This window comes from Odocoileus virginianus, chromosome 33 (genome assembly GCF_023699985.2).
Source record: "Odocoileus virginianus isolate 20LAN1187 ecotype Illinois chromosome 33, Ovbor_1.2, whole genome shotgun sequence".
NCBI lineage: Eukaryota > Metazoa > Chordata > Mammalia > Artiodactyla > Cervidae > Odocoileus > Odocoileus virginianus.
Window position 1 is genome coordinate 16,926,457 of NC_069706.1, and position 144,179 is coordinate 17,070,635.

The 144,179-nt window shown below is 42.5% G+C and overlaps 1 protein-coding gene across 1 annotated transcript; it reads right to left on the bottom strand.

The window, feature by feature from the left end:
• Window positions 1-25,446: 25,446 nt before the first annotated feature.
• Window positions 25,447-68,460, bottom strand: GPR139 (G protein-coupled receptor 139). The gene is made up of 2 exons (XM_020915604.2): window positions 68,099-68,460; window positions 25,447-27,766 (listed from the first exon to the last, which is right to left on the bottom strand). Exons 1-2 carry the CDS (start codon window positions 68,220-68,222, stop codon window positions 26,832-26,834), a joined length of 1,059 nt encoding a protein of 352 aa, XP_020771263.1. The 5' UTR covers window positions 68,223-68,460; the 3' UTR covers window positions 25,447-26,831.
• Window positions 68,461-144,179: the final 75,719 nt, after the last annotated feature.

Sequence of the window (144,179 nt, forward strand, 5' to 3'; positions counted from 1 at the left end):
ATCAAGGTGCAGCTTCACTTTCCTGCATGAAAAGCCAGAGTGGATGGACAGGAATGTTTTTGTCCATGATGTTAACTGGTGACTGCATCCTAGTAAGGTGTGCCTCTGAGAAGAGAGAGTGAAAGTGTTACTGATGGGGTTTCAGCTTTGGGCTGTACAGTACAAGTAATGGAAGCTGTTCAGTGAGGCTGAGGCCTGGTTTAACAGAAAGACTAAGAAACTGGGCATGGAGAAGTCTGGTGTTTGATTTCAACTCAGCCTGTAGCATGCTGTGTGATCTAGGGGAAATTCCTTTCCTTCTCTGGCAAGGCATGGGTGGGGGATGGGAGGCCCTATCTGTGATGTCTGATTCTTTCAACAACTTCACTGTTTTTCCCTATCTGTGTACTACCTCAAGATTTAGTTATTTTATTTTTTTGATTAAAAGGACACACCATAAGTTTACTTTACAAGGAAAAATTACATAATATTTATATCATGGATGAAAAGCCAATCAGTAGCTATAAGTAGAAGATAACCATGAAAATAAATGGGAGGAAAACAAACCCACTATTAAATTCTATTCAGGTCCTGTTATCCAGGGCAAGCTCTGAATCAGGTGATTCAAATCATGATTTGTTAAATAGGAAAATAGCACGTGTTAAAAGAGGTGTTATAGACATGCCAGTACAGATGAGAACTTTTATGTGAGGCGATTAGGAAAGTAGGAAAAGAAGAGGGAAAGAAAGCAGTGTCCTACTATATGAATTGGTATTATTTATTGTCTTGGTTGGGCACTAGGAAAAACCAATCTCTCCCTCATCAGTGGGTAAAGTCATCGGGCAACTTCTCCTTTCTAACTGAGCTTTTTCTCCTTCTCCTTAGGGTCCAAGAGGTGTCTCACCTGTGCTCTGGAATCCCCCCTTTTGGGTTCTCAGGGTCTTTGCTCCATCAATTACCCTCAATCTTTCCAGGAGTTTCAACTTCTGTCCTGTATTGATTCCTTTCCACTAACATCTATTAGAGTATCTCAAAAGCTGTTTCCCATAAATGTACAATTTATTGGGCAATAAATAAGACTCCAAGGAAACAAGATTACTAGGCAAAATATTTCCTATGTTTTTTTTTTTACAGTATGTATTTAATAATGTCTTTTGAAAAACAAGTTTTAAATTTTGATACAATACTATTATCAGTTTTTCTTTTTTGACCTAAGAAATATTTGCCTATGCCAGAGAATAAAGACTTTTTCTTCTAGAATTTTAAAAATTGTGAAATGTAAAAATATTTACAGCTATCTTAGTTAATTTCCATGTGTGTTGCAAGGTAAGATTGAGGTTTGTATTTTTCTATATAGTTATCCAGTTTTCCAGTACTATTGGTTACAGAGTATCCATTCCCATGTTAAATTACCTTGACCCCTTTATTCAAAAATCACTTTGTGTTATATTAATGAGTCTATTTCTGTATTCTTTTTTTTTCCCCAGCAAGATGATTATTTTGCTTTAAAAATATTTTTTAAAACTTTTTATTTTGTTTTGGAGTATAGTCAATTAACAATGTTGTGATAGTTTCAGGTGAACAACAAAGGGACTCAGCCATGCATACACATGTATCCATTCTCCCCCAAACTCCCCTCCCATCCAGGCTGCCACATAACACAGAACGCTGAACAGAGTTCCATATGCTATACAGTAGGTCCTTGTTGATTATCCACTTTAAATATGTGCTGTGCTGTACTTAGACCTGTCCGACTCTTTATGAACCCATGGACTGTAGCCCGCCAGGCTCCTCTGTTCATGGGGGTTCTCCAGGCAAGAATAGTGGAGTGGGTTGCCATGCCCTCCTCCAGGGGATCTTCCCAACCCAGGGATTGACCCCAGGTCTCCCGCATTGCAGGCAGATTCTTTACCATCTGAGCCACCATATAGCAGTGTATAAATGTCCATCCCAAACTCCCTAATTTCTCTTCCCTCAGTAACCATAAATTCATTCTCTTAAGTCTGTACATCTATTTCTGTTCTGTAAGTTCGTTTGTATAATTTCTTTCTAAATTCCAGTATAAAGAATGTCATATGATATTTCTGCTTCTCTATCTGACTTACTTCATTCAGTATGACAGTCTCTAGGTCTGTCCATGTTGTTGCATATTTGTTTATTTATTTGGCTGAGCTGGGTCTTAGTTGTGGCACATGGGATCTTCAGTCTTCGTTGCAGCACGTGGGTTCTATATTTGCAGCATATCAACTTTTAGTTGTGGCATGTGGGATCATGTCCCCTGACCAGGGATGGAACCCAGGCCCCCTGCACTAGACCACCAGGCAAGTCCCCCCCACCACCACCATGTTTTTTTCATCACTGATTACCTATCTTTTGACAAATAGTTCAATCTGCTGAAACAGGGCTTTGGTAAACTACAGCCCATGACCCAAGTCTAGCTTCTGTCTGTATTTTGTAAATAAAGGTTTATTGGCACACAGCCACACTCATTGATTCATGTACTGTCTATGGCTGCTTTCATGGTACTATGGCAGAGCTGAGTAACTGTGATGAAAGTGGTATGATCCTCAAAGTCAAAAGTGTTTTCTGGCCCTTTACAGAAAAAGTTTGTTGACTCTCATGCTAGAGAGGAACCAATGTGTATTCAAGGTGAATAACTGATATGAGCTGCATAACTGACATGATAACATGTCAAATTTGTCACATGTTTGGAACTATCACGTGTATAGAAACGAGGCCACGGGCCAGAACAACTATAGCTTGATGGCTCAAGGTGTGGATCATGCACTGGATGTGGAGTTTGGCCCATCCAATTCTTAGACTTTTGCCTGTGTTAGTGAGCTGGGGCGGTGTGCAGTTTGGAATGAGAAAAGCTGGGTGAGGTTGATGATATTTCATAACAGCCCACAACCACTAAGTATGATAATCACAGCACAGCCATCTGAATGATGTTCAAGGTAAAACCCAATGCCTTAACACCTTGAGCATGCCTTTCCCTTTAATGTAACACATCTCTTTACCTGGAAGTAACACACACCCTCAAATCACAACTGGGTCATTACACATCCTGGTTGCTTCAGACAGCCAACAAAGATGAAATAATAGATGGTTCATATGGTTCAGTCATCTCATCTCAGATTTTTGGATGAGTGCCCAAAGCTGAAATAAATGGGAGTCAAGGATCCTTATATTTGGCAGATCCATGTCAATGTATGGCAAAACTAATACAATATTATAATTGGCCTCCAATTAAAATAAATAAATTTATATTTAAAAAAATAAAATAACAAGGGGAGAAGAAAAGTGAGGTGCTAGACTCTTTTGAGAAGACCTTGGTAGGCCCCCAGATAGAGTTTTCTAGCATATCTCATCCCCAGCCTCCAGGTGAAGAGGCTAAAGTTTCATTCAGAAGTTAAAGACAGTAGAGGGTGAAGAAACCAAAGAGTTAAGATGTTTTTGGAGAGAATTTTTAGACTGTTGATAAATTTACTCCTTGTCTTCCAGCCATGGGGCAGCAGGGGACGATAGTAGAATTAACAATATCTGCTTGGATAGGTTAAATTAAATCCCCTGAAACTTGAGGAATAGAGTAACTCTTACCTGTTGCATTCTTAACAATCCAGAGCCAAGATGCTGGTTCAAAGCAGAGTATGAGATGAGATTTCCTTTGTATTCCCCCAGTCTCACAGTCAAGGTCGCCTCACCTTATTCATGGAAGAGAGCCGGCTGTAAGTCATCCTCAAAGGCATGTCACATGTGAGAATCATCCAGAGAGAGGAAGTTGCCCCAGTAGAAGGATAGACTCCCAGGAGCCAGGACCTGGGGACAAATGAGATGAAAAAGTTTCTTTAATGGAACAGTGGTGAGAAAAAAGAAGTTTACGGCTGATATCCTCTTCCACTTTCAGTCTTAGGTAACCATTAGTCTACTTTCTGTCTCTATAAAACTGCCTTTTTTTTTCATTTATTTTTATTAGTTGGAGGCTAATTACTTTACAATATTGTAGTGGTTTTTGTCATACATTGACATGAATCAGCCATGGATTTACATGTATTCCCCATCCCGATCGCCCCTCCCACCTCCCTCTCTACCCGATCCCTCTGGGTCTTCCCAGTGCACCAGGCCCGAGCACTTGTCTCATGCACCCAACCTGGGCTGGTAATCTGTTTCACTATAGATAATATACATGTTTTGATGCTGTCCTCTTGAAACATCCCACCCTCGCCTTCTCCCACAGAGTCCCAAAGTCTGTTCTGTACATCTGTGTCTCTTTTTCTGTTTTGCATATAGGGTTATCATTACCATCTTTCTAAATTCCATATATATGTGTTAGTATACTGTAATGGTCTTTATCTTTCTGGCTTACTTCGCTCTGTATAATGGACTCCAGTTTCATCCATCTCATTAGAACTGATTCAAATGAATTCTTTTTAATGGCTGAGTAATATTCCATGGTGTATATGTACCACAGCTTCCTTATCCATTCGTCTGCTGATGGGCAACTAGGTTGCTTCCATGTCCTGGCTATTATAAACAGTGCTGTGATGAACACTGGGGTGCATGTGTCTCTTCCAGATCTGGTTTCCTCAGTGTGTATGCCCAGAAGTGGGATTGCTGGGTCATATGGCAGTTCTATTTCCAGTTTTTTAAGGAATCTCCACACTGTTCTCCATAGCGGCTGTACTAGTTTGCATTCCCACCAACAGTGTAAGAGGGTTCCCTTTTCTCCACACCCTCTCCAGCATTTATTGCTTGTAGACTTTTGGATAGCAGCCATCCTGACTGGCGTGTAATGGTACCTCATTGTGGTTTTGATTTGCCTTTCTCTGATAACGAGTGATGTTGAGCATCTTTTCATGTGTTTGTTAGCCTTCTGTATGTCTTCTTTGGAGAAATGTCTGTTTAGTTCTTTGGCCCATTCTTTGATTGGGTCATTTATTTTTCTGGAATTGAGCTGCAGGAGTTGCTTGTATATTTTTGAGATTAATCCTTTGTCTGTTGCTTCGTTTGCTATTATTTTCTCCCAATCTGAGGGCTGTCTTTTCACCTTGCTTATAGTTTCCTTTGTTGTGCAAAAGCTTTTAAGTTTCATTAGGTCCCATTTGTTTATTTTTGCTTTTATTTCCAGTATTCTGGGATGTGGGTCATAGAGGATCCTGCTCTGATTTATGTCGGAGAGTGTTTTGCCTATGTTCTCCTCTAGGAGTTTTATAGTTTCTGGTCTTACATTTAGATCTTTAATCCATTTTGAGTTTATTTTTGTGTATGGTGTTAGAAAGTGTTCTAGTTTCATTCTTTTACAAGTGGTTGACCAGTTTTCCCAGCACCACTTGTTAAAGAGGTTGTCTTTCTTCCATTGTATATCCTTGCCTCCTTTGTTGAAGATAAGGTGTCCATAGGTTCTCTGGGCTTTCTATTCTGTTCCATTGATCTATGTTTCTGTCTTTGTGCCAGTACCATACTGTCTTGATGACTGTGGCTTTGTAGTATAGTCTGAAGTCAGGCAGGTTGATTCCTCCAGTTCCATTCTTCTTTCTCAAGATTACTTTGGCTATTCAGGGTTTTTTGTATTTCCATACAAATTGTGAAATTATTTGTTCTAGTTCTGTGAAAAATACTGTTGGTAGCTTAATAGGGATAGCATTGAATCTATAGATTGCTTTGGGTAGTATAGCCATTTTGACAATATTGATTCTTCCAATCCATGAACACGGTATGTTTCTCCATCTGTTTGTGTCCTCTTTGATTTCTTTCATCAGTGTTTTATAGTTTTCTATGTATAGGTCTTTTGTTTCTTTAGGTAGATATACTCCTAAGTATTTTATCCTTTTTGTTGCAATGGTGAATGGTATTGTTTCCTTAATTTCTCTTTCTGTTTTCTCATTGTTAGTGTATAGGAATGCAAGGGATTTCTGTGTGTTAATTTTATATCCTGCAACTTTACTACATTTGCTGATTAGCTCTAGTAATTTTCTGGTAGAGTCTTTAGTGTTTTCTATGTAGAGGATCATGTCATCTGCAAACAGCGAGGGTTTCACTTCTTTTCCTATCTGGATTCCTTTTACTTCTTTTTCTGCTCTGATTGCTGTGGACAAAACTTCCAAAACTATGTTGAATAGTAGTGGTGAGAGTGGGCACCCTTGTCTTGTTCCTGATTTTAGGGGAAATGCTTTCAATTTTTCACCATTGAGGGTAATGCTTGCTGTGGGTTTGTCATATATAGCTTTTATTATGTTGAGGTATGTTCCTTCTATTCCTGCTTTCTGGAGACTCTTAATCATAAATGGGTGTTGAATTTTGTCAAAGGCTTTCTCTGCCTCTATTGAGATAATCGTATGGTCTTTATCTTTCAATTTGTTAATGTGGTGTATTACATTGATTGATTTGCAGATATTAAAGAATCCTTGCATTCCTGGGATAAAGCCCACTTGGTCATGGTGTATGATTTTTTTAAATATGTTGTTGGATTCTGTTTGCTAGAATTTTGTTAAGGATTTTTGCATCTATATTCATCAGTGATATTGGCCTGTAGTTTTCTTTTTTTGTGGCATCTTTGTCTGGTTGTGGAATTAGGGTGATGGTGGCCTCACAGAATGAGTTTGGAAGTTTACCTTCTTCTGCAATTTTCTGGAAGAGTTTGAGTAAGATAGGTGTTAGCTCTTCTCTAAATTTTTGGTAGAATTCAGCTGTGAAGCCATCTGGTACTGGGCTTTTGTTTGCTGGAAGATTTCTGATTACAGTTTCGATTTCCTTGCTTGTGATGGGTTTGTTAAGATCTTCTATTTCTTTCTGGTTCAGTTTTGGAAAGTTATACTTTTCTAAGAATTTGTCCATTTCTTTCAAGTTGTCCATTTTATTGGCATAGAGCTGCTGGTAGTAGTCTCTTATGATCCTTTGTATTTCAGTGTTGTCTGTTGTGATCTCTCCATTTTCATTTCTAATTTTGTTAATTTGGTTCTTCTCCCTTTGTTTCTTAATGAGTCTTGCTAATGGTTTGTCAATTTTGTTTATTTTTTCAAAAAACCAGCTTTTAGCTTTGTTGATTTTTGCTATGGTCTCTTTAGTTTCTTTTGCATTTATTTCTGCCCTAATTTTTAAGATTTCTTTCCTTCTACTAACCCTGGGGTTCTTGATTTCTTCCTTCTCTAGTTGCTTTAGGTGTAGAGTTAGGTTATTTATTTGACTTTTTTCTTGTTTCTTGAGGTAGGCCTGTAATGCTATGAACCTTCCCCTTAGCACTGCTTTTACAGTGTCCCATAGGTTTTGGGTTGTTGTGTTTTCATTTTCATTCATTTGTATGCATATTTTGATTTCTTTTTTGATTTCTTCTATGATTTGTTGGTTATTCAGAAGTGTATTATTTAGCCTCCATATGTTTGAATTTTTAATAATTTTTTTCCTGTAATTGAGATCTAATCTTACTGCACTGTGGTCAGAAAAGATGACTGGAATGATTTCAATTTTTTTGAATTTACCAAGACTAGATTTATGGTCCAGGATGTGATCTATTCTGGAGAAGGTTCCGTGTGCACTTGAGAAAAAGGTGAAATTGATTGTTTTGGGGTGAAATGTCCTATAGATATCAATTAGGTCTAGCTGGTCCATTGTGTCATTTAAAGTTTGTGTTTCCTTGTTCATTTTCTGTTTAGTTGATCTATCCATGGTTGTGAGTGGGGTATTAAAGTCTCCCACTATTATTGTGTTACTATTAATTTCCTCTTTCATACTCGTTAGCGTTTGCCTTACATATTGCGGTGCTCCTATGTTGGGTGCATATATATTTATAATTGTTCTATCTTCTTCTTTTATTGATCCTTTGATCATTATGTAGTGTCCTTCTTTGTCTCTTTTCACAGCCTTTATTCGAAAGTCTATTTTATCTGATATGAGTATTGCGACTCCTGCTTTCTTTTGGTCTCTGTTTGCGTGAAATATTTTTTTCCAGCCCTTCACTTTTAGCCTGTATGTGTCCCTTGTTTTGAGGTGGGTCTCTTGTAGATAGCATATATAGGGGTCTTGTTTTTGTATCCATTCAGCCAGTTTGGGGCATTCAGCCCATTTACATTTAAGGTAATTATTGATAGGTATGGTCCTGTTGCCATTTACTTTGTTGTTTTGGGTTCACGTTTATACAACCTTTCTGTGTTTCCTGTCTAGAGAAGATCCTTTAGCATTTGTTGAAGAACTGGTTTGGTGGTGCTGAATTCTCTCAGCTTTTGCTTGTCTGTAAAGCTTTTGAGTTCTCCTTCATATCTGAATGAGATCCTTGCTGGGTAGAGTAATCTAGGTTGTAGGTTATTCTCTTTCATTACTTTAAGCATGTCCTGCCATTCCCTTCTGGCCTGAAGGGTTTCTATTGATAGGTCAGCTGTTATCCTTATGGGAATCCCTTTGTGTGTTATTTGTTGTTTCTCCCTTGCTGCTTTTAATATTTGTTCTTTGTGTTTAATCTTTGTTAATTTGATTAGTATGTGTCTTGGGGTGTTTCGCCTTGGGTTTATCCTGTTTGGGACTCTCTGGGTTTCTTGGGCTTGGGTGGCTATTTCCTTCCCCATTTTAGGGAAGTTTTCAGCTATTATCTCCTCAAGTAACTTCTCATGGCCTTTCTTTTTGTCTTCTTCTTCTGAGACTCCTATGATTCGAATGTTGGCGCGTTTCACATTGTCCCAGAGGTCCCTGAGGTTGTCCTCATTTCTTTTGATTCTTTTTTCTTTTTTCCTCTCTGCTTCATTTATTTCCACCATTTTATCTTCTACCTCACTTATCCTATTTTCTGTCTCTGTTATTCTACTCTTGGTTCCCTCCAGAGTGTTTTTGATCTCATTTATTGCATTATTCATTTTTAATTGACTCTTTTTAATTTCTTCTAGGTCCTTATTAAACATTTCTTGCATCTTCTCAATCTTTGTCTCCAGGCTATTTATCTGTAACTCCATTTTATTTTCAAGATTTTGGATCATTTTTATTATCATTATTCTAAATTCTTTTTCAGGTAGATTCCCTATCTCCTCCTCTTTTGTTTGACTTGGTGGGCTTTTTTCATGTTCCTTTAATTGTTGGGTATTTCTTTGCCTTTTCATCTTGTTTAGATTGCTGTGTCTGGAGTGGGCTTTCTGTATTCTGGTGGTCTGTGGTTCCTTTTTATTGTGGAGATTTCACCCAGTGGGTGGGGTTGGACGATTGGCTTGTCAAGGTTTCCTGGTTAGGGAAGCTTGCATCAGTGTTCTGGTGTGTGGAACTGGATTTCTTCTCTCTGGAGTTCAATCGAGTGTCCAGTAATGAGTTTTGAGATGGGTCTATGTGTTAGGTGTAACTTTGGGCTGCCTGTATGTTGATGCTCAGGGCTATGTTCCTGCGTTGCTGGAGAGTTTGCATGATATATCTTGCTCTGAGACTTATTGGCTCTTGGGTGGTGGTTGGTTTCAGTGTAGATATGGGGGCTTCTGGATGGTCTCTTATTACTTAATGTTCCGTGTAGTCAGGAGTTTTCTGGTGTTCTCAGGTTTTGGGCTTAAGTCTCCTGCCTCTGGATTTCAGTTTTATTCTTCCAGTAGTCTCAAGACTTCTCCAACTATACAGCACTGTTAATAAAACTTCTAGGTTAATGGTGAAAAGATTCTCCACCGTGAGGGACAACCAGAGAGGTTCACAGAGTTACATGAAGAAGAGGAGAGGGAGGAGGGAGATAGAGATGAGCAGGAGGAGACAAAGGGGGACTCAAGAGGAGAGAGACAGATCTACGCAGTTGTCTGTTCCCAGAGTGTTCTCCATAGCCCAGACACCCACAAAGATTCACAGAATTGGGAAGAGAAGGGGAAAGGAGGAAATAGAGGTGTTCTGAGGTACAAAACGGAGAGTCAAAAGTGGGAGAGAGTAATCAACACACTCCTGAATAAAAATGGGAACTGAATATTGGCTTCTTAAATGTCCAAAACCTATATCACATACTGAAAAACAAAGATTAAAAATCTAGAGTAGAGGTTAGACTCTTAAAAATACAATATTAAAAACAAAAACAAAAACACAAAAAATTTTAGAAATATATATGAAGTTCGGTTTAAAAATAGGGCTTCTCTTTTTTTTTTGGCAAGGTTATAGTGAAATGAAAATGAAAATTAAGGAGTAGTAGAGGAGTAATAGAGGACTTTAAAAGAAAATAAGAGAAAAAAAAAAGAAAAGAAAAAAAAAGAAAAAAAATTTTTTTTCTAATTAAAAAATCATAAAAATATATGAAAATGAATGTTAAGGAGTAATGGGGGAGTAATAGGGAATTTTAAAAGAAAATAAAAGAGAAAAAATAAAAAAGAAAATAAAAGAGAAAAAAAAATTTTTAATTAAAAAAAGAAAGGTAAAAATATATCTAGGAATTTCTCTGGAGCTGTTGCGGTCAGTATGGGTTCGGTTCAGTTTCAGACAGCTCCTCGTTCCAGCTTACACTTCTCGATATCTATAGGCCCCTTCCGGTGTAGTTGGTGTTACCTACAGGGATTTTAATCTGTTGCACCGGTCCCTTCTGAAGCGGTTCCCTTTGTTTATTTGGCTTCTGTTTGCCGGTCTCTTCAGTGTCTAATTTCCACCCTGACACAGGCAGGCGGAGGTGGTCTCTTGTTCAGGTTCGCTAGTTCCGTCGCGCTGCGGGGAGGGGGGGCAGGTGCTGTTTTCCCCGTCTACGCTGCTCAAGCTCCTGGCTGCTCTATGTGGAGTGTGCCCTGTGTTGCATGCAGTTCCAGTTTTCGGGTGTTCCACAAAAGCGCAGACTCGGTTGTGCCTGCGTTTTGTGCCTTCCCTGGCTGGAGCAGCTCAGGCAGCCAGGAGCTTGATGGGCGCACTCTCCCTGGGTGTGGTGCACCTTCTCCCCTCCACGGCCCCAGCCTCAGTTTCCGCCCGCGCCGGTCGGGTTCGTGCGCCCTGTGTTTAGCGACCCTCCTGGTGGATGTTGACCATCCAGAATCTCAGGAAGTCTTTGGTTAGAAACTGGAGGCCTGTTTGCAGTGTGGTAGGGGATGCCATCTCTGGGGCCAAGTTTGCCCCTTTCCCCTCCCCTCTGCCTCCTGCCTCCGGAAGGGATGGGCAAGTCCGCAGCCGGCTAGCTCCTCTGGACTTGCGCAGTCCCTTTGTTCTGCGAACGGCCGGCAGTGTGTTCAGGCCGGTTAATTTTCTCTCTCTCTTTAGCTATCCCACAGTTTAAGTTGCTATCTCACAAAAGCTCCCTCCGATTGCCCTCAGGGCACTCCGGCCCAGTCCTTACCCTAAGCAATGCCGCCCACTCCTCTCCGTTCCGCCCCCACTTGCTGGTGGCGGATGCGGGCGTCTGGGGTACTTTTCTGCTGGGAGTTGCTATTAGGCACGTAATCTGTGGGTTTTATTTATTTTTCCTCCCAGTTAGGTTGCCCTCCGAGATTCGAAAACTTCCCCCAGAACCGCCAGTGCGAGGGTTTCCTGGTGTTTGGAAACTTCCTCTATTAAGACTCCCTTCCTGGGACGGCTCTCCGTCCCTAGCTCTTTTGTCTCTCTTTTTATCTTTTATATTTTGTCCTACCTCCTTTTGAAGACAATGGCCTGCTTTTCTGGGCACCTGATGTCCTCAGCTAGCGATCAAAAGTTGTTTTGTGAAGTTTTCTCAGCGTTCAGTTGTTCTTTCGATGAATTTGGAGGGAAGAAAGTGGTCTCCCCGTCCTAGTCCTCCGCCATCTTGGCTCCTTCCCCCCAAAACTGCCTTTTTGAGTATGACATTTTAAATAAATAAGATCAAACTGTATGTGGTCTTTTGGGTCTGATTCCCTTCATGTTGTAGCATATATTCATATTTTATTATTAATAGTATTTTATAGCATGGGTATACACTAGATATGGAAAGATTTTGGAGACACTGTAGCTTTGATTCCAGATCATTGTACTAAAGCCAATATCTCCATAAAATGATTTGCATGAATCTTTTGTTTTACAGTGCAGATATAAGTTACACTTATATTATATTAAAGTATGTAGTGGCAATTATGTCTAAAAATGTACATAGCTTGGATAAAAAGTACTTTATTGCTAAAAAAATGCTAACTGTCCTCTGAGCCTTCCATGAGTTGCAGTAGTAACATCAATGATCACTGATCATAGGTCACCATAACAAATAGAGTGATGAAAAAGTTTGAAGTATTTTGAGAATTACCAAAATGGGACTCAGAGATACAAAGTGAGCAGATGCACAAAGTGAGGAAAATAGTACGGATAGATTTACTCAGTGCAGGGTTGCCACAAACCTTCAGTTTACAAAAATGAAACTGCAATGTGTAATAAGGCAAAGTGAAATAAAATGAGATATACCTGTATACACCATCCCATTATAAATTAGAAACTTTTCCTGGTCTATAAAAAAAAGAAACTAAACCCAGCAAACTTCCTTCAACCTCACTCCTCCATGCAGCAAGGGGCTCCCTCCCTCTCAGCCTTCCTTCCTAACACACTTCTTCGTTAACTGTCTCTAACTCCTCACCTCCTACTCACTTCTCAACCCACTGGCACTCAGCCTCTGACCCACCCACGGCTTCGAAACTAAAGCCAAGGAAGTGTCTTGGTCGTCCCCTGCTTTAGCCTGACAGCATTTGTTTAGCTAATCACTTCCTTCTTCTTTAGACCTGAACGTTGTGATGTAACAGTTTTATGGTTTTCCGCTAAACTCCTTGCTGTTTCTTTTCATGAATATTTTATTTCTATTAGCTTTTTACCACTGTGTAACAAGTTGTTGCAAATCTAGTAGTTTAGTAATTAGGTTTAAAACAACATAGCCTTAAGGTCCCTGTTTCTGTGGGTCAGGCGGGCAGGTACAGCTCTCCTGGGCCCTCTGCTTGGATCCCAGAATGCTGGAATTAAAAGACTGGCTAGGTGTGTTCTCATCTGGAGTCCTGACTGGGAAGAATTCAGACCTGCAGTCAGTCAAGCCACTGCCGTTTCCTTGTGACTGTATCCCTGAAGGCCCATGCTTCTTTCAGGGTGCTCCCGCGGGCAGCTCTTAGGTCCTAGAGGGCCACTCATAGGTCCTTATCATGTGGCTTTCCCACAGCATGGCAGCTTATTTGTCAAAGCCAGCAAGAGTCTCTCATGCTCATCTTCTAAGGCAGAGTCTTATATAATGTAATGAAATCATAACAGTGACATCCTATCATCTTTGCCATAAGACATAACCCAACCATGAGAATGGCAATCCATCCTCTTTACTGTATTCTATAGGTTATAATTAAGTCACAGGTTCTGCTTGAACTCATAGGGAGGGTATCAAATAAGGACTTGACTCACTGAAGTTTACTTTAAGATGTATCTGCCACATTATTATAAAATATGATAAATACACAGAAAATCAAAGGAAGTAGCAGAAAGGATACTCACCTATATATTATCTTGATAGCTTGCCTTGTTTGTTTCAGAGTTTTTTTAAAGTAATGAAACAGAGTTTCAGCCCCTGGAAATGTTTGTCCCCTTCTTAGTTTCTTTCTCTTATCCAAGTAGTACTCAGTGTCAGAAATTGTTTTTTCTCCATCTCGGTTCGTGATTTTTTATACAGTTTCTACAATAGTATGTATGTATGCAGAGAAACTTTATATAAACGGAATCATATGGTACATAGGTGTCAACTTTCAACATTCCCTTTTTGAGGCCTATCCTTATTAACACGTGTAGCCTTAGTACATCCATTTGCTTTGCAGTATAGTATTCTGTTTATCTGTTCTCCTCTTCATGGGCATATAGATTGCTTCTAGTTTGTTGCTAATGCAATAAGGGGAAATAAACATTGCTGTATCCATCTCTTCAAGCTTATATGAGGTTTTTATCTTTCAGCATACATGTGGAAATAGAATCACTCGGTTGCAAGGTAATGCATCATTTATTTTTCTAAATGGTGCCCAGTTTCTCTTCAAAGTGGCTGTATCCATTTTCACTCTCACCAAAAGCCCTTGTCTTTTCTATATCCACCCAATACTTAAGGTTGTCTATTTGTTTTAATTATTATCAATCTGATAGGTGTGAACATTGTTGATGTCTTAATATTCATGTTTCTGATTATTAGTGAACTAGGGCTTGCTTTTATTATTAGCCATCTGAGTTTCTCTTTTATTAACTGCCTATTCGTAGTCAGAACTTTCATATATTTTTTTCCCCCAAATATGTGCCTATGTGACTTGACCAGTAAGAGGGACCATGTCCCACCTCTGCTTGGAAGGGGACCCTGTTCCAGCTCCTTGGCGGCCTTTTCACGTGGCCTCTGTCAGTAGTGGCCACAATGAGGTCCCTGAAGTTCTTTATTATTGGGAGACATCAGCAAGGAGGACCTGAGGCAAGAGAAGAGGAATGGGTGTGTCGGAGGCTGGGTGGCTGTGGGTTGAGAAGTGAGGAGGAGGTGAGGAGCTAGAGAGAATTAGCCAGGACCCCACATGGACCTGATAACTGACAGATTGAGAATATGTGAAGTGACTACAGAGGCTCCCAGAACACTGAAGGAGGCATCTGTGTGAACACAGGCAAGATATAAACATTTTGGAACATTATGATTAATACAGCATCTCAGTAGTTCTCTCTCTGTGTGGAAGATGATGAAGCAGGAAGATATTTGGATTATTAAACATGTTAGCCTTTTCTGGGCTGTGGATAATATGGCACCCATTAAATCCTTTTATACCCCTAAGAGCATGTGTGTAAACCAAAGGGAGAAGTTAATCTCTCAAAAATACTGCTGCTTCCCCAGGCAGGGCATCTTTTATCATAAAGATCTGATCCTGCTCACTTTCTCTTTGGGAGGCATGGGGGAAGTCTATGACTGTGTTGGCCTTGTTTGAGAGTATATTCTTGTTTGACATTTCAGTTCAACTGAGACAAGATGGAATATTTAAACAGGGCTTTGCTAAAATCCTGGGATTGTAGCAGGAAACTAACCAAGAGAACCACAAGGAGCTGGTCAAGCTTTAAGTAGAGTTGCTGCTCCAAGTATACCTTTTTCATCAACGGGGCCTCAGGATAAATGGCCCATCCCAGTCCTTTTCCTTCTGGCTTCACCCCTTATCTTTAACATCTCTGCCCCAGGAAAACTACTGCTGATATCTAAACCATCCAAGTGAAGACAAAGAGAATCTAAGCCCTTTCTCCTACCTTCCCAGGCACATTTCCTTTCTCCCTGTGTGATGACCTGCTTCTTCCTCAGATGACTGATGCTATGATGACCCTGTCCTTCCCCTTCATGGTTGTGGCCTTTCTCTTGCAGACCTCGCTGGCACAGGAATGTCAGAACACATCACCATGCCCCAGCAATCAGATACACTAAGAGGCACACACGTATGGCAGTAGGGAGTCATTTCCTTACAAATTTTTAGAAATCAGATATTTACAAGATTAATTTACAATAACAAGAAGCCCTTGTCTCCAGCTGAGGAATATTTGTATCCTCTCTCAGAGCCCTAGAGACGTACTTGACATAGTGGGGACATACAGGTCATCTGAACCAACCTCCACCCACCAAGAGGAAGGACTATTTCCACTTTTCTCATCATTAGAACCAAGTGATAGCAATTCTAATAAGATGGGCAAGTGGCCTTTATGCAACTGCCATCATATTGTCCCTAAATGCTGAAGTTCTGCTCTAGAGATTAGCAGTGGATGCAAACTGTCTGAGAGAAGGAATTAAGGTAAAACTAGAGGCCACATTTCATTGAAAATTGGAACGGAGTATGGAGTGAGTATGGGCTTCCCTGTTGGCTGATTTGGTAAAGAATCTGCCTGCAGTGCAGGAGAATGCCTGCAATGGACCCGGGTTCAATCCCTGGGTCAGGAAGTTCCCCTGGAGAAGGAAATGGTAATCCATTCCAGAATTCTTGCCTGGAAAATCCCATGGACAGAGGAACTTGGCAGGTGAAAGTCCATAGGGCTGCAAAGAATCGGACATGACTGAGTAACTAAACCACCATGGAATAACTGGGGCTCAGTGGTAAAGAATCCACCTGCGATGCAGAAGACGCAGGAGATGCAGGTTCAATCGCTGAGTCAGGAAGATCCCCTGGAGGAGGGCATGGCAACCCACTCCAGTATTCTTGCCTGGAGAATCCCATGGACAGAGGAGCCTGGCGGGCTGCAGTCCACAGGGTCATAAAGAGTCGGACATGACTGAGTGAGGATGAGCGTGCATGGAGTGACTGATGGCCTGCCTCTAGTCTTCCATATCTTTGATGATGTATCTTTTTCAGGAACTGTCACTGGATGACTGCAATGAATGATATGCTTTTTCTACATTGGAAAAGAGAGAGAGCTGGAAAATAACACAGCTAAACCCTTTTTTCCTGGGAGAATCCTCATCATTGTAAAGAATACCAAGCTTCCCAGAGAAGTCCTGGAATACACTATGTTCTTCTTGTCCTTTTCAAAGGGAACTAAATAATAATGATAATGATAGAGTTTATTAATAACACAAATATGTTCTAGACACTTAATAATATTATCAATATTTCAATATTTCTCACTATTGTTATTTCATTTGACACACTATCCAACAGTAGCTCAGAGACTGGGAGTAACTCGTCCGATGTCACTCATCTAGAAATTGATGGAATCAGGATTTGAATCCAGATCTGCACAATCCATATACTTGCAAACCAGAAATCTGGCTGTTTGGGGGTTGCAATGTTATGAAGATGTCTGGTATTGACACCATTTTTTCACTCCTAAAAGTGCTATTTGGCATCCTTATTTTAATTAAAGTCAATTAAAATTATTTTTGATTTCAGAGCTTTTAGGTACCTGTGTGCCAGCTCTGAAAGATGGATATACCAGGGTCTGGAATCTCAGATCCTGAAGATTGAATCATGACTTTGGAAGCACCCAATAGCCCTAATTTGAAGACAGTGAAGCCCTAGGTAGACCAGAAGAATCTTTTCTTGCTTTTTCTCAAAGTATTTTTAACAGTACAGCACACCTGATTGTCTGTCTCCTTGAGGGTTGTGAAATTCCCTGAGTCACAATTGTAAAATTCCCTAGGTCATGAGGAAGTGAGTATAGGGGGAACTGTTTTTTCTAATAGTTCTATTTTAGCCCATAATTTAGGAATTCTTAATCTTACAGTCAGAAGTATTTGGAATATAGCTTCTCTCAACCCTTCTCTTTCATTCCATCCTTGATGGGAAAGGAAAGCCTTGAGTGATTTGTAGGACTGGAAGAAAGAACACAACATACATGAGAAAACCTCCTTCCCTCTATTTCTCAGGCCTCTAGAATGGAGAAATTCTTTCTATGCCATCTCCCATATTGGAACCCTAACTGCATTGTGATCTAGGCTTGGCTTCTAGAGGAGGGTATAGATGTCCATCTTGAATTGTCCCCACTAGTAGGGTTCTACTTGGGGAACAGAAACTCTGCTTGCAATCATCTGGGTAATTGTCTGTTACACAATTCCAAATTCCCTCAGGGATGTTTGAACCAAGATCTAAACTGGTTGGGTAGGGAATTCATTGACCCTGAATTCAACTGAGGTTTTCCAACCTACGCTTCCAGTAATAGAGCTGATAATTGATCTTCACTAGTATATTTCTTAAATCAATTTCTCAGTTGGTTCCACAAAGAGAGTGAGGGGATAGATGGATATGACTTGTCAGCTGCCTGTTTCTTCAATAGTGAGAAGTGCAAATGCCATGAAACCTCAACAAACTGTGGAGAGTTTGAATGAGGGAACTGGCCTGATGACAGATTATTTGGGAATGCTATGTTGTAATTTCTCAGTTCTTATAGTTCTTCAAGTGTTACCAAGTAGACAAGCAGGTTCTCAATTCTGGATGTACATCAGAAGCACCTGGAAGTGTTTTAGAACATTTTGATGCCTTGGGCCCATTCCCAGAGGTTCTGATTTAATGCATCTGGGAATAGAGTCAGGACATAGGCATAAAAACTCTAGGTGAGTCTAAAGTTCACCTGATATTGGGAATCACTAAAATAAAGAAGCTGCTGCAAATTCCTGTGTTTCTCAAAGTTTAGTGTTCATAACACAAAGGGTGTGTGAGTGGACTGAGATGGCCATCACACTGAAGCACACTGTGAAAAAAATTCTACCTTTCTATTTCACTACTAATTCTTCTGCTTAGGTTAAAGAAAATTCTCAGTATGGTGGTAGTAGGCCCTTAACATCTACCTATTTTTTTTAAACAGAGAGTAGATATCAGTTTCTGATAATTATGTAAGGTAAGAATTACTGACAGTCTTTGATCTTTTCATTTAATGGTGGCTATCTATTTATGGCAGGTGATACCAGTTTTAATTTATGATAGTGACATAAAGTTTTCTTTGGAAAGAATCTTCCACTGAGAAAAGGAAACCCTCATACACTGTTGGTGGGAGTGTAAATTTGTGCAGCATCTGTTGAAAACAGTAAAGAAATTTCTCAAAAAAACCCAAAAAAACTAAAAATATAATGACCATATGATCCAGCAATTCTACTCCTGGGGATATATTAAAAAAACTAATTTAAAAAGATACACACACCTTAATTTTCATAGCAGCATTATTTACAACTGCCAAGATATGGAAGTGTTCATGATGAATGGATAAAGAAGATGTGCCATATATATATATGCACAAACATACACATACTGGAACATTACTCAGTCTTAAAAAGAATGAAAACATGCCATTTACAACAATATGGATGACCTTGGAGGATATTGCGCTAAGTGAAATGTGTCGGACAGAGAAAAACAAATAATTATGATATCTCTCATATGAAAAATCTAAAATATTAAACAAACTAATAAATGTAACAAAAAAGAAATAGACTCACAGGTATAGAGAGCGAACTAGTGGCTACCAGTGGAGAGAGGGAAGAGGGGAGGGGCAAGATAGGGGTAGGAGAATAAGAGGTATAAACTATTTTGTATAAAATAAACTGCGAGAATACAATACCACATGAGTACAACACAGGGAATATAGCCAATACTTTATAAGTGGAGTGTAAACTTAAAAAATTGTGAATCACTATATTGTATACCTGTAACTTATATAATAATTGTACACAAACAATACTTCAGTTAAAAAAAAAAAACAAAAAACTCCTTCTTGGCTGAATACTAGACTCATCTGAAGAACTTTAAAAAATACTGCTCTCTGGATTTCATCTTGGGATTGGGATTTTCAAAAGCTTCCCAATAGTGTGAAACCACTGATTAAAAGTGCAAGAGTACAGTGCTCCCCAAACTTTAATATGTGTGTGAATCACCTGGGGATTGCATGGAAATTCAGATTCTGGTTCAGCAGGCCCATTGAGGTCTGAGATTCTGGATTTTTTTTACATACTCTGCCCATGCAATGCTCCTGTGAAGTAGAAGAGCAAGACCACAGTGGATTTTGTTTCTGTAAGAAATCCGATTTAAAATAGTTTCATAAAGTAAATAATGCTGTCCCAATACCTTTTTTATGAAGGGGGGCACAAAATCTGAATCTTCATACATAAAATCTTCTTAACATATATTACCTTTAATGCTTAAAGCAAATTTGTGGCCCAGTAGTGTCAGCACCTTGGACAGAAGCATCGGCTCTTTTTTTTTTTTTTTTGGAAAGACCAGTACTTAAACTGGAGAAAGATTAAGAGTTGAAATCTTCACACAAAACCACTTACAAAACAATGACATCAAAAATATTACTGAGGGTGGTGCAATAAAGTTTTTAAAAGTATATACTTAATGCCTTGCCCACTGGTAGTCTGTATCATTTTATCCATAATCTTGTTTGGCTGATACTCTGTCAGATTTCATGAGGCAAATGATTTGGATCATGAAATAGAACCACATGATAATATGTGGTTTCTGAATCCTGGTGGTTTCTGAATCCTCATTACTGGAATTAGAGGATGACTTTAGCTGAAATAGCAACCTTGGATGCTGAAAAGGCTAATGGGAACAAACTGCTAATTCAGGAGAGTGTTGGGATGTCAAGAAAAATGTGTCACAGTGGCCTGACGAAGTGTTTCATGGAACCAGACAGGAGTGGGCTTAAATAACAATTCATAAGTTACTCACTGTGACCTTGTATTAAAACAAGCTTAATTTAATCCCCATGAGATTAAGCTTTCTCATCTGAAAAATGGAGGTAACAACATTTTCAGAGTTATGCTGATTAAATGAAATAAGATCACATCAACTTCTTGATTAAAATTCTCCCTTGTCTTCTCACAAATTCCTCACCAGGGTCCACAAAGCTCTACGTGATTTTGCTCCTGCCCACCCCTCCTTGTCTTGTTCAAAACCATTCTCTACTGGATCACGATGCTTCAGTAATACTAGTTTTCTGCTTGTTCCTTGGTTATTCAAAGTTATTCCCATTTTAAGGACTCTGTCCTTTCCCCCTTAGCCTGGAATGCTCTTTGTATGGCTCTTTCCTTTTAATTTGGATTCCAGTTCTGTTACCTTCTCAAAAAGATCTGCCCTGATTAACTTGTCTGCTGTTCTTTCTGTGTGACCCGTCACTTACTTTTATTTATTTCTTACACTATATCACTATCTGAAACTATTTTATTGGTTTCACTGTGTATTGTCTCCCCTGCTAGGGCAGAGACCCTATCTGTCTTTTTCACTGAATCTGTCTTGAATCACTATGCCTAGAATAGATCTTGGCACACAGTGTATTTCAATAAATTTTAGTCAAATAAATCAATGACCATGGGAGTGCCTGGGACACATGGATATTGAATAAATGCTCACTCTCTTGATACTCTTCATTTGCATTCCTAGACATATTCAAGTTGATAGTCTAGTCATTGGAGATGCTGAAGATTAATGAAAGAAATTTCTGATGATGAAGTTTAGAAAGCAAGCTTGTAAAGGTCTATAACATATGTTTCTGGGAATGTGCTAGGAAGTCATTGGATACTGGGCCTGCCAAACATCTAGGTCATGTAATCTTGGACAAAGGGATATCTTAGCTTTCTTTGTTTTTGATATTTGAGTGAAGTAATCTCTAAGATCTCGTCCAGCATCCAATGATAGTAAAATAAGAATTTAACCTTTCCTGGTTATTCTGTAATTGTTTCCTATCTCACTTTACCTTTGATTGTTCACTGCCTTGTGCCTTGGGATCTGGCCACTATGGACTATATCACCTGCACTTTTCCTGGCTGACTTATCTTTGAGATCAGCCAGTGGAGTCATCTGTATGATAACAGTGGGAAGGAAGAAAGAGGTGGGGGTGTTACTTACTTCCTCTCTGGCATTATATCTCTGGAAGGAGCATGGCACCTGTTTGCTGGAAGTGCCCCTTCTACAAAGCACAGCCTACTTTGAGCTGCAGTAACAACTATTTCCTCTCGTTACCCCATCAGGCCTAGGAAGGTAAGGCTTCCTATTATCTCTAGTTCCTGGGTTCCACAATAGCTCTTTTTAGAGTTCCCATGATCTTGCTCAGACCATTATTTAATAGTCTCTTTGTTAAAGTCTTTTTACTGAAATCATCTGAGTGAGATTTGCTTCTCTCCAAGACTCTAATTATTGTACAATTCTTTTGGAAATACATCCAGAGAAGCAGATTCTAAGACTCCCCATGGAAAACCATTTGTGGAGTTAGTAGACATCACTGCAAAAATTTCTTCTTTGGTTTGATCTGGATCCCTTGTATTGCAGTTTAGGTCTCATTCCCTCTTGTTCTATCTCCAGTGGAGAAAAATATTGTTTCTGCCATTCACTAGGTAAGAAAGCCCCATAGACATGGTAACGCCTCATGCAGAGTTGGTCAGGAGACATCTTTCTTCCCTGTAGACTTGTTGTGCTCCTTTTGAATCAGAAAAGTTTTCTTTCTCTTTTTCTGGCATGACGGTGACATATTCTCTCAATAAACCCAGGAAATTCACAGTGTCTATTTATCCCATAGACATGAAACTCTTATCCCCCTTGTTGTGTCTGGCAAGTACTCAGATTAATTGCACACCCTCACAGAGGTTGAGCCATCACAGTTAGCCAAGTGTATTACTAAAAGGATTATTATTTAGCAGTTCAACCTCCTTCAACTCACTTTTATCCTGCCTCCCTGAGTTGGTGAACAAAATTAATGAGAATAATGTGGCCATGCCTACCAGCTTCTGTTTGCAACCTTCTTGGCAAAATCTTTGCTCTTCTGTACTTCCCTCTCAATTTATAAGTTACTTTCATTCTCTAAGTTGATGCAAAGATAGGTTATGACAATAGTTTGTTGGTGGCTGTCAGAATTGATGGTGGTATGTGTGGGAAATGCATAGCTAGTTTGAGAGCTGTGGTTAGGATTCCTGAGAGAGTCAATGAAAAAAATCCTACCTCACAGGGAAAGGTCAAATCAAGTGTTTTAATTATGATGCTGTTATAATATATCTTATGCTTGGATGACCTGTATCTGAAGAGTTGGAAAACTAGGCAATATACTCAACTCTAAAAAGGGTACAAAAATAATGTGAAATTTGGAAGAGATGAGTCAGAATCTTGCAGAGATGCAGTGAGGTAGAGTGGAAAGGATGAAGTGTTGGGTGACTGGGGTTCTACTCTGCACAAATCATTAATGTCTTTGGGCCTAGCATCCTCACCTATAAGAGAATGTACAATGGAGGCTCTTTTAAACTGTACTATTAATAATCACCACCCCATGAAGTATGTACTAGAATTACTATTAGCCCTATTTTACGGAGAGGAAACTGAGACTCCAAAAGATTGAAAACATTGCCCAAGGCTACACAGCTAGAAAGTGGTAGAGCCTGTAAAGTTATAGCTGACCATAACTCACTCCAAACCTTGGTTTCCTAACCTTGAGAGTGTCTGCTTACCTTGCAGTTACCTGGGAAAAGTTAACTTTTACACCACTTTCTACATGAGGATGATAAATCAGAGGTCTTCAAGGACTTGTTCAAGGCCACGCAACTAGTATGCGGTGAAACTAGGACTTGAACTTGTGACCATCTGACTTCAAAGCCTAAATTCTTAGCTGTTATACTAGATTTCCACTATGGTTACAGCCCTCACTATCTCAAAGATGCCTAGAGAATGTAGTCAGAGAGAATTCAGATTTATTCCCAGGAAGCTACATAATTTAGAATTAAAAAAAAAGCTTATTTATTTATTTGGCTGCATCTGGGCTTAGTTGCGACATGGAGAATCTTTCGTTGGGTCACACGCTGGGTCAGTAGTTGCAGCTCAGTAGGGCAGGGTTCAGGTTCTGGAGTGTGCAGGCTCAGTATTTGCAGCTTGTGGGCTTATTTGCTTCATGGCATGTGGGGTCTTAGTTCTCTGAACCTGTGTTCCCTGCATTACAGGTGGATTCTCAACCACTGGACTACCGGGGAAATCCCTAATTTAGGATTCACGAAAGCAAAGTTCAATAGTCTTCAATTCTGGAATATACCTGGATAACCAGGGGCAGGTGGGATGCAGAGTTCATTCTAGCACCAGCACAAAGTAGAAGGAAGATACTTATTTAAAAATTTTAATTGGAGTTCTGCCATTTCTTGAGCATATATGCATATACGAAACCCCAATTGTGCACCATATTAGAATTTATTATAATACAAACAAGTCCAAACACAATATAATATCTAATTAAGAAAATATGAAAGAAAGCATTTACTATTTTTTTATGGTAACATTTTCCCCATTCTTTGAACTGGAATAACCAACATTAGAGTCTCTCATTCACTTCAGATAGACCCCTCAGGTGGGACCAGTAGGCACCAACTGTGCAAAGTAACATTTTCCACTGGCAGAGTGTTTGCAAAATGAAACTTCATGCCTTCTCATGGTCTGTCTTTTACAGTTTGTTTGTCATCCTCTTTATTTCCTTCCCCATTAGGCAGTTCAGTCCTTGAGTTGTTCAATAGAAAGACACAGTGTGTACGTGTGTATCATCACTGCACATCCAACAAGGACACAGACCATACAGGAGGGATGCTAGTTAACAGTCTTTGAAAGGGACATCACAAAAACCTGATATAAGGCAATTGCTAATGTGCCATCAACAGCAGCTTTTTATGTGACAGGCTTCAAAATTCAAAGCTATATTTCCAAAACTGGCCTGAAAGAAAAGGCTTAAAAGTTTGTTTTCTCTTTAAAAAGCTTTTAAATTTTGTCCACAATTATTACTATAAATAAGAATAAATTAAAAGTCCTTATATTACTTGAGATAAATTTTAGGAGATATGTATCAACCTAAGCCAACAGACATTTGTATGCATTATAACCAGAAGACAACACCTCATGGACTGCCTTCAAAAATGAGAACTCTTTTAAACTTTATTGTATCAAAATATAAAATACAGTCAGAAGGACAAGAGAACAAATACTAATTGGTATAGCCTCTATTATTAAGAGAAGTAATAAACAAGTGTATGAGGAAAACATTCCAAATACACACTCAGCTTTTACTTTTTAAACATCAATAATTAATTTTTACACACACCTAAAAATGTGGAGCAGAGAGCATTGAGATCCACATACATATTTTTAATCTTACATTCATTCTCAAAAAGGAATTGCTTAGCCATTATAGATATTGCACGGTGACTCATTCATGTATAGCTCAAACTAGCATTTTTCAGACCTATTGTTTAAAAATAAATAATCAAATAAATATCTATATATATTAGGTGTAGGTAGCCTTTGGTTCATTCACAAAGGGGTGTGATGGAGTCATATCATACACACAGTTAATGAACAGGTACCCAACTACACATGCTTGGCAAAACAGAAACAGAAATGCAACTTAAGGGAAAATCTGCCCATCCTCCCACACAATGCACATTGCCCTGGGAAGAGTGTGACCTGGGAGATATGAATCTGTTCTTCTCTCATTCAAACTCCCATGAACATCTTTTAGTGGGAGCACCTTCCTGAACCAGTGTGATCCTAATGTTCTAGAATACAATGGAGTCACACAATACAGTCTCTAAATGTGAATCAATTCTGTCTTGTCTTCAGTGGAAGAAACAGCAAACTGTTCCAATGCTGGGAAAAAAACTTATCTGAGTTAGGAATTTGAAGGGATAGAATATGGTCTCCAACATTGATCCTTCCTGAGAACTTTGCAGAGGTAACTTTGGCTCTGCATATTTTTTCCATTTGCACTGACTTCAGAACTAATCTTTGGATGAGAGAGACTCTTCTGCAATCATTTAAACAGAATAGGAATTAGGATCTTTAGGGTGAATGTAACCTAAAGTTGTACTGATTTAATGCTGAGGGCATTGACTGAAGTTTCGGGGTTATGTGGCATTGGAGCCTTTTCTACCCTGCTCGTTTATTGCAAGTTCCCTTTAAAAGGGTAGATGTGTCTTCCAGTTTAGGGACAAAAGTGCAGTAAAAATCCAGCCCGAGGAGCCAAATGTTTCAAGTGGACTCTGCTTTTTGTTGGGTCACCAAACATATACAATTCCAAAATCATGTTGTAATACTTCTTTCAGAACAGAGATAACTTCAAATACTGGGAATCTGGGAGAAGTTAAAAAAAAAAAAAAAAAAAAAGAAAACAACTGAGAAAAACTCCAGCATAGATTTTTCTTTAAAAACACATCCTGGGGTACACAGGAGTCTAATGTATTCAAGTCTGTGTGTATGCACACATGAGTGGTAATTCCCAGGGAAACCTCCATTAATTATACCCTAGAACTGTTCTTGCCTTGTCCAGGCAAGGGCAGAATAAATAAATTCATATTTTATTATTTTGCAAAGGATTTGGGTTAAATAGCATCATTGAAAACTGGCACCACCCTTTGAGCCATATGCATCAAAGGGCAGACATGCAGACAACATAGGCACCTTCCCATCACCATTTGTGGCCAAATGGCAAAGCCAGCTGGACTGTGGGGTGGAGCTGAGACTGCCTCCCTTCACACCTGGAGAGCTACAGTTCCTGACCCTCGAAAATTAAATTCAGTTCAAAAGTCACTTCAAAGAAAACAGTCTGGTGAGGGCTTCAGCAAGCAGGGTGGCAGGGCTGGCAACTCTACACATAAAGGCTTCTCCAGGAAGCTTGAGTGCCACGGCAACAAGAAGCCATTTCAGTAAAGAGATCATACACAGCTGACTCAAGGGTGGATTGAAACAATGGCAAGAGTGGGCTTATTTTTTGTTTTCTGGGCTCAAGAATTCCTCCTTTGCCCCTGCACACCAGGGTTGTTTTGGAGGTGTTAGATAAAACCTATACATCATGGCAAATAGAAAGACTGCATCTTAGACCCCTCGAGGGTCTGAGGGTCATGGTTATGTTGGTTTGGAGCATTTTCACAGAAATTCTGGCCAGAGTTTGTGCAGGATTCAATCCTCCCCTGCCCCCTCAGTGTCATTCTGCAGATAGGCATGTCAGGGCCACTTCAAGACCAAAACCCTCCCTAGGACAAAGGGAGCCTTGGAAAATTCCCGAATTGGACTGCATTGTTAGCTGCTGGTAACAACACAGGGAAATGATGGATGACCTCAGTTCTTGGAAGAAGAGTGTGGGCTCAACTATGTGCTACTGTGGCTTGATGTGTCACATAAATGAGCAGTTCCCAATGACTGTGGATGATGCCAAGCCTAAGTCCATAGACTATCTCTCTGGTGTGTCCTTACAGGCCACAGGAGAACGACACAACCTCCAATGACATCTTCAAACTGGTAGAGACTTTTGCCGTCTACATGACTTGGTGGAAACAAATGCATAAATGAAAACAAGATTCAAGCTTTTGTTGTTTTTCTCCTCCATCTTTTCTCATCTACCAGTCTGAAAGTTGCTCAGTCTGTGGAGACAGGAAATCAGGTTAGCACTCTTAAGGAGAGCTCTTCAGCCACAGGATGGGCCACATTCCCATCTGGAAATGGATTATGCAGAGGCAGGCACTAGGTGCCAAACCTATGGGGTCATGGGGATACTTTTATAGGTTTTCCATTTTTGTCATACTGGTACACCAGCATCTTGATACAGTGTGAGTTGGCTGGTGAGATCCAGGGGCTACTTGTTATGGAAAAGTTATGGTTGGTGTAGAACTGGACGGGTTGCTTCTGGCACTTGAAGAAGGCCTTGAGAGTAGCGGCCGCCATGGTGCGGAACCGCTTGCTGATGAAGCAGTAGAGGAAGAAGTTGATGGCCGTGTTCAGAAGGGCCAGCATGTTGGCCACATCGGACATGATGTGCACCAGCCAGCGATTCTGGATGGGCGCCCCGTAAAGGTGGTAGAGGATCATGATGATGCGTGGGGCCCAGAGCGTGGCAAAGATGGAGGTGATGGTAAACAAGATGGCAGTGGTTTTCCCCGTGGAGTAGCCGCGGAGGCGAAAATTGCTCTTCCTCCTGAGCTTGTACACAATGATTGAGTTCAAGATGAAGAAGATGGAACAGGGTACCAAGTACACGGTGAAGCAGTGAATCCAGATAAGGACATGGTGCACGGAGGTGCTGATGTAGTCTTCAGTCCAGAGGTTGGGCCACCAGTAGTAGGGGATACTGGTCAGGAAGCAGGTGACGTAAACACTTACGATGACTTTCCGGGTGCGGGCTGGGTAGGAGACCGTGTGGTACTTAAGCGGGTGGCACACTGCGATATACCGGTCAATAGTTAATGGAACAGTAATCCAAATGGAAGTGTGGATGGATGAGAATTCCAGCACTTCTATGATCTTGTCGGGTACCTGAGGCATCTGCATGTTCAAGATGAAATCTTCCAATAGGAAGTCCACGAACACAATGAAAAAGAGGACCAAGATGTCAGCAGCAGCAAGTGCCAAAAGGTAGTTGTATGAAGACTTCTGTCTCCTAGCCACCAGCTGAGAGAGGATGATCACGGTTAGGATATTTGCTGTGGAGAGAAGAGAATCTGGTTTACATCTGAAGCAAGATGACTTCATTGGTTACTAGGGGCCCCTTAGGAATAGTGTATTGGGCACTCCCATGGAAATCAAAGGGACTGAACCCACGTTCTTGAGGGAAACTTCTGTCCTGCAGTTGCATCTCACACAAACATCTTGATACTATTTTGACAATATTTCAGGTTCACATTGTGCTTTATCTGTCCCCACACAGTCACGGCAGTGGTGCTGCTGATGTCCTCACTTCAGAAATGAAACTGAGGCTCAGAGAACTTAAGGAACTTGCTTCGAGTCAAGAGTTAGTAATTCATGGTGACAGGAGCCAAACTCAGATCCCCTAATCCTTAATTCTGTGCTCTTTCTTTTGTCTGACTGCAAGGAGGATATGGGGCTGGAATGGCGTTTTCTGTGCTCAGGCAGGAGATTGGACTATATGTCCTCTTAAGAATCTTTAGAACTTAGATCTTTCAAGACCTTTCCTTTGTAAGTGGGTTTAGAATGGAGAAGGTTATGACCTTTAGATTATTTTTAAAATAAATTATATATTTTTTAGAAGAAGTAGTCTACACACAGGGTACATAATTAAAGTTAAAAGCAGAGAAATGTAAAATTTCCTTCCACTCTTATTCTCCAACCCAATTACCCTTCCCTCAGGGCAATCATAGTTCAATAATTAGTGCTTTACATGTCTGTGTAATACATATGTATATAGTTTTGCAAAAAGAGTAGCAATATATTTTTCTGGGGATCAGAATTGTTTTGAAACACATCCACATAATTTCTGATCAATTTTAAGAAGCAAATGTCTCTCTGAATAAGATACATCTGGAAAGTCGTTAGGGACTCATTCTAAAAGGATATCCCAATGGATAACATCTGAAAATCATTCTACACTTTACTCTCATTAACTCACAACCAACTCTGAAATTTGAACATGGTTAATCATATTTTGCAAACATGGGTCTCAGGGAATTTATGTCCCTTGTTTGAAGTGCAGTGGCAGGTCTGGTATCCAGGGCTGTCTTTCTTGCATGCATCTTTAAAGTTATTTCACAATAGTTCACAAGTGAAAATGTCTTTGATATACACACCCTGGCGTATTCATCACTCAGATTAAACAAATGTTAACATCCTGCCACATACGCTTTAATTTTTTTTTAAAAGAAGAAATGACGCTATAGATGTAGTTGAAATCTTTGAAATTGTTCTAGCTCATCCTTTCCTTCTCCTATTCCCTCCCTAGAGACAGCCACAGTGCTGTCGTCTCTAGGGCCACGTTTGCATAATCTTAACTTTCTTTTATGCAGAACCTGCCACTCTACATGGGGGTGTTTTTCACTCAACAAGATGCTTTTGAGATCTATTTTTATTGATACATGGAGATCTGTTTCACTCATCTTAATGACTATAGAGCAATTCCATTAATAAATTTGCCACAATTTATTTATTCACTTATACATAGACATATTTATGCATATACAAACTTATGTCTATATATGTCTCTATGTACATATACACATATTACATAGACATATACATCTAGCTGTCTATAGTGTATATGTATACTGACATATAGACATTTGTATGTGTATATATATATATATATATATATACACACACACATTTAAACTGGTTTCAGGATTTTGCTCTTTCAATCTGCTATAGTTGATACCTTGATATGACTCTGTGAGAGGTAGCTATGTGTGAGAGTTTCTCTCAGGTAGTATACACATATTAGAAGTGTGTTTACTACATTTCAGAGTATGTGCACCATCATCTTTACCAGATATTGCTACATTGCTCTGTAGAGTGGTTTTACTAATCTGCACTCCCAGCAGTAGCGTATGTGAGTTCTGGTGGCTCCATAACCTCTGTACTTGGAACTGTCAGGCTTTTGATTGTTTGTTTAAGTCTGTACTGTCCTTGTTCTTGTTCAAAACACCTTGAAATAACATTCGGAAGTGGTGGAGAGTTAAGGTACCAGTTATATTAATTATCCAATATTCAAACCCAGGACTAATACCCAATAACATTCGGAAGTGGTGGAGAGTTAAGGTACCAGTTATATTAATTATCCAATATTCAAACCCAGGACTAATACCCAAACCCAGGACTAATACATGATAATATCAATACTTTTAAGCAGGGGTGGGAGTACCATGCAGGTATGTTACACCCTGTATAATAAAGAAAAATTATAAGTAAACTTTAAGTCAACACCTAAGAAAAGAAGCCCATTAAAGCAAAATTCTTTGTATTGTTAATCCTGAAATTTCAAATATTTACTTATCCAGCTTTGTCTGACTTTATGGCATATCAAGTTCCACTTTGTTTCCAGCCAGAGAAAAGTGATTCCTGTTCTCTAGGTTGCCTCTGACTTAGAAAAGTGCCATTGTTTCTCAGAACCTCTTTTTTCCATTCATTCAATAATGCCCACACTGGCTCTCATATCCCTGCTCTGCTGCGGACTTATAAGGGGGGGACAGAATGAATAAATGTTGAAGTGTCCCCAGAAAAAAATGTTATACAGTCATCCTTTAGTATCCACAGGGTATTGGTTCCAGGACCCTCCTGTGACACCAAAATCTGCCAGTGCTAAAGTCCTGTATATAAAATTGTAGAGTACAGATGGCTCTCTGACTCTGTGGGTTCCCATTTACAAATACAGAGGGCTGACTGTATATATTCTGCAGAGAGTGACTCCTCACCACCATCTCTTACTTCCTCATCAAAACCTATTTGTTGTGTAGTGCTAAAAATTTTCCATAACCAAACTCTTTAAAATTATTCAAGCTCCATCTAATTAATGCTTTAAGCCAGGCAAGTCATCAGCTCCAAATGAAATTGCCAGCTATTCATATTTGACATTTCCTTAAGTTCCTAGTAATTGCGTCTCTCGAGAAACTAACCCACAGCCATTGAGTTTCCCATTTCTTTCATGCAGGTAGATTTGCCTCCAAGGCAACATCAAGAACACTTAAGACATCCTTGGGATGAGAGAGATGTGTGAGCCACAGAGACCCAGAGGGGAATGGAACAGTGCCTGTGTATTGATTTTCTGAAAAAGAAATGAGGAGGTAGAATTTTCAACTCTTAAGGTTTGACATTTGCTATAATTCCTCACATTGAAAAATCCTTTCATTTCCACTGTGACAGTTTTTTTCCCCAAAGAAAAGGAGTGGTGTTGACAGGGCCTGTGTGTATTTATAAAGGTTGAATAAGCGAAGGAACCCAAGTCATCACCACCTGAAATTCCATTTCTTAGTTTTTTTCTCAAACTAACTGGCCCAAGAATCTGTTGTGTGGAAACCCAACCAAATCCCACCCAAGCAAGTCCCCATGGACTTCATGATCAAAATGTCAAGGCTTCTAAAAAACAAATCCTTTCTGTCAATGTTGTCTTTGGACAGGTTTAAGCTCCTGGGTAATATAAAGCCCATGACTTGTGATTGCAAAGCTTCTTGGTTATATTATTGGGGGAATTCATTTCCTATACTTCGCAGCTCACCATACTCAAATTTGAGAGGATTTGGGGAACAGCTAAGAGAACAACACAGGTCGGACTTCCAGACCCCACCACTGGACGGTTGACTGGAGCAGAGGGGAAGGGTCAAGGTCTTCCTGAAGTATTTTCTATGTCTACGAGGACCAAGAGTACCTTCAGATTCCTCAGAAGAGCCCTGGCTGGGAGTTCTGAGTTTACATCTCTTAATTCTGCTACATGTCTCTTGTTTTTTGGTCTTTGAAAATTATTTTTTTCAGTTATAACAGCAAAATATGCTTGTAAAAATTAAACAAATCAGTGTATAATAATATTATTATCTCACTTTTATTGAGCATTTATTTCTGAGCATGTTACACACAATACTTCAATTTAATCTTTACAACCACCCTATGGGGTCATAACAGTTATCTGAAAGCTTTGAGGCTCAGAGAGGCTCTAAGTAACTTGTTTGAGGTCACACAGAAAGTGAGTGGTGAGCCAGGACAGCCAGGCTTTTTGTCTCCTGCGTTTGTACATTTAACAATTACATCAGACACTGGAAAGTGAAAGTCTGTCCAAATCCCATTTCCTAGAAACATTACAATATCTAATTGCTTAGATGACCCTCAGTGAACCACCTCCCGGTATTCATGCCTTTGTGTAGTCTCTTCCTTTTGATTCAGAGTCGGTCCTGTGACTCACTTTTAACCAGTTGACTATTGTGGGAGTGACACTGCACAACCAGACTGTAAGCTTTTCAAAAGAAAAATGGCTTTGGGACCCTCTAGCTTGGAGTCCAACTGTGAGAAGTCCATGTCACTTGCAGAGGCCATGTGTAGGGACTCTGATTGAAAACCCCAGGTGAGTTCATAGCTGACATCCAACATCAGTTGTCACGTGAGTGAGCACTCTGGGATGTCCAGCTCAATGGAACCTCTGAAAACTGCAGTCCCAGCTGCCCCTCTGCTGAAACTGCTAGAGACCCCGAGCAAGAGCCAGCCAGCTGAGCCCAGTCAGCTAAGAACCAGGACAAATAATCCTAAACTGTTGTGTTAAGGCTGTAAGTACTGGTTTACGATAGTTTACGATACTGCAACCAGAACAGAAGTTAACCATTTGGCATTTGTTTCTCCAGGATATTTATATGCCTATATTATAAATATAATTAGTAATATGATCATCACCACAAAATGAGATCATACACTAATACTGCTGTGCAAGCTGATTTTTTTTTTAAAATTAGAAATTAGAATTTTCCTATGTCAACAATATTCATGAAATACTCACCTATGGCTGGACAGTCCTTATTTTATTATTTTGGCCACTACAGAGCTTCATTAAACATCTTTGCATATTTCTGTAGAATATGTTCTCCAAAGTAGAAATGCTGGTTTAAAGGATAACACAATTTTTTTCTTCCCCTCTTTTTCCTTCCCTTCCATTCTCCCCTTTCCCTTCCTTCTACCCTCCTTCCCTCCCTGTCTGCCTCCTCTTTTCCTAAAGACAGGTAATAGAATTTGTAAGAAGGAAAGGAGCTCAAGCTGAAGCTACAAAAAGATTTAGGTTAGACATCAAAGAGCACTTTCTGACTGCAGTGGCAGTTATATGAACTAGAGCAGGCCACTGATACCACAGCTGTTTGGTCCATGCAGGTCTTCCAAAAAGAATAGAGAGTTGTGTATTTGGGTGGATTAAATTCCTCAGATTACCTTCTGCAAATCCTCTCTCTCTGCATCCTATATCATGTTCTTGCGAATTTCCAAAAAGAGAACCATTCAACCCTTTCAGCCACCATCCCCTGTGACTTAAATGAACTCCCCACCCCCCATGCCCATCTTTTGCACTAGAAGAGGCAGTCCTCATGTCCTACAGATACAGCAGGACCCCCTGACATTCTGAGCAATTCCAGTGGTGTTATTTATGTGGCTGCTGGAAGGTACCTCAAGGACAGATTTTTAGGAAAAGCAATTTCCAAGTCCCACAAGCAAGAAATCAGCACTGTCCTCGTTTAGATCAGCTGTGGGGGCTGAATTGTGTGAATGGACATAGCCTCTTTTGGGCTGTCACTTCCCTTGCTGTTATCTTTTCAATTACAGATCTTGGAGTGGAGAAAGGGGAAACAAAATGATGCTAGCTCTGGAAGCCTGAACCAGGTTGCTGCTACTGCCCTGGTTCCCTGGTGGTGGGGAGGGCACCAGGTTGCTGCGTCTAGAGGAGCCAGAAGTGGAAGGAGGCATTGTTTCCATTGCAGCTGCCCCACCCACGGTGCAGAGCATCCGGTGTGTAGTGGTGGGTGATGGGGCTCAGAGCTACACAGCTGATGCCTTCTCCAAGGAGCACAGCTCCACAGTGTTTGATGATTACAGTGCTCTCAGGGCATGGTGGGCACAAACCTGTGGGATGCAGGGCCAGGAGGAGTATGACACTCTTGCACACTCTCCCACCCTTAGACCAATGTCTTTGTCATCTGTGCCCCCACTGCAGAGAATGTGTGGCATCAGTGGCATCCAGAAGTGTGTTACCACTACCTGAGGTGCCCAGCCTCCTGGTGGATATCAAGGAAGACCCGAGAGCCCAGCCTGTTACCTGTGGCTCCTCAAGGAGCAGAGCAGACCCACCCTATGTGCTATGAGGAGGGCTCAACTTGATGGCAGGACAGCACTCAACTTGGGACCCCCCCCTCACCAATGAGTTGTGCCTTGAGTGCCCCAGCTGAGCCTAAAGGACAATTCTGAAATCCCTGGGAGTGTTTCCTGAATGCCTTTAAAAGAGGCCCACAGGGCTTTGGGCTCTGCCCCACTCTACATGGGAACACCAGGTATTCTTGAGAGCTCAAGCCCAAGAAGCAGCCCAATGCCCCTCCCCATTTTCCTACACAGACATTGCTTCCTAGGTGCTGTGTCCTCTCAGGTTAGGAACTCTCAGCTGTCTTGTCCTTAACTGCTCCCTCACTGCTTTTTCAAACTGTTCCCCGCTCAAGATGCTCTCTCCTTTCCCCAAAGAAGCGGCCACAAAACCCAAGGAAAACAAATGCACCCTAACCTACCCCCACATGCCCAGGCTGCTTCTGCATCTGCTGACTGACTCTGCGCCCACCCGCTCTGGACCTTTCCTACCCCATCAGCATCAAGAGAATCTCCGGTCTCCAGTGGAGGCGGGGTGGTGGGGAAGATGATGCTGACAAGACTGGGTATTCAGTTTTTTTGACCTCTGTGGATGGTGTCAGGAGGTCTTCAGGAGGTTGTGCCCTCCTGAGGGCTCCTAGGAGAGGAGCAGGGAAGGGTTTCCAACCCCAGGCACTGCCTGCTGGCCAGTGGCCATCCTCCTTTCCTGTTGTTCCACTTGCTCCAGGGCAGAAGCCAGGGAATGTGGAATGTCCTTCCTGAAGTTGGTTGTTAGAGGCATGAACCTGACTGTGGCTGGTGGAGTGGAGATTAGGCAGTGGGGCCCCACCTCACAGGAAGGTAATCCCTGAGAGATGCCTTCAAGGTTCCTGGAAGGGCCGTTTGTTCCTTTTGCTCTTTGCAGGCTAAACGTTGCAAATCATAGTGGAAGAAGTTATGAAGGAGAGTGATTAATCTCCCTGAGCCTCTGTTCCTACATCTGTGAATTTGGCATCAATATAAATGGTACCATCATAGATAGACTTGTTAGGTAGTTAGAATAGGAAACAGGAGTCCAGAATGGCAGTGGCTAAAAGACAAGGAAGGGAAAAGCCCGAAAAAGTAGAACAAGGTCTGAGGACTGGAGTGAGGACCTCAGGTAAAATAAACAACACTCCTGGCTAGCCCAATTTATGTAGAGCAGGCCCAGGGAGGGGCGGGGCGGGGCGGGGAGTGGGGGAGAAAACATATAAAAAAAGAAGCCAGAGGGCTGGGGGTCTCTCTCTCTCTCCCTCTTTCTCCCTCTCTCTCCTGCACACTGGGGCACTCTTCTCTTCGCGTCTTTGGGTCGACATGCCCTCACGCCCCGAGGACGGATTTTCCTGCTATTATCTAAATAAAATAGAGCTGTAACATGGAGCTATAACACTGACTTGTCTAAGAGCTATAACACGGTCCGTTCGAGACCTGAGAGCTGTACATGGTCTGTTCAAGGCCTGAGATCTGTGACACGCTGAGGGCTTTAAGGTCCATCACACCAAATCTTGGTTGTAATGAGACAGAACCGAGGAGCATACACTCGCCTGACAGACTGATAGAAAGATAGAGGAAATAAGGTGTGTAAAATGCTCCCAGAACATGGTGAGCACTCTGTAAATGTTAGTTGTTACTTTTCATACCTGGCCTGAACGCACAGTTCAGTTCAGCAGACAACATTGAACTAGAGGCCAGACCCCGTGCTGGAGTAGAGCTGAATAGGAGAGAGTCTGAGCTCTCAGCGAATCCATAGAAGAGTGCCGTTTACCTCTATGGATCATTCCAGGCATTACAGTCCTGTCACCTTATCTGAAAGTTCTTCATTCCCAATCCCTCTAGCTGCATCTGTATTTCACTTTCAGCCTCCTCTTTGTTTCTCTGTTTGGTGGAGAAAAAACATTGTGCTTTACTACTTGATGATTCTCTTACATTCTCTGAAATAGCCTTTGTTGTTTTTAAATTCTAGTTATTATTTTGATGGCCCTTTAATTTTCTTTGTAACTTTACTATCATGCCCTTCACTGTTATACTATTTGTCGCCACATTTAGCATTCAAATATTCTTTTTAAAGTTGAATCAGTGTTTCCCGCTTTCTTTGAATCGCTCCAGGATCTCATGCCTAGTGTGAGAGCACAGCTTGAGGCCGGGATGACAAAAACATTAAATCTTCAATTGATTGGTCGGGGCTGCTGGGCACCATATTGAAACTTTTCCCAAAACCACACCTGTGTTTGGTAGTGCTGTGATGGATTGGCAATGTCTGCCATCAAGGGCGGGGGAAACTGCTGTGGAGATTTGCCGTGAGGAAGTCTTAGGACCTGGATCCATAGTGCAGCTTTCATTTCCCTCAGAACTTAAGGAAATAGTCATTTCCCGTGTTGACCAGGACTAGTTGAGACCTAGCAAGACAACCCACTCCAATATTCGTGCCTGGAGAATCTCATGGACAGAGGAGCCTGGCGGGCTATAGTCCATGGGGTCACAAGAGTCGGACAAGTCTTAGCGACTAAGTCACCACCAACCAAGCCTGCCTTTGCAGTTGTCTAGTCAGCAAGAGCTAAGATGGCACCCCAGGCCAGTCTGACTCAGGGCAGTGGGGAGAAGGGAGTCAGCATCTAGGCCAAGGGCCAATCAGTTGGCCTTCTCTAGACAGTAAAATTGATTCTGGCTTTTTGACCAGGGGCAGCTTCTTTGGGTAACCATGACAACTACTAGATTCTCAACTGGGAAACCACTTTCAAGTTGGCAAATGACTCATGTTTTCAAACCACACTTCTCAGTGTCAAGCTTCATTTGCTTATGACTGCCATGTATTGAGCATCTACTATGTGCTGGGTGGCTTTGTATAGATGAGATGATTTTATGAGATTTGCTGATGAACATTTTTACTTTCAAAGTTATGCATTTAATTTAAATGGTATTAGAGGACTTCCCTTTCACTTTTCACTTTTATGCATTGGAGAAGGAAATGGCAACCCACTCCAGTGTTCTTGCCTGGAGAATCCCAGGGATGGGGTCGCACAGAGTCGGACACGACTGAAGTGACTTAGCAGTAGCAGCAGCAGAAGAATGTTATTTTTCCATTTAGGGCAGTGATAAAAGCCTGTGCATAAAATAACTTTATTTAAAAAGTGAGTTGATGTAGAGAAGTATGTAAAATGGCAGTGTGAGCATTCTCTGATCTCCATTTTACAAATGAGGAGAAACTAATATAAAGAAAGGGTGAGCTACCTGCCCAAGATGGCACAGCTGGGGAGTCTAAGAAGCATTTCGAGAGCACTTGATGGTGCCATTCTGGGTCAAGTTTTGTACCAAGGGAAGGATGCGGCTGTGTTTTCTCAGCTCTGGGGCTTTTGTCACAGAGACACATGTGGGCAGGGCTTGAGGTGACTGGCCAGAAAACACAAAGCAGAAGAGTTATCAGAAAGGATGGGCCTGGGTTAAAGTGAGAGGCATGAATTTTGGAGTCTGGAGGAGCTGGGTTAGTGCTCCAGATCCTCACATTTCTCACTGGCACTCTTGGGCAAGTAAATTCAGGGGGAAATTGATAAATGAGGGTAACAGTGGTGTCTGGTTCAGAGGGCTATTTTGAGGATTGGAGGGAATCACACACAGATGAAGCTCTTGGCATGGTGCCTGGAAGAGGGAGAGCGTGTGGTAAATGGTCTCCGTTAGTGTCTTTGAGTGTGATGACCAGTCCTGTGATGGCGACAAACTGAACCAGGCAAAAGCCTGACGCAGAGGCAACAGCACAAACCTAGGTGGGGCTTCTCCCGGCATAGTTCTTGAGGTTTGGAGAACTGGCTCTGGAAGAGACCTCTGACTCATTTTTCATACTCGGTCACTGAAAATATCCTTCAGGTTGCTGTATGTTACATATGAAAGTTGAGAGTAAATCCTAAGAGTTCTCATCACAAGGAAAACTATTTTTGTTTCTTTTTCTGCTTTCTTTTCTTCTTGTATTGCATCTGTATGAGATGACGGATGTCAACTAAACTTATTGGAACAATCATTTCATAATATATGTAAGTCAGTCATCATACTGTACACCTTACACTTATGCAGTGATGTATGCCAATGATATATTGATAAAACTGAAAAAGGAAAGCATCCTTAGCCTTTCCAATTTTGTTAGGAGACCCCTTGGGACTAGACTGAGTTCTCATATAGACACTTGTGTGTTCCTGGACAAGTCATTTTCCTTCTCAGAGCCTCAATTTCCAGATCTGCAAAGTGAGCCAATTAGTAAAGCAATAATTTAAAAAATAGTATCATAGCTCTCATTTGGTAAAGATGGGCAGAGGTTTCACAGGTACACAGGGAAAGGCTCCCAGAGAGTGTGACCAGTATGTGCCAAGGCAAAGAGAAGGAAAGAGGAAGATCCCTCACCACCCTCTCAGGGAAGCTAACAGTTATTGAGTGTTTACTGTGTGTCGGGCCCTGAACTCAGCTCTTCATATACATGAAGGATATTTCATGTCTATAACATCAAATATTATCTAATATTAAATATCTAAGAGGGCTTCCCGAGTGGGCTCAGATAGTAAAGAATCTGCCCACAATGTACGAAACTTGGGTTCAATTCCTGGGTCGGGAAGATCCCCTGGAGAACAGAATGGCAACCCACTCCAGAATTCTTGCCTGGAAAATTTTATGGACAGAGGATCCTGGCAGGCTACAGTCCATGGGATTGCAAAGAGTCAGACATTATTGAGTGACTAACACTTTCACTTTCAAATATCCAATATACAATATTTGCTAATAAAATAGGTACTATTTTCATCCCTTTATTATAGATGAGAGAGGCTGAGGCTCAGAGAGTGAAGAAGTTGACTGAAGTTGGATGCAAAAGTGTCAAATGCCTCTTCCAGTTCTTCCATTCACACAGATCTGTAATACAAGGGTTGAACATGTGCAGTAATAATTGGGACATTTATTAATAATGATTCCCTTTACTAGGCACTTGCTATTGTGGCTCACTTGTTAGAGGTTTTACTGGAATCAAATTTAATCCTCACACAGCATTAAGAGATAGATACTATTTATTGATAGGCCCATTATAGAGTTGAGAACACGGAGGCTCAGTGGGTTAAGAGACTGGCCCAGATTAGATATCAAATGTGTGCTGGACCTAAGACTCAAAAACAATTTATTAGACTTTAGAGTCCATTTGATGGACCTGCTCATTCAGTTTCTTCCATCATTAGCTCGAGGGAACTGACCATTAAGTAGAAATGGGTCAATTCTTTCTCTGTTTCTTTCTTTCTTTCTTTCTTTTTTTTTTAACAGTGGGTATCAGCTGGCATGTATATGGCATGAGGTAGCTGAGGGGAAAATTCCCTACAGAGGATTTGTAAGTCCTTCAAGAATACTCACCAATTGGTATAGCCACTATGGGGAATGGTATGGAGGTTCCTTAAGAAACTAAAAATTGAGCAGTGCCACTTCTGGGCATATATCCAGAGAAAAACATGATCCAAAAGGGTACATGCACCCCAATGTTCATTGGCTACTGTTTACAGTAGCCAAGACATGGAAGCAACCTAAATGTCCATCGACAGAGGGATGGATAAAGAAGACGTAGTACATAAATACAATGAGCTATTACTCTGCCATTAGAAAGCATGAACTAGAACCAACGTGGATGGCCCTAGAGATTAGAGATTATCATACTAAGTGCTGAGTCACTTCAAGCACGTCTGACTCTTTGTGACCCCATGGACTGTGGCCCATGAGGCTCCTCTGCCCATGGGATTTTCCAGGCAGCAATACTGGAGTGAGTTGTCATTTCCTCCTCCAGAAGATCTTCCCAACCCAGAGATCGAACCCGGGTCTCTTACATCTCCTGCATTGGCAGGTGGGTTCTTTACACTTAGCGCACCTGGGAAGCCCTGAGATTGTCATACTGAGTGAAGTAAATCAGACAGAGAAGGCAAAATATCATATGACATTCCTTATATGTGGAATCTAAAAAGGAATGATACAAATGAACTTACAAAATAGAAAGGGACTCATAGACTTAAGGAACAAACATGGTTGCCAGGGGGAAAGATGGGGAGGGAGGGATGGACAGGTACACACTGCTGTATTGAAAATGGATAACCAACAAGGACATACTGTATAGCACATGGAACTCTGCTCAATGATACATAGTAGCCTGGATGGGAAAGGAGTTTGGGGGAGAATGGAAACATATAGCTGAATCCTCTCACTGTTTACCTGAAACTATCACAACATTGTTAACTGGCTATACCCAAATACAAAGTAAGAAGTATTCTTTTTTTTTAAACAACACCTACCACTACCAACCCCTGGGAATAAGCAAGGATAAAGAGACAGGGGGTTCATCTCTGGCTCTGAGGGTCTAATTTCTTTCTTTAAGTACAAGGCATATGACTGGGGCCCTCTCCATGGCTCCTCCAGATATGGAATGGTGCTCACATCAGCTAATCCTCCCTGGGATTCACCCCAGGTGCTTGCCGCTGGTGGCTGCTGTGTGCACAGGATCCTCATTTGCTTGACAGTTTTGTGGACCCAGAGTGATGGTCACTGGGTGTCAGGGGACCAAGAGGAAATCAGAGGCTCCTGGGCTCTTCATCTGGAGTTCACTCGGGTGTCAGAGGCTAATTGTGGCTCCGCTCAGGTTGTCACTGTTTGATTAAACATCTTGCGCTAAGCACCATCCATCTGTCTCCCAGTGGCTGCTGGGGGTAGGTATTTGCAGCTATGGGCAAATTTCTTATCAATCATGCATATAAAACACAGCCAGTATGAAAGCTTCATTCCTGTTGCCTGTCTTTTTCCATGCAGTCAAGGACAATGGGACAATTAAAGCAGGCTGGCACTCATTTACTCATTTCACAAACATTTACCCTGCACCAGGCAGTGGGCTACGCACTGCACATGCAGTGCTGTTGCAAACACATAGGTGGAGTGAGTCCACAAGGGGCTTACGATCTATTTTAACCAAGTAGAGGTGTGTTCTGCTACCTACTAGCTCTGAGGCCTTGGGTGAATCACACGTTTCTCTGGACCTTTTCTCATTCAAAAAGCATGTGCTGGGCAGGTGCTATGTGACATTCTGAGGCTGCTGGAGCGGGGAGGCAAGTTTCTCTCCACTGGCAAGGGAGGCAGAAAGGGAAAGAGGTTGCATGACTGAGAAGCGTGTGTGACCCAGGGGGCCCAGGCATTTTCTTGGGCCCACAGGGAGAAAGTGGGAATGAATTCTGACTTTGGGGCCTGGGAAAGCTGCATGAAAGTGTGAAGAGCACTGCCTGAGCAAAGGAAATGGGGCCATAGGTGACCCAGTCAAGAACGAGGAACATAATAGATAAATTAAACAAATAATTCTTCAGCTAATAACCCAAGCTGTCTTTCTAGCCTGAAGGCTCTCTTCCCAGGGGCCATTTCCTAGGGACAGCTGGTTGCCTTGCAGCCAAAGCCAAGTATAACCTGCAGCAATCAGCTGTCTACTTCGCACCTCCAGCTGCTTTCTAGTATAAGGTCTGCATCAAATGTCTCCAAGATAAGAGAAGGAAAAGCAATACCATGCGATGCCAAGAAACAAATCCCACCCACTAGGATAACAAAAGTCCCAGGACATGGTGTAAAGGTTAATCTACTTACCCAGGGTTCCACTGCTATAGATACCACCAACACTGACCACAGCTCTTACAACCACTTCTTTGATGATTTGGGAGGCACTCCAGGGACTCTCAGTGTTATCCCAGAATGAAAAGAGGCAAAGAGTAAAGATTCTGGAGACTTGCTGCTAGGGTGCAAACCTGCTTCTGCCACTTTCTAGCTGTGTGACCTTGGACAATTTACTTAACCTCTCTGAGCTTTGGTTGGCACACCTATGTAAAAGATAATGATACAGTACAGGCTTTTGTGAGCATTAAATGAATTAATACATGGAGAGTGCATGGTACCATATAGGCCATATAATTTTAACACCATAACTGTTAGGTTAGAAGTCCAGAAGGTCAGGAAGTGTATTTGCTTATTACCATTAACATATTGCCAACCTCTTACACAGTCCCAGGCATATGGTTGTTGTTCAGTCACTAAGTTGTGTCTGACTCTTTTGACCCCATGTACTGTAACTCAGGCTTCACAGGTGGCTCAGTGGGTAAAGAACACGCCTGCCAATGCAGGAGACACAAGAAACATGGGTTCAGTCCCTTGATAGGGAAGATCCCCTTGAGGAGGGAATGGCAACCCACTCCAGTATTCTTGCCTCGAGAATCCCCATGGACAGAGGAGCCTGGTGGGCTACAGGCCATTGGGTCACATAGAGTTGGACTCAACGGCAGCGACTTAGCACGCATGTACTGTAACCCACTAGGCTCCTCTGTCCATGGGATTTCCCAGGCAAGAATACGAGTGGGTTGCCATTTCCTTTTCCAGGGGATCTTCCCAACCAGGAGATCTAACCTGCATCTCCTGCATTGGCAGGTGGATTCTTTACTACTGACCCATGAAAGAAGCCCTAGGCATGTGGTAGGTGCTCTAACTATCTGTTGAATGAATGCATGAATGAATGATTATGAATGTAGATTAATGTGGCATTGTAGACATGCAGGAAAGGGCTTTGTCATAGTTTTGAACAGATTGGAATGTTGCTAAGTGTTTATTGTGGAAAATAAGTCAGGTGATGTGATCAAGGGTAACTGGAAATTAACTTAGTGTTCAGTGGGAGAGAGAATTTTTTTTTTTGAGAGAGAGATCTTTTAAAGACTATCAGCTTCTCCACGTTTTGTGCCAGAATCTTCCATGTGAATCCAATTTCAGTTCAGTATAAATTTAGTGATGCCTAACTATGTGCCAAGCCTGGATCAGTCTCTCAAGGAGTACAAGACCCTGGGCTCAGGGTGCTGAGATATTACTGAATAAGTCATCCCAAGGCATCATGAGGAGCCATTCAAACTCCTTGCTCCCTTCAATGACTATGCCATGGCGTATAAACTCAGATGGCACAAGACACCAGGCAGGTGACATCAATGTGTGAGGTGAGCCTGCAGGGACCTTTAGTCAGCTCCCTAGCTTATATCCCCTTTCAAGAGAGCAGCCGCTGTTCAGTTCCACCTAGTGGTTTTCCTGATGCTGGGAAAGATTGCAGGCAGGAGAGTAGGGAGACAGAAGATGAGAGGGTTGGATGGCATCGTTGACTCAATGGACATTAGTTTGAATAAACTCCAGGAGATAGTAAAGGACAGGGAAGCCTTGCGTGCTGCAGTCCATGGGGTTGCAAAGAGTTGGACATGACTGAGTAACTGGCACAGCCACAGTTGGCTGGCATTCCCTTCAGGAAACCGCTTGTCGGTGTTCAGTTTCTCAGTCGTGTCTGACTCTTTGCAACCCCATGGACTGCAGCACGCCAGGCTCCTCTGTCCATGGGATTTTCCAGGCAAGAATACTGGAGTGGGCTGCCATTTCTGTTTCCAGGGGATCCTCCTGACCCAGGGATCGAACTGCAGGTGGATTCTTTACCATTCTTTACCACAGGGAAGCCAACTATGGCTGGGTCATCCAATATTTCAAGAGAGACTTGCAAGCAACACACACATAGTGCCCCATGGGTCTCAGATTTGAGGCCTCTGCTCTATAGCAAAATCCCGTGTCTTTGCACAAACAACCAGATGACTTCCATATCATTAGCTCCCTTCAGAATCCCATGCAAATGCTCTTCACTTTATGAGCTGTTGCCCCAGTGTGCAGTGCTTTTTCCTAGCTTTGTAGCACACTATGGGCTATTTCTTCTGCCTGGAATCCTTTCCCTGCCTATACCACATTTGCCTGGCAGACTTTTTATTTTTAAAGCCTTTCCTGTTCTCAATGCACTGAGGTAAGCACCTTATTGGATAGAGCATTTAGAACCTTTTTATCATGCTCTCCTTCAAAGTCTTTATCATCCATTAACTGGGAGTCCCTGGGAGGCAGAGACTGTATTTTTTTTCTGTGAACCTCGGGGGCCTATCACTGGGCAGACAAAAAGTATGCACTCTGTCAATGTTAGAGAAATAAAAGGGTGACAGATGGATGGATGGGTGGATGAATGGGTTCCCCAAGGCACTCTCTGTGGAGCATTCATCAGCTGTCTGTCACTCCTCAGGTACTCCATTCTGTCCAGGATGACATGATCTTATCCCAGTCCTCTGTCTTCTCTCTAAACCCATTCTCTCTAGGTAGCCTCTTGGGAAAGTTTTCCTGTTTCCTCCTAAGATGGTTGATGGATCTGGGTTCAAATTACCTATTTACTTGTCCAGGCATGATCTTAACTCAGTTTCTTCATCTGTGCAATGGACACAATACTGTTTCCCAAAGGGCTTATTAAGAAGACTGAGTGGGACTTCCCTGGTGATCCAGTAGATAGGAATCTGGCTGCCAATGCATGCAACGTGGATTTGATTTCTGTTCCAGGAAGATTTCACATGCCATGGGGCAACTGAGCCCATGAGCCACAATTACTAAGCCTGCACTCTAGAGCCTGTGCTCCTGACAAGAGAAGCTACCACAATGAGAAGCCTGTGCACTGCAACTAGAGAGTAGTCCCCACTTGCTGCAACTAGAGAAAGCCCATGCGCAGCAACGAAGGCCCAATGCAGCCAAAAATAAATAAATAAAATTTTAAAAAAGAAGACTGAGCAACCTCATACAGTAGAGCATTGCTACTATGCCTAGCATTTAGTAGGTGCTCAAAAGTATTCATCCCACGTGGCTCAGTGGTAAAGAATCTGCCTGTCAAGGCAGGAGATGCAACAGACATAGGTTTGATCCCTGGGTGGTAAAGATACCCGGGAGGAGGAATGGCAACCCACTGCAGTATTCTTGCCTAGAAAATTCTGTGGACATAGTGGGATATAATCTATGGGTCGCAAAGAATTGACATGACTGAGCAGGCACACACATTTGTACACTGGATGTGATAGCTTCTTTCTTAGAGCATCAATTCTTTCCCTTGTTGTAAAGCGGGGAGCACCAATTCGGAAATCAGACTTTGTGGACTTAAATCCCAAGTTTGTCAATTCCTAGCTTTGTGGTCTTGGCTAAGTTACTTAAATACTCTGTGCCTTAAAGTTCCTCATTTGTAAAACGGGGATAATAATTCCTGTCTCCTGGGGTTCTTATGGGAATTAAATCAAGGGCTGAGAAGTGTGTTTAGCACAGAGTGAGTGCTCAGTAAGGGGTCATTTTGTGGCTCGCCAGCTCAACCCAAGAGACTCAGGGGTGAAGAGGACTTTGTGTGTTCACCAGGACTCCTTACTCAGTCCAACTTCCTGCCCCTTCCTACCTCTGGGTTGGCCAAAAAGTTCCTTTAGTTTTTTATGTAAAAATAAAAGACACATTTTCCATTTTAACCAAGAACTTTACTGAACAATATATTTACCATTTTGTTCCACTACCTTCTGCCATTTTTCAGGCAACTTCATAATTCCATCTTCCCAATACTTTTATTTTTTTGAGCAAAGAACTGTTCTAAGTGCCTTTTACAGTCTTCTAGGGAATTGAAATTTTTTCCATTAAGAGAATTTTGTAAAGGCCAAAATAAATGAAAAGCTGAAGATGTAATGTCTGGTGAATACAGCAGATGAATCAGAACTTCCCAGCCAAGCTGTAACAGTTTTTGCCTGGTCATCAAAGAAACATGTGGTCTTGTGTTATCCTGTTGGAAGATTATGTATTTTCTGTTGATTAATTCTGAATGGTGTTCATCAAGTGCTGCCTACAGTTGGCCTAATTGGGAGCAGTACTGTTGGAAGTAATTGTTTGGTTTTCAAGAAGGAGCTCATAATAGAGGACTCACTTCCAATCCCACCATATACACAACATCACCTTCTTTGAATAAAGACCAGTCTTTGGTGTGGTTGGTGGTGGTTCATTTCACTTGCCCCGTGTTCCATTCCACATTTTGCACAGTACAGTATCCACTTCTCATTGCCCATTACAATTTGTTTTAAAAATAGAACATTTTTGTTATGTTTAAGTAGAGAATTACATGTGGAAATACAGTCAAGGAGGTTTTTTTTTTTTTTTTTCATTTAACTTATGTGGAACCCAAACATCAAAGTGATTAATATAACCAAACTGGTGCAAATGGTTTTCAACACTTGAATTTCATATTTTGAGTATATTAGCTATCTCCTGTGTAGTATAATGTTGATCGTTCTCAATTAATATCTCAATTTGATCACTATCAACTTCAACTTTTCTATCAAGGTCTTCAGCAAGAAAATTCATATACCATTTTTGACACATTTCAGTCAGTCATAACCCCTTCTCCATACACTGCACAATATTTTTTTTGTATTTCAGTTGTGTTTTTACCTTTCTTGAAATAATAAAGCATAATATGCCAAAAATGTTGCTTTTTCCCCTTCCATCTTCAGTATTAAAATGGCTACATAAAATGCACCAATTTTGATACTTAAAAAAAAATACATGCTGATATGACAGCCGTCATGATACTATCTAAGAAAATTGTTCTGAATGAAGTTGAAGACAACTAAGGAAATGGCAACCCACTCCAGTATTCTTGCCTGGAGAATTCCATGGATGGTGGAGCCTGCTGGGCTGCAGTCCACGGGGTTGCAAAGAGTCGGACGCAACTGAGCGACTTATTCTATTCTTCTATTCTAAGTTCTATTAGAGCTATCTTACAGAAGAAAGTGGGCTTTCCTGGTGGCTCAGTGGAAAGAATCCGTCTGGAATGCAGGAGCCACAGAAGATGTGGGTTTGATCCCTGGGTGGGGAAGATCCCCTGGAGAAGGAAACGGCAACCCACTCCAGTATTCTTGCCTGGAGAATCCCACGAACAGAGGAGCCTGGTGGGCTACAGTCCATAGGGTCACAAAGAGTCGGACATGACTGAAGTGACTGCATGCAGGCACGCATGGGAAAAAACTGAATGAACCTTTTGGCCAACCCTTAGAGATATTGACTTCCTGTTGGATACAGGCACCTTGCTACAGCCATGGACGTCCTAGTAAATCAGAGGAAATGGCTTCTTCCTTCCTGGAGCTCCTAGCCTGGCAGAAGCCAGATCGATCCCCAGGGACAAGCTCCACAACAGCAGGAGGAAGCATGCTTTGGCTGTGCTTAGGAAGGGGTGATGAGTTTGACCTAGAGAATCACAGACGGGGGCCCCGAGGGGCCGATTTCAGGCTGCAGGTATGTCTTTGATGTTTTTGAATCGGTTGCCATGTTTACAAATTGGAGTATTTCATGTCCAATCAAGGATTTGAGCTCTTTTTGGAAACTGGAAGGGGAGGCCACACTGGGCCCACAATTCCACTTGGAGCTAGCCTCCAGCTCAGCAAGTCCCCATGGGCCTCACTCATGTCTGCCATCTGCCTGCCCCAGCCCAGAGCTGGAGTGGGAGCTGGAGGGAGCCCTGGTGGGAGAAGAGGTGGAGAAGTAACAGCACTTGATTCTAATGATTTAAACTGGGTTTCAGTTGAATTTGTCCTGAGGCAATGGAGATGCACTGAAGGGCTTTAAGCACTAAAGGGTTTTACTAAGGAAGATGCCTGTTATTTCTGTACCTAACCATAGACATCCCTGAAGGCAGATGAGGGGGTGATGGAGAACAGAGTTTCCTTTACATACCTTGTTGAAACTTTCAAACACGGGTTGGCACTGTAGCTTCCTCCTATATACAAGTTCTTTTTCTTCCATGTCCCCCTCCCTCCTGAACCTCTCTTCCATCTCTCTCCCCACTCCACCCCTCTAGACTGTTACAGAGCCCCCATTTGAGTTCCCTGAGTCATATAGCAAATTTCCACTGGCTATCTATTTTACATATGGTATTGTAAGTTTCCATGTTACTCTCTTCATATATGCAATAACTCTCCTCCTGTATACAATTTGACAGCAGCAGCAGAAATGCTTAGAGGTACCACCTTCCTGCATAATGTGTCCCCTTCTCCTCTTAGGCTGGCAGGGGAAACTTCCCCAGGATCTGGATGTTCAAGAACATCGGAAATTCTCTGATGCACACCCCCCGCGCGCTGCACACTGTTCAAGGCCACTGTCCTGGTGGATGTTCTGTTCCATGATGGGACCTGCATCCCCCCAGCAGATGCGGGGCTGAAGCGGCAGCACCTGTGCCAGGGAACGTGGACGGACAGGGAACAGGCCATGCCCGGAAGACAATGTCTAATTACCCGGGGGCCTCAGGAAGCAATTTTCTCTGCTTGGAGAAATTGGTTTTTGTGCCTCCAGCCCATGCACACAGCTGAATGACATGTAGGTCAAGGAGCTATAATTATATGGAAATGGATTTATGTTTGGGAACTTCTAAAGACCCACCTCTGCACACTGGGAGGCGGCAGAAAGAGATTAGCTACCATTCTGACCAAGCTGGGTTCAGCAGGTGAAGGACAGTTTGCTTCTTTGTGATTTTGAGGAGGCTTGTATCTTTTTTGGTTTGGGGACACCTGCCTGAACATCACAGGAGAAAAGAAACCAGCAGTGCCCTTACTAGTGCTGTGATGATGAGCATGGGCACGGGATCCAGATCTGACTCCTACTTGCTGTGTGACCCTGGGCAAGTTACTTAACTTCTCTGTGCCTCCACGTGTGCATCTTGAAATGGAGATAATTGTGAGGACTAAATAAGTTAATGCTTCGAAAGTGCTTAAAAAAGTTAGGATTGCATAGTAGACATCGCTGGAATTATGACCTCAGCTCCCTTGTCCATCCCATTTCACTCACCACTCCTTCCTTCCCTGTTTCCCAGTTTAGAGGAAACTTGGCACCTGCAGCACCCCAAACAAGTCCACTGTCTCCAGCTTTGAGCCTTTGCCTGTGGAGTTCTCCCTTCCTGTAATACTCCTCATTCATTTCAATAGGATGACCCTTGTCCTTGACCCTTCAGAGCCAGCTGGTCTAGTCCACCCCTCCCCCCATTGATGCCCCTATGGTCTCCCTGTGACAAAATAATCTGCCTCTGCCTCTCTTTTTTTTTCTTAGCAGAAATACCATTTCCAAGAGAGGATAGGGAAAATGTCAGTTAAAAAAAGCAAGTGTTTTTTTTCCCTTTTAGAAATAAGAGAAAATGTAAGTAATAATAGCAGTAGTAGTAGTAATAGTGATGATGATGATGATGATGACAATGAGTGATTCTATACATTTTTCTGTCATGAAGGAAGAGGTCTTTTTAAAAAATAATATTACTTTATTTCTCCATGTTTCCACACTGTTCCCATTTTCTTTTCTTTGGTTGGCCACATCACATGGCTTGTGGGATCTTAGTTCTCCGACCAGGGATTGAACCCAGGTCCTTGGTGGTGAAAGTGCAGTCTTAACCACTGGACTGCCAGGGAATGTCTGGAAATGGTCTTAATAATAAAAAGGATAACTTCTACTTAGCAATCTTATGATAAGTGTTTTACATTCAATTTTCATTGCTGGTTCCCTCACTTTATAGGTGGGTGTTATCAGATCTATCCTACAGAGGAGGGTATTTGGACTGGATTTAGAGACTTGCCCAAGTTTACACAGCTAGTAAGTCACAAAGCCAGGATTTGAACTCAGGTCTGTCCAACTGCAAAGTGTTAACTGCTATACTCTTTAAGAAGTCAGAGGACCTTGGGACCATTGCTTCTACTGACACCAAATTAGCTGCAGGACAGACTCTGTGCTCACTAGTCTGCTGGTCTGCCACTGACATGGGCACCATCCTGGGGTGCTCCCAACACCAAGGTACTGGACCTTCCTTGCTGTCCCAGGGTAAAAGGTCTTTCCCTACCTGCCCAGGGTTTCCCAGAATGTAGAGAGCCCTCCTTGGTTGGATAGAGAAGGGATGGGCTCCTTTCTTGGCAGAGGGAACCACAAGTACAAAATCAAGCAAGTGTGAAACCATGCTGTGTTTGCAGAACTGTAAAATGACAGGCTTGGCTAGCATATGGACCATGGGGAAATGAGGTTTGAGAATTCAAGACTGCAGAGTGATAACCTCAGTGAAATTGCTTTGCAAACTCCCAAGGTTGTTGTGGGGATTGAAGGAGACAATGCATGGGAAGCGACTTTGCAAACTGGAAAAGCACTAGGCAAATGTTAATTATCACAAGATATTTCAGAGGAGCCTCATTGGTATCAGGAATGAGATAGCAGAAAATTAAAATGCCTGTTAATTTCTTTTGAACCCACATTTTCAAAAGCATTCATAAATGAAAAATTCCCATTTCTTTATTCTCATCCTTTTTTTTTTCAGGTGAATAGATTGTAATAGATTTTGGAAGCTAATAAAAATATCAGTTGATTTCCTAGTGATTATCAATTATACTACCAGGTTTTGAGACTTGAAATAATTTTTGTTGCTCACCCATAAGACCACATCCAGCTACTACTTTATCTGAATACTTCCTAGAAGCACCCTGTCTTTTCTCTTTCCTCAGGCAGCCTGACACTGGGAGCTCTGGGGTAGGGGACATGTGTGTGTCTGCCTCGTTTTGTGTCTCTAGCACAGTTTCTGGCAGATAGTAGACACTTGAAAAATATTCGTTTAGTGCAGCATCCACATCTAGATGGCATCATATTATACCTGAATTACTGCAGGACTTCTCAGCTCCACCCTGGCTCCTGCCCCTCTGTTCCTGAAGCCATTTGCCTACATTTGCTCAAAACCTTAATCCATTTCCCTCCATCTAATGAAATTGGTAAAACTAACTTAACTAATGTTACATACTAATACTACTACTAACAGAATCCAAATCTACAGTTTAGACAAAATGCTAAGGTAGGAAACTAAACAAAGAGGTGAAACTATTCAAGAAAGCATTAACTGTTCTTATTCTTATTTGCAGATGATATAATAGTATGCTTAGAGAACTCAAGAAAGTAGTCAGAACATTATTGGAACCAGCAGCTGAGACCTCAAGAGGACCAAAGTCAAATGTAATAACAATAGTTGATTAGAAAATGGAACAGAAAGAAGATTCTATTCACAGCATTCTAAGCTCCCAAAGGTGGGGAGAATGGTCTCCTTTCCACCTCTGGTTTGTACTTTGTCTCCTGGGTCCCCAAGCAGCCCTGCTTGTGTCTGAAATCTCCTTAAATCTCTCACAAAACTGATGGAAAATACCATGGAAATCTCCATTCTTGCTGCAACTGACAGATGGGCAAACAGGCTCTGGCTCGTGGTGTCTGGGTCAGAGGTCTGTCTTTGCAGTAGCAGTAACTGCGTGACCCCGAGCCACTTCATCACTTATCTTGGGCCTCAGTTTCCTTATCTGTACAATGAAGGGTAATAAAAGTGCCTACTTTATTAGGATCAAATTAATTAATTCATGGAAAGTGCTGGAAACAGTGTCCAACAGGTAGCCAACACTCAAAGTTCATTATGATTCTACTATCAAGGTTTTAGCGGTCCTGCTTTCCAAGCTGCAGCTGTGGATTCTGCCACAGGGGGATGGTGGAGGAAGAAGTGTGCCGAGGGTTTGGGACTTTCACATCACCCTGAGCTTTTCTTTAGTACAGCAAATTATTACATTATTGGGTAATCGATTGAACCATACAGAATGGACTTTTTAAAAGGTAAGAAGTGGCCAAATATTGACAATTTCACATGATACAACCTAATCATTTTCAATTTACTTGTTTTGTGTACTGGACAGTGTCGTGTACATCTTGAAAGCATGGGAAAAGTTCATTCTCCTTTCTTATCCCCAGTCCTTGGCAGTGGTTCTGATGCTGAAGGAGACACTCAGTGTGTTTGTGATGAAGAAACAGATTTGTGATCAGAACACACATAGCGTGTCAGGTCCCAGAGGGAAAGAGGGGGTTTCCAGATAGTAGTGGTAAATTTCTGCCTTGACAGCCCCACCCCATCCCCACCATGGCCATCCCCCATCCCAGGACTGCAGCTGATACCTTCCTCTGTGTCCCGTGGTATACCACACCCCACAGATGTATACCACAGAGATGTACCTACTTTTTCATCTCTTCAACTAGACTGTGCTCTCCTCAAGGACAGGAGCCCAGATCTATTTGTGGCACCAGTAGGGAGTGCTCTGTTTTCAAATGAATGAATACTGGACAGACCCAGCAAGATTCAGAGGGGTGGCTCCACCTTGGGTAGGGGTCATTCCTGTCTTTCATAGCTTTGTGCATTTAGTGGAACACAGAGCCCTGGGCTTGAGGTCCAGGATGTAGTTTTATTTTTTCAAACCTGCCTATTGGGAGTAACTTGGGAAAGCTGTTTGACTCCTCCTAACTCTAGTTTCATAATGGATGAGCAAGCCCTTTGTAAATTTTAACTCACTTTGTATATTGGCCAACACTATATTAACATTAATGGCTATTACTGATGACTTTTTTTTAAGGATTAGAAACAGAGCCTGGCACATAATAGGTGGTCAATAAACATTCACCACATGAACTGGGTTTGGAATTCTGAGCACTTGACTGAAGTGAGTTTGCTTCTGGCTGATAAAGGACACCTTGGAAGTCTCTGGAAGATGGCAGAGTTTTTCAGGAAGTCGTTTCATCACAATATGCTACTTAAAAAAAAGCAGCTCAATTTCCATTTTGTAGGTTAGGTGTGGGGTGGAGAGGGAATTCACCTTCCTGTCCTTGCTTAAAAATAATTCCAAGTAATTAAAGCATCTGCTTGGGGAAAGGGCAATAGGGACACCAGGAAGTGTCCTCAATCAGAAAGGAAGACTTAGTCCCTCAAAATGCCTGCAAAGACCAGGCTGGGAGGGTGAACCAAGGCCGAGGTCTGTAGATACAGCATTTTTCCTCTTATTCTCTGAGTACCAATGTCCACGGCAGGCCCAGTGGTGGCCTCAGGCACAAGCAGGGCTGCACAGGATTGTCACAGCTCAGATCTGCTGCTCAGCGGCTGAATTCTCTTGGGTGGCTCACTGTATTTCTCAGAGCCTCAGTTTCCCCACCTGCCACAGAAGTTCCAACCTCATAGCCATGGCTGTGAGGATTAAATGAGGCATTGTGGAGCAAAGTGTTTGATCTGGTGTTTGTCTCAGAGTAAGTGCTCAGTAATGGTAGTGGTGGTGATGATGATGTTACGGTCAAGATGTATTTTCAGTCTCTTCAAGATTATTAAGGAAGTTACACTTACGGAATTGAGAAGGCAGTCATCTGTTTATTCATCCATCCATCTGTCTATCCATCCACCCATCCAATACTTACCAAACCCATTGGCATGTGCCAATACCAGAGGGCACTGGAATCAAAGAGAGGACTCAGACTCTGTGCCTACTGTCAAGGGCACATTGCCTAACTCAGTATCTTTTTGCTGCTTCCAGGCAGAGGTAAGTTTGGGTTCCTACATGAATTTCAATGCCTCGCCCTCACTTCTGTTAAAGACTGAGTCACATTGTATCATGATTATTGATTTGCTTTTTTACCTAACTAGAGTGTGAGTGCTTTAAGGGACCATTTCACTGTATCTTTTTCTTTCCCTCCATCATTATCCCCTATAACCTTCAGCACAAATTAGGGCCTCATGAAATGGAGCCTGATACTTTATACAGCCTAAGAGCCCAAGTGGGGATCAGATAGGAAATCCTTGTCAGCCTTATTTATTAAGCACCCGCTACACCCTTGATGTACATGATGTCATATATTCTCAGCAAGGTGAGTACTCTTAACCTTATGTAGTAGGTCTGGAAATAGAGGCCCAGAGAAGTTAACTGCATACACCTAGAAAGTCCAGTGGGTCTCAAATCCAGGTCTTAGCAACTTCTTTTCTTGCAATAAAGCATTTAGAATGGTTGGAAAGTGGCTATGAGGTAAAAAGTGTGAGGGTGTAAATGGACATGGGGTGTGTGTGTGTAGCATATACATAGCTACATTTGAGGAAAGGCATTAACACAGAAAATTCAAAATCCTAGAGGGGCCAGGCAGAGGACATAAGTGAGGGACGCAGGCCAGGTAGAAGAAAAAAATCTTTGTATTGGGCGTGAGTAAGGAGAGGTGGGGCTGTGGTGAACTGACAGCACCAGCTCCCTGCAAAGGTGGTCGCGGCTTCCTGGTTCTGGCCGCTTGGCGACAGTCAGCGAGAGCTCAGTTTGGCCAGACTTTAAAATTTCTCAAGAGTCCTGAGAAATGTGAATTGTTATGAGCTTCTCTCTGAAAGTTACTAGGGAAGGTGCTGCTTTTTAAGAAAACCTTGACTAGGCTTCTCTCATATTCTGAAAGGTCTGAGTTTCCAGTCGGCCGCCGGAAGCTGTGACCCCCGGTCCAGACCTCTTCCGGAAGTGAAACGAGGGCTTTGAGAAGGGTGTTGTTAATCAGCAAGCATCTGACCAGCATTTAGTGCTGGCAGTGATTAAGAAAAAAAAAAGTCATTTCATTTCTCAGAGTCCGCCTCTTCTGGCCAGAGGCTCTCCCCTGAGAAGATCCTAGAGCCCTTTCTTCCCTCTTCCTCACACCTCTCCGTCCATGGTCAAGATGTCTTCAGCGTCTCCACCAGTCTTGGGGACACTATTCCCTTCCTCCTGCTGGACCCTAGTCCTCAGAGCTGAGTGCAGCCACGGTGACGACGTCCTGCTGCAGCGCCGGCCACAACTCGCTCCCGTTCCTTCGTCAAGTGACAGAGCTGAAGGTGACTTACTGCTCTCGCCCAGGCACTCGTCTCCTCTCTGATCAGAACTCTCCGCAACTGACAGCTGGGTCATCAGCGGGACTTGCCCGGGGCCACGACCCCGATCAGGGCTCTTCCAGCGCAGGGTCCCCCACCGCCCCGGAGCAGGCACATGTCCGAGGACATCCTCAGGTGGCTCACTTCTCTTGGCTGCCTGTTTTACTTGGAGACGGAGGACATGGTGGATGGGGCAGGAGTGGGAAGTGGGGTGGGCTGTACACGTGACCTTCGACCCACACTCCCACCGCGTGCCCTGCCCTGTGCCAGCCCCCGGAGGCCCTTCACACCGCTTTCCACGGCAGCCACCTCCTCAGCCTCTCCCCTCCCACCACCTTCCCTCGGTTCTTCTCACGGCAGCCAGACAGGTCTTTGAAATGTGTCTCGCAACACTTAAGAGTAAAACCCAAGCTCCTCATTGGCCCCAAAGGCCCACACCTTCCAGCCTGCGACTCCCTGGTCCCCACCTCTCCTGTCACATCCCAGGCCCCAGCCCGGCCTTCCGGCTCCAGCAGCGCACCCCCTCCCCCGCTTTCACACTCTCTGCCCGCCCCTTCCTTCCCCGCCGCCATGCCCCTCCTTCTTGTCATTCCAGCCTCCGCCCAGACACCTCATCGGTTCTCCAGGGAACCCTGTCCTGCACCCCTCCGTCCCCCACGTCTTCTTACCCTCTCAGACTCTATCAGCATCGAACGTGACTCTGCGGCTGCACTGTTTTCTCGCTCACTGCTGTCTGCCTCCTGGAGGGCCTGCTGCCTCCCTCAGTGCCCACAGGGGTGCCTGGCACCTGATAGGGTGTTCACAGACACATGCGCAGTGGGAGGCTGAGGCTTGAAGATGGGGAGAGACCTCATGGCTGGCAAAATGGCACTTAATTCCTAAACCAGTGTTAACTTCCGTGATCCCTCCGCCCATGCGCAGTGCAGTTCTGGAAGGATCCTGGGTGTGGAGGGCGTTCATGTGTGGGAACTGTGCTCTGTGAAGGTCAAGAGCTCGTGGGGCCTGTGATTCCTTTAAGGCACATCCATCCCCTCCTTGGAGAAGGCAATGGCACCCCACTCCAGTACTCTTGCCTGGGAAATCCCATGAATGGAGGAGCCTGGTAGGCTGCAGTCCATGGGATCGCGAAGAGTCGGACACAACTGAGCGACTTCACTTTCACTTTTCACTTTCATGCCTTGGAGAAGGAAATGGTAACCCACTCCAGTGTTCTTGCCTGGGGAATCCCGGTGACAGAGGAGCCTGGTGGGCTGCCATCTATGGGGTTGCACAGAGTCGGACACGACTGAAGCGACTTAGCAGCAGCAGCAGCAGCACCCCCTCCTCAGCACTGGCCCCTGCAATCACTGCTCTGTTCTATCACCTTCCAGGGACGCCGCTGCTTTTCTTTCAAGAGGCAGACGATGGCCCTTGTCAGCAGCTTCTGTGGAGCTGAACTGTGGGGTGAGGCCAGGAATGCTAACAGCAAGGGTTGCAGTCAGAAGAGAATCACCGGCCATTCTCTTCCTTTGACTATGGAGTATGTGTCTGTGTGGGGGTGTGTGTATGTGTGCATGTCTGTATGTGTGTGTCTATGTGTCTGTTTGTGAGTGTCTGTGTGTGTGTGTGGAGAGGCCCTCAGTTGAAGAGATATGGCTGATAGCTTGCTCTGCATGTAGCTGAAAATTGTAAGAAATGTCTGTGGCAGAAAAGCAACCCCCTGGGCTCTAGCCAGAGCAAATGATGGGCAAGGATAGAAGTTGCTGGTGGACGCATTAGTCCTCACACTGCAGAGTGTGTTGTCCCAGCTCAGGATCAGTGTGCATGGTTTTAATGAAACTCTGGCTTTCTGTTCCCTTCTGCTTGCATCTCATACTGTGCTCTCCCCCTGCCCCAGCCACCTTACTCCCAGACTTGGGTGTGTTTTCTGTTCAGCTGTGCGGGTACCAGGTACCCTCCTGAAAGATGGCTTCACAGCCCGCTCCCGTTGCCCTCATCCTTCCATCCTTTCTTTCCTCAGCGTCAGGTTTCGGCTGTTCCCCTTGAGGCTCCCTATATGTGCAGGTCTCCATGTGCCCTTCTCTGCTTCATGATCTTTTCACAGGTGACTGCTTACATTTATTAGGGTTTCTGATCATGCTGGTTTCCCCAATCTCTCTCTCTCTCTCTGTCTGCGTGTGTGTGTGTGTGGTTGTGTGCACATGTGCACAAAGGCAAGGCGGGGATCTCTTTTGGTTTACTGCATGCCAGTACAGTGTCTGGCACTTGGCACTGCCAGTTACATGGACAGGTGGATGGATGGAGGGATGCGTGGATTAGTGAATCAATGAGTGCAGATGCTCTCTGAATGGAACTGTGCTCTCTGGTTTCTCATCTCATCCTTCTTTGTCATGGGGCAAAAAGAATACATATCTATGGGATAAAAGCCTACCTTCCCCTAAATGTAGTTCAGCTGGTCATGCCTTTCCTCAAGAGAAGTCCCAGTTATTCTGCTTTCGCTTGGTAGGAAGGCCAAGCTCCTAAGTCATCCATACAGAGAGGTTCCTTCCCTTTGAATTCCACTGGGACCCAGGGTAGCCACCTCCTCCCCACACGGTGACCCTACTTTCCTTATGTTTCCTTTGGTGAAGGTGGACATGGTAGGGCTATTCCCCTTGCTGTGGCCAGAGCTTACTTAATTTGGGATCTGAAAGGTTTGGGGTCAAGGTCACCCTTAATTAGCTATGAAACTTTGGGGGAACCTGCCCTCTCTGGGTCTCAGTTTCTTCATCAAGAGCATTCTATTAGATCAGTGTTCCCCAGATTTTAGTAACTGACCCATTAATGTTGTGACTTTTGCCATATTCTGTGTCCTGTGTATTATTATTTATTTAACATCTTGTTTTAAAGTGATATGTCTTTTTTCTTGAATTTATACTTTATACAATATTAGTCTCCAGTATAAATGTAATGTGAACCACATATGCACTCTCATTTCTAGAAGCCACATTAGAAAAAAATAAGAAACAGGTGACATTAATTTTAACAAAATATTTTATTTAACCTTGTTCATCCAAAATGTAATCAATAGAAATTATCCAGATATTTAACTCTTTTTTCATACTAAATGTCCAAAGTCTGCTATATTTTTTTATACTTCCTGCACATCTGTCTATGGATGCTAAATTTTCACTGAAAAACCTTGATCTCTGTTTAGATGTCATGAGATGTACAGTTGAAAGAATAGACTCACATACTCACGTTGTTCCAAACAAACAGTTATTTTCTAATAACTGAGTCGAGTATCAGATTTTAATTGTAAATTAATTGAAATGAAATGAAATAAAAAACTCAGTTCTGCAAGTTGTACTAGCTAAATGTCAAGTGCTCAATAGCCACATGTGGCTGGCGGTGACTATACTGGAGAGCATGGACATGTGACAACCGTACATGTCACAAACAAACCCACCTCCCTGTTGTAGACAGAAGGTAGCCTTAAAAATAAATACAATGACAATACAAGAGTGACATTAAATTCACGCTAGATACTGCTTCCTGCCGAGGTGCTGAGCTCTAGATCTGCTCTGTGTCTGCTAGAAAGGGAGATTTTTAGCACATGTGAAAAGGTGTTAAAGACACACTGGCACCTAGCTGACACTCTCCCTTTGATGGAATTAGAAGGATTAAGAAAACTGAAAAGGGATTTTGATGCTGCAGCCTTGTACCACCTAAAATAATCCTACATAAAACAACAAGACCTCCCCCCCCCCCCCCACCACATTTAGATGATCACTCTCAGCTCTAAAAGTAGCCTTTTGCTCCTTTACTCTTACCGCTTTGTTTCCTCTTCAGAGACCCTAGCATGCGATCTTGTAAAAAGTGAACTAAGCAAGACTTGGAAAAACTAAGTTCTGGTTCAGACTCAGCCATTTCCAGCTCTGTGATTTTGGGTGAGGTCTCAGCTTCCTCATTTTGGGAAATGGGAGTGTTTAGATTCACCAAAACCCAGCAACCATGGAGTGGCAGGCTCTGGGCCCTGGCTAATCTCCAGTTATCTCATTTTGTCCATACCATCAACCCTATGAGAAAGGAACTGTTCCCCTCTCTCTGCAGAGAGGAATGTGGAGGTTCAGAGGGCTTTGAGCAACCTGTTAGAGCCCCACCAATAGAAGCCACAAATTTAGAACCTGAATCCATGTCTGGGGACCACGGAATGATCATTGTCAGATTCGCAGGGCAATTCCCTTCCCCCTAAATGGTAGGCTTTCAAGACACTGTCAGCATAAAGTTTGTGGATTTCTTGGAACATTTCCTTCCAGTTTATGCCAAGTCCCTGGTTTTCTGAGTTGGTCTGCTTTTCTGTGGGTATGATTTACCCACACTTTCTTTTGGTCTCCTTCTCTATTATTTTCTGCTCCTCCCCTCAGCTTGTTTTTATTCTTGACTCACTGCAACCTGCTTGATGTTTCTTGGGCCTTCTTGAAGTTCTGCCCACTTTGGAGTTTGTGAATTGGCAGCCTGGTGGGCTGCATCAAACTTGCAGACATGTTTGATTTGGCTCAGGTGGGGCTGGCTCACATAGTGACTTAAAAATTTTTGAATTTCAGTGCCAACATGGAAACACTGGGCATTTCATGTAAATACCTGGATTTCTAGAGTTTTTAGAACAATTTACAAACACTGGGCAATCAGCTGGAAAGCTGAGTGGTGGTACCACTTTCTAATCCCCCAAATCCTCCTCCTCCCTATCGTCTATCACCCCCACCTCTCAGTCCAGACTGAGTGTCAGTTGTCAGCTGTCATTGCACATGTGCTTCCATTTTCTTATAATAAAGCTGGACAGAAGTTCCAAATACTGCTCTGTCATTTTCTACTTGTGTGACCTTGGGTAAGTTACTCACTGTTCTCATCTGAAAATGGGCATAATAATTGTCCATGCCTCAAAGGGTTGTCATGAGAATTAAATAAGCTAGACTGGCTCCAAATTGGGAAAGGAGTATGTCAAGGCTGTATATAATCACCCTGCTTATTTAACTTCTATGCAGAGTACATCATGAGAGATGCTGGACTGGATGAAGCACAGGCTGGAATCAAGATTGCCAGGAGAAATTTCAATAACCTCAGATATGCAGATGACACCACCCTTATGGTAGAAAGCGATGAAGAACTAAAGAGCCTCTTGATGAAAGTGAAAAAGGAGAGTGAAAAAGTTGGCTTAAAACTCAACATTCAGAAAACTAAGATCATGGCATCTGGGCCCATCACTTCATGGCAAATAGATAGGGAAACAATGGAAACAGTGACAGAGTTTATTTCTGGGGGGCTCCAAAATCACTGCAGATGGTGACTGCACCCATGAAATTAAAAGACACTTGCTCCTTGGAAAAAAACTAAGACCAACCTAGACAGCATATTAATAAGCAGAGACATTACTTTGCCAACAAAGGTCCATCTAGTCAAAGCTTTAGTTTTTCCAGTAGTCATGTATGAATGTGAGAGTTGGACTATAAAGAAAGCTGAGTACCAAAGAACTGATGGTCTTGAACTGTGTGTTGGAGAAGACTCTTGAGAGTCCCTTGGATAGCAAGGAGATCCAACTAGTCCATCCTAAAAGAAGTCAGTCCTGAATATTCATTGGAAGGACTGATGCTGAAGCTGAAACTCCAGTACTTTGGCCACCTGATGTGAAGAACTGACTCATTTGAAAAGACTCTGATGCTGGGAAATATTTAAGGCAGGAAGAGAAGGGGATGACAGAGGATGAGATGGTTGGATGGCATCACTGACTCAATGGGCATGAGTTTGAGTAAGCTCTGGGAGCTGGTGATGGACAGGGAAGCCGGGCGTGCTGCAGTCCACGGGGTCGCAAAGAGTCGGACACGACTGAGCAACTGAACTGCACTGAATGTATGTAAAGTGCTTTGAAGAATCTCCAGCAGATAGTAAGTGCTACATAAGTGTTAGCAATCATTAAGAGGAAAGAGCAGTGTTTTTGGTACATGTGTCTCTATCATTGAGGAAAAATGAAATATACTGAAAGAGTCACATGTTTTCAGCAAAACAGCAGGGAAGCACAATTCTTTGGATAAGCGAGACAGTTCTTAAAACTGGCCCATTTTGTTTATTTACACTGTCGGGGCTGCCCCATGCAGGTATCTGAATTCAAGACTGCCCCACCCCTAGCGCTGCAGAGCTGCATCTCCTATAAACATCATCCACATACTTCAGATCCACATAGAGGCTCAGTGGCAGGATCTGTGTTCACCTCCTTTCCCTCTTCTGTTCACCGTTCTAGCTGCAGCACGCGGTGTGAACTTGCTGGTGGCGCTTGTCATTCTCTTCACTAGTTTTAGCTGAAGAGCATTTCATGACCTGGACTGATATTATTTCTGGAGGCTTCACTGAGCCACAGGCAACTCTCTTAGGTGTAAGAATTCCCTAGGCTTATGATGGCACTGATTGTTTAATCCATTGGATCATTCTCTCCTAGTTTGCCAGGACACGGAGCTTCATGTCTGGTGGGTACACTTGGAGTGGAATTGTGCATTTATGGAAAAGACCTATGTACAAAGCAGTCTGTGGCTTAGGGGATTTACAACGCTTGAACACACTGACATGTTTGGCAATAAAAACAATGGGAGCTACTATTTATTGAGCTTCTACAATGTGTGAGGGACCATGCGAAGCCTTTGCATGTTTTACTTCAAATTGCTACAAAACATGCAGGGAATAGAAGGTTAATGACATTTATTGAACTCTAGTCAGAGGCAAGGGTTACAAAGCTACTGTTCTGGACTCCAGCCCAAGGCCAGCCCAAGGCCAGCCCAGACAGCCTCCGGCACAGCTACCTCATTGGCCTGTACTAAAATCCCATCAATGGGCCGTGTCTCCAACACAACACACACAACACAGCACACACAAGCAGAGTTCAGCTCTCCTGGGCCTTTAACAACCTCATGAAGAATGACTTGTCCAAGGTCACACGGTGGGTTACTACCAGAACCAAGCCTGGAATTCAGGACTCCTCATGCAATGCTCTTTCTCCCACTGTTATAACAAGGATCCTAAGGCCAAATGAGAATTAAGAGGGGCCAGACAGGTTACAGAGAATTAGGTGCACCACATAGGGGCTCTCTTGAACTGGGGTGCATGTGTTCTTTTGAAGGGGTAACCATTAAACAGATTGGACAAATATACAATGGAATCCTACATCGCTTCATTAAAGAAGGAAAAAGCATTATATATACTGTTTTGGGTTATTGATATATGAAGTGAGAAAACAGCAAGATATAGGATGGTGTGTGTTATGTGCTCAAGAGAATAAAAAAAAAGGAAGACTTGAAATCCCCATTCATATTTGCTTGTATATATACACTAAAAAACCCTGAAATAAATTGGAAACTAGACACTTTTTTTTTAAATTAAAAAAGCAGACACATCACTTTGCTGACGAAGATCCGTATAGTCAAAGCTATGGTTTTTCCAGCAGTCATGTACAGATATAAGAGTTGGACCATAAAGTAGGCTGAGCATTGCAGAATTGATGCTTTTGAATCATGGTGCTAGAGAAGACTCTTGAGAGCTCCTTGGACAGCAAGATCAAACCAGTCACTCCTAAAGGAAATCAATCCTGAATATTCATTGGAAGGACTGAGGCTGAAGCTGAAGCTTTGGCCACCTGATGTGAAGAGCCGACTCATTGAAAAAGACCCTGAGGCTGGAAAAGATTGAGGGCAGGAGGAGAAGGGAGTGACAGAGGATGAGATGGTTGGATGGCATCGAGGACTCAGTGGGCGTGAGTTTGAGAAAGCCCTGGGAGATAGCAGAACACAGGGAGGCCTGGCGTGCTGCAGTTCATGGGGTCGCAGAGAGTCAGGACTTAGTGACTGAACGACAACAACAAAGAGACTAATACAGAGATTACTTTGTGTGGCGGTGATGATGGGATGGTTTTGGGTATTGATGAGCAGGGGAAAGAAAATGGGAGGGAGACTTTGCAATGTGTGCCTTTTCTATACTATTAGGTTTTCAAGTACTATGAATGTTATTACCTGTTAATGTGCATGCACACACACACACACACACACAGTTGCATAGGAAAGGCAAAGCAGCCTATTCCTCAGCTCTAGCTGACTGCTACTTTCTGGGAACGTGAGTCTAATGTTTTCAGTTTTGTTTTTTTAAGGGAAACTGGAAATATATATTTTTTAATCTACCCTCCCCACTGCTTTTTTTTTTCCCCAGTTTTATTTACCTATTTATTTTTGGCTGTACTAGGTCTCCGCTGCTGTGAGAGAGCTTTCCCCAGTTGCGGTGAGCCGGGGCTCCTGCCTAGTTGCGGTGCTTGGGCTTCTCATTGCAGTGGCTTCCCTCGTTGCGGAGCACAGGCTCTAGGCGTGTGGGCTTCAGCAGTTGCAGCGTGGGCTCAGCAGCTGCGGCTCCTGCACTCCGGAGCACAGGCTCCATAGTTGTGGTGCGCAGGCTGAGTTGCTCGCTGGATGTGGGATTTTCCTGGACCAGGGATTGAACCCGTGTCTCCTGCACTGGCCTGTGGATTCTTTACCACTGAGCCACCAAGGAAGCCATGAATTCCGATTTATAATTTAAAATTGTCCATTGCTAATATGTAGAAATACAGTTGGGTTTTTGCATATTAACAGTGTGCAAACATTTTGAACTCGTTAATTTTTGTCCCTAGGAGCTTCTATTGTGGAGTCTTTGTAATTTGCTATGAAGGCAATTATATCATCTGTGAATAGAAACAATTTAATTTCTTCCTCCATGTACACCTTTTTCTTGCCTTATTGCACTGGCTAGAACATCCAGTATTATGCTGAATAGGAGTGATGAGAACATCCTTTCCTTGTTCTAGATCTTAAGGGGAAGGCATTCCATCTTTCATCATTAAATGTGATGCTAGCTGTAGGTAATAGATGCTCTTTATCAGATTAAAGAAGTTTTCTCTCTGTTCCTAGTTCGATAAGTTTTTATCAAATGGATGGATACTGAATTTTGTCAAATATTTCCTGCATCTATTAAAATGATAATATAGAATTTCTTTTTTAGTTTGTCAGTATGGTGAATCACATTGTTAACATGGTGAATGGTTTTCAACTATTGAACCATATTATAACTATATTATATTCCTGGGATAAGTCCAATTTAGTCTTGTGTATTATGTTGGCTAATATGTTCATTTGGGTTTTCTACAAAGTGTTATGGAAAAACCTGGACAAACTTTTTGACCAACTCAATGTTATATTATATATATATAATAGTATATATTATATTATTATATATTTCTGGATTAGAGTTGCTAATATTTTGTTAAGGATTTTTATGTCTATGTTCATGAGGACTATTGCTTGCTAGTTTTCTTATAATGTTTTTGTCTTGTTTTGATATTAGGGTAAAGTTGATGTCATAAAACAAGTTAGGAATTTTCCCTTGATTTCCCTAATTTTTAAATGATGAAAAAATGACTTATAGAGTGCTTGCTGTGTGCCAGGCATTGTGTTAAGTGCTTAACTTATTTAATCCTTACAGGAACCCTATGACTCCATTATTGTCATCATCCTCACATTACAAATGGGGAAACTGAGGCACAGAGGAGTTAAAGTCACTTGCCTAAAGTCACACAGCTTCTAAGTACCAAAGCCAAGACTCAAACTCCAGAAGTCCAGCTTCAGACTGGGTACTCTTTAATCTGTTTACTACACTTTCTCCAAAGATGTTTACAGGCAAAAGAACACATCTAGAGGGCTCAGACCAGTTTAGCAGCCACTATTCTTCCACCTATGGTTTAACAACAGTAACTAGCACATGTCAAAGCACTTACTACCTGATAAGCTACAGCCTCATCTCCTCCATTTCATCCTGCACCAACCCTCAGAGGCAGACAGACAACTGGGCAAACACTCCCTTCTGCTGGGTGGCACGTGGTTTCAGGCTTCATCTCCCTCACTTTGTCTCCCTTAACATTCATTGTGCCTTTTAGAAGGAAAAGTTTTAATAATATCTCTTTCAAATCTCAGTATAATTTTGCGCTGCTCCTTCCTTATCAGGCAGGCTCACCGGTCCTCTCTCCTGCTCTCTTTCCTCAAGCATTCAGGCTCATCTTTTCCTCCTGCACTGCCTTCTGCTTTGCACTGTCTTGTCCCAGCTGGCCCAATCAGGGTCCCCAACTCGATTTTGTTGGCTTATTGTATGTATTTTGAAAAGTTGGAAACATCTTGCTTATTTTAAAAGGAGGAGGAAAGAGACGGAGTTTTAGGAACAGCTGGGACACCAATTTTCTCCACTGAGCACACAGCAAGAAGGACTGAAGTTAGTTAAATCACTTCTCAACAGTAATGAAGATACTGGATGCAATGGAAAAGACAGGTGTTTGCATGCCGGTCAGACTGCTCAACTATAGACAAGATGCTCCACTTCTCAGAATCTCAGTTTGCTCCTCTGTAAAATGTGTTCAGGATATGTACACATCATGGGGGCATTCAGTGCCACAATATAAGCATTTAATACAGGAAAAAATCCAGTGTGGAGAAGGCATTGAGTGACAGTGCTTTCCACAGTCTGGGCGCTGGGCCATTTTAACATAGGTTATCTTACTTAACCTAAACTGCCTGTGTCCTCCACCCATTTTATGGGTGAGGAAAACTGGTGCAGAGAGTAAGAATTCTCAAGTGACAGAGCTTTGCCTATACACCATGTTAGAAACCCCTGTATTTCCCACCAGACCAGTTAAATTAGACTGTCTGGGGCAATTCCTAGAGGCAGGGGATTGGACCAAACGGCCTTTCCCAAGCTCTTCCTCTCAATCTAGAGGCTGAAGGGGCTAAGAAACAGCCTTGCTTTCCCCTAGTTGCTGGCTCCCCTGTTGCCAACACTCAGCCACTCCCTAACCCTCTACCACCACAGTGAGAATTTGAAATTGGGGTGAGTCCACTGCCAGGAAAAGTGATTCAATTAAAATCTCAGTTTTCAACAATATTACCAAGCTCTTCGGTCTGTTACTTCACACCCAGCATAGCTGAGCCTTGGAAGCAGGGTAGTGAGGGTTTGCTAATTGTTGGGGGCTGGGGGCAGGGCGGGGAATACTGAACTGAGCTCTGCCCGAGAAGCCGGCACTGAGCCCAGTGCTCTTCTCAGCATGCCTCCAAGTCCTTCCCTTGGCTCAGGCAGGGCTAAGCAGCCCCCGTCCTTCCTACAACTGAATCAGCTTCATGATAACCACAACTGCAGCAGCACACACAGCAATCAGTGTGTGGTGTGTTGGGCGCTGAGCTGAGCGCTCGACTTGCACCCTCATCTCCATCAACATCTTTACTTCTCACTACAATTTCAAGGGTAGCTACTCTCATTATGCCCATTTCACAGAAGGGGAAACTGAGGCACAGAGACATTAAAATGTTCATAGATTAACAGCCAACTCTGCTTCATTCTACAGTCTGCCCCCTTAGTCACTAGGACGTATTTTTTGTCCTTATGGTTTTAAGAGAATGACTTAAGGATGTCACCCTTGAACTACCTTGCAAGCCATTAACCAAGCTGTTACCAGCCCATGACCTTCCCGCAAGCCTGGCCTCTCCAGTGGTTCTTCTCCAGGATGTTTGGTCCCTCGGCATCCATCTCTGAGCTCCCTGATCTCAGAGACTGTGTCTTAGGGGTCTCTGAGTCACCTCTTCATGCCTCCTCAGCTCAATGTCCTCCAAGTTCTAATCAAAATTCCTCACTCTTAAATCTCCAAGCCCTGGGCTCAGCCTTGAAGAGTCTGTGGCTGGCATAAGACAGGTGCCAATGCCAATGGGCCAGGAAGGTCCTAGCAGGCATGGGAGTTAATCTGTAAATGTGTGCAGTACCTTGAGTCCCACCCTGAGGGGTGTGAAGATATGAGCTGTCCCTCCTTCTCCCCATCCTCATTTCCTTGCTCTTGACCCTTAGAGCCTTTCCTTGTCTCTATGGTTCTGCGCCTCAAGGGGTTTTCAGAAGAAAAGCCTGAGAGAGTGGTAATGTCAGTCTAAACAGGAGATGGAAGGGTGACTGGTGGGAGTCAGATACACTCTGGTATGAGGGCTAAAAGGAAAGGGGGCTCTGCCATTTCTGTGGTTCAGCAAATAAGCAACCATCTCAAAAATACTCCCCAAAGGAGAGTTCTGGAGAGGTTCAGGAGGGCCATGGGGTGGGGGCGGGGAGGTGGGAGCCGGGCCCAAATCGATCCCAGCTTGGGGTAATTATAGGACGCGTGCCTGCCACCCCAGCAGGCGAATAAGGCTAGCTCTCTGCCAGGGCGGCCAGAACAATTAGTTAGTAATAAAAGCCTCATCACTCATCGGCAGAGAGGCTCAGTCTTAGCAAACTTAACGCTTTCTCCTACCTGCCAGATTTGGAAGAGGAGGGATTTATTTAAATAAGGCAGAAGCCGTGGCTACCAAGGTGAATGTTTTGGAAAGGAAATCTCAGCCAGGCTCTCAGAAATCCAGCTGCCAAGTTCTCAGGATCCTGAAGGCAGCAGGGTAGATGATGCTATGATTCTAGGTTTTAGGTAAGACTGGATTTTTTTTCTTTTTCCTATTTCTTTCTGTCCCTCTCTCCCATCTGCCCGCAAGTGATCTTCAGGAATATATCTGCCACAGAGATTCAGGGGACTGTCGCAGGGACTATCTGGAAGAAATGTCCATCTCCAGCTAGAGCCCCACCAAACCGTTCCTTGCCTCAGGGGCCCTGGCAAACACCAACTCCCCACTTTCTCGCGTCGGCAACGCCCCCTGCCCCCCCCCCTCCACCCCCCCCACCAAGCTCTCTTCAGGAATTCAGTATAAGTCTCAGCTACACTTCGGACAGCAGGCTAAGATGTGGGACCAGACAGACATCTGCAGCGGCAGTGAGCTGCCCAGGGTGGGTGAACTGGGAGGCAAAGAGAGGGGGTGAGGCAGGTCCTCAAGGAGACCGTGACCCCCTGCGGTGGCGGCTAGCCCGCATGTCCCTCCGCACCCTTGCCCTGTCCAGGGCATGGTCCTGGAGCCACCCTGACTCTTCCTAGCCGGCCTCGCCTTCCTCAGGGTGGCAGCGGGGGGCTCATCCCTTGCTCCATCCCAGCAACCCCCGGAACAAGAGAGTGCCCAGGATCAGGGTTTCCAGCGTCCTCTGGGGTCAGGCGGCGCGGGGCAGAGGTGCCCCTAGTCTGGGTGGACGTGGGGGGCGACGGGAGAGAGGAGGCCCCCATGACACCATCTGTCCGGACTTGCAGTCGAGTCACACATACACACAGCCCTCCCTGGAGTCCCTCGCGGACGCCCGGCCGAGCCCTTCAGTCGCGCACGCAAACACACACCGAGGAGCTCGAACCCCGCTCGCTCGCACCGACCCCACACACACCCTGGCCCATCGCCCGCCGCGCACACTCTTGAGACGCACATACACACACACGCACCGTCCCCGCGAGGCCACCGCAACTTCCTCTCAGCCCCCAGAGTCTGGAAACGTCCGCAGTTGCCCGGAAAGGCGTAAACTTTTTGCAGAGGGGGCGCCAGGGATCTCACTCAGAAGGTGGCCAGGCCCGGCGGCCCTGGGCAGGGCTCGCCCCGCACTCTCCGGGCTCCCGGCTTCCCTCCCTCTCCCCCACGCCCCTCACCTGGTAAACCGAGGCACAGCAAGAGGCTGTAGTAGACCACGGGCACGAAGCCCAAGCCGCAGGCCGAGCCGGGGGACCAGGACTGCGAGCTGTTGGCTGCGAGGTGGGCGTGCGTGTGCTCCATGAGCGCGCCCCTCGCTCCCCGCAGCTCGGCGCCCGGCCTGCCAGCCCCGCTCCGGACGCCGGCTCGGTGGTGGCGACCGCCTAGGCAGCAGCCGGAGCAGCAGCGCCTCTCTCCCCGCAGGACTTGCTTCTACCCTTGGCCGCGGTCCCCTCCGCTCCCTCCGCACCTGCCCGCCTGGAATCCCGGCTCAGCCCTCCCGCAGGGCGCAGGGCGCTGGGCGCTGGGACTCGGGAGGGGCTCCCGGAGCCCATTAGTGCGCCTCCCACCTCGGGCTCGCTCGGCTCCCGCCTCGGAGCCGGGGGGCTGGGACGCCGGTCCCCGCAGCCAATCAGCAACTGCCTGGACCCGGTGGAAGGAAGGGGTGGAGGGGTGGGGTGAGATGCTCTGGAGGATGGGGGTCCCAGCTGCCCCTCTCTGCTCCAGATTCTGGAGGAGACGTGAACTTAGACCTGAGAACCCCAAAGAAAGACTGGGTGGAAACAGGCTACCTTCATCTCCAACCCTCCGTCCCCAGCCCTGAGTGGGAGGGGCGTGGTGTGGGTGGGACCTGCTTCTCTAGCAAAGGTTCTGTACTCGGCGGCTTGTCCTCGGTTAGCCTTTCTCGACCTTCCCCGCATCCAGCTCTCTTCTCCCCCTTTAACTTCCCTCCCCTCCCCCTTCCGTCAGTGCTTCAAGTCCATCTCCTACAGAAGACTCTCCACTCAGGGCATGGGGTGAGAAGAGGAGGCTGTAACAGCAAGGATGCTCTCAGTTCAGTTCAGTTCAGTCTCCCAGTCGTGTCCGACTCTTTGCGACCCCATGAACTGCAGCACGGCCGACTTCCCTGTCCATCACCAACTCCTGGAGTTTGCTCCAACTCATATCCATTGACTCGGTGATGCCATCCAACCATATCCTCTGTCATCCACTTCTCCTCCTGCCTTCAGTCTTTCCCAGCATCAGGGTCTTTTCCAATGAGTCAGTTCTTCCCATCAGGTGGCCAAAGCATTGGAGCTTCAGCTCCAGCATCAGTCCTTCCAATGAATATTCAGGACTGATTTCCTTTAGGATGGATTGGTTTGATCTCCTTGCAGTCCAAAGGATTCTCAAGAGTCTTCTCCAACACCGCAGTTCAAAAGCATCAATTGTTTGGTGCTCAACTTTCTTTATAGTCCAACTCTCACAACCATACATAAGGATGCTCTAGGGTTCTCTGTTTTCCTGGTCCAGAGGCCCCGAGTTTAAAAGGAAGCGTGTGTGCAGTTGAGTGTGTGTGCTGACTCTGGGGGAGGCCAGAGGTGGGCTGTACCTTAGCTGAGTGCCTTTGAATGGGATGCGGGCAGGGTAGCAGAAGCCCTCCACACAGGAGCCCTCCTGCCAGTGATAGGATGGCAGCCACACAGGCAGAATCATCTACACTCATAAATGTAGTACCCCATCATGGGGGCACACTCATACACTCAGGCCAGCACGTGGAAGCCCTTTCATCCCACATCTAGACACGTGAAAACGGAGGGGCACCCTCATCAACATGCACACTCACAGGGCACACACACAGATGCACGTGGGAACTATCTGGGGGATGGACTAATGTTTGAAGGTTGAGCGAAGGATAAAAGAAATGAAGCTGATGGGGATATCAGCAATCCCAAGATTGGGGTGAATGGGCACTCCCTTTTCACAGTAGGCAGAGGGAGAATTCTCCATGTGACTCTTCCGTGGGCCACAACAGAGTTGATAAAGGAGATATCAACTGCCTGTCCCTGGCTCAAGACAGTGTGTGTGAGAGGGTTAGAGATTCTGTAGAAATCCCGAGAAGATGGGGAGGGAGGTGGGGGGGGGGGTTCAGGATGGGGAACACACGTACACCCATGGCTGATTCATGTCAATGTATGGCAAAAACCACTACAATATTGTAAGGTAATTAGCCTCCAATTAAAATTAAAAAAAAAGAAAGAAAGAAATCCCAAGGAGAGGTGGGGATGAGCAGCTGCCATGGCGGGAGCATATGATGAGCTGAGAGAAGTCTTAGTCTCCCCTCTGTGTCCTACCCTCCTTCAACATTCATTGCAAGGGGGAAGGGAATTGGGTGGGCTCCAGGTCGCCCAAGATAGAGAGGCCCCTGGCCCCTCTATCTTGCCCCTCCCCTGCCCAACAAGGGACCTATGTTCAGTTCCCATTATTAGAATTGTTAGATCATTACATGTCATTGTTAGATTATTACAGAGTCATGTGGGCCAGATGAGGCCAGATCTGATAACTCAAGCCACCTTGGATAGTGAAACTTTTTTGTGAACTCTCTCATTTAAATATGATTATCCCAAATAAAAACAAAACTACTCCCCCAAGTTGTTAATAAATAAAACAGTGCCATCATAGAGGTTTGGCAAATAATTGTTCAAGAATCTATAGATTAGATTTGTCTGCAGGTGACCAGACTGCAGATGAGATGAGAAGCTGGGGTTGGGGAAGGGCAGGTGTGTGTGGTTTGACAAAGCTTCCAGGCTACTTAGAGATTTCCTTACCTTGTGACCCATAGATAATGCCTCAGGGCTTTTGCACTGGCTCTTTCCTCAGCTTGTAGTGCTCTTTTTCCAGAAATCAGTGTTAACCTGCTTCTTTACCTTCTTTAGGTCTGCTTATATGTCTTTATCATTGAAGCCTTCCCTAAAAATCCTATTTAAAATTGAGATCTTCACCCAACTCCTGGCCAAAATGCTTACTTCCTCTGTCCCTCCCCTGCATGATTTTCTCTATAAGCTTGGAACCATGGACATACTGGATACAATTTGTTTTTTAGTTTGCTTCTTATCTGTTCTTCTACACCCTGCTTGCTTGCGTTTTGCAAGTTCTCAACAAACACTGAAAGAATGGAGGGCGGGGACAGCACTGACCTGGGACTTGCAGGATATAGGGAAAATGGGTTTGTCTTTGTGGAATAGAGGGTCAGAAAACTGGCTTGGGGGAGGGCACAAGCTCAGGTTTAGCATGTGATTATCATATATGATTGCTACTTTAAAAATAACTTATGTGGTTTGATTCTGGGGCTCTAGTTCAGTTCAGTTCAGTCGCTTAGTTGTGTCCAACTCTTTGCAACCCCATGAACCTCAGCACGCCAGGCCTCCCTGTCCATCACCAACTCCCGGAGTCCACCCAACCCCATGTCCATCGAGTTGGTGATGCCATCCAGCCATCTCATCCTCTGTCATCCCTTTCTCCTACTACCCTCAATCTTTTCCAGCATCAGGGTCTTTTCAAATGAGTCAGCTCTTCGCATCAGGTGGCCCAAGTATTGGAGTTTCAGCTTCAACATCAGTCCTTCCAATGAACACCCAGGACTGATCTCCTTTAGGATGGACTGGCTGGATCTCCTTGCAGTCCAAAGGGACTCTCAAGAGTCTTCTCCAACACCACAGTTGGAAAGCATCAGTTCTTTGGTGCTCAGCTTTCTTTATAGTTCAACTCTCACATCCATACATGACCACTGGGAAAACTGTAGTCTTGACTAGAAGGACTAGGACTCTAGTTCGAGACTCTTTATAAAACTAGGAACTTGACTGGGCAGAGGAACTGGGCTACATGAGGAATTTTAATGGGCCTTGTTTCTGAAACTGCATCTCTCATCTATAAAGTGGGGATGAAGGAACCCAGGTATGCCTCACTCTAAGGATGCTGAGGAGGGAGAGAGGGTGTGGAACAGCAGAGACAGTGCAGGCCACAATTTAGGAGAACAGAGAATTGGACTGGGTTCTCTGCGCCTCTATCAAGAGCCTTGGCAGCTTGTCAAGGTCCAAATTTCAGGGGAAATGGGTGGGTTGGATGAAAAAACCTTTAAGTCCTAGGTCAAGCCTTGGGTATTCTTGATTCTGGGAGAGGGACGTGATGAGTCAATAACAAAGTCTGACCCACTTTGTTCAAGTGCTGACCCACTTGACTGGTTCTCTAAGACAGTGGTGTATGTGAGCTGACAACTGTGGTTGGTGAAAATCATATACTTACTCACTTTTCAACAGACTTTTGCTGGACATTTGATGTATGTCGACCAGGACTGGCCACATAATTGCACAGCCTGATGCAAAAATGAATATGTAGGGCCCTTGTTCAAAATTTAAGAATTTTCGTGTTATTAAAAGGCTTTAATTTTAATTAAAGACTTCAGAACATTAAACCAAATAAGGAGCTCTTCAAAGCAAGGGGCCTATGGGACAGCATGCCTGTGAGGTTGATGCGGCTTAGGATACAGAGGTGAGTAATGAAAATTAACATTGACTGGGGGTTTATGAAACAGCTATGTCAATTCATTTTATCCTCATAACACTGGAAGGAAGGTACAATTATTAGCCCCATTTCACAGGTGAGAAAACCAAGGCACACAGAAGTTAGTAATTTGCCAAGGCCACCTGGCTGGGATTAGGTTTAAGGTCTGGCTTTAGAGCCTGTGCTATAACCACTGGGAGGAGCTTAGTTTAGTGGAAGGACAAGTATTCAACAGAAAACTGTCACACGATGTAATGTGGGCTCCACGTGACGCCGGGGCAGTGATTTAATCTGTCTTGTCCTCTGCTACATCACAGCGCACAGTGCCAGGGAGGTGTCCAGCAACAAATCTTAAATGATAGAACAGAAATATACGGAGACTGTTAGGGGAGAGAGTTGTAAACTCAAATGCCTATAAGCCTGGGCAGGTAATAAACATGAGTGGTGCAGAACTATGGTTTATTCTTCACTTCCATAAGGAAATGTGCTATTTCCCATTTTCCTGGTGACACCTAGCCCTCTTGGTCTAGCTTTCATTTCTCCTCCCTTTTACAGGGACAGGAGTATGAAATAATGATTCTTTACTCTGAGAAAAACAGTTGCAAAAATATAATACGAATTGTAGCTAACACTTTTTCAGTGTTGGGAATGCAATAGGAAGAGGTGGGCACTGTAAAAAACTAAGGGTATGATGCTGGGAGGGATTGGGGACGGGAGAAGGGGATGACAGAGGATGAGATGGATGGATGGCATCACCGACTCAATGGACATGAGTTTGAGTAAACTCCGGGAGTTGGTGATGGACAGGGAGACCTGGTGTGCTGTGATTCATGGGGTCGCAAAGAGTTGGACATGACTGAGTGACTGAACTGAACTGAACAGATGGGCCAGCCACTGTACTGAGTTCAGGGTATACAGTTGTTTTAAAAAGTTGGTCTCTGCTTTCCTGGATCTTAAGTGCAAAAGATAGGCATGAATTAATCTATCTGGTACCATAAAGAAACAGACACATGCACACTGACACATATAATAATAAACTTGGATAAATGCTTTAAAGAAAAAGTCAGAGGAATGAGAGAACATATAACAGTGGTGTCTGATGTGGCTTGGCAATCAGGGAAGGCTTCTCTGAGGAAGTGATATTTGGACCTGAAAGAAGATGTGAAGGATGAATAATAGCTAATTAGGAAAGAGATGGTGGGTTGGGAGTTAGGAGAGCATTTCAAGGGAGAAAGAAGAACAAGAGCAAACATCCTGGGGTGGGAGTGAGACGGACCTTTTGAGAAGAGGTGGGAGACTGGGGTGCAGTGAGCCAGGGTGCATGGACCTGGCTGTGCTTGGAGAGTGGGAAGGGCCTTGTAGCCTGTGCTGAGAAGTTCCGGTCTTTATCCCTGGTTGTAAGCAGGGGAGTGCCAGAGTTAGCTTTGCACTTTAAAACATCTGCTTTGTCAGGGAGGTGGAGGATTGATGGAAGGGAGGCAAGAATGAGGGCGGGAAGACAAGTTATGAGGCTGGCGAGTTGGACACGTGAGAAATGATGCTCGGTTGGACTCCAGTGGTGTTAGTGATGGAGCAGACTGCCTCCCAGAAGTGAGGGGAGAGTGGGTGAAGGAGAGGGAGGAGGAGGAAGGGAGGGAGAGGGGGCCACACCAGACAGCGAGGGAGAGGGAGGGAGAGGCTGCAAGGAAAAGAAGGAAGAGACAGTGAGGGAGAGATGAAGATGCAGAGAGAGACATGGAGAGACAAGGAATGGATGTATAGAAAGACAGGCGGATAGAGAGACCCACAGTGATTATGACAGAGATTGCTCAGGCTGGGAGGGTTGGTGAAAGGGGGCTTGGAGTGCCTGAGACCCCACCTGCTCTCCCCCACTGCCCATAAGAGTGTAACTTGTCCGCTGGTCCCTCCTGACTTTTCTAGACTCTTCATCCCCGAAGCCTTTCCTGCTCAGCACACCCCCTGCAGCTCCCGGACCAACACGCCTCTGCAATCCCTGCCATGCTGTGCTGCCGCTCAGGCATTACCTGTCACCTGCAGTTCTGGACTTGGATTACCTCATGGGCAGGGTCAGTTTTCTTCCTCACAGAGGAAGAGGAAGGAAATCTTAATCTTTCATTAAGACCTCACTGCAGGGTGTGTAGTGGGTCCTTGAACCTAGACCTGGATGCATATCGCAGATAAGCTCACTACTGTGTATTCATCAGGAATTTTTTTATTGACATCAATATAAAAAAGCTCAAACTAGCTTAATTTTTAAAATTGTATTTATTTTTAATTGAATGATAATTGCTTTTTAATATTATGTTGGTTTCGGCCGTACGTCAACATGAATCAATCATAGGCACACAGATGTCCCCTCAGTCTTGAGCCTCCCTCCCACCTTCCACCCCTTCCTACCTCTCTCTAAGTTGTTACAGAGCCCTGTCAAACCAGCTTAATTTTTTTGAAGGAATGTATTGAGTCATAAGTGGAAAATATGGAAGTTTGCTGAACTTTAGGCCTGGCTGGATCCAGGAGCAAAAAGTACCCGTCCCTTTCTACCAATGGACTCTGCTTTGCTTTGGATTAGCTGCATTCTCTTACAGGCTTTTATGGCATCATAAAAAGATGGGCATCCTTGGATGTATCCTAATAGGTTAGTAACTTGAGCTAAAAAAGAAGTTTGGCTCTTGTTGGACCAGCCCTTCTTGTGTACCCATCTCAACCAAACTCACCAGTTTGCACTGGATTTTTGAAGTCAGCCAAAAATGTACCCATTGGTCAAGTGGGGCTCAGGGTCCAGCGATGGAGCCAAGAGGAGGAGTCAATTCCTCCCTAACCACTTGGACTATGAAATAAGGTAGACCATTTACCCAAAGGAAAGTTGAGATTCTGTAGCAGGAGGAACGGGAATAGATGCTGGGCAGGTAAAGCTAGCACATCTGGAAGCTGAATTCAGCCCATGGGATGCCAGTCTGTTAGTCCTCTCTTACAACCAAGTCTTATGTTTTGTTTCATTTAAAAATTATTTATGTAATTTAAAAACCAGACTTAATTTTTTTTTAGAGCAGTTTTTGGTTCACAGAAAAATTGTGCATAAAGTAGGGAGATGTCCCATATCTCTTCTGCCCTTACATGAGTGAATCCTCCCCCATTCCTCACCAGAGTGGGACATTCGTTACAACTGATGAACATGCACACACATTATCATCATCCAAAGTTCATATTTTTCATTAGCCTTCGCTCTTGGTGGTGCACATTCTATGGGTTTATTCAAATATTTAAGGACATTATCCACATTATAACATCATAAAGAGTATTTTCCTTGCCCTAAAAATTCTCTATGCTTCACCTATTCATCCTTTCCTTTTCCTAGCCCCCCTTTTTAAAGATTATATTTATTTTTAATTGGAGGATAATTGCTTTACACTATTTTGTTGGTTTCTGCCATATAGCAGCATGAATCAGCCATAGGTACATGCATGTCCCTTCCCTCTTAAACCTCCCTCCCACCTGCCACCCTGTCCCATCCCTGTAGGTCATCACAGAGCACTGGATTTGAGGTCCTTGTGTCATACAACAAATTTCCACCAGCTATCAAGTTTTAAATATGGTTATGTATATATTTTTTTCCATTTATTTTTATTAGTTGGAGGCTAATTACTTTACATCATTACAGTAGTTTTTGTCATACATTGAAATGAATTAGCCATGGATTTACATGTATTCCCCATCCCAGTCCCCCCTCCCACCTCCCTCCCCACCCGATCCCTCTGGGTCTTCCCAGTGCACCAGGCCCGAGCACTTGTCTCATGCATCCAACCTGGGCTGGTGATCTCTTTCACCCTAGATAATATACATGTTTCAATGCTGTTCTCTTGAAACGTCCCACCCTCGCCTTCTCCCAGAGTCCACAAGTCTGTTCTATACATCTGAGTCTCTTTTTCTGTTTTGCATATAGGGTTATCGTTACCATCTTTCTAAAGTCCATATATATGTGTTAGTATACTGTAATGGTCTTTATCTTTCTGGCTTACTTCGCTAAAAGCTTTTGCACAACAAAGGAAACTATAAGCAAGGTGAAAAGACAGCCCTCAGATTGGGAGAAAATAATAGCAAACGAAGCAACAGACAAAGGATTAATCTCAAAAATAAACAAGCAACTCCTCCAGCTCAACTCCAGAAAAATAAATGACCCAATCAAAAAATGGGCCAAAGAACTCAACAGACATTTCTCCAAGGAAGACATACAGATGGCTAACAAACACATGAAAAGATGCTCAACATCACTCATTATCAGAGAAATGCAAATCAAAACCACAATGAGGTACCATTATACGCCAGTCAGGATGGCTGCTATCCAAAAGTCTACAAGCAATAAATGCTGGAGAGGGTGTGGAGAAAAGGGAACCCTCTTACACTGTTGGTGGGAATGCAAATTAGTATGTATATGTTTTAATGCGACTCTTGCAATTCGTCCCTCCTCGCCTTCCCCTCATGCCCGCAAGTCCGTTCTCTGTTGCTGCTTTGTAGACAGGTTTGTCAGTATTCTCTCCCTAGAGTCCATGTATGTAAACGTGTTAATACAAAATATTTGTCTTTCTCTGACTTAGCTCACTCTGTAGAATAGGCTTTCGGCTCAGCCACCTCATTAGAACTGAGTCAAACAAGTTCCTTTTTATGGCTGAATAATATTCTTTTGTATTATAATGTAGCACAACTTCTTTATCCATTTATCTGTCAATGGACATCTAGGTTGCTTCCATGTCCCAGATATTGTAAACAGTGATGCAATGAACATGGGACTATACGTGTCTTTTTCAATTTTGCTTAACCACCCCCCTTTGAATGTCAAAAGTACCTTGTGTATGAACTATGAACAAACACTGAACTCTAGTTAGTGACATCCCTGCTGAAGTTCTGGAGTGAGTGACACTCAAGAGTGTCACTGTGACATGCATCAAAAATTGAAATGAGTTGATGACTAGAGAGGAGGATGGATAGATATGTGTTTAAGCGAGGAGATATAAATAGTGGAGTCTAGGTCATGGGTATATGAGTTTTCACTGTGAAACTCTTTAAATTTTATGTATCCTTGAAAATTCTTGTGGTGATACATAGGAAAAAATACCTTGTGTAAAGTCTCTTGGCCAAGCAGTTTATTGCAAGCTATTGTTGAAATCAGCACCTCCTGGTGGTATTGCAGCACTTTAGACATCCAGCCTGCAGACATGGTACAGAAGACCATTCCTTCCCTGCTATTAGGCTGTCAGAATGGTACCTGAGTTTCCCCCTGATTATCCTGGCTCTCTGCTGCCCTTGGCCAGCTCTGATAGGTCCCTTACCAGTCTGTCTTTGTCTGAAGCCTCTTGTTTGCTTTCCTTGAGGTTCTAAGCAGTGGTGGTTTTACTCCACAGGCATGGCTTACGGTTGAGGACATCTCGGTGAGCTGCTGAGGATTCATTACAGCACTGCTTATAATAGCCATGCGCTCAGTTCCTTGAGGGGCATGTCAATTCTCATGGAATTTGGATAAAGTCTTTTATTTCTTGTCAAGTGGTCCGGGGCTGCCAAAGAGCAGGGAGAGAATATTTCCACAATTGCGTGTCTCTCTCCCCTATGGCTCTGTGGGGGAAAAAGGTAAATTTCATCAACAGGAGATGAGTGGCTGTGGATGAGGGAAAGGAAATGGGCCTTTGTCTGAGAGGAAGGGACATGAGAGTTACGGGTATGTGTGCGTGTGTGGGTGTTTGTCCTTGTGTGCATGAACATGTGTATATAAGCACAAGCATTTGTATGTGTGTGCATGTGTGTGCATGCCTATGTGATGTAACTGCACATGTGTATCTCTTCATATATGTGTGTGTTCACGAGTGTATGTGTGCACATATAGGTATACATTAGATTGTGCTTGTTAGATTGAGGGAGGGCATGTGCATGCGTGTTTGTGGTGGAATGAGGGAGGTTGAAATTGATCAGGATGTTGAAACAGGAGAACAATCTTTTCTCTTGTTCAGAGAGACCTACAGGACTGCTAAATAGCCTTTACGGCTCATTTTGCTTCTGTCACCTTACCTGACAGAAGTGAGGTGAGGGAGAGAGAGAAAAGAGGAGGGGAAGGACAGGAAGCGAGGGGAGGACTGAGGAGAGGAGAAAAGAGAGAGGAGATGGAGGTAAGAAACAACCGATCTGTCTCGTCAAAATGACCTCTTTCTTATCAGGTGGGGAAACACGTGACAGCAAAAGGTAAAATAAGAAGTCGTATCGGAGGGTGACATGTTGTGATTGTCAATACTTAAGCATTTAAGTGATCTCTGGGAAGTGGCTGTTTCATACTCAGAGGCTGCGCAGGATCTTATTCCCCTTCCTAACAGATCCTGATTTCCTTTCAAAGAGCGATCCTCTGATGTATTCTCAGAAGGAGCGTGAATTCAGGAACTTGTCACCCCTTTACAGAAGCAGAAGGGGCCAAATTATTTGAATTGGGACAGTGGGGGCCGGTCAGCTCCCCTAAAGTTGGTTAGTTAGATTCTGTCTGCTGCGGCTTAGAATCTTGAATGAGTGGAACATGGGCAGGAGAGATGGATTTTACTCATCTCTGTGGGGCCAGCCCAACAGGACTCATCTGCTCTGGGGACATTTCTGTGATTCATGTTTCCTGCTCATTCCAGATCTATGACGTCTTGCTTCTCCGTGAATACTCTAGTATCTCCTCACTCCCATCTTGTGGCAGCATTATTTACAATCTCCAAGATGTGGCCACAACCTAATGTTCATTGATAGATAAATGGACAAGGAAAATGTTATATATATATATATATATATATATATATATATACATACATACATACATATATAATAATGGAATGTTATTCAGCTTTTAAAAAAGAAGAAATTCCTGTCATTGTGATAACATGGATGAATCTGGAGGACATTAGGCTGAATGAAATAAGCCAGTTATGGAGAGACAAACACTTCACAATTCTTCTTACATAAACAGAGCAAACTCATTAAAGCAGAAGTAGAATTGTGGTTGCCAGGAGCTGGGGAGTGGATGGGAAGGGAGAGTTGCTACTCAAAGGGCATAAACTTTTAGTAATGCCAGACAAATAAATCCTAGAGGTCTTATCTTTAACATCGTGCCTATGGTTAACAATATTGTATTATACACAAAATTTGTTAAAGGGCAGATCTTATGTTAAATGTTCTCATGCGCTAAGTCACTTCTGTTTCCGACTCTTTGAGACCCTATGGACTGTCGCTTGCCAGGCTGCTCTGTCCATGGGATTCTCCAGGCAAAAATATTGGAGTGGGTTGCCATGCCCCCCTCCAAGGGATCATCCCAACCCAGGGATCAAACCTGTGTCTCTTATGTCTCCTGCATTGGTAGGTGGGTTCTTTACCACTAGTGCCACCTGGGAAGCCCAAATGTTCTTCCTACAATTTAAAAATAATCTCCTAGAGACAAAGATGGTCTAGATGAAGCTCTGTAATGATGTGAGGAGTACTTCTCAAAAACACCCCTAAGACTCTCCCTTTCATTTAAAAGATACACATTGATCAGCCAAAGATCTCTGTTCTCATTACAGTAGCACTTCACAATTGATAGGACTTTTAACAAAGTACAAGCATATCTTGTTTTATCTGCTTTGCAGATACTGCATTTTTAACAAATTGAAAATTCATGGCAACTCTGCATTAAGCAAGTCCATCAGGGCACTATCTTTCCAACTGCATTTTGTCACTTTATGTCTCTGTGTCGCATTGTGGTAATTCTCAAAATATTTCAAATTCTCCACCAAGCAAAAAGATTATGACTAGTTGAAGGCTCAGGCAATGGTTGGCATCTTTTAGCTAAAGTATCTTTTACTTAATATGTTTTTTTAGACATAATGCTATTGCACACCTGATAGATTGCAGTATATTGTAAACATAACTTTCATGTACACTGGGAAATAAAAACATTTGAGTGACTCACTTTATTGTGATATTTACTTTATTGCTATAGTCTGGAACCAAATCCACAATATCTTCAAGGTATGCCTGTATAGCCACATAAATCATTCTATTTTAATCATCATTATTCTGTGAAGTGACCAGGGCTTAATTAGCTCATTTTGCATATGGGAAATCTGTGGCTCAGAGAGAGGAAGCAATGTGCCCACAATGACCTAGTGTTTGAGAGCTGTGGGACCCACAGAGAGAATTCTATCCAATCGCCCCACTTTACCGATGAGAGAATTGAGATCCAGAGAAGTTAAATGATATGTCCATGACCACACTCTGCATTAGAGTCAGAGATGGAACATAAACACAGCTGTACACCTCAAAGCTGAAGCCATCCTCAGCACAACTGAGAATTGGGTCCAAAAGAGACAGTAACAGTAGAGTTACCATGTCTGTGTGCTGTATGAATAAAGTTCCCAGATGTCATTTTCCTTTGATCTGTGAAGTTTCAGAGACAAAGAATTCTCACACACTGTGTAACACCTAGAACATTCTATGTACTTAAGCTGTGAAACTAAAAGAGGAGAGATGGTTTGAATAGTCTTTCCAGCCAGCTAATCATGAGACCACCGCCCCCCGCCCCACCAATCCTTGAGCTTTTTCCATTCCCAATCATTGCCAAAAAGTTCAATTTTCTTTAAGAGCCTTAGAAATAGTCCTAAGAGGGAGACATGGGGTATTAAGAGCAGTGAGAGTGAAGATACTTACCAGAATCTTCCCCGCAGGGATAAAACATTGAAATGTACAGAAGCATGACTCATCAATGTCTAGATAAGGCCAGTACTGCTAGGCAGCAATGGGGTCAGAAGAACAGCTAGAAAGGACAGCATGCAGGCCATCTAATGGCTGGACCAGGCTAGGTGGGGCAGAAGAATGATCTGTCCTGTTCAGGGAAATTTCATAGTGTCCTGAATACCTGAGCACCGAAGGCTGCTTTCTCCGGAACAAGGTTGCCATCCCAGGGACTCTGCATTACTGATCTAAGAGATCAATTCGTAATGTAACATCTGGTTCTAGTGTTGTTCTGCCTTTCTCTTTAGTGGTGCTATGGGAGGAGAAGCTGCTGGAGACTTGAAGAGAGAATCAAGTGCTTTTGCCCAGGCTTCCCAGGTGAGAGTTACCCAGACACCTGGCTGCTAATTTCTAAAGACAGCAGGTCCCTTAGCTTCCTTAAGAGATACATATGAGGCTTTCCCAAATTGATAACTTCTGATTCTGGAAACAAACACCATAATCTATCAGTGTGGTGAGATTTCAAACTCTGGAGCCAGATGGAACTGGGTTGCAGAGGCTTATGTGACCTTGGCTGAATCATTTCCCCTTTTTGTGTCCCAGTTTCCTATAGGTAAAGCAGAGATCAATACAGCGTCTGCCTCATGAGGATGCCATTGAGATAAAGAAAAGAATCTAGTATTTCCTGTGCGTGTATACCATGTGCATGATTCTTGCTGCTTGTACTATTATTAACATAGTATTTCTTTTTAAGCCGATTCAATTAGAAATACTTCTATTTAAAAATTAGATATTTAAAATTAATTTTTAAATTAATTTTTATCACATGTAGTCATACTAGTCTCTCTTGCTTTGTAAAGAAGGAAATCATTTAAGAAATCAAGGGGAAACACCAATAGAATTCTAGCTAGTATTGTAGCCTGCCGAGGCTCTGAGTCCTTTTTGTTGAAAGGGGAGGTTAGCGTTAGAGAGACATTGAAGGAATGCTAGTGCCCACTTGGGACTTTTTCTTGCTGCAGTTGGAATGATGGGAAAGGGATTGATCCTCCCTTCAGTGATTCAATGTCGTTTAATATTGGGTCTAGGGATCTCTAAAATTATCTTTTCCATAGTGCCTTGGTTTGTCAGGCTGCTACAATAGAACACAACAGAGTGGGTGGCTTATAAATCACAGAAATTTATTTCTCATAGTTCTGGAGGCTGAGAAGCCTAAGATCATGGTGCCAGCAGATTGGATATGGTGGCTGGTGAGACCTCACTTCTGGTTCATGACAGAGCCCTCTCATTGTGTCTTTATCCGATGGAAAGGGGCTAGGAAGCTCTGTGGGGCCTTTTTTATAAGGGCACTAATTTCATTCATGAGGTTTCCACCCTTGACCTAATCAATGTCAAAGCTCCTACCTTCTAACTCCTTCATCTTTTAAGGTTAGTATTTCAGCACAAGGTTTGAAGTATGGGTACAATGGTCAGACCATAGCATCTTTTGTGACTGTATTTGGGGAAACATTGTGATGATGGACATCTTACACAGTGCTTGACCTCACCTATAACATACACTCAACAAATGTTTACTCTCTTTTCCTTGCCCTTTTGTTCTCACTACTTAAAAAAAATTATTTATTTTAATTGGAGGCTAATTACTTTACAATATTGTGGTGGTTTTTGCCATACACTGACATGAATCAGTCACGGGGGCACATGTGTCCCCCACCCTGAAATCCCCCTCCCACCTCCCTCCCCAACCCATCCTTCTGGGTTGTCCCAATGCATTGGCTTTGAGTGCCCTGTTTCATGCATCGAACTTGGACTGGTCATCTATTTCACATGTGGTAATATACATGTCTCAATGCTATCCTCTTAAATCATCCCACCCTCTTTTTAAGTGACTGTCAGAGGTTCGAATATGGTGGCAATATCTAATAATGAATACATTAAAAAAAATCATATGTCAGGGCTGATTTGGTATGTGGAAGGTGAAACTTTGTTATCAGTTTAAAATGCAGGTCAGAACCCATCTGCTATAGGGTATTTTCTGGTCTAAATACATCACTAGAGGTCAAAATGTGTTGTAGCAGGAAAGGGAAAGAAACAAAAATTTTGAGTGCTTCCTATGTTTTAGATTCTTTGCATACATTGTATAATAATTGCTCACAATTTTTCAAAATGGGAGGCTTTGCCCTCATCTTTATTAGATAATACCAATAGATATCAATTATGAAAAACTTGTTATATGATAGTGTATTGGCTATATCTTCCTTATTTTCTGTATTCTTGATGTTCTGACATCTAGGGCCTTGATGCTAGAGAGATGGCCCTTCTCAGGGCTAGCTCATTCCTAGAAATGGCCAACAGCTCTCTTTGAGTGTGCTTTTGATGTACACACCAACTAGTAAAGATCCCACACTCTCCAATCATTTCCTTTATCAAACTCTCACACACAGAACCAATGTTTCCTCTGCCTTAAATCACCCCAGAGCCAGGAACTAGATAGCTAGGGACTGCTACTAGAGTCCAGAGCCCATCAAAACTATTCAAACCATCCAGCTTTAAAGTTACTCAACAAGCATACCCTGCCTCATCCTTTCTTTCCTGCTAGCACCCCAACAGAGGCTCTGGGCTACACTCTGCCTTAACTCACCTCTGCCTCCTGGCTGAACCTGGTGCTTCACTGTGTTGGCCTGGCTCCTGTGAAGGACTCATCCTTCTAGGGATCTGTGAGTATGAACCTCTTCCCTCCTGATAGTCGCTTCCATATCTGCGTGTCTAACCATACCTCATTCAAACAAATCCTGGGAATGAACTTTAGAATAGATGGCACTCTGCTAAGGATTGTTTTGTTTTAAAACCTCCACCAATGTCTTCCTTTTTCAAGTAAACCCCAAAATAAGAGCAACGAGGCTTCCCAGGGCCCAACCCTTGGCCACCTCTTGCCGCCCCCCCCTTCCCTTTGCTCCGTCCAGACACTCTGGTCCTTACTTTCCTCCATGATTGTGCCAAACTCTGCTTTGTCTCTGGGCCTTTGTACCTGCTGTTGCCCCTGATCAACCAATATTCGACTTCGGTTCAGGCCTCCCTTTCTGCGTCCAGAGCAGCTCTACTTTGATCGTTGCTTAATGTTATTTTCTTATTTCAATTATCTCTGTATCATCTCTTCATCCTCACTCCAGTGTGAGCTCCACAAGAATAGGGATCTTGCCTATCTTGTCACCACCAGACCCTGACAGGTGTTTAGAAGGTTCTCAGCAACGACTCATTGAATATATGACTTACATAATTTCATCTAAACCTCTCTAACAGGTAGGTAAAATTATCTTCCCCATTTTACAGATGAGGAAACAGCTTGAGAGAGCTTATCAATAATTTATTTGAGGTTACACAGCCAGTAGGTGGCAACCCAAGATTTGAATGCAGATAGTCTGACTCTTGAACCATTATACTGAGGGCCCAAGATGTGAGCATTGTGCTTAAGATCCTTCTTAAAGGATTCCAGACCAGCTCTGCCTGGCCCCAAACTTCCTACTGTAGCCACTTGATTATGTTTTTTTGTTTTATCTTTTTAGAATAAGATAGTTTGAGACATAAAACACCCTCTTCCATCAACACAAGAGATAACTCTACACTTGGACATTACTAGATGGTCAATATCAAAATCAGATTGATTATATTCTTTGCACCTGAAGATGGAGAAACTCTATACAGTCAGCAAAAAGACCAGGAGCTGACTGTGGCTCAGATCATGGTCTTCTTTTATTGCCAAATTCAGACTTATATTGAATAAAGTGGGGAAAACCACTAGACCATTCAGGTATGAAATAAATCAAATTCCTTATGATTATACAGTAGAAGTGACAAATAGATTCAAGGGATTAGATTTGATAGAATACCTGGAGAACCATGGATGGAGTTCCATAACATCGTATAGGAGGCAGAGATCAAAACCATCTCTAAGAAAAAGAAATGCAAAAAGGCAAAATGTTTGTCTGAGGAGGACTTGCAAGCAGCTGAGAAAACAAGAGAAGTGAAAGGCAAAGGAAAAATATACCCACCCGAATGCAGAGCTCCAGAGACTAGCAAGGAGAGATAAGAAAGCCTTCCTAAGTGAACAATGCAAAGAAATAGAGAAAAACAAAAGAATGAGGAAGACTAGAGATCTTTTCAAGAAAATTAGTTACCAAGGGAACTTTTCATGCAAAGATGGGCATGATAAAGGACAGAACTGGTAATCACCTAAGCAGAAGATACTAAGAAGAGGTGGCAAGGATTCACAGAAGAACTGTACAAAAATGATCTTACTAACCCAAATAACCATAATGGTGTGATCACTCACCTAGAGCCAGACATCCTGGAGTGAAGCCAAGTGGGCCTTAGGAAGCATCACTAAAAACAAAGCTAGTGGAGGTGATGGAACGCCAGCTGAGCTACTTCTAATCCTAAAAGATGATGTGAAAGTGCTGCATTCACTATGCCAGCAAATTTGGAAAACTCAGCAGTGGCCACAGGACTGGAAAAGGTCAGTTTTCATTCCAATCCCAAAGAAAGGCAATGCCAAAGAATGTGCAAATTACTGCACAATTGTACTCATTTTACATGCTAGCAAGATCATGCTCAAAATCCTCCAAGCTAGGCTTCAACAGTACATGAACCAAAAACTTCCAGATGTACAAGCTGGATTCAGAAAAGGCAGAAGAACCAGAGATCAAATTGCCAACATCTGTTGGATCATAGAAAAACCAAGCGAATTTCAGAAAAACATCTACTTCTTCTTGATTGCCTATGCTAAAGCCTTTGACAATGTGGATCACAACAAACTGTGGAAAATTCTTCAAGAGATGGGAATACCAGACCACCTGATCTGCCTCCTGAGAAATCTGTATGCAGGTCAGGAAGGAACAGTTAGAACCAGACATGAAACAACGGACTGATTGAAATTGGGAAAGGAGGGTGTCAAGGCTGTATGTTGTCACCCTGCTTATTTAACTTATATGCAGAGTACATCATGTGAAATGCCTGGCTGGATGAAGCACAAGCTGGAGTCAAGATTGCTGGGACAAATATCAATAACCTCAGATATACAGATGACAACACCCTTATGGCAAAACAGAAGAACTAAAGAGCCTCTTGATGAAAGTGAAAGAGGAGAATGAAAAAGCTCGCTTAAAACTCAACATTCAAGAGACTAAGATAATGGCATATGGTTCCATCACTTCATGGCAAATAGATGGGGAAACAGTGACAGACTATTTTCTTGGGGTCCAAGATCACTGCAGATAGTGGCTGCAGCCATGAAATTAAAAGACCCTTGTTCCTTGGAAGAAAAGCTATGACCAGCCTAGACAGCATATTAAAGCACAGAGACATTACTTAGCCAACAAAGATCTGTAAGTCAAAGCTATGGTTTTTCCCGTAGTCATGGAAAAATGTGATGCGAGAGGTGGACCATAAAGAAGGCTGAGTGCTGAAGAACTGATGCTTTAGAGAATTGATGCTTTCCTTCAACTGGTGTTGGAGGAGACTCTTGAGAGTCCCTTGGACTGCAAGGAGATCAAATCAGTCAATCCTAAAGGAGATCAACGCCAACTATTCTTTGGAAGGACTGATGTTGAAGCTGAAACTCCAATACTTTGGCCACCTGATGTGAAGAACTGACTCATTTGAAAAGACCCTGATGCTGGGAAAGATTGAAGGCAGGAGCAGAAGGGGATGACAGAGGATGAGATGGCTGAATGGCATCACCGACTGAATGGACATGAGTTTGAGCAAGATCTGGGAGAAGGGAAGCCTGGCGTGCTGCAGTCCATGGGGTCACAAAGAGTCAGACAGGACTGAGCAACTGAACAACAAGTTTGAGACTTCATAGCCCTGATTGCCCAAATGCCTGAGGTGAGTTTGTGCCCATGTTGGCTGATGCAGAGGTGACTGAACTGTAACCATCGGCAACATCTCAAGGATTTGGGGCAACAAAAGTGAATAATATTCTGACACTGTTCCAATACATGACTTTTTTTCTCCACACCAAGCAATTCTACAATACCAGTTGGGTATCCTACAATTCAACTCAATTCTGATACCATCTACTTGGAGACAATGTCAGGTCCCACAAGTTGTGGGCTCAGTACCACAAGGATGTCCCCCACTCCTATTCTGTCCTACCTCAGAAGTCTGTTGCTCATCCAGGTTGTTACCTGTGCTTCTGACCAACTGACTATAGATCAGAGGTTCCAAAAACCCCCTCTTCAGACTCAATTAATTTGCTAGTGTGACTCACAAAAATAAGAGAAACATTTTACTTACTAGATTACCAATTTATTATAAAAGAATATAACTCAGGAATATCCAGGTAGAAGAAATACAAAGAGCAAGGTATCGGGAGAGGGGAGATGGAGCTCAGTACCTCCACATGTTTGTGAACATGGCAGCGCTCTGGACACTGTTCTTTTGGGTTTTTATTGGAGGCTTCATTACATAATTATGATTGGTTAAGCCATTGGCCATTGGCTATTGATTCAGTCTCTAGCACCTCTCTCCTCCTACTGTGGGACTGAAAGCTCCAACCCTCTAATCATGGGGTTGGTTCCTTGGACAACCAGCCCTCATCTGGGTGTGGTCCCAAACTCACCTCATTTACATAACAGAAGTCACTGAAATCACTCCCAACACTTAGGAAATTCTAAGCATTTTAGGGGCTCTGTGCCAGAAATAGGACAGAGGCAAATACATAAGTCTTATTAAAATTCACAATATCACAATGCACAAGGCAAATCTAATAATGAATGAAGTGATCCCATAGCCATCCTTGGAGAGTGTATCCCCAGAGACTGGCTGCACATCTGTAGATGGGGGGGTCACCCATCTGGCAGTGCTTACCTTCTCCTGCTCTTCACTGCCAGATCTAGACCTTGCTGCCTCCTTCTTCTCACAGTCCCACAGCCTCAGTTCACCAATGTGTTCCCCACTTTCCTTGAAAAAGCACAAAGAGCTCTTCACAACCTGTGTTTAGTTCATCCCCCCTCTCTCTGTCCAAACCTTGGACCCAAACAACCTTTGTCATGTAACTACATCCATTTCTTTGAAACCTAAAAGAAACCTAATTGGATTTGGATCCCAGCACCCTGCTTATTAACAGTATAGAGTTTGACAAATAATTTTACCTCTTTAAACCTGTTTCCTCGTTTACACAAATGGAGGTAGTATTTCCCCACCTTGCAAAATTAAGAGAAATATTAAATCATACACATTTGTTGATTCAATGAATTTCATTTCATCCAACAACACTTTCAGATGAATGCAATTATCATGTCCATTTTAAGGATGAGAAAACAGGCTCAAAGAGAATATTTTGTAAGTACTTGCCCAAGATCACAGGGCTGCTAAGAGATTAAAAACTGTATTTGAACATATATGGTATGACTCAGGAGTCTGCACTCTGAGCCACCTTCCCAATGTCCCAAGAGGTTCCGTAGGTATGTTTGTAACCTACAAATGTTAGTTTTTTTTCTTCTACGTTATTACATATCTGCAAAATGGAACTAATAATAGTATCTACTTTGTGAATTTGTTTTAAGAATGAAACATGAAATATTTCAAAGGAAATATCTAAAAAGTTTAGTACAGTATCTGAAATGTAGTAAGTGTACAATAAATCATATTAGTAGTAATAGGACATCAGTTATCATAATAAGATATAAATATCATTATGGCTAATTTTATCAGGCATTTCACTGCAAATAACAGAAAATCTGATTCAAATGGTTAAAACAAAATAGCAATTAATTTTCTCTCATGAAAACAAAGCTGATGTAGCACTCCCAGCTCTGTTAAGTCAGTGCTTCCTTGAGTGATGTCATCAATGGCCCAGATGTCTTTGTCATCTTCTCTGCTGTCTTTGATGTTTCATCTTTCCTCCCTGGTTTGTTCTTCTCATGCTTGCAAGATGCTGGCAGCTATTCATTCTGTGCATATCACACAAAAGAAGGGCCATTTCTTCCTCTATGCATCTTTATTTTTTTTTTTATGAAGAAAGCTTTCTTAAAAGGTCCCCTAGTCTCTGAGACTCTTCAGATTTTCATGGGTGGGATTGTGTTGCCATTCCACACTTCAATCAGTCACTAGAAATGCAAAAGAATGAGTGGTAGTGCTTCACACTGTTAGGGCAAAAGTTCAGTTGCTTAGTCGTGTCCAACTCTTTGCGACCCCATGGACTGCAGCACGCCAGGCTTCCCTGTCCATCACCAACTCCTGGAGCTTGCTCAAACTCATGTCCATTGAGTCAGTGATGGCATCCAACCATCTCATCCTCTGTCATCCCCTTCTCCTCCTGCCTTCAATCTTCCCCAGCATCAGGGTCTTTTCCAATGAGTCAGTTCTTCACATCAGCTGGCCAAGTATTGGAGTTTCAGCTTCAGCATCAGTCCTTCCAATGAATATTCAGACTGATTTCCTTTAGGACTGACTGGTTTGATCTCCTTGAAGTCCAAGGGACTGTTACGGAACTGTTGATCAAAACCACCCACCTTGACCAGGCCCGCTTGCTTGAGTTGCCTGAGTTATAAGGAGCATAGTGCTGCCACCAAAAGCTAACTGGGAGGATTCAGGAGGGATCAAAAGAGAGAGGAAATGACCAACCTCCCAGAGTCCTTCTTGCTGGATATCAAATTCTAATGCTGTTTTTTGGTGTCTCTATTTACTGACTCACTTCCCAGGTAGTTCTTTGTTGTTAGGTTATATTGTTGTAAAGTTTAATAGAATTATTAAAAGGGCACTCTAAATTTATTTCTGAAGTTTAACTCAGTAATCTGTCTTTGGATGAAGATCAGATGCTTCATGATCTGCAACCAGGAGATTAACATTAGGCTATGGTCATTTATTGGCCACCTGATGCGAAGAGTTGACTTGTTGGAAAAGACCCTGATGCTAGGAGGGATTGGGGGCAGGAGGAGAAGGGGACGACAGAGGATGAGATGGCTGGATGGCATCACCGACTGGATGGGCATGAGTTTGAGTAAACTCCGGGAGTTTGTGATGGACAGGGAGGCCTGGCATGCTGCGATTCACGGGGTCGCAAAGAGTCGGACACAACTGAGTGACTGAACTGAACTGAATGGTCATTTAATGGAGAAGGCAATGGCAACCCACTCCAGTGCTCTTGCCTGGAAAATCCCATGGATGGAGGAGCCTGGCAGGCTGCAGTCCATGGGGTTGCAAACAGTCAGATACGACTGAGTGACTTCACTTTCACTTTTCACTTTCATGCATTGGAGAAGGAAATGGCAACCTACTCCAGTGTTCGTGCCTGGAGAATCCCAGGGACGGGGAGCCTGGTGGGCTGCTGTCTATGGGGTTGCACAGAGTCGGACACGACTGAAGCGACTTAGCAGCAGCAGCAGCAGCATGGTCATTTAATGGAGAAGGCAATGGCACCCCACTCCAGTATTCTTGTCTGGAAAATCCCATGGATGGAGGAGCCTGGTAGGCTGCAGTCCATGGGGTCGCGAAGAGTCTGACATGACTGAAGTGATTTAGCAGCAGCAGCAGCAGCATGGTCATTTAAATTTAAAGGCTCCCTTATGTTGGGAACAATCAAACTGTACTAGGAGTAGCCAGGCTAGTAGCACTAGGAAACTGGGCTGGGTACTTTATGGACAATACATACCAATATGTAATTTTCCTTAAATACAAAAATTGGTACAGAACAGACTGTCAGATGACCTGGAATATAGTGGGCTATAGCCATGGAAGTTCCTGACTTAAATTCTTGCTTAGGACCTTACTAACACTCCTGGCTGTGCTATTTTTTAGATTGCCGGTTTTACAAAATTGTTGTTTCTTGCATTACCAAGTGTGTGACTGAGCCTCCAATAAACCGATGATATACAGTTCTATATGAGATCAATAACTGTAATAGTGTAACTCTAGATACAGGAATAAGCAACAAGAGGGAATCTTTCCTAGACTCATAAGACAGGTGGCCCAGAAACTTCTGGCCTCTTGAATCCTCCCAGTTAATTTTCAGTGTCAGCACCATGTTCCTTACAGGAACGTCCTGTTGTGAGACAACTCAGGTAAACCAGCCTGGCCAAGGCAACAGTTCTCTAATAACTGCCCTCCTCCCCCCAACCCCGAGAGACTTCACTCAAGATACATCTTGGGAATTGTGGTAGACATCTCTTCTGTAACTACTTTCTTCTGGGAGTGGGTGCTGTCCTGTCTAATAGAGTAGAAGACTCTCCCCACCTGATATAAATCAAGGTATTAGATTTACGTTCTGAAAGGTAAGCACTGAAAGGAAAGTACTTCTTGCAACAGTACTACAAAACTGATAATCCAACCCTATTCTCAACCTGGGTGACAGGGGCAAGTTATTTCTCTAAATCTAAAATTTTGTTTCCTGTGAAATGCAGATACCATTGGCTGATTCTTTAACACAGTGAGGTTAAGTAGGATGATGTAAATAGTGAATAATCAGTCTTTATCCCCTTACTCAATCTCAGTTATCACAGAATATTAAAATGATACCAGACATTCAAAAGTTGATTTTAAGGACATGACCTATCCTTTATAGGCTGTGAGACTCTGATTATATTGCTAAATTTTAATTTTTCTTGAAATTTCAGTGAGGATATTGATAACTATGATAATAATACCTACTATCTTTTATTATGTGCTTACTAAGTGTCAGGTACCATAGTAGATACTTTATCTGCATTAATCAACTTAGTTCTCATGACAACCTGTATTACCTAGGCATTGACTATATTTTACAGATGAAGTATTAAGTAACATGACAAGATCAAATAACTAGTAAGTTGTGGAACCAAGAATTGAAGTCTGATTTGTCTGTATTAAAAGCCTCATAATTTTAGTGCCCATGTGAAAGTGTCTCTATTTCCTATATAATGGATATCAGTTTTCTCATATGAAAATGGGCTTAACAAGATATTACCTTGCCCATTTCAAGGGTTTAGAGGAGAATCAAAGAAGATTGGGTATGAAAAGCCCAATGAAAACTCTGAATTACAAGTGATCTCTTTTGTTAGTATGGATAACAACTGATAGTAGACACAAGAAAAAAATCCAGTACCTTCACAAGAAACACAGTCCAGGACCCTCAGGTTGTGGTCACTGATGCTGAATTATCACCATCTACTTAATTAAGGAGTCTAAATCCTTAGTCCATTCTTTCCCCTCATACCCCCAGGTTGAAGTATTTATATGCTTCATTCTGTTTCATAAGCCCTGGGATCCTAGCTCTTTTCCCAAGGTGACAGCTAGATGACATGATAAATTAATTTGTTCCCAGGGGCTAATGGGAAAACGGAAAATGAAATGGAAGGTGCTGGAAGCACTGCCATCTCAATCCTTCCTCCTTGCCTTCTTCCATGTTATTCTCCTTATCTTCCCCTCACCTTTCAAGATGCACGTTTTGGTAATAGCTTCTGGGAAAAGGCCCTCTGTTCTCCCATGTCCAGTCCCTTACCACAGTGACTGTGCTGGGAGCAGTTTTGTTTCCCAGGGTACACTGGCAACATCTGGAGATATTTTTGGTTGTTGCAAATGGGAGATGGAGCACTGTTCCTGGCATCTAGTGGGTAGAGAGACCAGGGATGCTGTCCGACATCCTACCGTGCACAGGAGAGTGCCCTACAACAAAGGCTTATTTGGCAACTAACATCAGTAGAGCTGAGGCAGAGAAACCCTGCCTTGCTATGATCAGATTTCTTAAGGATTCCTAACTAGGGAAGATATATTTAGTGGGAGGAGAATAGTCAAGCCTTGCTTTGATTCAATGTTTTTTCAGTGTTTTACAAGCATCAAAACTCTCTTTTGGTAAAAGATCCCACCCTCTAGGCATAGGTTTAAGAAATTGGTCAAAAGGGAAGAAAATTCTCAGGAATCACAAGAGTTCTTCCCTAAGACTTTGCTTTTTTACTTTTTGGCCGTGCTGGGCAGCTTGCAAGATCTTAGTTCCTTGACCATGGATTGAACCTGGGCCCTGACAGTGAAAGCATTGAGTCCTTCCTAATCACTGGGCTGCAAGAGATTTCCCAAGATATTTTTTCTCAAATGAGAGGCAGAGGAAAAAAATATTTTTTGACTCTGGTCCAGGGCTCTTAGGATGTAAACTCAGAGAAAGCCCAGACAGGAGATCATGAAACTGGTATGCAGGAAGAAATGCAAGAGACAGAGATGGAAGGTAAGTTGATGGCATTGGAGACACCTATTCTAGTCATTTTTTAGCACCAGGCCTGACCTTCCTATTGTTTGACTTAAAAAAGTTCAAACTGAGTTTGTTTGTTATTTGCAATCAAAGAGTTCTAATTTAGCCATGCTTAAGGAAAGATTTTAGAGAGACAAAGGAGAATTTTCTGGGTGCTAGGCACATTGTGCCTTACCTGGGTGGAATTTGATTAGGGTGAAGTGAAGTATGACAGATCTTCTTTGCATTTGGAATTTTTAGAGGGAAAAAGTAAAATGAAGTTTTGGGATATTCTAAATATTGCACATATTAAGAAGATATTATATTTAAAAATTTACAAAATTTTTATTAGTTCCAAGTATTTTTTCTCTTCTTATAATGATAATTTATCTATTTTTCTCCAACCATTAAACATTGTTTAGAAAACACAACAGGAAAAGGAAAAACTATTATATTTATTTATATTTTATTTATTGTGTTCTTTCTTCCTTCTTGATGGTCCAAGGTAATAATTTAAAAATTATTACAAAAAAAAAAAAAGTATTACTTTTCTGTTCAGAGAGCCTTCTTTAGCCACTCTTTAGGCATCTGGTGACAAATTCTTTTATATTTTTCACCTGAGGATATGCTGATTTCTTTTTTATTCCTAAAGGACGTTTTCACTGAGTATAGGATTCTGGATTGACAGTTCTTTCTTTCAGCAGAATATACTGTGCCGTTTCCTTTCAGCTTCCATGGTTTCTGATAGTAAATCTGATGCTATCTGAACTTTTTCTTCCCTATTGGTAAGGTGTCATTTTTCTTTTACTGGCTGTTTTCAAATTTTTTTATTTGTTTTTCTTTAGTTTCCAGAAGGTTGTTCATGATGTGTGATTCTCTTTGGGTTTGGGAGTAGCTTAACTTCTTGAATCTGAAGGTCTCTTTCTCTTGCCAAATTTGGGAAGTCTTGGCCATTATTTCTGTGAATATTTTTTCAGACTCAACCTTTTTCTCCTTTTTGGACTCTAATGAGTTGAGTCTTACACATTTTAGAGTCCCGTAGGTCCATGAGGATTTTTTCACTTTTCTTTTCTTCAGCATATTTTCTCTATTATTTAGATTGAGTAATTGCTATTATTCTATTTTCCAGTCCACGGATTATTTCCTCTCTCCCATCCATTATGTTACTGATCACATTCACTGACTTGTAAAATTTTTGTTATTGTATTTTTCATTTTTTAAAATATCATTTGGTTCTTTTTCATATCTTCTATCTGTTTCTGACAGTTTCTATCATATTTCTATAAGTAGTTTCTACTTATTAATGGATATTTTCAATCTTTTCATTTGTCTCATGTATTTGTAATTGCTCATTAAAGCAATTTTACAATGGTTGCTTTAAATGTCTTGTCAGATCATTTTAGCATCTCTGATGTCTTGGTGTTGGCATCTATTAATTGCATTTTTCATTTAAGATATTCTCAGTTGTATTTTTCCCTAATTTTAATTTTTAAAATTTTTGATTGGAAGATAATTGCTTTACAATGTTGTTTTAGTTTTTGCTGAACAACATGAATCAGCTATAACTCTGTGTGTGTGTGTGTGTGTGTATATATATATATATATATATATACACACACACACACACACACATATGCATGTGTATATATCTCCCTTCCCTCTGGTGCTTCCCTCGCACCCCCCTCATCCCATCCCTCTAAGCCATCCCAGATTATCAAGCTGAGCTCCCTGTGTTATATAGCAGCTTCCCACTAGCTATCTACTTTACACCTGATAGTGTATATATGTCAATACTACTTTCTCAATTTGTCCCTTTATCTCCTGTAAATATGTTCACTACATCTGTGTCTCTATTCTTGCCCTGCAAATAAGTTCATCCGTACCATTTTCTAGATTCCATATATATGCATTACTTTACAATATTTATTTTTCTTTTTCTGAATTACTTCACTCTGTGTGATAGACTCTAGGTTTATCCAACTCACTACAACTGAATCCATTTCATTCCTTTTTATGGCTAGTATTTCATTGTATATATGTACCAAAACTTCTTTATTCATTCATCTGTTAATGAATGAATGTCCCTTTCCCAATTGGGACTCCAGATGTGCTGTGACACGGGACTTCCCAGCACTGTTTATGTCTGGATGTTGGTCAAAACCCAATTTGGTGATGTACTCTCTGCTCTTTCTATTTCTCTTTTCTTTTAATGTTAGTATATTGAAAGTGAGATAGGAAATTCTTTAATAAATATTTGTATTATTTATTTGTTTATAATGAGTGCCTTATTTTGTTAACAAATCCTTTGAACCTGAGACGAAAGTGAAAACTTTCAACAAAACAGTTACTTCCATGTTCTGACTATTGTAAATAGTGTTGCTGTGAATGTTAGGGTACATGTGTTGTTTTGCATTATGGTTTCCTCAGTGTGTATGCCCCAGTAGTGGGATTGCTGGGTCATAGGTAGTTTTATTCCTAGTCCCTTGAGGAATCTCCATACCATTCTGCATAGTGACTATATCAATTTACATTCCCACCAACAGTGCAAGAGGGTTCACCTTTCTCCATATCCTCTCCAGCATTTATTGTTTGTAGATTTTTTGATAATGGCCATTCTGACTGGTGTGAGGTGATAACTCATTCTAGTTTTGATTTGCATTTCTGTAATAATCTGGTCCCATCACTTCATGGGAAATGGATGGGGAAACAGTGGAAACAGTGTCAGACTTTATTTTTGGGGGCTCCAAAATCACTGCAGATGGTGACTGCAGCCATGAAATTAAAAGATGCTTACTCCTTGGAAGGAAAGTTATGACCAACCTAGATAGCATATTAAAAAGCAGAGACATTACTTTGCCAACAAAGGTCTGTCTAGTGAAAGCTATGGTTTTTCCAGTGGTCAAGTATGGATGTGAGAGTTGGACTGTGAAGAAAGCTGAGTGCTGAAGAATTGATGCTTTTGAACTGTGGTGTTGGAGAAGACTCTTGAGAGTCCCTTGGACTGTAAGGAGATCCAACCAGTCCATCCTAGAGGAGATCAGTCCTGGGTGTTCATTGAAAGGGCTGATGCTGGAGCTGAAACTCCAATACTTTGGCTACTTGATGCAAAGAGCTGACTCATTGGAAAAGACCCTGATGCTGGGAGGGATTGGGGGCAGGAGGAGAAGGGGATGACAGAGGATGAGATGGCTGGATGGCATCACTGACTCGATGGACATGAGTTTGAGTAAACTCCGGGAGTTTGTGATGGACAGGGAGGCCTGGTGTGCTGTAATTCATGGGGTCGCAAAGAGTCGGACACAACTGAGTGAATGAATTGACTGACTGAATAATGAGCAATGCTGAATATCTTTTCATGTGTTTGTTTGCCATCTGTATGTCATCTTCTTTGGAGAAATATCTGGTCTGCTCTTTTTTTTGGATTGCGTTGCTTGTCTTTTTGATATTGAGTTGAATGAGCTGCTTGTATATTTTGGAGATTAATCTTTTGTCAGTTGCTTTGTTTGCAATTATTTTCTCCCATTCTGAGAGTTGTCTTTTCATCTTGTTTATAGTTTCCTTTGCTGTATACAAGCCTTTAAGTTTGATTAGGGCCCATTTGCTTATTTTTGCTTTTATTTCCATTCTCTAGAAGGTTAGTCAAAGAGGCTCTTGTTGGATTTATGTCAAAGAGCGTTCTGCCTATGTTTTCCTCTAAAACTGCAGATGGTGACTGCAGCCATGAAATTAAAAGACACTTGCTCCTTGGAAGAAAAGTTATGACCAACCTAGACAGCATATTAAAAAACAGAGGCAACAAGGTCTGTCTAGGCAAAACTGTGGTTTTTCTAGCAGTCATGTATGGATGTGAGAGTTGGACTATAAAGAAAGCTGAGCACTGAAGAATTGATGCTTTTGAACTGTGGTGTTGGAGAAGACCCTTGGACAGCAAGGAGATCCAACCAGTCCATCCTAAAGGAAATGAGTCCTGAATATTCGTTGCAAGGACTGATGCTGAAGCTGAAACTCCAATACTTTGGCCACCTGATGTGAAGAACTGACTCATTTGAAAAGACCCTGATGCTGGGAAAGATTGAAGGCAGGAGAAGGGGATGACAGAGAATGGGATGATTGGATGGCATCACTGACTCAATGGACATGAGTTTAAGTAAACTCTGTGAGTTGGTGATGGACAGGGAGGCCTGGCGTGCTGCAGTCCATGGGGTCGCAAAGAATCGGACATGACTGAGTGACTGAACTGAACTAACTGAATCATTAGTACAGAGCTTAAGGAAAAACATACCCTTTAGCCATTAGCTCTGGGCTTACAGAAAGTTAGTCTTAAAGACTGTTGTCATAACAACTCAGAGTTTAAGAAAAAATGCCTTATGTGTCTAAAACAAAGGAATGTAGAAAAAAACGATTGTCCCTTTCCCTTCCTCGAGGGCTCTGGACCCCTTAGTCCTTGAGTGCTCTGGACTCCTTATCAACCTACCTAAGAATTAACTCTCTCTCTATCCCCATGTTCTTCCCAATCTCCACATGCACCAGCGGACACAAATCCCAGTCTGGAGCACTTAGGGCCGTGGCTTGGATTGTCTCTGTTTCTCACTCTATCCAAACTGTCACGGGTCAGCTGCTTCACCCTTCTCTGATACCTTCAAATGCTTCCCTTCTGTTTCCTCAGATGCAGGAATCTCTCCCTCACCTCAGGGTATGGATTGGTCCTGCTTGCTCCCCTCCTTCCTTCTTTCTTTCATCATAGCCAGTTATGCATGGATCCATATGATCCTTTCTGGTGATCAGGACTCCTGCTAGTATTCAGTCAGTGTTCTGTGAGAACTGTTGCATCTGTAGATGTATTCCTGATGCATCAGTGGGGAGAGCAGTACTCTATATCCACCCACTTCTCCACCATCTTGAAAAAACCCTGGCTTTTGGTTTTATGAGTGATTTTTAATTGAAGTGTGTACATTTTTGTGTTATGTTGTGAGACCCTGGATCTTCCTGAAGCCTTTGGGTTGAGCTTTTTTTATTTATTTTTTTCTGACAGTGTTCTGGCAGGGGAGAGGAGTGGTGCTGCCTTGCTACTTGCAGGTAGAAGCAGAAGGTGTACTTGCATTTGTTTTATATATAATGTCCAGGGATTTTAGTTGGACTTAGCAGGAGAACTAGAGAAAAGTACATCTACTTGACCTTCTTGGAAGCTAATTTATTTGTTGATCATCCACCAAGTGTCAGAAATGTAGTGCAAAGCACATATACATTGCCATCAGGTCCAGCTAAGTCTGAGTCCTGATTCTACCACTTATAGACTGTCCTGAAAATCAAAGGCAATGTATAACATTTCTTGAAGTACTTTCACTGAAATTCTCTCCCTTGGTCTTTACATCAAATCCATGAAGTTGACTTTTTCAAGATAATTTACAGTTGGGTAAACAGACTCAGTGAAGCAAGGCAAAGTAGTTTTCTCAAAATAATTTGGCCTTCAACTTGCCACCCCACGATGGGTGAGGAAGAGATAAAGTAACACACAGAAAGAGAACTAAAGGGTGGCAGTTTGGTGTTAGGTGGCATAAGAAATTACAGGAGTAGGTGTCATGGTAAGCTTGGAGTAGGCTTTGCAATACCTTGGGTTAGATCTCAGTTGAGTCACAAGGCTAGTTGTGTGATCTCAGACAACTCACTTAACCTCTCTGGGCCTTTTCTTCTAGTGAGTGTAGAAGTGTAGGGTAGATGGTACCTAAGGTACTTTTCACTGCTGTAATTTTATGATCTATCTAAGCTATATTAAGATCCAAGTATGTTCTAGATGCAGTATATGGAAGAATGAAGCTCTGTTAAACTAAAAAACAGACACAGGATATAAGCACAGAACCAGGGTGTTGAAAATACTTTGGCAGAGACCGTGGTCAAGGGGAGGAGAGAGGTGATTACCCGTAAAGTCATTTTAAATGCCTCAAGGTCATCAAGTAATTCAGGATGTATCTTCTCTTGGAAGAGGTGCCTTTTTATTAGAAAAAGAGCTGGGATCTTTCTCTTTCTTGATGCCTTAATGCCTCAGGCTGACTTTATTTACTTCCCACCACTTGGTCTCTTATCACAAGTCTTAACTTATTTACCAGTGTGCTTTCCTGTGAGTTCCTCCAGGGCAGGAATTGGCTTTATAATAACAATGCCAGCTGAGGGTGTTTGTGCACTCACTGTGTGCTTCATCTTGTCTTCTCCTCACAAATAACTTCAGGTATCATGAACTACCTCCCCCCATTTTATTTAAGTGGAAGCTGAGATTCAGAGAGGCTCAGACAATTGTAATTGTCACTTACAAGTCAAATTGTAAGTGACAGAGCCCAGATGTTAACTCAGTTCTCTCTCTTTGCTGACCCCTTTCTTGACTACCATACTATGTTATGTGTGTGTCTTATCTTTGTAAACCTAGAGCCCAGTACAATGTTGGGAACACAGTAGTGGGCCAATTATGTGTGGGTGAAAAATGTTACCTGCCACATCAGTAATCAAAGGATGTTGTGGTCATCAAGCTGTCAGCCACTGCACCTGCCCCTGTACTGTGCCCTGAAGAGGTTTAGGATGGGCAACACCAGGATACTGGTCCTAGATAGTTAAGGTGTATATCAAAGGAATGTATTCAATGAGCCCAGATTCTTGTATTTTCCCATACATAGAAAAGTGCTAAATTCATTAACTTAAGATATCTGGTTTTATTTAATTAACAGCAATGTTTCAATGTTCTGACTACCTGGATGTATTTTTTTTTTTTTTTTTTTCCCAAACCTCTTATACATACTAGCTCTTCCCTTACCTCTTCAGAAAAGTCCCTCAAAGGTATCTGAGAGGCTTCCCCCAGGCTTTAGTCTTCAGTCTGTTTGCTGAGTAAGAGATAGTTCTCAACTTTCAGGTTGTGCATTTTTGTTTTCAGTTGACAATTGTTCGTTGAGTAGATGGATTGAAGGAAGAAAGGAAGCAATGAATGAAGGAAGAAGGAAAGATGATGGAATGGTACATTGTTGAAAGGATGGATAAAAGAAAGTAAAGGATGCAAGTTTGATGGATTGATTGATAGATTTAAAAAGGAATGGGTGCATAAATGAATGGATGGATGGATGGAGCACCTTGAAATATGCAGTCAGGATATAAGATGTGTTAGGGATCCCAGACCACACTAAATAGAGAAATAATAGCCTGTAATAAGTCCTTTCTTTCTTCTAACTACTTATGCTGCTAGAAAGCAGCAGAGCATTGGAACGTGGTCTGCCTGTACAGAAGCTCATGCTACTGGCCCCTATGGTATATTTCTGAGAAGTGTTTTTCTTATCTAAGGGGCTTCCTCTGGAGGTGGAGATCCATCTCAGCTCCATCTGAGCAGTAGGGTTCTTTTTTTTTTTTTTTAAGGTTAAAAAGCAAATTTATTTTCATTTAAAGTTTTCATACATTTTTTAGGGATAAGATTTTGAGAAAATTCTTATTATAACTCCCTTAAATTATGTGATTCTGTATGTGTATGTATTTTTACCGTAACTAAGTTAATTATTTCAGCTGATATTTGATCAAGATTGGGCTTCAGTTTTGCATATAGGGTTATCATTACCATCTTTATAAATTCCATATATATGCGTTAGTATACTGTAATGGTCTTTATCTTTCTGGCTTACTTCACTCTGTATAATGGGCTCCAGTTTCATCCACCTCATTAGAACTGATTCAAATGAATTCTTTTTAATGGCTGAGTAATATTCCATGGTGTATATGTACCACAGCTTCCTTATCCATTCGTCTGCTGATGGGCATCTAGGTTGCTTCCATGTCCTGGCTATTATAAACAGTGCTGCGATGAACATTGGGGTGCACGTGTCTCTTTCAGATCTGGTTTCCTCGGTGTGTATGCCCAGGAGTAGAATTGCTGGGTCATATGGCAGTTCTATTTCCAGTTTTTTTTTTCATTTATTTATTAGTTGGAGGCTAATTACTTTACAATATTGTAATCGGTCCTGTCATACATTGACATGAATCAGCCATGGAGTTACATGTATTCCCCATCCTGATCCCCCCTCCCACCTCCCTCTCTACCCAATCCCTCTGGGTCTTCCCAGTGCACCAGGCCTGAGCACTTGTCTCATGCATCCAACCTGGGCTGGTGATCTGTTTCACCATAGATAATATACATGTTTCGATGCTGTTCTCTCAAAACATCCCACCCTCGCCTTCTCCCACAGAGTCCAAAAATCTGTTCTGTACATCTGTGTCTCTTTTTCTGTCTTGCATATAGGGTTATCATTACCATCTTTCTAAATTTCATATATATGTGTTAGTATACTGTATTGGTCTTTATCTTTCTGGCTTACTTCTCTCTGTATAATGGGCTCCAGTCTCATCCATTTCATTAGAACTGATTCAAATGAATTCTTTTTAATGGCTGAGTAATATTCCATGGTGTATATGTACCACAGCTTCCTTATCCATTCGTCTGCTGATGGGCATCTGGGTTGCTTCTATGTCCTGGTTATGATAAACAGTGCTGCGATGAACACTGGGGTGCATGTGTCTCTTCCAGATCTGGTTTCCTCAGTGTGTATGCCCAGAAGTGGGATTGCTGGGTCATATGGCAGTTCTATTTCCAGTTTTTTAAGAAATCTCCACACTGTTTTCCATAGCGGCTGTACTAGTTTGCATTCCCACCAACAGTGTAAGAGGGTTCCCTTTTCTCCACACCCTCTCCAGCATTTATTGCTTGTAGACTTTTGGATAGCAGCCATCCTGACTGGCGTGTAATGGTACCTCATTGTGGTTTTGATTTGCATTTCTCTGATAATGAGTGATGTTGAGCATCTTTTCATGTGTTTGTTAGCCATCTGTATGTCTTCTTTGGAGAAATGTCTGTTTAGTTCTTTGGCCCATTCTTTGATTGGGTCATTTATTTTTCTGGAATTGAGAGCAGTAGGGTTCTTACAGTCAAATGTGGGGAGTCATGGTTTGGCAGGATTCAATCAGCTTGGAACAGTTACAGAGACTGGGTCCAACTATCAGAGAAGTAAGGTGTGAAGTGTTAAATCACCCAGATATGACAAACTAAGTCCTTGATTTTAGTTAGCTGGGTGATCTTGGGCAAGTTATTTAGTCTCATTGAGCCTCTGTTTCAAAATGAGGGTATTATTACACCCATTTCACAAGGCTATTTCAATAATTAAATGAAACAGTGTAGGCGTAAAAATGCTTGACGTGAGTTCTCAATAAATGACAGCTTATTATTATTGTTATTCCTATTAGTATTATTGAAAAGCTTTTGGATTCAAAACTCTGAATCTCAAGTCAGGGAGCTACTGGTCTGTGACTGTGGACAGGTCATTTAAAGTCTCACTCACTCTTCCTTTTCTGCGTGTCATCCATCACATATGTTGGAAGTGTCAGGCATGGTGCTTGCTAGGAAAAGTGTTATGGCTCAGTCTTTGCCTAAAGGAGCTCATAATCTAGTAGAGAAGATAGACATATGCATAACAAAAATAACTCAATTACTACTCAAATTCTACTAAGCTTAGGGATATATAGCACCTTAGAGTCAGACAGACAGGGGTTCAATTTGTGGCTTTAAGTCTTACTATCTTATGGGTCAGAGCAAGTCACTTCATCTTTTTAGGCCTCAGAGTCCTCAGTAGTAAAATAGACACAAGGGTAACAGAAAATGCCTCAGAGTTGTTTTGATCTTTGAGTGAAATAATGCATACAAAGTTCATAGCATAGTGCCTGGCATAAATAAAGTGAAGATTTGAAAACTGTTTACATCTGTGTAATGCATTTACCCCTATCGTGCCTGCATATTATCACATGGTTATTTCAGTATCAAATGGGATTTTCAAGCTGTGATCTAAAATACAAGTTGTTAACATTCACAATTCCTGGACAAGAAGGCATACACAGAAATTGCTCAGCATCCACTATTATCAAAGCTGGTCACGTAATAAATATTTGGTGATGCATGATTTTGAAGGTAGATTTTGTTCTGTTCTTCCTCTTGCCAATGGAACTCTGTTTCCAGGGCATTCTGCAACCAAGAGAAGGAAGCAGAAGCAGGGACTGCAAGAGCAATTTCCAGGTGAGATTTGAGTAGGAGTAGCAGTTGGTTCCATGTAGTTTATTTTCCAAGCAGCTTCTTCAACTGTGTGCCTATCTGTTTCTGACAATTCCACATGTCACTTTCTACTGTCCTTTGCACAGGTATGGGTCATGAGAGCACAGCAGATAAGGGAGATATGAGAGCAACTGGAGAGGGTATTGTAGGAGAAAGCTGGACTGCAAGGCTAGGAGTTGGTGATAGGTAGGGCTGGTGCTGCCATTAAGAGTGTGGTAGGATAGAGTTTGTCTGTCTCAGCTCTGCTTGCAGTTTACATGGATTTTTTCTATTCCTGTAATTCACTCATGAACAAACATGCTCAAAACATGTTTTGAGCATCCACCATGGGCCCAGCACTATGGTAGGCCCTGCAGGTAAAGGAGTGAGCAAGATATCATCTCTGTTTTCCAAAAGCTTATGCACAGATGTGTATGCATATGTGTGTGTTAGTCACTCAGTTGTGTCCAACTCTGGGATCCCATGGACTGTAGCCCACCAGGCTCCCCTGACCATGGAATTCTCCAGGCAAGGGAACTGGAGTCGGTATTCATTCTCTTCTCCAGGGGATCTTCCTGACCCAGGGATTGAAGCTGGGTCTCCAGCATTGCAGGTGGATTCTTTATCATCTGAGCTACCAGGGAAGCCCTATGCAGGGATACCAAATTCAAATGCTATATGGAGGCTGTATTAGAGTAACATTAACTGCTGTGAAAAAGTGGCTTTCACACAATAAGAATGTTTTACTCTCTCATGAAACAGTCACAAATGGATGTTCCTGGTGGGCGGCAGTTAGGTGGGGAAGTTTCTACCCAATCTTTCAGGAACCTAGGCTGATGAGGTTTTTCTGTCTTTAACATGTACCTTCCAGAATGTCCTTGAATATCAATATTCAGCTGAAAGATGAGGGAAGAGAGAGAAAACTTGCATGGGAGTTTTTTATGGGCTGGGACCAGAAGTGATCCTCATCACATGTTATCAGAATTCATTGGCTAGTACTCAGTCACGTGGCCATCCCTACCTGCAAAGTAGGCAGCAAAATGTGATACAGCTCTGAGCTCAGGGAGAAGAGGAGAAATGTTTGCTGATGGAATGTTACTCTCAGCCAGAGGCATGTAATGGAAGGAGTGAGATAGAGTAGATCAGGATGGTGGCGGGCAGAACAACTGAGCACTCTATAGGAGCAGATGCATCTCAGCTCAGAGGAGCATTGTCATGTGAAAATGTTACCAGATCTTTAGTTTTTTCAGGACAAGAAAAAAACCTGGAGTTTTAGAGCATAATTTCCAAGTTTGTAAACATTGGCAGTTAATTAAAAATTTTAAAGACATGGTGTTGGCAGTATTTTGCAGGACAAACGAATCAAACTGTAGCCCACTTGTAGCCCAGGGTTTGCCAGTTTTGGGCCTCAGGCTCATGATATGACTGGAAAGACCTAAATAGGAAATTCCAATTCAGTTTGATTGGAGCTGGTGCTCTGTTCAGTTATTGGTTTAGTCAGATGACATTTACTGAGAATCTGATGTATACTGTGTTCTCTTCCAGGTGCAAGACAGAAAGGTGTGAATGAGACAGACCCAGTCTCTACCTTCAAGGAGCTACTGGGGAAGGCAGATGTTGAACCAAAACATACAAAAGAGAAGGAGAGGTTGATGGGTATACATGGTAAGGGGAAACAGCCAGGGGGCCCAAGGAGGCTTCTTAGAGAGTGAGAAGTTTAAGGCGACATATAAAGTGTGAGGGGCTTCCGTCGTGGCTCAGATGGTATGGAGTCTGCCTGAAATGGAGGAGACCCAGGTTCAGTCCCTGAGTCAGAAAGATCCCCTGGAGAAAGGAATGCCTAACCACTCCAGTATTTTTGCCTGCAGAATTCCATGGACAGAGAAGCCTGCAGGGTTACAGTCCATGGGGTCACAAAGAGTGGGACATGGCTGAGCGACTTTCACCCACTCACTCATAAATCGTGAGAGGAGTTGTCCAGAATTGTATTGAGGGGAAATATGACCCAAGTGAGGGAAGCTACATGTGCAAAGGCCCTGAGGTAAGAAAGAGGACGTTGCATTTGAAGAACTCAAGGAATTCTACTGAGATTGATATTATATGAATATCAAAATCCAAATCAAAATGATTTAAATAAAGCAAATCAAGGCTTTAAGAACTTAAAAAGAAGGGCTTCCCTGCTGGCTCAGCAGTAAAGAATTTGCCTGCTAGTGCAGTAGACAAGGGTTTGGTCCCTGGTCTGGGAAGATCCCACATGCTGTGGAGCAAGTAAGCCCATGCACCACAACTATTGACTGTGCTCTGGAGCCCAGGAACTGCAACTCCTGAGCAGTTTCACACCTACTGAAGCCCATGTGCCCTAGAGGTCGTGCTCCACAGCAAGGGAAGCCACCACAATGAGTAGCCTGCACACCATAATAAAAAGTCGTCCCCATTAGACACAGCTAGAGAAAAGCCTGTGCAGCAATGAAGATACAGCACAGCTAAGAAAGTAAAATAAATAAGATTGTTTAAAAAGAACTTAAATTCAAACTCATGAACTAATTTTAGCATTCAAGGTTCAGCTAGTTATCGATGAAAAGATTAGATATCACGCTTTATGCTTGCCTTGAATAGAATCTAGACCTACATATAAACTTCAAGGTGATATAAATCATTTAATATTGCTAAATATTTCTGAGCTATCATGTCCAACCATTATAAATACTGTGCTAATCTGTGAGTACCTCTGGATTCATGAATTGAAACATGAAGGGAAGCCAGAAAATGGCTGCTTGACATTATTGGGAAACGCTGCTTCATTTTGTAAGAATGTATTGCATTTGTGTTATCTGAGAGGAAGGATGTGACGAGTCAATTAATTCGTATTTTCTCTTACCTAAGTGTAATGCTGAAATCTCTGACTTCCAAGCAGTGTTTGTTTCCAAAGTCAGCAGGGGCATCAGAGACAATCCTTCAAGGCATTTGGAAGCAGTTGCCTCTTTAAAGATGCAGAGCAAAAGATGCAGGGAGCATTTCCCTGGGGCTTGAATGGTGTTAGTCATAAGAGCACATCTTTAGGGGTATAGGTCCCCTTGTGCTGAAATTGAACGACAGATCTCAAGTGGTTTTAAGAGTTGTCCTAATGTCCTTTAAAATTTTATTTTGTGTTTGTGGGCTGTGAACTTTGTGAGGGACTAGGATGAGGGCTCCTCTTTTTCCAGATCTAAGGGTGATACTTTAAACTTACAAAGAAGCATCAGAGAATATGTAAGAAGTAGGCAGGGACCCAATCATGTGGAACTTCACAGGCCATGTTAACAAGTTTGGAATTAATCATAATGCAATGGGAGGTCATTGAAAGCTTTAAGCAGAATAATGAGATAATCCAATTTGGATTTTTTAAAAACATCACTCTGAAGGATGTGTGGAAGATCAGTTTGAATGAGGAGAGAGTAGTTGTGAATTTTTCTCAATCAATAGAGAATTGAATGAGCAGTTAGGAGGCCATCACCACAGTTTCTTACATTCAAGATTCTGCTTTTCTGTAGATGCGTCAACTTTGATTGGGGTTCTATACATGGGAGGACATGTTAACATTCATTCTGTATTTGTTTTCTGTTGGGAAATAGGCTTAGCAGTTTTACATGAGAGAAAAGCCCCTCCTTAAAATTCAAATATTTGGTCCAAAGGGTCTCCAGCTTTGGAGGAGAGAAGGAGTTGAGGTGGGAGGAATCGTGTTATGCCCTAAGAAGAATAGTCAATTCTATGAGATGAAATGGAAGTAAAGATGGTGAGATGAAAAGAGAGTGTGTGTGGATGTCAGGTGAGTAATAGCATCCAGGGAATAGGCTTGGAGTGGGGTGTGTTTCCCAGGCCTTTCCAGTGGGAAAAAGATGTTGCAGGCTCTTTTGGCCAAGTCTTCCCATGGACATGGGATATTTTATTTGGAGGTGGTTGCCTCTGATCTCACTTATATTCCTTCTGAAAATTATTGTAAGCATTAGGGAGAAGGACATGGAGGATGAGGATGCTCTGTAATTGAACAGGATCCCCTGTGATTGAAAGTGTTCTTTCTCGAACCCTTGGAAATTCAATGCTAAACAATTAACTTTGACAAAGATGATGAGTCACTTGACCATGCTTAACAGTGGTCAACTTTAAATTTCAGAATGACCTTTAATATTGCCTTTGCTGAAGAAAGACCCAGACTGGCAGATTCTCCTTCTGTGAAGTCTCCTCTATTTATCTCCTTTCTCGTTTCTTTTGCTGCTCTCATAGTTCAGGGCATTATCATCTTTTGTGTCATATTGTAAGATGGGCTTGGGTTCTACTGTTGTACCAGAGGGGATCTGAGTCTCAGCTGTCATTGGGGAATTGATATCACCTCGATCCCCTGGAGAAGGGAAGGGCTACCCAACTCCAGTATTCTGGCCTGGAGAATTCCATGGACTATATAGTCTATGGGGTCACAAAGAGTTGGACACAACTGAGTGCCTTTCACTTTCACTTTACAAACCACACTTTACTTATGTGTATGGTGAGAACAATGACAGGATCCATCAGAGGATGAAGTGAGATCACATGGTTCAAGCACCGAGCAGTCAGCTCCCTTCCTTCCTGTGCTATTATGAGGACAGGCAATAGATCAGAGCTAGCACTTGGGTGCCCAGGCACTAGCAAAGGAATCACTTCCTGCTTTAGATGCTCCCTTCTTTGAGGCCACGACTGCTCTTTCTTGAGACACATGGCCCTCATTTCACGAGGGTCAGGGCTTTGTGAATAGTCTACCCTTCCAGTCCAGATGTAGCTGACACTGATGGTGTCCCATCCAGGAACCATTTCCATCTTCCTTGATAATAAAGCCTATGGCCATGTGCTCTGGGGTAGTGAGCCATCTACCCTGGTCTGGGGATAAACCAGAATTGGCCCTGCTCTGTCATTTACCAGACAGATAACCTTGTGTAAGTTGCATTACCTCTCCGAGTCTCAGGGCTGAATCTGAAAAGTGGGAGAAGAAAAGTGGAAGGTCTTTGGCATGCCAGGGGCCCTTGATAAATGGTTGCTGTCCTGATTCTTTCATAAAGGTATGACTGCTTTGCCTTTAGTTAAATTTAGAGTGATGTGTTTCCAGCTATGCACGTGAGTTCAGAGGCTGTGATTCACTCCAAACCATGCCTCTCACATTGCGATGTGCCCAAGAATCACCTGGTATCTTGTTGTAATACAGATTTTGATTCAGCAAGGCTGGGAGAAAGCCTAAGATTCTGCATTTCTAACAAGTTCCTAGATGATGCTACCACTGCTTGTTCATGGACCATGATTTGAACAACCAAGGTCTATAACAACTGCAACAAGTGGAAATCCCATTGACAGAAGAGGGAGGAGGAAGCATGAGACACAACGTGTCTTCTCCTGGCTTTTTGATTCTTATGCTGGCTTCTCTGGTTCCTAGCCCCAGTGGATGGGGTCTTTGTTAACAAAAATGTTATTAGACCCTGAATCTTGGCAGCCCCATGTCTCAAGGTCATCCAATCTAAGTAGAGCAACACAGGACCACGGGTGATGGCCTTGATTCTTCAAACCCGGTCAGTGCATTTCTGAGTGATAGCTCCTTGTGAGTGGCAAATTGTTCTCTGAATTTGGGTCTCTGCTCAACTGCTTCAGGTAAACCTAACACTTCAACCACAAGCAGCATCTGTCTGCATGTACTGAGGCACTCAAGGCCCTGGGAAGATGCTACTTCAATCAAGGGAGTTGCATTTAAGATGACACTTCTGATTGGTCCCTGCAAATAGCATCTATGCCAAAATGGATGTGGAGGATGTGCTGGAAATTCAGTTTTGTCGTGTGTGCCATTCAATGTCCCTGAGTAAAGTCATCTGGCTGTCATTTCAGACTTGCTGAAAAACGGCTGTAGGCTGTAGGGGCTAAGCAGCTGGGCCTTGGGTTGGCAGGGGCTGCCTCTTCATCTGCCTGTCTGGGGCTCTCCTCTCCCTGGTGTCTAACACATGCTTGGCAAAGAGTGGATTCCAAAGTTAATGTCTGTGTCTTTTGATGTACTATCCTCTCTGCTGCCCCTGCCAGATTTGGGGAATATTCTCTTCTCTGACCTTGTATCCCTCTGTATCTTCAAAACCCATCTTAGAAGTCACTTCTTCCTAGAAGGAACTCCTCTTCCCTACCTCCAACCCCTCCTCCTTCTCCTTCCTCATCAGTGGTATTATCAACATCACTGTCATAACTGCCTTTCTAGTTACTGCTTTTATTATTATGATGAACACCATTTATCGCCATTACACCAGGCCCTGTGTAACAGCAGAGGCTGTAACATTTGCCTCTCTCAACAATTGATTGTCACCTCTGTCTTACTGGGTCCCAGAAGGACAAAGTCACTTGACTGAGATCACAGAGTTAGAAAGTGTTGGAGCTGGGATTTGGGGTTAAATTTTTCTCTCCCCAGAGCTCTTGCTCTTAACCGTCATGTTACCTGTTTCTCAGTCTTGGAAGGAAAAAGTGAGGTCCTATTGTACCAATTCCTAGGATTGTTCCTCCTCTCTGTATCCCATCCACACACCAGGTAATAACATTATCTAAACACTTGGCCTGTGGAGCCGGACATACTGAGTTTAAATGCTGACTTTGCCACTCCCTAGGCAAGTAACAGAGCAAACGTCTGAACTTTTCTGGCTTTGGCTTTCAGAGACAATACATCTCTTAGGGTTGTTTGGGGATTAGATGTGTCTAGTTCTAAAATAATTTTGGCACTCGCCAGCTATTATTGTTATCCAGTTTTATTTCAATTGGATTTTACTGGGAAGTTACCTATTCTGTTCATTCAGTCATCGATTCAACACATATGTATTAACCACCTGCCCTGTGTCAAATATATAGTTGGTGCAATAAATATTCTTTAACCATTTCTCACTAACTGTGATCTAAAACAATTTGTTGTAGTCTTGTAGCCTCAGTTTCTTTCTCTGTTAGGTGGAAGTATTGAAGCCTGTCTCATAGGGTGATTTGGACAATTCGGTGCCTGATTAACGTTTGCTAGACAGAGTATGAGTGAACATGTTTAGCAAAGCCTTACCTATAAATGGCATTCAGATTCAAATAATATATTATTATTATTACTGCAACAAATCAAATTGATCCTCAAGGCTCATCTATTTGGTTGGTGGAGTTCAGTCTGTCTTCCCACTGGGATTTTAAAAGAACCCCACAGGCTAAAGAAAATTGAAGAAAGGCTCATCCTTGGTCCTCAGAGATCTCCATCTGAGGTTGCCTTTGTGGGTACCCTAGCTGAGAGTTGGTCCTCTGATCGCTGGAGGCACTCAGAAATTGGCTGTGCTCTCCTAGTCTGCCCAGGCTCAAAGGAGGAGACTCCAGAAGTTGTTTTTTCTGGGTGGGGTCTTGATTCCTTAGGGTCCAGGACTCTTCTCTCTAGGCTAGCCTCCCCTCCCCTCACCGGGTGCTCCCAGTCTTAGGATACTTCCCTCTTTGCTCCTGGTGCTCCCTTCACTCTCCATACACCTCTCTAAGATCACTTCGGCTTGATTCCTTGATGGGGCTGCATTTTTTTCCCCAACAAAGTCCCTTTACTCCAGCATGGGTGGAGGCAGGGGAAGTTTCTTTTTCTTTTTTTTTGCTATAACAATAGCAACATGAAGAATACGATAAATCAGCATGCAAATTCCGGTCCATTGTAAACATGATACAAATGGCTTTTCTGTGTATCTTATTTTCTCTCTTAGAAAATCAGCTCCCACCTGTGGGCAGAGGAGTTCTAACATGTTCTTAACTAAATTCTAGATATTTTCAGGCATTATCTCATTGAATCTTCAAAATCATATTGCTGCTGCTGCTGCTGCTAAGTCACTTCAGTCGTGTCTGACTCTGTGCGACCCCATAGACGGCAGCCCACCAGGCTCCCCTGTCCCTGGGATTCTCCAGGCAAGAACGCTGGAGTGGGTTGCCATTTCCTTCTCCAATGCATGAAAGTGAAAAGTGAAAGTGAAGTCGCTCAGTCGTGTCCAACTCTTAGCGACCCCATGGACTGCAGCCTACCAGGCTCCTCTGTCCATGGGATTTTCCAGGCAAGAGTACTGGAGTGGGGTGCCATTGCCTTCTCCGAATCATACTGTTAGATAGGGACAATTTTCATTTTCTTGATGAGGTTAGATAACCTGCCCAAAGTAGTAGAACTGGGGGGAAAAAAAAAGTCATAGAGCTGGGCTTTGAATTCACACTGATCACTACATTTCCTCATTTTCCGTCTCTTCTATTTCTTTTGTGACCCCTACAGCACCAGGTGTAACAGATTATAATAAATGCTGACAGAAAGAGGCACTTCACAACAAAAGAAGTTTAAAACTCACCTGGTTGAAGTCTTGCATTCTTTAAAGCATACAGCTATGAGACAGCCTCTTTTATAGACCCCCTTAGACACAGCTCATGTATTTATCAACCTCCTCTTCAGTGACTTAACACCTAAGTCATGGGGGCATTTTCAATAAGGGAATAATATTGAGATTTTAAAATTATTTATTACTACTTGGGAGCCTATCAACTGGGAGCCCCAGTGCTAAAATTCTTTGTATTTTCTCAAACCATTATTCTCTGGGAAGAAGTGCTATTATTATTCCCAGCACATAGATTATGAAACTTAAGTTCAGAGATGTTAAAAGAGATATGCTCAGAGCCACTCAGCTAGAAAGTGATAGTGATGGGATGTATACCCAGGTCTATCCGAACCCAAGGACTGCAAGGAGATTAAACCAGTCAATCCTAAAGGAAATCGGTCCTAAATATTCATTGGAAGGTTTTAGTCTGGGTTCTGTTCATCTGAAGTTGAAGCTCCAACACTTTGGCTACCTGATGCGAAGAGGGGACTCACTGGAAAAGACCCTGATCCTGGGAAAGACTGAAGGCAGGAGGAGAAGGGGATGAGAGAGGATGAGATAGTTGAATGGCATCACTGACTTGATGGACATGTTTGAGCAGACTGCAGGAGTCAGTGATGGACAGGGAAGCCTGGTGTGCTGCAGTCCATGGGGTTGCAAAGAGCTGGACACGACTGAGCAACTGAACTGACCTGAACTGATCCAAACCCCAAAGCTGAGTTCTTATTTTGCTATGGTAACCCTCTGGATGAAGACATCCAGCATGAAAACCTCAAATTTCTGATATTCAGTGGTGCAACCTAAGAATCACTCCACTCGTTTGGAATCCAAACATGAGGAAGTGAGGAGGATTGAATTGTGGGATATTTCTCTACAAAAATTCCATTATCAAATGTATAATATAAGATCTCAGACTAATATACTGTTGCTGGACACTCGGAATTTGGGGAAAGAGCTTCTTTGATACTTAATTTTATGTGTCAACCTGACTGAGCCATGGGGGTGCCCAGACACTAGGTTAAACATTTCTGGGTGAGTCTGTGAAGGTGTTTTTTATGAGATTAACATTTGAATAATAAGACAGTAGAGCAGAATGCCCTCCCCAAAGTAGGTGGGCCTCATCCAATCTGCTGAAAGCCTGAATAAATAGTTGAGTAAGAAAGAAACCATCCTTTCTACTGGGCTGTCTTTGAGCTGGGACACCAGTCTTCTGCCTCTGGATTCAGATTAAAAATGATACCATCAACCCTCAGACTTGGACTGGAACTTAAATCACTGAGTCTTATGAATCTCCAGTTTGCCAGTGACTTATCTTAAAATTTGTATCTTTCATAATCATGCGAGCCAGTTCTTTATCATAAATATCTATATCCATCTCTATCTCCTATTGATTCTATTTCTCTGAGAACCCAGACAAATACAGCCACCTCTACGTTTGCAATATGCATTGCACTTCCTGTCACTCTTAGTTGTTATGGTGACCTCATCTGCCTGTCCATTTAAGGAAACATCCCAGTTTGTTAAATGTTGTTTAGAAGAACTTGGCCATGGTGTCTCTTTGCAGTTAATATTGGGGAAGATGGAAAATGGCTTGGGTCTGAGTGGTTTCTAATCAGTGCCAACAGATGTTCACAGAAAGCAGAATTTTCTTTGAATTGGTGTTTTGATAATAACATTAGACCCAAATCCTAAGGTAGAAAGAGGAGCTTTAGTTTGGGCAATAAGTGTTGTTATGGAGAGATTCTGCATAAATGGATGGTGGAGCTTCTGACAGTATCTGAAGAATTAGAGCTGGCTACCCTGAGGTCACTGGAGCTATCACCTGCTTCTCCCTGAGCCCTAGGGATTAGGGGAAGGACATCTTCTCAGAGTATGAGATTTATACTTTTATTTAATAAAATACCAAATATAAAGGGGATTAAGAAATCCCTTTCCTATTACAAATACCTCCTCTCTGAAGGGTTCTCCTCTTCTTCCTTTGGAGGGTGTAGTGGTATGATGAAGTCAGCTCTGACTTGCTTAAGAGAACACACTCTTAAATATTAGGGAATTTTAGAAGGAGTTGTTAAACTGTTGGTAGCTTAAAATTAGCCGCAGTGAGATTATTTACATCAACATCTTCAAATGTTATAAATCAGGGTCTGTCTGTTTTCCTGAGAGCCAGTTTACCTGCATACTGGTCATAACACCTACAGTTGCTGTTTGTGAGTTTTGTCTGTTTCTTTGCCTCTCTTGGTAACAGCAGATTTCCTTTGAGCAATTACTCCTCCCTCAACTCAGGCCAGTGGTTTGAGTGGGACTGATCATATTCCCCAGGTCCAAGAGTGAACATGTGATCTAATCTGGCCAGTCAGAGCATTTCATTCTGCTTGCCACAAAGATTGGTTCGTAAATGAGCACATGACTCGTAACCAGTCAGAGCTAATTATGAAGCTCTTGGCCGCATCTCTAGGGAAGGGAGGTCTCCCAGGTGGTGCAGTGGTAAAAAATCCATCTGCAATGTAGAAGACCCAAGAGACACGGGTTTGATTCCTGGGTTGGGAAGATTTCTTGGAGTAGGAAATGGCAACCACTCCAGTACCCTTGTCTGGAAAATCCTGTGGACAGACGAACCTGGAGGTCATAGAGTCAGACAATACTGAGCACACACCCGGCAGCAGCTAGGGAAGGGAAATCTTCCTGCTATGAAGGACAGAAGCTGTAGGATCTTAGAGCACGGGAGAGGGAATCCGTAGAACAAGATGTCAAGAAATGGATAGATAACCAGGGCCTGATGACATGGGTTGAACTACTGCAAGCTATGCTGGAAGCCAAATATCCATAACCTTTGTAATTGCTCAGCCAATAACTCTGACTCTGTCTCCATCTTTGTTTCGCTTAAATCAGAGTTTGTTGGATTTTCCATCCCTTGTAAGTTACAAGTTATAAGAGAAAAAGTCCCCAAAGTCAGGATTCTTACAGATTTCATGCTCTGTATCAAATTCCAACAGAGAGGGCAAGAAAATCTAATGGAGTGTCCAGTAGAGGGAAAGGAAGAAGAGTTTTTTTCTCCAATTCTACCTTGGTTTAATGACACATGCTGCAGTTTTTATCCCCCCTCTCCTCCAGACCTGTACAGACCTTTCTTTAAGAACCAGTTTTAGTATTTTACAGTGGTGTGAACTTGGACAATTGCTAAACTTCTTTGAACATCAGTTCCTTTATCTGAAAAGCCAATATATTAATGATGAACTCTCATGGTTGATTTGAAAATTAAATGAGACAATTCCTAAAAATGTACAGTGTTTATAGAATAATAATATATTACTGTAATTATCAATTAAATAAATAAATATGTGAGTATTCCAGGGCTTTATATTTCAAGTTTTATAATGGAGCCTCTATGGAAAAACATCTCTCAAGTTCCAAGACTCTGACTTCTTCACGTTTGGACCACAAGTGGAGGAATCCTAGATTGTGCAACTGAAAATTGAAGATTTGAGGTGGCATGAATATTTTAGAAATGGAAGGGATCATAAAGTTCCTCTTGATCCAACCCTGAAGGTGGGTGGGTTCTATGTCATTTCATTCATCCCTATATCCCTAGTACCAGTTGTATTGTGAAGTTCCAGAACTGTTTGTCAAATGAACAACCCCCTCTTACTTTATCACTGGGAAAATAAACCACAAGAAGATGAACTTTTGTGTTATATTGTCTTCACTGTATAGTGTATGAAGGGAAGAAATATATTAAACGTCATTTTAAAACCTGGCATTGGAATTTCTCCTGAGAAAACAAATGCTATTGGTGAGCCCAGTGGTTTAGATAAGTGTTGCCTAATAGAAATACAATTTAAATTTCATACAAAGTTTTAAATTTTCTCGTAACCACATCAAAAATTAAAAAGAAACAAGTGAAATAATTTAATTTAATATATGTAAATATTATCATATTAAAATTATCAATGATATTTTTGCATTCTTTTTGTATATGAAGTTTTTGAAATTTAGTGTGTATTCTACATTTATAGCAAATCTTCATTTGGACCAGCCACATTTCAAGTGTTCAGTAGTTGTATGTGGCTACTGGCTACCATATTGGATGAGGGATTTCTTAGGCAGTTTTGCAAGATATAAGGAGGGGGAGTGTGAAGGGCATCTAAATTGGAGAACGTTCCAAAAAGTGGCAGAAGGATATGTGCTTCTACACAGCATCTTGAAATAACTCTCTTAGTGTGTGTGCAAGTTACTCAGTTGTGTCTGACTCTTTGCGAACCCATGGACTGTAGACTGCAAGGCTCCTCAGTCCATGGAATTATCCAGGCAAGAAGACTGGTGTGAATTGTCATTTTCTTCTCCAGAGGATCTTCCTGACCCAGGGATCAAACCCGGGTCTCCTGCACTGCAGGCAGATTCTTTACCATCTGAACCACACCATTCCCTCTCTGGGAATCTCCAAATATTAAAAGACAGTCAACAACCCCTTTTGTATCAGTGAGACTGGTTTTCTAATGTGACAACTGGAGAAAAGCTTGAGTTTCCCAGTGGGCACAATGTGGTCTGTCAGAGGAACCTATGAAGCTCTATTGCCCTGGAATTCACAGGGTGTTTGGAAGTGCTTTGGGAAGGAGTAAAATTCATTGAGAAATAGTGGCTCAATGCAACCTTATTTAGCTCTCACAGCTGGTGATGGGACATGTAAATAATAACAAATGTTGAACGCATGAATAAGGGGATTGCAAGAACAAGGGAGAGTTACTTGAGTCTGAGATATTTGTGATGAGTCTTGGAGAATAGGATGATATAGAAGGGACGCAGGTCTTGGGGAACAGAAGGATATGGAGAGGAGGAGAAAATGTGTGTGAAGGGTCAGAGGTAAGAGAGGACAGGGAGCTCTCTAGAAATTTCAAGGACTTCTCTGTGGTGGGAACGTGAGTATGAGAGGCTGGTAGTCAGAGAGGAAGTCAGGAGGGCAGAGGGCAGATCTTGAAGGGCCAGTGGGTCATGTGAAGAGTTTGGATTCTCTCCAAGGCTATGAGAAGAGTTTGTATTCTATCTCGAGGCAATTAAACAGATAATATATATTTAAAAGACCACTGAGAATGTGGGGAATTGTCAGAGTGACTAGGATGGAAGAAAAGTAATCAGTCAGAAAATCGAAGTCATCCAGATAGGAAGTGACTGTGGCCTCATCTACTGCGGGAATGGGAGAGATGGACAAAAAGGTTCTAGAGATGACCTAGAGGAAGAATGGACAAAATTTGATGACTGGTTTGTGCATGCACATGCCAGAGTGGGATAGTGTGTGGGGTATGGACTGGAGGGGCATAAGACACAAGGAGGAACCCAGGATAATTTCCAGATTTCTAGATTGGATAATGGTATAGAAGATGATGCCATTTACTTACCTCTTAAAGTGGAGCAAATATCCAATGGAACGAACACTGAGGAACACTGACAATGATGGCATTTTGCCAAATCTCTAAATCAAGATACCAGATTTCTGAGGAAGGGAAAGAATAACTGAAATAAAGTTTCTTCTAGAAATTCCAGATAGGCCATTGGCTTGCAGAATTGGAAAAATTGAATTTCCCTTCTCAGCCTCAATTTTGTTTCCATTTGCAAAATGAAAATAATAACTCTTCCTTTTATAAGGGTGCTGACAGAATAAAATGCAATGATAGATGTTAAGGCCTTTTCAAAGTAAAGCATTCAATTATTATTATTGCTATGTTTATCGGAAAGGGTTGGAAGGTCCTCATCACCGTTATCGAAAACCAAGCTAGTGGCCCTGGGCCAGTGGATTATACAGATAATTATTCCAAAAGAAATTTGCATCAGAGACAAAAAACCCTGAGTTCTGGAAACTTAAAATAGTCCCAGACATGCAACCCATTCATTCATACATTTGTTCATTCATTCGGTTGTTCAGCATTTATTGAGTACCTACTATGTGCCAGTCATTGTGTTGGGTACTGGGGGACTACTAACAAAGCAAACTCTGTTTCCTGTTAATAAGAACAATAGAGGACATGTCCCCAAGTAACTCTAATTACATACATTTTAAAAGTTTATTGTCATCTGTAGAGTATTTTTATACATTATTCAGTGCTTTTAGGAAAATCCTCTGCAGAGACCATCATTATCCCCATGTTGTTGACTAAGGCATGGTTTAGCTGCCCTGGCTGAGGCTGCCACCCAGGAGACCGAGAACTCAAACTAGGAACTTCTTCATCCCTGTTCAATGCTGATGGTGGGTGACTTGAAATAATAATAACAGCTAAGATTATTTGAAAGTTTTCTTTGTGCCAGATACTATCCTGACTGGAAGTATGTTATTTTAGTCAATTCTCTTGGTACTGAAGGAGTTAATATTATCTCTATTTTAGGTAGGCACACAGTATATTTGTGCATGCATATACATACATGCATATACTGAACTGATTGAGCGTATGCCAAGGCAAGCACTTTACATGTATCACATTGTTTAATCTTTACAAGATTAAAGGGAGTTGGCACTATTATTATCTTTATATTTTGGATGGGAGCACTGATGCTCAGAGAGGTTAAATAACTTGCCTGAGTTCACACAGTGAGAGATATAAATGAAGGGCAGTAAAAGTTCAAAAGGCAGTCATTTAGTGGTTGACTTAAAAAGGTAGAGGAAGGCTTTCAAACCCACAGATGTGAATATGCATCAGGTGGATATGGATAATAAATAAATAAAATATCTCAGTCAAGCATGAGACACTGGGCAGGGCTGATCTGTAGTAAATATTTCAGTCTGAACATTGGTTTTCCCCTGCCATCTGGAAAGGATAGCATTCTTTCCTTTCTGTACTCAGCAATCTGGGGACCCTCCTGTCCCCTGTCAGCTCCCAGAGGACCCTAGGGCATGCCTATTTCTCCCCTATCTCTGGACAAAATGGAGTCATCAGTGTCTCATGACATAGAGTCAGTTCTCTGCTGTGAAAATGAGAAAATGTTTGTTAATTTCACTGATCTCAGTTCCCTTCATGGTAAGATGGGCTTACTAATATTTATTGTGTATGGCTATTATGAGGGCTATCTGAGATACGGCATGAGCACAGTGTGTGGCACAAGAAAGCTCTCAGAAATGGTGAATATTATAATGGACAGTACCTCCTAGGTTAATTCCCCACAAGCTTTTCCTTTATGGCAGTTTTGAAGTCATGGTAATTCATTTGCAGGTGGCATATCTCTCTCTCAAATCCCTGGAGCAGCCAAGTTCATTTTATTCATTTGGCCCACTTTATCATAGGAATTTGATTCTTCAGATGCTGAAACAAATCCTGAAATTCAGTAGATTAATACTACAAAAGTATATTTCTTGCTCATATATTGGTCCAACATAGGTATTCCTAGTCACCGGGATGATTGTTCATGGGATGATTCCTGGCCCATGTTCTTTTCATCTTTAGGCTCTTTTCTCTCATCTAGGGCCTTGGACTCTCCTGTATCCACTCAGAGGATGGGGGAGAGAACATGAAGCAGAAGTAGTTATTTTTCTGGACCTCTCTTTTTCTATGATCCAGTGCACGTTGGCAATTTGATTTCTGGTTCCTCTGCTTTTCCTAAATCCAACTTGTGCATCTGGAAGTTCTCCATTCACATACTGCTGAAACCTTGCTTGGAGTATTTTGGGCATTACCTTGCTAGCATGTGAAATAAGTGCAATTGTATAGTAGTTTGAACATTCTTTGGCATTGCCCTTCTTTGGGATTGGAATGGCTGACATTTTCCCGTCCTGTGACCACTGCTGAGTTTTCCAAATTTGCTGACGAATGCAGCACTGTAACAGCATCATCATTTAGGATTTCAAATAGCTCAGCTTGAATTCCTCTGTCCATGGAATTCTTTAGGCAAGAAAACTGGAGTGGTTAGTCACTCCTTTCTCCAGGAGATCTTCCTGACCCAGGGATTGAACCCAGGTCTCCTGCATTGCAGGTGGATTCTTTATCATCTGAGCTACCAGAGGAGCCTGATAAATATCTAGCAGCTGTTTATTGAGGGCCTACTGTGTGCTATGTACCTTGCTTTACATGTTGATCTTGTTTTATCCTCACAAAATCCTGCCAGGTAGGCATCAGTTTGCACCATTTTATGTTGAGAAAATTAAGGCCTAGATGTGTAAGGTGACTTTCCCAAGGGCACACAGCTGGCCTGTGGCTGAACTGGGGCTTGGGATTTACTTCTCTTTTTGACCCCAGGGTTCTAGTTCTTTCCACTGGTGTTTGGAAAGAAGCCCTTATCTAAGATTCCTTTAAACATAGGACAGATTTCATCTTGGACACCCTAGCCCCAACTGCCTTCCCCTGAAGAGGGGACAGTTCTGGAGCAAGTGGGGATTTCTAGCAACCAGGGAAAGAGGGAATAGTTGGGGTTTTTATCGGTCCAGGCTCTGGGTTCAGTTTCTCTCCTAATCTAACCTCTGTTACATGCCAAACAGTGACTAAGCTGTTGACTCATTTCTATTATGGCCTGAGGAGTCAGGCTCTGATGAAATCTGCAGTGCCTGGAAGTCAGCCACCTGCTCACATCTGGGCCCAGTGTTCTGGTCCACCTTTGGGCATGTGAGGTGGATATACCTGGGAGTATCATTAGGAGTGATTTTCCATGCCTTGCACAGCCAACATTCATTGGTACCCTTTGCAGGTCATTGTATTGGCAGGTTTTTGTTTTAAATCTTATTTCAAATCTCTGTTTAGTCTTTAGACAGTTTATGTCTCCTGCATTGGCAGGTGGGTTCTTTACCACTCCTGCCACCTGGGAATCCCCAACAGTTTACTTTAGGTAACAGAAATGCTTACAGTCTTTTTTTTTTTCCCCAGTTAACCTTATACTACTAATTCTAACAATAACACTAATACCGCAACAGTCAATGTTTATTAAGTACTTATTATGTACCAGGCTCTTAAGCTAGTCATTATTCTGTTTCATCTGTACAACTCTCTGAGGGGAGTTCTAATATTATCCCTGTTTTGAAGAAGCGGAGACTGAGTCTCAGAAGGTTTAAATAATATATTCAGGGTCATGGGATTAGAGTTGGTTTACAGACCTGAATAGACTGGCTCCAGATCCTATACTTGACTGAAGGGTCTAAACTGAGGAACATTTGGGATTTTAATAATGTGTCCTTTTATTGTCTGCTTCTTGAAAAAAAAATCATGAGGAAGCTGAGGGTCAGAGAGCCTCAGAGATGAACTTGACTTGAACTCTAAGAATAGTCACTAGATGTATTGGTTATCTATTGCTGTGTAACAAGTTACTCCAAAACTTTGCAACTTAAAACAACAGACATTTATTGTCTCACAGTTTCGACATGTCAGGAATTGGGGGTTGGCTAGTCAGTCAGTGGTCCTGGCCCCGGGTCTCCTGTGTGCCTGGGGCTGCACTCAGCTGAAGGCTTAGGTAGAGAGGCTCTGCTTCCTGCTCAGTCCTGTGGCTGTTGGCGGCCTCAGTTCCCGGCTGGCTATTGAATGGGAGTCTCACTCCTTTGGCACGTGGACCTCTCTACAGGGTACCTGAGTATCCTCATAGTACAGCACCCAGACTCTTCAGAGTGGGCGACCCAAGAGAAAGAGCAAGCCCAGACAAAAGTCAGATATCTTCTATAGTCTAGTCTTGGAAGTGATCAGGTTACCATCATTTACCATCAATCACTCTGTCATTATTCCATCATTATATGGGCCACACAAACCAACACTGGTACATTATCAGAGGGGACTGTAGAAGGGTGTGAACACCTGGAGGTGAGGATCATTGAATGCCATCTTGGAAGTTAGCTGTCACCCCAGGGATTGGGCTCCTATCATGTACCAGACATGTTGTGCCAGATACTTTGCCAGATGTAATTTTCTTGGAGGTCAGAAGAAAATGATTTAGGTTCTGAGTCCTTCACTCTGGGTGAGTCATAGCTCATTCTGGCTCCCTGTTTTTCTCCTTGAGCCCTACCTGGGCAGCATGGTGAAGAGACTATGACCACAGGCATTGGTGTTCACCTGTATGCAAATCCTGGTTCTACCCTCATTATTTCTGTGACCCTCTAAGTATTAGGTATTAATGTAGGTATTTAACCCTGTAAGTGTCAATTTCCCCTTCCTTAAAACAGAGATAATCAGAGTAGCTCCCAGGGGTGTTGTGAGGATTAAATGAGGTAATAATAGAAAAGATAATGTGTGAAAAGAATGTGCTTGTTCTGGACATAGGTGTCCATAATAAGTTTGAGCTGTTACATTTTAAATGAGAGTGGTGAACTCAGATCTCTCTGGCCATAATCTGAGCCTCATGGTCACCCAGAATTGTCCTATCACTAAAATCATAAATGTGAACACCACCTCACACTCACTTCACATCCTCTTGTCCTTCAGTTTTTTACTCAGTTACTCCTAGTAAAGTTGGCTGTTGGCTCTTCAGTATTTTTATGCTTATCAACTTCCACTTGTCTTCACTTCCTCCCCTGTCAAGTCTAGGAAGCATAGTCCATCATTTGGGCTACTTTCTTAAAGATTCATTTATTTGACTGTGTTGGGTCTTAGTCGTGGCACGAGGGATCTTCTTTGTGACCTGTGAGCTTCTCTCTAGCTGTGGTATGCAGGCTTAGTCACCCCACAGCATGTGAGAGCTTAGTTCCCTGACCAGGGATCAAACCTGCAGCCTTTGCATTAGAAGACATATTCTTAACCACTGGATTACCCGGGAAGTCCCTGAAGCTACTTTCTTAGCAATATCTTCAACTTCTTCCTTCATTTTATCTCTCGTACCATTGGTGAATTCCCCATCTTTCTGACTACCTGCACTTACATCTGCTCTGGTGAGCTGTCTTGGATTAAATCCTATAAAGTTCTTTGTTAGCACCACTACAATTCAAGAGATCCACTTTCAGCATAGCCTAGAATTCCTTTTCTGTTACTATAGTCAACATTGTTATTACCAACTTTTTAAAAAAAAAATTTTTTTTCCATTTATTTTTATTAGTTGGAGGCTAATTACTTTACATCATTACAGTAGTTTTTGTCATACATTGAAATGAATTAGCCATGGATTTACATGTATTCCCCATCCCGGTCCCCCCTCCCACCTCCCTCTCCACCCGATCCCTCTGGGTCTTCCCCTACGCCAGTCAGGATGGCTGCTATCCAAAAGTCTACAAGCAATAAATGCTGGAGAGAGTGTGGAGAAAAGGGAACCCTCTTACACTGTTGGTGGGAATGCAAATTAGTACGGCCACTATGGAAAACAGTGTGGAGATTTCTTAAAAAGCTGGAAATAGAACTGCCATATGATCCAGCAATCCCACTTCTGGGCATACACACCAAGGAAACCAGATCTGAAAGAGACACGTGCACCCCAATGTTCATCACAGCACTGTTTATCATAGCCAGGACATGGAAGCAACCCAGATGCCCATCAGCAGACGAATGGATGAGGAAGCTATGGTACATATACACCATGGAATATTACTCAGCCATTAAAAAGAATTCATTTGAATCAGTTCTAATGAGATGGATGAAACTGGAGCCCATTATACAGAGCGAAGTAAGCCAGAAAGATAAAGACCATTACAGTATACTAACACATATATATGGACTTTAGAAAGATGGTAACGATAACCCTATATGCAAAACAGAAAAAGAGACTCAGATGTATTTCCAACTTTTTAAACTTGCCTTAAACCTCCTTCCCCACCACCATTTTCCCACTTCTTTTTCCTTTTGTCCTTTCTGTCACCAAATACTTATTGAGCATCTAGTATGTGGCAGATATAGTTACAAAGAATTCCATGGGCAGAGGAGCCTCTAGAGCTACAGTGCATGGGGTTGCAAAGAAGTGGACACTACTGAAGCGACTTAGCATGCACGGAGAATCAGCAGTGATTAAAACAAGAGGGGTATGGCTTCTGCATTCTAGAATTTTCACAGAGAAAATGCACTACATATGGGCATTATGGGCACTACATATCTTTACTTCCTGTTTTAACAGGAAGTTGTGATTATAGCCACCTTTAGATCTATATGGTTATAGACACCATCCTCTTCATCTTCTTCCTTCTCTTCTTCTTCATCCTCAATATCATCATCACAATCTCTTTTATTAATGCCAACTATGTGCCAGAGACTGTTTTAAATAATTTACATTCATTAATCCATTTAATACATTACATATATTAACTCACAGCAGGTGCTCATATCATCTCCTTTTTACACATGAGGAAATAAAGCCCAGACAGAGATTAAGTAACTTGCACAAGGCATGCTGCATTTAGTATGAAAAAACCACCACAAAATTGTAAAGTAATTAGCCTCCAATTAAAATAAATAACTTAATTAAAAAATAAAACTCATCCTCTACTCTTACAATGGGAAGACATGTTATATCCCCTGTTGAAAGTTAATCTATTCATACTTGTGGATCAACGGTTGCCAGATTTAGCAAATAAAAATATAGAATGTCCATTTAAATTTGAATTTTGTATGTCCCATGTAAAATTTGGGGCATACTTATATTAAAAATAATGCATTGCTTATCTGAAATTCAAAGTTACCTGGGCCATATTTTATCTGGAAGCCCTATCTGGACCCCAGGACCTCTCCTCAAGGGATTTCACTACATCAGTTACTTACCACTCCCACCCCCCTGAGAGTGTCTTGGTTGTTTTGGACCTCTGTGTAGGGTGGGTGATAGTTCTCTGGGAGTGATGTGATGGAACATAAACAAAACACTTTGAGGCTGCCCTTTGGGAGAGTCTGCCTGAGGAGGGAAGAGTTTGGAGGCGAAGAGATCAGGTATGGTAATGATTTGTGTACCTGACGATCCTATTATACAGAATCAAGGTTTGTCTACCCCAGGACCCCAGGAGCTGGAGGAGAGAGGAACCTGAAGTCTTCCTTATCAACTAGATGCAAACAGGGGCTTCCATCTCCTCTTGAGTGCTTCTGGGCAGAGAGAGAGCAGTATCTTCAATGAGAAACGAGGTCAGCAGGGTGGAGGGAAACTCTCCCTGGCTCTTTATTGAATCCAATCATTTACATCTCATTGAATCCAATCAAATTAGCCACTTATGACATTAAAATGGCAAAAGAGGGATTGTGTCAAGTAGTGCTAATTCAATAGGAAAGGGGCTGACTGAGAGTACTGTGTCATAAGACTCTGACACCCACTTTCAAGAGGTAGAAGTCTGATGGCCTCCCATGCCCACAGGGGTCATGATGACCTTCCTCAGACAGTTTTGCTGGATGCCAGGCATTGGTAAAGAGGAGGAAAATGGAAGTCCTGAGCCCTACAGAAATACAGGCTGGGGAGCCCTGCAGAGATACAGGCTGGGGAGATACAAAAGGGGAATGGTGAGATGGTGCCTTCAGGGAGAAATAATTTCAAGACAGAGTGTTGGCAGGGACTTGGAGTCAGACTCCAGAGCTTACCAACTCTGTGACTTTGGGCAAGTTACTTGACTTTTCTGATGCTTAGTTTCCTTATTTGTTAAATGGAGGTTGGTAATATTTGCCAAGGCAATGTTTCCCACATTTAATCCTTTTCTTTACATTGAAGAGAACTCCTCCATTTGGCTGTCTTTAACACCTCTTTAACACTTGCAAGAACTCTCTGATTCTTTCTTGGGAGCTAGAGTGTTAAGGTATGGTTGAAAGCTGGAATCACCCAGGCTTGCATTCAAATCTCCCTGCCATCCTTCATAGCTGTGTGATCTTGAACAAAGAGGCTTAATCATTTTGTGCATCAGTTTCCTCAAATGTAAAACAGCAATAACCATACCCACCTAATAAGTTTGTTATTGAACGTAAATGATTTCATGAATGTAAAATGCTCAGTACAGAGCCTGGCTCACATGAAACTTTACATACTAGTGATTCCCCTCCTCCTTCTCCTTTTCCTCTTCCCTCCTCCTCCTCCTTCGCTTCTTCATTTCATTCTTTTCTCTGCCACTTCCTCTCCCAGAACTTAATGCCCTCTGCACCCTACCCATTGTGACAATTTGTCCACCCCAACTATACCATGTTTTCTCCTGCCTCAGGGCCTTTGCACATGTTCTCTCTTTGACGGGAATATTCTTCATCCAGGCTCTTTGTGGACAACTCTTACTCAGCTGATATATTTCTTCTTCCAAGAAGCCTGCATTGACTTATATTCTCCCTTCCCATGGTTCTTTCCTATTGTAATATTTTAGAATTTGTTTCTTTTCTCTCCTGGGAAGGCTAAAAGTCTCCTACGGGCAGGATTCAAGACCCCATCTGTCTTATATTCTCTTGTACTCCCAGTACCTAGCACAGAATCTGACACCTACTAATGGTTGCCTGAGAGCTTGCTGGGGGCCTGATATGGTTCTATGTACTTCACATGTATCAACTTGTTTAATTCTCACAACTTTCTGAGATAATTTTTCTTTATTTTTAATGGCTTTATTGAACTATGTTTGACATACAATAAAGTATACCTATTTACAGTGTACACTTGACATGTATACACCTATGAGAACAAAACCACAATCAAGATAATGAATATTGCCATCAACCCTGAACTTCCCTTGTTCCCCTTTATAATCCTTCCATTCCAGCCCTCTTGTCAATGCCCCCTCAATAGACAAATGTTGTATGCTCTCCTATAGATATGTCTGCATTTTAAAAAATTTTATGTAAGTGAAATCATATAATATGAATTCCTGGCTAATTTAAAGGCTGTAATTATTTTGAGATTCATTCATTTTGTTACATGTATCAATGTCCATTCCTCTTTATTACTGAGTAGTATTTCATTGTGGCACTTCCCTGGTGGTTCAGTGGTAAAGAACTGCTTGCCAATATAGGAGACACAGGTCCAATCCCTGGGTGGGGAAGATCCCCTGGAGAAGGAATGGCAACCCACTCTAGCATTCTTGCCTGGGAAATCCCATGGACAGAGGAGCCTGGCAGGCTATGGAGTCCATGGAGTCACAAAGAGTTGGATATGACTTAGCGACTAAACAAAAACACAAGTATTCCATTATATAGGTGCATCAAAATTTATTTATCTATTTACCTGTTGATGGGCATATGATTGTCTCTGGTTTTGAGCTATTAAAAGAAAGAAGGTATGGACAAATTTTATTTTATCCTATTTTTTACAGATGAGGAAACTGAGGAAGGGGATATATCAATTGCTTAAGGCCACAGAGCTAATAAATGGCAAAGCCACATGCAGACAAAAGTACTATCAGTCCAGAGTCCAAGCTCTTTCTCCCACCTCTGTATTAAGGAGAATTCCAAACATAAACAAAATAGGATGAGTAGAATAGAATAACATACAACCATGGCTCCATCAGTTAACTCCAGAAATTAAGTCATGGCCATATCATTTAATCTTTCCTCTATTTTATATCTTTTTCCTTGAAAGTTTTAAAGTGAATCCCAGACATAACATTATTTCACATATATGTTAGTTTGTATCCCTAACTTATGCAAACATAAGAGAATCCTATTGTGAGAAAATTCAAACCCAGGCAAAAGTAGAGACCATAATATAATAATTTCCCTCATGTACATCACAGGTTTTGACAGTTATCAAATATTGGTTGGTCTTGTTGCATTACACCCTCATCTACAGTTTGCTTTCTCTCTCCTGTCAATTATTTTGAAGCAAGTCTTGGATATTTTATCATTTCATCTGTAAATATTTCAGCATGTGTCTATAAAAGATAAGGTCTCTTTTAAAATATCCATAATACGATTATCATTTTACAAACATTTTATTTATATTATCAAACATTCAGTTGATACTCACGTATCTCTGATCCTCTCATACTACTTTATTGTTTTTCTTCTCTCTACCTCTCTTTCTGCATCCTTCTCTCCCTCTTTCTTCGCCTTTTCTCTTTTTACAGTCTGAGTCAGTGTAGTATCAAGGACCATATGTCGCAGTTGATCTGTTTTAACCAGTAGCGTCTCTCTTTCTCTTTGTTTTTCTCCCTCGCAGTTTATTTGTTAGAGAAACCGGGCCATCAAAGCCATGTTTTACATACCAGGATCACTCTCACTAAATTAACAATAATCTTCAGTATCATCTATACCCTCCTGCATTCACATTCCCCATTGTCTTGAACAAGTCTTCGAGATTTTTCAAATCAGGATCCATTTGCCTCTCCCACTGCATTTGGTGGGGATGGTTCTGAGATCTCCTCTGCCCCAAGAACCCCTCTGCTGTTCGTCAGGCTGTTGCTGTCTCCTGCAGAGTGCTTCCTGGGGTGTACTCCCATTCGACCCTGTGGAAATTGTTGAATGAATGAATGAATGAACAACTGAATGAGTATCTAGGAAGAAGCAGCTGAGAGAGCAAGGGATCCTAATCCTCCTTGAACATTGTCTGAAGTAGTTTCTTCTCTTATAGACTAGATCAATGATTTCCATGTGTGTTTATGTTGAGTACACACATGCCTGTGTGTATGTGTATGTGAGTGTGTGCACACAGATGTCAATAAAATGGAATCTCACATAGAAATCTGCACAAATAAAGATAAAACCTGAGTGTTTAAGAGCCCACACTGTCTGGGTGTGGAGTCCTGGACTTGCTGCTTACAAGCTGGGTGACCTTGGACTCAGCTTACTACCTAACCTCTCTGAGCCTTGGTTCCCTTTTCTTTGAAAAGGGATTTATGATAGCACCCACCCCTGGGAGCTCTTGTAGGGATGCAATCCCTCAGCCTGTGCAAAGTGCTTAGAATTATGTTGGGCACAGTGTGAGTCCTCAGTAAACTGGCCCTGATCATGATGATAACTGATGCTATTAAAAGGGAGGGGGAGCTGACAGGGCCCATGGACCCCCTTCCAGAGGTCTATGGAGCAGTTTGACAGCCTCTGCCCTCAATGACACCCGAGGCTTCCCCCTCTGCTCTCACTTTATTTGGGGCTCTTTGCAGCCGCCAGAGCCCTTCCTCTTCCATCCTGCGGTCTGTGTCTAGGTCACTAGGTGGGTAGGACACCAAGGGGTCACTCCCCTAAGTTCTAATTAATCCAGAAAATGCCATAACAGTCTCCCACCTCTCATCCCCAACCCTGTTCATATTGCTCCCAGAGACCGTCTTGTAAACACGAAACAACCCTGCGCCAATGTTGTGTTTTGAAACCTAAAACCTGAAACCAATCTCCTGCCACTTGGCTGGCAAACCAAGCACATCTGCATTAGAGCCATTAAGAAATTGCAGCCCAAGAAAGGAAAACACGCTGTTGGAGTGGGCTTCTGTCTTCCATTAAGTATTTACGGCCCGCTGATGGGATGCGACAGCAGACCAGGAGGAAGCTTGGTGGTGAGTCTGGGGACAGAGCCATTTATACCCCCAGGACTCCTTACAAGTAGTGACAGGGCTGTAACCAACCTCTACTGAGGTCCTACTCTATGCCCAGCGTTGTGCTAAGCTGAAGTTGGCTTTCTATTATTTGATTTCCACAGCTCCTTTATGAGTTAGAGTAGAATCGTGCCCATTTTACAGGTAATGAGACTTAGATAGGTTAGTCCTTTTCAAGCTTTCCGTAGGGATGGTGTTGGGATTTCAACTTAGTTCTGTTTAGAGTTTTCAACCACACCACTAAGCTTCCTCTTAGCCAGGAAGTACATCAGATGATAGAACATCTTATGCATCAAGCTTAGAATTTTTGGTCAGCTGTGGTTAGAAGACATTATTTTTCTTTCTGTGATATGACATGCCTGTGTCTATCAAAATGCATTGGTTCCAAAGATAAATTCAATATACTGTGAAACAGCATTGCAAATCTATAGGGGAAGAAATCTATTCTAGATTGATGGTTAATGGGTTAACATCTAAAGATGCTTTCCTAGAGACAAGTGTTTAAGGTGTGTGTTTGTGTATTAGCAGATTTGAGATAGATGTTTTTGTTTTAAATTCCTCTTTCTCAGTACTCAACTACTTGTTAATTTGCTGTCTTAAATCCATAGGTATAACCACTTTCATCCTAGCTCTGCTTTTCTTTCTATTCCACAGTTTTCTCCTAATTTCAGCATACTCTGAGAAAATGTATAATACAAACAGACATACATCCACATACAATCCTAGCCTGTAGTACCTGTGTGCATTTACAAAACTTTAACTAATGGACTGACAGTATTTAAGCAGTATATAGGAATTTTGCCTGGGACAGTGAGCCAGAAATTTTTATTTTTATTTGAAATTGGCTCTCAGGAAAATAACAACTTTGTGTGCCTGGGGCAGGGGCTGGGCAGGCAGTGAGGGATCTTATTAGTGATCTGAAAATACAGCAGGCATCTTTTAGGGAGGAGATGCACTATTTTGACTTGCAAAGATCCTTTGGGGTTTTAAATAAACAAATTGACTTCAAGCTGGCCTTGTTAAAGAAAAAAGAAAATATATAATGGGAAAGAACAACTTCTCTTCAGGCTGGTGGACTGGCCAGCTTCGAGGTGACTTGAGCTGCACTGTCTCTCTTGGAAGTTTTAAAGTTCAGAGGGTGTGAACTCCAGGCCATGCCTGGGAGCTGCCTGAACACTTCTTTCTCTCTTACATGCCACATCAATTTTGTTGCTTCTACTTTTATGAGGAAGGAAGAGAAATATATCCATCTCCTCTGCCACCATCCAGGTTCAAACCACAGCAGGTACTATTGGATTATTGCAGCAGCCTACTAACTCTTTCCTGGCTTCCTTGCTGGGCATCTCTTTGCCGCACCATAGCCAGAATGTTGCTGTGAAGACGTATTCAGATCATGTCACTCTTCTACTGCCTTCAGCCTCACCCAGCGTAAAAGCTAAAAGTCTTCACCTTGGCCATCAAGGCCTTACAGGGCTGACTCAGGGCTCTCCTACCTTCACTGTTCTTCTTCTCCTCCACTCGCCTTCCTGACAATGGCCTTCTCATTGGGACCTCAGCATCCTGTAGTCAGGCTCCTACCTTAGTTTCTTTCTTTGTGTTGTTCCTTCTGCCTGGAATGTTGTTCCTCAAGGAGTGACATACTACTTCACTTCCTTTTGTACTTTATTCAAATGACTCTTATATGGATCTCCTCCCGTCCAGTCTAAAATTTTAACTCCTTGCCATTAACATTTTGAAGAATTGATGCTTTAGAATTATGGTTCTGAAGAAGACTTTTGAGAGTCCCTTGGACAGCAAGGAGATCAAGTCAGTCCTAAAGGAAATCAACACTGAATGTTTACTGGAAAGACTGATGCTGAAGCTGAAGCTCGAATACTTTGGCCACCTGATACGAAGAGCTGACTCATTGGAAAGGACCCTGATGCTGGGAAAGATTGAGGGTAGGAGAGGAAGGGGGTGGCAGAGGATGAGATGGTTGTGTAGTATCACCAACCCAATGGACACAAGTTGGAGCAAACTTCAGGAGATGGTGAAGCACAGGGAAGCCTGCATGCTGTAGTCCATGGGAAAACGAAGCGTCAGACATGACTTAGCAACTGAACAATGATAACAACTTTTACATTCATCATCCCTTTTAATTTTTTCCCCAAAGAACTTTACTTGTCTTTCTTGTTTGCTGCCTGTCTCACTTCCCCCTTCTGCCTCCAGAATTTTATTTGATTGTCTGTTCTGCTAACCACTTCACCCCTATGGCCTAAAACCCAGTTCTCAGCTTAGTTGCTCAGTCATGTCCTACTCTTTGCCTAAAATATTTCTGATGTTTTTGCCTGAAACAGTTCTTAGCAAATGTTTCTCACATGATCAAATGAATATCTTGGCCAATTTTGGTTTCTATAACAGAATGCTATTAACAGCGTAGCTTATAAATATCAGAAATGTATTTCTTACATTTCTGAAGGCTAGGAAGTCCAAGATCTAGGCACTGGCAGTTTCAGTGTCTGGTGAGGACCCTCTTCTTTGTTCATAGATTTCTTTCTTGCTGTACCTCACATGGAAGAGGGGATGAAAGTGTTCTCTGGGGTCTCTTTTATAAGGCATTAATCCCATTCATGAGAAGTCCACCCTCCTGACCTAATCACCTCTCAAAGGGCTCACCACCTAACAATATCACATTGGGGATTAGGTTTCAGCATATAAGTTTGTACTTTTCTGATAGTCTGTAAAAACCCACATTATCTATACTAATGGACACAAGTTTTATTATGAGGTTTGTTTGTTTGTTATGATAACTAGACTCTTACATGGGATCACAGTAGACAGTTCGGCTTTTGAATTCTATTTTGTGGTTGGTGCGTGGGTGCTAACTTTAAAATCAGGCAGCTCACTAAGAGATAACTGCAGATGGGAGATACTTAGATGAAACTAAAGAGATAGTCACCTTCATGAGACTCTGGCTACAGGACAGGGGAAGACTCAAATGCCCATAGATGCTGGTGAGGCAAGATGGTGTCCAAGTGAAGAGCATAGGCTCCTGCTTTAAACCTTCTGCATTCAAATCTTGGCTACACCTCTAACTAATGGTGTATTGAAATTAATGTCTCCAAACCATAGTTTCTCCATCAGAACAGTGAGGACAATGACAATAGTGCCCACCACAAGAAGCTTCAAAGATTCAGAGAAACGAGGCATATATGATGGGTAGCAGGCTGACAGGCCTGCAATGACAACTCTGTAAGTGTGCGCTGTGATTTTTAGCTAAAGAAAGAGGGATCACTAACTGGTGTTAGTGAGACAAGAGGTGAGGTAGGCTTATAGAGGGCTTAGTGTGTGATCCTTGGAGCTTCACATGAAGAACTGCAGAAAGGGCTAAAAAGATCTTAATGACCCAGATGACCACAATGGTGTGATCACTCATCTAGAGCCAGACATGCTGGAGTCCAAAGTCACGTGGGCCTTAGGAAGCATCACTATGAACAAAGCTAGTGGATTTGATGGAATTTCAGCTGAGCTATTTCAAGTCCTAAAAACTAATGCTGTTAAAGTTCTGCATTCAATTTGTCAACAAATTTGGAAAACTCAGCAGTGGCCACAGGACTGGAAAAGTTCAGTTTTCATTCCAATCCCAAAGAAAAGCAAATGTTCAAACTAGAGCACAATTGCACTCATCTCACATGCTAGCAAAGTAATACTCAAAATTCTCCAAGCAAGGCTTCAACAGTACACGAACCAAGAACTTCCAGATGTTCAAATTGGATTTAGAAAAGGCAGAGGAACCAGAGATCAAATTGCCAACATCTGTTGGATCATAGAAAAAGAGAGAGTTCCAGAAAAACTTCTACTTCTACTTCATTGACTACACCAAAGCCTTTGAGTGTGTGGATCACAACAAACTGTGGAATATTCTTAAAGATATGGGAATACCAGACCACCTTAGCTGTCCCCTGGGAAATCTGTATGCAGGTCAAGAAGCAACAGTTAGAACTGGACATGGAACAACAGACTGGTTCCAAACAGGGAAAAGAGTACGTCAAGACTATATACTGTCACCTTGCTTATTTAACCCCTATGCAGAGTACATCATGTGAAATGCCGGGCTGGATGAATCGCAGATTGAAATCAAGATTGCTGGGAGAAATATCAATAACCTCAGATATGCAGATGACACCACCCTTATGGCAGAAGGTGAAGAAGAACTGAAGGGCCTCTTGATGAAAGTGAAAGAGGAGAGTGAAAAAGTTGGCTTAAAACTCAGTATTCAAAAAATGAAGATCATGGCATCCAGTCCCATCACTTCATGGGAATTAGATGAGAAAACAATGAAAACAGTGACAGACTTTATTTTGGGGGGCTCCAAAATCACTGCAGATGGTGACTGCAGCCATGAAATTAAAAGACACTTGCTCCTTAGAAGAAAAACTATGACCAACCTAGACAGCATATTAAAAAGCAGAGACATTACTTTGCTGACAAAGGTCCAACTAATCAAAGCTATGGTTTTCCAGTAGTCATGTATGGATGTGAGAGTTGGACCATAAAGAAAGCTGAGTGCTGAAAAATTGATGCTTTTGAACTGTGGTGTTGGAGAAGACTCTTGAGAGTCCCTTAGACTTCAGGGAAATCAAACCAGTCAGTCCTAAAGGAAATCAGTCCTGAATATTCATTAGAAGGGCTGGTGCTGAAGCTGAAGCTCCAATATTTTGGCCACCTGATGTGAAGAACTGACTCACTGGAAAAGACCCTGATGCTGGGAAAGATTGAAGGCAGGAGGAGAAGGGGTGAGATAGTTGAATGGCATCACCAACTTGATGGACTTGAGTTTGGTTAAACTCTGGGAGTTGGTGATGGACAGGGAGGCCTGGAATGCTGCAGTCCATGGGGTCACAAAGAGTCGGACATGACTGAGCCACTAAACTGAATTGATGATTCCAGAACGCAGAACCTCCAAAGTCTAAATCATTATCAAGTTCTCAACTCTGGTTCTAGGCAGGGGTATGTTTTTGGGGTGCTGGCTCAGGCAAGTCTCCCTTTCTTGAGACTTATTTTTTCTCTTCAGTGGGGAGGCCCTATGGACAGGTGTGCATTGCCTGATCCTGCCCTTCGGCTAAAGCTGATTATACTTGACCCTGATTGGAGCAATCAGATGAAAGATTCTGGCAATTTGGAATCAATTTCTACTGCTCTTGAGCTGGGAGGATATGTGAACTCAGGGGCTGTTGGACAACCATATTGGGCTTTGTATAACAAGAAAGTCTAGAGAAGGAGAGAGAGGGGCGCTTGTGGCATTTGGGGGCTGTCTATTGTCTCACCATCTTCCCCATGTCTGGGGAGCTTCCCTTCCTGTCAACTTGGTGGGAGCAAAGAAACACATTTCAGAAGTCCTCAAGGCCACATCATTGGCTCCATGACTTCCTGGCTGCTGGTGCATGGGCAAGTGGTGCTTGGCCAGATGGGATCAGCAGCTCCAGTCTGGGCTGGAGTCTGGAGCCAGGGCTGTCAGGATGTGGGGACACATTAGAAGGAACTAAGGTTCCATTGAGAAATGACTGATTCCTGGTCAGGGGCAGGAAATGTACACAATGAATCTGCAAGTTTTTTTTTTTTTTTTTCATATCAAGATCAAGGGAGCTGCCCAGGACTGGAGTCTGCCAAAGGAGTTGGGAGCCAACTTGAAGGGGCTCCCATTGGCCAGAGTTGGAACAATTGAGCATCAAAAGGAATATAACTGCAAGGGACTGAAAACATTTCTGTTTTGTTTTATGTCATGAATTCAAGATTGTATCAACAACAAAGCTCACAGTTTTCCTTTGGAGGATGCTGGTTTCCAAATGAATCATTTTGAAAACTGATAAATAAAAGAAACAAACCAAGCATTCTGCTTTCCCTTTAGAAACTGTCAAGATGAAAGGCAAGTTTATCTTTTTAGTATGCCAGCTAATAAATGAAGAAGGAATGATAGAAGTTCACTGCTGTTAATACCTAATGAAATAAAGGATTTAGGAAGGGATTGCCTACTGCTGCTGGTATCCAACAAAAGGGGCAAGTGGTCATCAGGGCTTTCAAATAGAAGTGTGCTCCATGACCTTGAGGCAGGGAATGATAGAGCCTGCATCAGATCAAGCCTCTAGATCTAACAATTGATTTCCAGGATGTACAGGAAACAGAGGAACATGGTAAGTTGAACCACCGGGGAAGAATCAGTAAAATTCAGTCTGAGGGAAATTCTATAGGAACTAATGTCGTAAACAAACAGGTTGAAAAGGGAAAAAAAGAGAAAAGGGAAATAGAAACCTATAGTTGAAAGAGGCTTGTGAGACTCTTTTATTATATATTATAATATTATTAATATATTATATATTAATCAACTGCAAGATATCATCCTTATTTCAACCCCATATTTAACAAATAAATATTATAAAATATTTATGAGACTATCAGACAACTTTGAAATCTGACTTGATACTTAACGATATTGAGGAATTGTTTTCACACTTTGAAGTGTGATAATAGTTTTGTGGATATATGTATACGTTTATCAACCAAGGGCAGTTTTGCTCTCTAGGGGACATTTGTCAATGTCTGGGGGGTGATAGAGGATGAGATGATTGGATGGCATCATTGACTCAACGGACGTAAGTTTGAGTAAATTTTGGGTGATAGTGAAGGACAGGGAAGCCTGGTGTGCTACAGTCCATGGCGTCACAAAGAGTTGGATACGACTGAGCAACTAAACAACAGGAGACATATTTAGGGGTGAGGAGGGTACTGATACTCGGTGTGGAGAGACCAGGGATGCTGCTAAACATCCTTTTACACACAGGACAGTGACAACAAAGAATGATCTGGTTGAGAACGTTGATAATGCTGATGTTGTAAAAGCTTCTTCTAGAGATACATGTTGACATAGTTATACCGTGATCCTGTAGTTTTATAAGATCAAGGTGTTTGCTTCAAGATATCATTGGCAGAAGAGGGCAGAAAGAAGTATATAGGGTGCAGATAAAACAAGGTGGGCCACAAGTTGAGAATTGTTTAAGTTGGCAAGGAGAATTCATTATACTAGTCTCTCTACTTGCGAGTATGTCTATATCTACCTATCATCTATTTATACACATGTGTATACCACATATATAGCATGTATATATTTTCATAACAAAAGCTTACACACATGATCCAGGCATAGTGACTGTGCTCCGGCAGCAGTGATCCAGCAGCACACAATACCCAGGCCAGTGGGGGAGGGATGCCCGCTGAGAATTTGGTTTTTCTCCAAAGCCTCAGCAGTGAGGATGTACATCCTCACCCTGCATGGGCTGTAGCATGATCTTGGCTGGGTCTGGCTGTCTAGTCCTTCCTTGTTTTTTCTTTTCTTTTTTCTTGTTCTTTGGGCTTCCTGGAGATTCTGAGTCTTCTGATATCCTTTCAATATATTCTCTTTCTGTTTAGATTAACCAGAGTCAGTTACTGTGCAGCAAATATTTCTGACTGATACAAGAAAAGAATGAAGCTGATGTACAGAGAGAAGCTGGGATGACAGGATGACAGACTATGGGTGCAAAGAGACAGAGAGCAGGAAAGAGAGAAACATACCACACACATGCACGCGTGCGCGCACATACACACACAGAGTATTTCTATCCCCCCCTTGAGATCAAAGTTTAATTCCTGCCCTTGGATTCCATGAGGCACTCCTATATTTGGGGGGGAGGAGGGGAATAAACTGCTCCTTCCATTTAAGCAAATGTGAGTGGCCTTCTCTTACCTACAACCCAAAGAATCTGTGTCAGTTTGCTGATTACATGCTCACCAACCAAACCTTCCTTTTGCTATGTCTGATTCTGCTCACCCCAGTGCATCTGTTTCATAAATATTTGTTTAATGAATAAATGATTACAATTTGGCTCCAGTTGAGGAATGATTGTTCTGTTAATGCCAGCAGATGCATTCTGGTCCTCTTGGCAATTCTAATAATCATAATAAATGAAGACATTTACTATATGTTCATTTTAGTATATATATCTGTCTCTTGTGAGTTTTGCCAGCATGTTTCAGTCTCCCTGAATGTCACTGACCCTAGGGTGCTGAGTCCTTGTGCCTTGCCAAGAATAAATGACCAAGATAAGGTCATCCCATGCGGCCCCTTGAGAGACAGCTCTATATCCTCTCCCAGTGATAGTCTTATATTGATAGTCCATTCAAGCTTCATTGTTTAATATTGCCTGTAGGAAGCCTGCAAGGGCAGGGTAGCCTAGATTTACAGAGAACAAAGTTTGAGTCAAGCAGATTAACTCTGTCACTTGCTGCTATGTTTTCTCAGCCAGCTTGTTTAACCTCTCTGTGCCTCAGTTTCCTCATCTCTAAAATGGACCATTTTAAGGATTAACTTTAAAAAATGTAGCCATTCTTTTCTCCAGGCAGATTCTTTACCATCTGAGCCACCAGGGAAACCCCATACACACACACACACACACATACACACACACACACACATACACACACACATACACACACACACATATACACACACACACATACACACACACACACACACACACACACACACACACACACAAACAGAAGATGGTACATAAGGAGCACGCCATAAACAGTACCTTTATTATTATCATTTTTATTACCATAAGGAAGTTCTACTGGAATAGAGGCCATAAGGAATTATAAGTATAGGATGGTAAAGCTTGGGCCACTTCAAGATCCCATGGTTCCCATTATGCCTTTTACTCAGTGACCTCAGCTTTGGTTGAGCCAGTTTGGGCCACCACACTAATTATGCGGCCCTGACAATGCCAAGGGCCTGGTCTGGTGGGAAGGGCTGTGTGTGTGGGCTCTGGGGTTCTGACCACCAGGACTCCACCACCTTCTGCCTGTGTGAAGTCAGGCACAACATCCAACTGCTCTGAGGAGCAGTATATTCGCTTGTGATGGGAAGGCAGTACTGCTCATGCCATGGAGTTGCTGGTGAGAATTGATGCAATAATACGTGTAAAATGCCTGGCTCATGATGAGAGGTGTGTCGATGAATGTTTCCCTTAATTCCACTTATTTTTTTCCCAGCTCTCTCAACTGGTGACTAATCATTTCTACCAAAGAGGTCTTTAATCTGGTACTCGTTGTTTCCTGTTCTGAGGAGGGGAGCTCAAAAGTTCCTTCAAGGTCACCCCGTCTGAGGGAATGAGGGGCAGACTTCTTGCTCTGTTATCACAAAGCACTTCACATTAATTTATCAAGAGTCAATGAGTGAAAAAAATCCACAGGTCTTTCCCATTTTTGCTCATACAGTGTTTTTAAAATTGGGCAACTGCTGAAAATTCTACATTTCACTTGAGCTAAATTATGGATGGTCCTTTCAGAGAGAGAAAAAGGCTCTGTTGCCCTATGGTTCTCATCACTCCAGTTAAGCACTCACTCACGTCTGCCTCACTTACTTCTTAGACCTGGCTAGTCGCTACAGCCATCTGAGATTATGTCTGTGGAAGCTTTAAAACATGGTCTCACGTGCACCCCAATGTTCATCGCAGCACTGTTTATAATAGCCAGGACATGGAAGCAACCCAGATGCCCATCAGCAGACGAATGGATGAGGAAGCTGTGGTACATATACACCATGGAATATTACTCAGCCATTAAAAAGAATTCATTTGAATCAGTTCTAATGAGATGGATGAAACTGGAGCCCATTATACAGAGCGAAGTAAGCCAGAAAGATAAAGACCATTACAGTATACTAACACATATATATGGAATTTAGAAAGGTGGTAACGATAACCCTATATGCAAAACAGAAAAAGAGACTCAGATGTATAGAACAGACTTGTGGACTCTGGGAGAAGGCGAGGGTGGGATGTTTCAAGAGAAACAGCATTGAAACATGTATAGTATCTAGGGTGAAACAGATCACCAGCCCAGGTTGGGTGCATGAGACAAGTGCTCGGGCCTGGTGCACTGGGAAGACCCAGAGGGATCGGGTGGAGAGGGAGGTGGGAGAGGGGACCGGGATGGGGAATACATGTAAATCCATGGCTAATTCATTTCAATGTATGACGAAAACTACTGTAATGATGTAAAGTAATTAGCCTCCAACTAATAAAAATAAATGGAAAAAAAAAAATAAAACATGGTCTCAAATTCGTTAATGCTCCTCCCTTCAAGAGAGAAGATCCATGTCTCCCCTTGTACCTGGGTGGGCAGGTGACCACTTCGACTAATAGAGTATGGCAGAAGTGAACCTGTGTGACTTTACATCAATAAAAGGCAAAGCTTCTGCCTTGTCACCCTGGGACCCTTGCTTTGGGGGAGGCCAACTGCCATGTAAGAGATCTGACTACCCTTGAGACTGCCATGCTGGAGAGGTCACGGTAGTTATGCCTGGGGTCAGCCCCAGCTGAGCTCCTAGCTGAGGCCAGCATCAGCTCTCAGCCATGTGTGTGAGTCATCTTGGAACTGGATCTCCAGCCCTAGTTGAGCCTTCAGATGATTGCAGCCCAGCCAACATCTGATGGTAACTGCTTGTGACACCAGAATTTCTGTCTGGAAAAGTCATGAGAAAAACAATATGGGGCTTTCCTGGTGGCTCAGGTGGTAGAGAATCTGTCTGCAGTGCAGGAAACCCAGATTTGATCCCTGGGTTGGGAATATTCCCTGGAGAAGGGAATGGCTACCCACTCCAGTATTCTTGCCCAGAAAATCCCATTGACAGCGGAGCCTGGCGGACTACAGCCCACAGGGTCACAAACAGTCGGACATGACTGAGCAACTAATATTGCATGCTTTAAGCTTAGGGTCATTAAATTTGGGGTGGTTTATTTCACAGCAAACACATCTATAACCAATATTCCGGTTTAGTCTACTTTGACAGTCATTGAGTTTGCAGAGGATACACAGGAAGATGTGATTCTTCCTTTTCTGATGGCTAGAGTGAGAACTAGAGATCAGAGTACAATATGGGTTCATTTACTTATCCATCCAGAAAATATTTATTGAGTATCTGCTCTGTGTCATGCATTTGATAAGAGCTGGAATTTTGGCAATGAGACAAAGTAGACCTAGATTTTTGCCCCCAGGAGTTTACATTCCCCATGAGGAAAGGCGACAACTACAAATACAGAAAATTTTTTTACATCATGTGCTGATAAGGGCTACAGAGAAAAACCAAGCAAGAGAGGGAAATGACAGGGCTGAGGCACAGATGGGGGTCCTAGGACTCTTATTTGTGGCTACTGGAGCATTTCAAGTATGTTCAAGTGTAATAACAGCAGCAGCAACAATATCAGCCATTGGTTGAGTGCCTACCACACATTCCCTTGTCATATGTATGCCTCCATTTAAATTTCCCAACAATCCTGAGTGGTAGGCAGATTATAACCATTTTACAAATAAGGAGGCTGTGGCTTGGAAAGATTAATATCTTGCCAGAGAACACATCCCTGGAAACTTGGTTGGAGTTGGAATGGGCACTGGCTGCTTCTCCTATCTCTGCTTTCCTTGAATCTTTGTCCCTCTTCTCCATTATCAGGGTGTTGAATCAGAAATCAAACTGGTGACCTCTGACTCTTCCATGCAGTGTTACACAGGAAAGAAAAGAGAAAATGGTTCCCTTCAGAGAAGAAACAGTCAGGAAATGAAGGGACACACTTGAATGATTATGAATTTAATGTTCACGCCTCTTCCTCTTGTCTCTCAAGTTCAGTTTAACATTCAACTGTTGAAGCAGACGATTTATGAGAATCTTGGGCTGGTAACTGCTCAAAACCTCCCTGTGGCTCTGGCCATGGCAGACAATTCATCCAGATGACTGCAGGGCTTCTAGGGTAAAATACTACTGTAATATTTTTTTCCTTTCTGCTCGTGCTTTTCCCAAAGGGTGACAAATACTAGTAGTTTGCCAAGAAAGTGCAGTCTATGGTCTTGAATGAGACTGTCCTTATGCCTCAAGTCACTCTCAAAGAGAAAGCGATGTGATCAGTCTCCTGTCACCCATCCTCCAGCTTGCGCCTGAGTCTCTAGCATTCCAGGGACCAGCCCCAAATCTCTCCTCCTGGGCTCTCTGTCCCTCCCCCTTCCTTCTCCCTTGTCCACAGAGAGAAAAAAATGTACCACTTTACTTTGTTCCCTATAAATCATCAGGGTTAGCTTTTCTGGGGGGAAAAGACTTCAGTAGAGGTAACGATGATGTGAGAAGCTTCCTTGGACAAGTATATAATTTCCTAGGAGATATTGGCAAGGAGGATTTTGACCAAGAAACAGACTCCTCCCACCATAGCTAGGTGGGATGCTAATGGCTGTCAGGTCCTGTTTGGGGCATTCACCCATCTTGCTTTCCTGAATGGTCTAACCACTTGTGAGGGAGGCATGACTATTAGCTCACTGTAGTGAGGTGTCAGTTGAATTTCAGAGAAGGGAGGTGACTTGCTGAAAACCACACTGCTAAGCTGGTATGTTGAGGGGAGTATCATCCAGGAAACAGCATAAGTAAAAGTGAGGAAGTGAGGACCAACATGTGATTGCTGCAAGTAACTGGATGTGGCTGGAGAGTGGCTGTGGGTGAAGGAGGAGAGGAGATGAGTTTGGGAAACAGTTTAGATGCTCTGATCCAGAAGACAGTGGGAGACCCTGAGGGACAGTTAAGCTGAGTGATATCACTTAAATTTCCAAAATTCTCCAAGTCAGGCTTCAACAGTATGTGAACCGTGAACTTCCAGTTGTTCAAGCAGGATTTAGAAAGGCAGAGGAACTAGAGATCAAATTGCCAATATCCACTGGATTATTGAAAAAGCAAGAGAGTTCCAGAAAAACATCTACTTCTGCTTTATTGACTATGCCAAAGCGTTTGACTGTGTGGACCACAACAAACTCTGGAAAATTCCTCAAGAGATGGGAATACCAGACCACCTGACTTGCCTCTTGAGAAATCTGTATGCAGGTCAGGAAGCAACAGTTAGAACTGGACATGGAACAACAGACTGGTTCCAAATAGGAAAAGGAGTATGTCAAGGCTGTATATTGTCACCCTTCTTATTTAACTTAAATGCAGAGTATATCATGAAAAACAATGGGCTGGATTAAGCACAAGCTGGAATCAAGATTGCTGGGAGAAATATCAATAACCTCAGATATGCAGATGACACCACCCTTTTGGCAGAAAGTGAAGAAGAATTAAAGAGTCTCTTGCTGAAAGTGAAATAGGAGAGTGAAAAAGTTGGCTTAAAACTCAACATTCAGAAAACTAAGATCATGGCATCCAGTCCCATCACTTCATGGCAAGTAGATGGGGAAATGGTGGAAACAGTGACAGACTTTATTTTGGGGGGCTCCAAAATCACTGCAGATGGTGATTGCAGCCATGAAATTAAAAGATGCTTGCTCCTTGGAAGAAAAGTTATGACCAACCTAGATAGCATATTAAAAAGCAGAGACATTACTTTGCCAACAAAGGTCCATCTAGTCAAGGCTATGGTTTTTTTCAGTGGTCATGTGTGGATGTGAGAGTTGGACTATAAAGAAAGCTGAGCACTTAAGAGTTGATGCTTTTGAACTGTGGTGTTGAAGAAGACTCTTGAGAGTCCACTGGAGTGCAAGGATATCCAATCAGTCCATCCTAAAGGAAATCAGCCTTGAATATTCCTTGGAAGGACTGATGCTGAACCTGAAACTCCAAGACTTTGGCCACCTGTTGTGAAAAACTGACTCACTGGAAAAGACCCTGATGCTGGGAAAGATTGAAGGCAGGAGGGGAAAGGGATGACAGAGGATGAGATGGTTGGATGGCATCACTGACTCAATGGACATGAGTTTAAGTAAACTCTGTGAGTTGGTGATGGATAGGGAGGCCTGGCATGCTGCAGTCCATGGGGTTGCAAAGAGTCAGACGTGACTGAGCAACTGAACTGAACTGATTGTACTAATTAATTAATTGCATAAATTAATTTCAGAGGTCATTGCAGTGGGTAGGCTGAAGGAGTCCAGTGCAGAGTAACCACAGAGAGAGGATCTTGTCTCATGGACTCTGAGGAGGTCTGGGTCCTCAAGTAAGACACCACCTAGTGGGGAAGTGGAACCCACACAGGAGGGAAGATGGTGCCAAGCCTCATCTGTATAGAGCATTCAGCTGGAGCACCTGGTCATCAAGTATCCGGTGCCAAGTATCACATGCATGGAGCAGTGATTAAGATTAGATCCACAATTCCCTCCAATTCTGCCTTGGTCAATAGCTCACACGAGTCAGCTTCCTAAATTCCTGCTTCTTTCATGCTGCTCTCACTTTCCCAAGATGTGTGTGCATATGAATGTGTGTGTTTGAACTGAAACAAGGAAGAAAGCTTGTTTTATTGTGAGATGATATCCCCCTCTGACCCTGGTCAGATTCTGTCAAGTCTTAAAATTCATTTCAGCACAGTCTTTGTCATTAAGCAGATCTGAATTCAAGTTGGAGCCTTACTACTTGACTGTGTGACCTTCAGCAGACACCTGATCTCTGTGTACCTCAGTTTCTTTATCTGTAAAGTAAGGATAATTATGCCGCCTTTTTCCTAGGGCTATTGTAAGGATGAGATAACGCACATTTATATATTTATCTTAGAACATAGCATGGAGCAAGTGCATAATGAGCATTAACCATTGTTTCTTACCTTGTTATCTATAGCGTTATTTCCAGGTATGACAGCTTTGGTTCGCATCTTGACATAATCCCAAAGTCTTTAGAGGCATTTTTTTCTTACACAGGTCTCAATGAACACAAGAAAGTCCAAGAATATGACCAAACAGATTTGAATTGTCCTCAGTAGTCAAGAGCATTTGATTCCCAAGCATGGTCGAAGGACTGCCCCCCTCCCCCAGTGTGGGGACCAGCCCAAGTAGAACCAGCTCAGAAACCTGGGACTCAGTGCTTCACGACTCTTATTGTCAGAAGCCCTCAGTAGGATTTCCCAGCTGCTGCTGCTAAGTCGCTTCAGTCGTGTCTGACTCTGTGCGACCCCATAGACAGCAGCCT

What these genes read in the sequence shown, in the direction of transcription:
- GPR139 (XM_020915604.2), bottom strand. Translation starts at nt 68,222, where the DNA reads ATGGAGCACACGCACGCCCACCTCGCAGCCAACAGCTCGCAGTCCTGG. An exon ending in GCTGTGCCTCGGTTTACCAG is followed by an intron (nt 27,767 to 68,098) that starts GTGAGGGGCGTG and finishes TTCTCTCCACAG; the next exon opens with CAAATATCCTAACCGTGATC.